Genomic DNA, 119523 nt, shown 5'->3' on the forward strand with positions numbered 1-119523 from the left:
AATCTTAGAGGTGAAATGCGTACCTCTATCTGAATCAATGGTCTGCATCATACCGTATCGTGGAATGACACATTCAATAAGTATTCGGATGACAGTGTTGGCACGATCATTCGGGGTAGGAAAAGCTTCAACCCATCTTGTGAAATGATCGACCATGACAAGGAGAAATTTGTAAATGCCAATCTTAGGAAGTTCAGTAAAGTCTATTTGTATGCGCTGGAACGGGCGAACGGCAATGTCGCGACCGCCAGGTATTACTTGGCGCATCGATTTCTTATTAACCCTTTGACAAATGGGACAAGATCGAGTAGCAGATTTAGTAATATTGTATATGCCAAGGCAGTGAAGGGAACGTGTAAAAGCATCTATAAGGGACTGGGTTCCCCAATGTGTTTGTTGATGTAACTGATCTATGATTTGGCGGGCTATGGCTTTGTTAATAACTTGCCGTCCGTCTACTGTCCACCACAACCCGTCGGCAGTCTGGCAAAATCCCTGATCTCTCATTGCGACCTCTTCTTCCCGTGTAAAGATGGGATTCTTTTTAATCTCTATTGGCGTGGGTAGTAGCTGGTATAAATGAATCTTTTCTGCTAATGCCGCCTGTTTGGCAGCTGCATCAGCCTGCCTGTTTCCTCTAGCTTCAGGACTGTTACCAGTCTGATGTCCACGCACATGTACAATGGCAATATCGGACGGGAGTGCTAAAGCCTCCAAGGATTGGGTAATTAACTGTTCATGAGCTAACTTTTGTCCTTTGCCAGTTATCATCCCTCTTTCCTTCCATATCTTACCGAAGGTATGGACTACCCCAAAAGCATATTTAGAATCAGTGTAGATCGTTCCTACCTTGTTCTCTAGTTCATGGAGTGCTCTACAGAGGGCATATAACTCACAGGATTGTGCTGACCAATGGCCGGGGAGGCGACCAGCTTCGATCACCAGTTCCTGTTTACCGTCCACTACGCTATACCCGCTATAGCGGGTTCCTGCAATACAACGTGAAGAACCATCAATAAACAGTTTTTCCCCTTCAGTTAAAGGGACATCGGTTAGGTCTTCCCTAATTTTTGTTTGTAAGTCGATAACCTCTGAGCACGAATGTTCTAAACTGTCCAAAGGCTGGTCATTAGCTGGGGAGATGAGGAAGGCTGCTGGGTTGAGAGTTTTGGTTGTAATTAAGGTCAAATCATTGCTGTCCATTAATATCGTTTCGTATTTTAGGATTCTCGAATCCGTGAGCCACCTTCCAGCCCGCTGTAATAGAATATTGCGGACTGTATGAGGGGTATGCACTGTCATAGGGGCACCGAAAGTAATCTTTCATCCTTCTTCCACCAAAATTGCAGTGGCTGCGACGGCTTGTATACATTCTGGCCAGCCGCGACAAACGGGGTCTAAAAGCTTTGACAGGAAAGCCACTGGTTGTCTATAGCCAGCCTTGCTCTGTGTGAGCACGCCGGTGGCTGTTCCAGCTTTGGTATTAGTGTACAAATCAAAGGTTTTGTTTAGGTCGGGCAGCGCTAAAACTGGGGCACTCGTTAGGCACCGTTTAACAAAGTTGAATTTTTCAATCTCTTCATCCGTCCAGTCAAGGGTTTCGGGTCTTATACTGGAAATCTTATCATAAAGAAATTTGACCAGAATCGAATAATTCTCTATCCATATTCTACAGAATCCCACTAACCCGAGGAATTTCCTGAGTTCTTGAGCATTTTTGGGAGGGGGGATCTGTATAATACCAGTTATTCTTTCTGGGCTAATTTTCCTGGTTCCTTGACTAACTAGATGACCTAAGTATTTGACCTCGGTTTGCATAAATTGTAATTTAGACTCACTGACTCTCAGACCTTTCTTCTCCAGAAAGTTTAAAAGTGCCACTGTAAAATCTTTAGCTAATTCCTGTGTTCTTGCAGTAATTAGCAAGTCATCCACATACTGTATGAGTTGGCAATTTTCTATCTTAGGAGCTTCATCTAATACCCGCTCTAAGACTTGACCAAATAAATTGGGCGATTCGGTAAAGCCTTGGGGAAGGACTGTCCACCGGTATTGGTTTTTACGGCCAGTAAAGGGGTTCTCCCATTCAAAGGCGAACATGTCTCTGCTTTCTGTGGCCAATGGACAAGTCCAGAATGCATCCTTTAAATCAATGACACTAAACCATTGATTATGGGGGTCAATTTTACTCATGATGGTATACGGGTTGGGTACAACCGGGTGACTGGCAAGAATGAATTTGTTAAGCTCCCTCATGTCCTGTACTAGGCGGTAATTGCCGTCTGGCTTTTGAACAGGTAAAATCGGGGTATTAAAGGGAGACATATAGGGTTCGAGTATACCGTCTTGAATCAACTGGTCAATTACGGGCTGTAAGCCTTTCCGGCCAGCCATCGGAATTGGGTACTGTTTCTGTCTAACAATTCGTTGAGGATCTTTTAGCGTGACTTGTAGCGGAGGAATATCAAGGATTCCTCTATTTCCCTTCCCTGCCCATACTCTTGGATTTATTAGTTTGCGATCTTCTTCGTTTAAAACATAGAATTGAACTCCAATGCCTGATTGTAGAGGTCGAGTACCGATAGCCAATTGGTCCTGTAGATCCCTCCCTAGCAAGCATACTCCGGCTTGGGGAAGTAATAGAAGATCCTCAATTATGATCTTATCTCCCATTTGAATACTGACTTCTCGCAATACCGGGACTGGAAAGTCTCGACCTCCTACCCCAGAAACTGTAACTGTCCCTTCTATTTTCACCCCCTTCGGTTGGTATAGAACGCTAGATCGGGCAGCTCCAGAATCGACCAGAAATGTCATCTTATCCCTGTGAGGTCCTATGCATAAATTAACTAACGGTTCTCCTTGCAGCCCCACGGTATGTATTAATTGAGAACCGTGACCCCCCTATTCGTGATCAGCTTCCATCAAGGCATAGGAACGTGTGTCCATTGCTCGCAGTGGGCATTCCTTTTTAAAGTGCCCTTCCTTTTTACAATGAAAACAAATGAGGGGTCCCGTTTCCCAATCTTTCCCAAAATTTCTAGGGGGCATACGTCGTCCCCGGAATCCTCCTCTACTCCTCCACCTGCTGGGGTCTCCACCTCCCCACCCTTGGCTCCCCTCTTTTTGGTGGTGGTCAGCTACTATTCCTTTAACTGTCTGTAATAGAATTTTAGCTTTCCCTTTTTGTTTATCCTCTGCCCTCTGTACAAATGCTCTCTGAGCAATCTGCAGTAACTGGGTAATTCCTTGCTCATGCCAATTTTCTGTCTTTTGTAACTTTCTTCGGATGTCTGGGGCTGAGTTGGTAACGAAACCCGTTAGAACCAATTGCTCCCCTGCTGGGGATTCTATGTCGAGACCCCCGTATTGTTGAATTGCCGTGCGCAATCTATTGAGAAATGCAGAGGGGGTCTCCTCAGGACCTTGGGGAACCTCAAAGGCTTTTTTAAAGTTCTGTCCTTTGGGGACAGAATCCTTGATTCCTCTGATCAAATTTATCCTATATTCCTCCATCAGTGTGCGGCCAGCACTGGTATTTTTGTCCCAATTAGGTTTTGTGAGAGGGAATTTGGCTTCTCCAGGGATCGCCTCGTGTCCCCCTTGGTGTTCCTTATCCCATGCTTTAATGCCTGCCTGTCGGATCATTCCCCGCTCATCTAAGGTAAACAAGGTTTTAAAAATGGCTGTTAATTCCTCCCAAGTATACAAATTTGGTCCCAAAAATTGGTCTAACTGTTCGGCACATCCCTGGGGATCTTCTATCAGGGAGATTAATTCTTTCTTAAAATTACGTACTTCAGTGCTGGTCAGGGGCACATTTACGAACCCAAGACCTTCTCCTACGGGAACCTCCCGTAGGGGTCGCATCCAGCTAATTTCTGGTTTCTTTGATTTGTGTTCCTGTTCCCTGAGGAATACATCGCAGGGTTCTGCCACTTCTTCCTGAGGGGTCTCACGCTGTTCTGAGTAACAATGCTCTACCTCTACTGTTAACGGAGGTGGTAATCGAGCGCTTTGTGAGCGAGTCACCATACCACTCTGGTTCTCCTCTCTCTTCTCTAGTGGTAGGGGAGGAGGAGGGGGAGGTGCAGAAGGGTAGGTAATAGGAGGGGGAGGAAAGATAGGAGTTGGCATAGGAGGAACATAGGGTGGAGGGAGGGAATGTAACACATCCCAACCCTGTGGTTCAGGGACAAGAGGTTCCTCCTCTCTCTTATTCCTGAATTCTTTCTCATTCAAAACCAGCTGTTCAATGGATCCCTTGAGCCAGCAGGCTGCATATTCCCTGCTCTCAACATTGTCTGGCTGGTTTTGATAGAGCCATAAGTTCAAAGCTTCACACATCCATTCATCCTCGGATCCGAATTTTGGCCAGTACACGGAGCTCCCTTTAACCGGGTATTTAACCCATTCATTACAACAATACCTGACCATCGTCAGTTTGTCTTTACCGCGGGTCTTTCCTGTGCCCCACTCAGATAACATCAACCCAAGCGGGCTGTACGTAGCTATATGGTGGTCACGTCCTGTGTCAGGACTCTCATCTCTACTGCCCGCTATTCCCATGCTTAGGAACAAGTAAAATACTCTTACCGAGTTCTGGCAGTACTGCTCTAGCGCGCGTCCTTCCGCCGTTTGTTCTCAATGCCTCTTCTCGGATATCACTCGCTTCTTCCACTGACCAGCCACCCGTCGCCCGTGAGTCCAGCTGAATCAGCCGGGGTGCACCTACACTCGTCGTCGGGGCACTCTGTCAGTGGAGGGAGTGTGATCCCGGACGAGCCCCCATTTGTTAGGAATTAAAGTACCTTTAAAGAAATTGCTCGAGACAAAAATTGAGAACAAAGAACATTTATTACTACAACAATGCAAAGTTGGGTGCTTCCCCTTACCCTGGGAATACACACACATACTGGGGCTCATCCAACTTTTATACAGTCAATTTCAGTATCAAAATTCCCCCCCCCTTACATTCTTCTGCCCCCCTGGATGGGTTTGGCATAGGTAATCCTTCCTGCCTACGTGCAGTTTCAGTACACTTGGAGGACCAGGGGGTATCCTGTGGGTGCCCCATCATGTCATTGTCCTTATTCACACCTTCCTGATTCTCTGGGCTACAGTCTCTTGATATGCAGAGTTGACTCATCCTGTCTAGGGTTGGCTAATTTCATATGTATAAATCTGTGTATGGTTAGCTAATTAGAAATGTATGACTTGGTACTTCTGTCCAGGGCTAGGAGACCCTTATCTGATCCAGACTACCTCAACTTCCTACATTCTATTGTACCTTACCATTCCTTATCTTAGTCCTATGGTCTTGTCACAAAGACTAGAAGATTCTTATGTTAATCGTGCTGACTCTGCTTTCCTGCATCCTAAGCCCCAAGCTTATCCTGTTTGAACTGGTTACAGCCATTTTACTGATGAACTTTAGTTTCTTCCATGTTCATAATTTTAGATCAATTTTCCCATCTCTCACAATAGTGATCATGGTTGCAATGCTTGATTAGTTAGGCTTGTCTGCCACATTTGCAAGAGCTGTAATGGAGATGTGCAGCCTCATGTTGTCTAAGAACTCGCACACACACAAATACAAGGTGAAACAGTTCTGGGAGTGAAGTTAGGAAGAACTAGATTGTTGTGGAGTTGACTTGGAGGGGTCAGCACCACGTTGTGGGCTGAAGAGCTCGTGCTACGCTGTAATATTCTGTGTTACACTGTCATGGTTTGCCCGTTTAAGGACGGCTCCAGTCCCCACCCTGGCTGAGGGAGGCATTGCCCCTTTAAGTGGAGCCCCGCCCAGCGGTGGAGGAAAGTGAGCATGCGCCGGGAGTGGGAAGGCGGGCGTGGGGCACGCTGGGATTCGCGGCCGAAGCTGGAGTTGGAGCTATGAACGCGGACCTCCGCAGGGAGCGGGAGTCGGCCTCGTTCCACACCGAGAGGCTGACCCACCTCCTGGACGGGGGGCCCGAGAAAACTCGGCGCCGCAGGGAGATCGGTGAGAGCATGGGGGAGGGGAGAGAGGGAGGGAGGAGGGGAGAGAGGGAGGGAGGAGGGGAGAGAGGGAGGGAGGGGGGGGAGAGAGGGAGGGAGGGGGGAGAGAGAGGGAGGGAGGAGGGGAGAGAGAGGGAGGGAGGGGGGAGAGAGGGAGGGAGGGAGGGGAAGGGAAAGGAGAGGAGAGGAGGGAGGGAGGGTATGTGGGAGAGGGAAAGAGATGGGGGTTAAGGGGGAGGGGGGTGAAGGATGGGATAGGAGGGAGGGGTAGAGAAGGGGATAGAAGGGAGAGGGGAGAGGTAGGGGGATGGGAGGAAGGGGAGGAGGGGGTGAGAGACAAGGGAGAGGAGGAGTGAGGGGAAGGGAGGGAGAGAGGGGAGGGAGGGAGATGGGTTGGGGTGAGGGGTGGGGCAGGTGGGTTGGAGAGAGGGGGAGGTGGGAGAGAAGAGGTGGGGATTGGAAGATGAAGGGTGGGAGGAGAAGTGAGGTGGGAGATGGGAATTGAGTGGCTGGAGAAGGAATGAATGGGGTTGGTGAAGGAGAGGGGTAGGGAAGAGAGTGGGAGGGATGGGTGAGAATAGGGTGTGGTGGTGAAGGTATTAGGGATGATAATGTTTTGTGGGGAGGAGGTGAAGGTGGGATTTATGGAAAGTGGGGAAGGGTGGGGTGCTGTGAGGGGCTTGGGGAGGGTCTGGGAGCTGGTGATAAGGCTTGGGGCAAGGAGTCAGGGGGACATGGGTGTGTGGAGTAAGGAGAAGGGCAAAAATGGTAATGGGGGTTGGGGTGTTGGTGGGGTGGATGGATGAATTGTGTGAAGGGGTGGTTCATGTATGTGTTGTCCAGATGGGGGTTTACAGGTGTGGAGCTGGGTCAAGTGTTGCTTCTATGATGAATGATCAGGGGCTGTTATTTGATCTGAGCCCCCAAGAAGGTGATTGCAACCTCCCTTCCCCCTCTTCACCTTCAGTGTCACCTTGCTGCTTGCAATCAAGGGCTGCTGATACTATGAGGCAGAGAAAAGTAAACTGGAGTAAGGTGGAGTAAAATCACAATGTAGGAGTAACTCAGCAGGTCAACAGTGTCCTTTATATAAAGATACATAACCAATGTTTCAAGGTATAGAAAAATGTCGGCCAGTAGGAGGTAATAGGTGGAAGAGGGAAGGAGGGCACAGCAGCAAGTGGGGGAAGAAGACAGATGGGAAGGGAGGGAGAATGGAGAGCCTTTGCAAACATGTTCCTTACCCCCACACCTCCCTTCCTTACCATTTTGTTCAGATGCTTGCCGCCATTTTTCCATGCCTTGATGAACGGCTCAAGTCCGAAACATTGTTTGTGTCTTTATCTTTGCTACATAAAGGACACTGCTGAGTTTCTCAAGCCTTGTGTTTTTTACTTTAAGCACGGTGTCTGCAGACTTTAGTGTTTTACTTTTGAAGTAAGGTGGAGCTGAGGTCATGATTATCTTGCCTCCAGCGTCACTTCTGTTAATCTGCAGTGCGTTCAAACCTTAGCAGTCACTTTCTTAACGGCTGGAAATAAATGGGTAGGTTACCAATGAGGAGGGTGGCACAAATAAAGTGAACAACATAATCCAACCAGCATGAATGGTAGTCTGTGTGCTTTCAAAGCAATTTAATAGCTTTTGTTGAAATTTGGAACTCTGAGCTCTCTGTGTTTCTTTCTCTGCGTTTTGAAGAAATCTCAAAACTCATTGGTGGGGTTTTCAGCAGAGAGAATCACTGACGTATGCAACATTTAAATTCCTTGTAGTTGAGCCTTTGGGGTGAGTGGTTGGAGGTATTTGTGACTAAGGATGGAAGGGAATTGGCCTTGACACAGCAATTGAGTGATAGAGATACAGCACAGAAATCAGTTCTTCAGCCTGATCAACTGCACCACCCTGCAAGCCCTTATTTACATGTAATCCCATTTTAATTTTCCCTGCATTCTCATTAATTCCCCCTGATTTTTACCCCTCACCTTGATTTACCTAAGACCTCCCATTGCATCTTCAGGATGTGGGAAGGGGAACATGTGAAATTCAAGGTCAGAATTAAATTCTGACCACTGACATTGTGAGGCAGTGCGTCTACTTGCTGCGCCACTCTGCCATCCTCAATAACAGAATGTGTTGCTTATGTTAGGAGCCCAAAGGACCCCAAAACCCAGCAGCAATAGATATTCACCATGACAAATGGTTACTTAAACAAAAGTTGTTTTTAATTATCTTTAAACTTGAAAACAATCACACTTTAACTTATCTCTATTAACTTTACTACCCATCTTAACCCCCCTTCTAATTCTAAGCGCATGTGTGTGTAATGTGTGTGTAAATTTAAGAAAAGTTCTTTGGTTCACAGTTTAATCTCACTTCTCATTCTTTCAAGTTCACTGGTTGCAGGCAATTTTTATACTGTGCACAGAATTTAACATTTATCAAGTTCACCAAGCTTTGTGCTAATGTTTACAGCTCAGGAAGGTTCTCGTAGGTTTGCAGAGAGATGTGTCATTTCAGGATTTCCACAACTGAGATATCACCATTAGTCACCTCAATGTCTTGCTAATGAAACTTGCCCCATCAAGGTTGTCCAGATGATCACCTCTTTCTTTCAGGCGACCACAGAGTTCCTTTCTATTCTACTTATTCCAAGAGAAACGTTGGACAGACAGCATTTCCAGCCATCCACCACTCTGGAGCTTCTGTTTCAGTTCCAACAAGCTTCTCCTGGCTGACACTGTTCAGTCTCTCTCCATCTCAGATTCAAAACTGCTAGCCATGTCCTCTCTCTCATTTGCAAAGCCCCTCTCCAGCAAACAATAGAGTTAATCTTCTGCTCCCATCTGTTTTAGGTAAGCAAACCTCTCAATGACCTTTGAGAGAGCATTTTGCAGAGAGGTCAAAAGTCTTGCAAAAATGTCCAACACAACCAGCCTGACTCTGGTGGTTTTTCCAAGAGAGTCATTTCATGACATCATTTCAATTAGCACCTACTTGTGAAATGTGCATAGCATTCTCCATAGTTTCTGTAAAGTCACTGAATATGAATTCTTCAGTATTTCAAATAAGATCCGTTTTAAAGTGTGTGCATGTATGTAACCTCTAATTTTACCAATTGTCTCCCAAAAACATTCCCAAATATTCCATCACACTTACAAATCCTGTCATGGGATAGTTTATTCCTTTTGCCCTATTTTACAAGAAGTTGCTTTGATTACTGAAAAAGGCACCTAAAAAATTTGATAGAATAACTGATTAGAAATTTAAAATTGTGATTAGAGACTGCTGAATAAAGAGAACCCAAAGTATTAACTGACAATTTCTCTCTAAGGATGCTGATTGATCTGAGTCAGAAGGATCTCGCAAAAAATTTATGCAATATTTGATAAAGCCCCTTACAAAGTAGATTAATTCTTCACCTTTAAATTTTTACAGAGACCTTCCTATGACTGATGTTGGTGTCTAGGTTTGTAATTACCTAGCTCGTACTTTAAGAGAGCATAATTCCACTGAAAGTGGCAATGAAGGTTGACAGTGTGGTTAAGATGCTTGGCTTCACAAAAGTTGGTTGGTACATGGAAGAAAATAACTGAGGAAGTGGTAGTGGCGGGTGCAGTTGTATTGTTTAAAAGTCATTTTAAAAAGGTATATGTAAAGCAGAGGCTTATTGTTGTAAGGATGCTGATCAATATGGGGAGAAGTTGGGAGGAAACTTTTGTCAGCCAATATTCGAATTGTAGAGCAGACTTGATGGGATGAATTGCCTTTTTTGATCCTACATCTTTGTCTAATGAATTCTGTAATGTAAAGTTTGATCCCATGATTGGAGGTATTAACTTATTCGGCCTCTAGGACTTGTGTTTAATGGATTTGCCTGTACTGATCCCTCTGTACTTCCTTTGTATTTTAGAAACTCTTGCACTTAACGATCCTGAACTCCAACACAAAGAAGTGAACTTCTTGACCTGTAGTGAGCGCTACGATGTAGCAGTGAAGAAAAGTTCTCTGATGGTGAGAAAGATCCAGGAGCATGCCATCTCGAACCCGGAGGAAATCATGTCTTTCAAGAGGTGTGTATTGTAAAAAAAAAACCATCAATCTAGCATGTACAGATTCGACCAGCACCAAGGCTGTTATTATGGAGAGCAGATTAAGCCCTGATAAAATGTTGAAGAAACTTGAAAGTTTATATTAAAATTTCACTCTTTAAGATCATAATTGTGTGCAGTTTTGATCACCGAACAAAAGAAAAGATATCAGTTAGATAGAATGAGTGCAAAGAAGTGTTGCTAAGATTTTGCCCAGACTTTAGAACTGAGTTACAGGGAAAGGCTAAATAGGTTAGAACTTTATTTCCTGGAGTGTAGAAGAGGGGATATTTGATTGAGGTATTTAAAATTATAACCATATAACTGTTTACACAGTGGAAATGGGCCATATCGGCCCTTCGACTCCGCATCAGTTCACTTGAACCACTCCACTAGTTCACCCATCCCACTCGCCGCCCATAACCCTCCAACCCCCTCATATCCATGTATACATCCAACCTTTTCTTAAATGACAGAAAGGATCCTGCTGCAACTATCTCCTCTGGAAGATCATTCCATTCTGCCACCACTCTCTGAGTGAAGAAGCATCCTCTAACATTTCTCCTAAAGTTTTGCCCCTTTACCCTTAACTTGTGCCCTCTTGTTCCAACCTTCCCTGCCCTCGGGAAAAGGTCTACTCATGTCTAGTCTAACTACTCCCTTCATAATTTTAAATATTTCTATCAAATCCCCTCTCAGCTGTCAACGTTCCAATGAATAAAGACCCAGTCTCCTTCATCTTTCTCTGTACTCTAGATGTTGTAAGCCAGGTAACATCCTTGTAAATCTTCTCTGCACCCTCTCCACCTTGTCTATATCTTTCCTATAATTTGGAGACCAGAACTGAACCTGGCCTAACCAATGCCTTAAACAATTGGAGCAACACTTCCCAGTTCCTATACTCTATACTATGATTTATGAAGACCAGCATACCATATGCCTTCTTAACCATGGGAATCCACCTTCATCTGCCATTTTTCAGCCCACTTTTTCAAAAAAACCAAATCCTTCTGTCATTCAAGAAAACCTTCCTCACTATCCACTACTCCCCCTATTTTTGTATCGTCTGCATATTTGCCTACCCAGTTAACTACCCCCTCCTCCAAATCATTAATATAAATGATAAACAAAAGGGGATCCAGCACCGATTCCTGAGGCACACCGCTCGTCACAGCCTTCCATCCTGACAAACAGTTGTCCACCATGATTCTTTGCTGTTTATCTTCCAGCCACCTCTGAATCCATCTCACCATCTCTCTATTAATCCCTAGTGAATGCACCTTCCTTACTAACCTTGCATGCGGAACCTTATCAAAAGCCTTACTAAAATCCAAATAGATCATGTCAACTGACCTACCTTCATCCACTTTTCTTGTCACCTCCTCCAAAAACTCAACAAGATTTGTCAAACATGATTTTCCTTTCACAAACTCATGCTGGGTTCCCCTAATCAATCCATGCCTATCCAGATATTTGTACATACTATCTCAAAGAATACCCTCCATAACTTTCCCCACCACTGAAGTCAAACTTACTGGCCAATAATTACTTAGCCTGCACTTTGTGCCTTTTTTAAACAACAGAACTACATTTGCAACCCTCCAATCCCGCAGCACCACACCCTCCTCCAGTGATCATTGAAAAATCATTATTTGCTCCCTGACCTCCCTTAACGCCCTGGGAAAATCCCATCAGGACCAGGAGACATCTACCTTTATTGACCCTAGAAGCTCCAAAACTCTCTCTTTACTAATCCCTATCCTTTCCATAACTAAGCCATTTGCCTCACTTATCTCACATATCCCAATGTTCCTTTTCCTCGTGAATACAGACGAGAAAAAAATCGTTCAACATCTCCCCCATCTCATATGGTTCCTCACATAGTTCACCGGTCCCATCCTTTAACTATTCACGTATCTGTAAAAACCCATAGGATTTACTTTCACTTTATTATCTATGGACTCCTCATTACCTTCTTTTTGCCTTTCTAATTTCCCTCTTAAGGTTCTTTCTGCAATCTAAGTAACGATCATGCATCTCCTCAATCTTTTACTTAGCATAGACCTCCCTCTTATCCTGAACCAACTTCCGAATTTTTCTAGAAAACCACGTCTCCTTTAAACCTTTGGTCTTGCCTTTCGGCCAGACTGGAACATAAAAATTCTGTATCCTCAAAATCTCACCTTTAAATACCCTCCAATTTTCCTCTGCATCCTTTCCGGCAAAAAGATCAGCCCACACAACTCTCTGCAAATCCCTTCTTATTTCTTCAAATCTGACCTTCCCCCACTTGAAGACCTTTGACCGGACCTGACCTATCCCTTTCCATCATTCTAAAGCTAATGGACCCATAATCACTGGATCTGAAGATCTCCCCAACGCTCACCTCCATCACCTGCCCTATTTAATTCCCAAACAACAGATGTAACACTGCTTCCTCTCTAATGGGCGTCTCCACATACGGCTGCAAAAAGCAGTCCTGAACACATTGTATAAACTCTAAGCCATCCTGCCCTCTTACAGGCTATGTTTCCTAATCTATGTTTGGAAAATTGAAAATTGAAATACCCAACCAACACATTTGCTCTTTAGTTCCCTTTCCCCATTTGGAGGCTATAATATACCCCTATAATGGTAACCTCACCCTTATTTTTTAGTTCTACCCACACTGCCTCCCTCGATGAGCCCTCCAGTCCATCTTTTCTCAGCACTGCTGTAATATCTTCCCTGACAAGTAATGCCAGACCTCCCCCTCTTACTCCTCCAATTCTGTCACATCTAAAACAGCAAAATCCTGAAATATTTAACGCCAGTCACAACCCTCCTTCAACCATGTCTCGCTAATGGCCACAACATCATAACGCCACATGACAATTCACACCTTTAGCTCATCCACCTTCCTTGCATCTCAGAGATCTCCTGCATCCTACCTTCTGCCTACCATTCTCACAATTGTCATTGTAGCATCTATTTATTCCTTCCTGCCATTCCACCCCCAAATTATGTGAATATGCCTTTTTCCTTTGCCTACAAACCCTCTCTCTGCTGTCCTCCCTTACTTGAACCCCTGTCCCTAACCATCAGTTTAAAGCACCCCTGGCAGCCATAGCAAATGCCCCTGCCAGGAGTCTGGTCCCTCTGGGATTCAGATCTAACCCATCATTACGGTATAGGTCCCATCTCTCCCTAAAATGATCCCAGTGGTCAAGAACTTGAATCCCTGTCTCTTACTCCACCCTTTAGCCACGTATTTAACCTCCACCTGATTCTATTCCTGACCTCACTGTCATGTGGCACAGGAAGCAATCCAGAGATTACACCCTTAGTGGTCCTTCTAAGCTCCCTACCTAACTCCCTATATTCATTCTGCAGGACCACTTCTTCCTTCCAATGTCATTGGTACCAATATGTACCACGACCTCAGGCTCTTTACCCTCCCCTTTTAGGACGTTCTGGACACGCATAGTTACATCCTGGCACCAGGGAGGCAAACCACCATCCGGTTTTCTTTATTATGTCTACAAAAATCTCTTATCAGTCCTCCTGACCATTGAATCCCCTATAACTATTGCCATTTTCCTCCTATCCCTACCTTTCTGGGCTATGGAGGCTGAGTAAATGTAGATGGGCTTTTTCCACTGAGGGTAGGTGGGATACAAACCAGAGGACATGGGTTAAGGGTGAAAGGAAAAAGGTTTAGGGGGAACTTCTTCACACAGAGTGGAAGTGTGGAACGAGCTGAAAGCTGAGATGGTGAATGTGGGAGCAATTTTAATACAAGAATTAGGACAGGTACATGGATGGGAGGGGTATGGATTTGGTCAGATCAGTGGCGGGGTTTTTAGATTTGGCACCTTTGGTGGGAAACAGCAGAAATACAGTGCTTGAATCGTTTGGCAGCAGAAAGTGCTGATTGGCTTTTTTTTTTGCAGTTTTAAAAGATTTTTAGGCTCTTTTTGTTCTGTTTGCACTTTTTACAATTAAAAAAATAAATAAATATTTTTAATTTTCGTGCCAAATCTGGGATAAGCCCAAAAAAATAGTTTGGGGACTGTGTTCTATGGTTCTAAATTTAGGAAGGACTTTTCCCTGAAATCTTCTACTAATTCTGCCATTATTAATTGCAAAGAAGTGAGATTTAAAATGTTTTTCTAAAATATCTACTAATGGAACAGCGAGGAACACGCTTGGTGGGAGTTAGTGACCCGGGTTGAAATTTGGTGCTATCTGTAAGGAGTTTGTACAATCTTCCCCTTGTCTGTGTGGGTTTCCTCCCACTCTTCAAAAATTTACTGGGATCATAGTTTAATTGGGGTATTTGGGTGGCACAGGCTCATGGGCTGGTAGATCCCGACACCGTGATGTATGTCTAAATTTAAAGCCCACATGTTGGGCCACCCGTGGACTGACTTCCTGAAACTCTCCTATATTTCAGATAGATTATCAGAGTACATACATGGCATCATATACAACCTTAAGGTATTTTTTCCTGCGGGCGAGGCAGAAGTGACCACTTGCTGTAGTGCAAAAAAATACACATCCTATACATGTGAACAAATAAAGAACTGTAAACAGATAACAATGTAAACTGTGCAATAGAGAAAGAATGAAAAAAATGAATAGTCACGTCAGAGACCTTAAATGAGTCCCATGACTGAGTTTGTTGTTGAGGAGTATGATGGTGGAGGGGTAGCAACTGTTCCTGAACCTGGTAGTGCGAGTCTTGTGGCACTAATAGCTCTTTCCTGATGGCAGCAGCGAGTACAGAGTATGTGCTGGGTTGTGTGGATCTTTGATGATGGCTGCTGCCCTCCGACAGCAGTGTTCCCGGTAAATGTTCTTGATGGTTGGCAGGTTTTGCCTGTGATGTCCTGGGCTGCGTCCACTACCTTTTGCAGGGCTTTACGCTCTGATATTGGTGTCCCCATACCAGACCGTGATGCAGCCAGTCAGCACACTTTCCACCATGTCTATAGAAATTTCCCAGGGTTTTATAAAGTTCCTGGATTTTCATGAATTCTTTCTTCTTTGTGAACCTTTCATGAGCACTTGAATTGACCCCATGAACCTTCTTTGCCCTTGTATCAATTATGGGTGCCTAATGACTAACCTTTGTATGTTCAACCTGATGTAACTTACAAATATCATTAATAATACTGTACCTTTATCTAAAGCTATCGGACTCATGCAGAGTAATGTGTCAGCTTCATTCAGAAATTGGCATGGAAAAATCAGATTTACACTAAAAGATCAATCCTTGTTAAAAGTACTGCCAGTAATTAACATGCGTGGTTTACAAGATTCAGGTAGTAAAATAATACCACTTGGCCTGGAAAAGTGAAATGTGCCAAAGTAACGCTTCAACTTTGAGCTATATCCAGATCTCGTGATTCCCTCAGTGATATCCAATCTGATGAGAGAAATGTGCCCATATAGAGGATTCAAATGCTTCACTGATCTCTTAGGTGAAGAAATTACTTCATTCCATCCTGAGGTCACCAGAGAACAGTGCAGCACAGAATCAAGCCTTTCGGCTCATCTAGTCCATGATGAACTATTATTCTGCCCTAATTCCATTGGCCTGCAGACTCCTCCCATTCATGACCTTGTCCAACTTTTTGTTCAATGTCAAAGTTGAGCCCACATTCACCTCTTCAGCTGGCAGCTCGTTCCACACTCTCACCACTCTGTATGAAGTTGTTCCCCTTTATGTTCCCTTTAAACTTTTCCCCTTTTACCCTTAACCCATTGTAATGGAATATTTGGGAGATAAATTGGTAAAATTAGAGTAGGTTACATACATACACACACTTTAAAACAGATTTTTTTTCTATCTTTATTTAAAAAGATAACAAAAACATAACATACAGTATAGAAATAATCAAAGAAAATTTTTCATTAACACCCATTCCACCCTCCCACCCCTACAGCCAACTCTATTAGTTTTAGGGTAGTTTAAGGGAAGAGCAAAGAAGGGCCTAAAGTTGAGGTTCTGGATCGGAGAAGAAATTTTGAGAGTACAGAGTAGATATGTCCCAGTGAGGATCAAAGGAAAGGCTGGAAGTCGTAGGGAGCCTTGGTTTTCGAGGAATATTAGAAATTTGGTTAGGAAAAAGAGGGAGGTGTACAAGAGGTATAAACAGCAGGGTGCTGAGAAATTGAAAGAGGAGTGTAGAAAAAATCTTAAGAAATTAGAAAGGCCAAAAAAAGGCACGAAGAGGCTTTGGCAGACAGAGTAAGAATAAATCCAAAGGGTTTCTCTCAGTACATTAAAAGTAAAAGATTAGTGAGGGATAGAATTGGACCCCTTGTAGATAGGGTAGGCTATGTGAAAAGTCAGAGGAGATGGGGGAAATTTTGAATGATTTCTTTTCCTCGGTATTCACTAGGGAAAAAAAAATTGTACCAGTTGAAGTAAAGAAAAATAGTGGGGAGGTCATGAATCATTTAAGGATAACCGAGTAGGTAGTGATGGCAGTGTTAAAAAAGCTAAAGATGGACAAATTTCCGGGTCCGGATAAAGTATTCCCAAGGACACTCATGGAGGCTAGTGTACATATAGTGGGGCCATTAACAGAGATATTTAGGATGTCACTGGTCACGGGGGTAGTGCCAGAGGATTGGAGGGTGGCTTGTGTTGTTCCGCTGTTTAAGAAAGAGTCCAAATGTAAGCCTGGAAATTATAGACCTGTGAGACTGACGTCTGTGGTGGATAAGTTGATGGAAAGTGTTCTGAGAGATGGCATTTACAAATATTTGGAAGAACAGTCAGCATGGTTTTGTCAGGGGTAGATCATGCTTAACAAATCTTATAGAGTTTTTCGAGGGGTTACAAAAAAGATTGATGAAGGAAAGGCTGTGGATGTTGTCTATTTAGACTTTAGTAAAGATTTTGACAAAGTTCCCCACAGGAGGTTAGGAAAAAAGGTGGAGGCATTAGGTATAAATAAGGAGGTAGTGAAATGGATTCAGCAATGGTTGGACAGGAGGTGTCAGAGAGTACTGGTAGAAAATTGTTTGTCAAATTTGAGGCCGGTGACTAGTGGAGTTCCTGAGGGATCAGTCCTGCGTCCACTATTGTTTGTCATATATATTAATGATCTGGAAGAAGGGGTAGTGAATTGGATAAGTAAGTTTGCAGATGATACAAAGATCGGTGGTATTGTGGACAGTGAGGAAGATTATCGTAGCTTAAAAAGAGATATAGGAAAGCTTGGAGTGGGCTGAGAAATGGCTGATGGAATTTAATACGGCTAAGTGTGAAGTGTTGCATTTTGGAAAGGCAAATCTAAATAGGTCATATACATTGAATGGTAGACAATTGAGGAGTGCAGAGCAACAAAGGGATTTAGGAGTTATGGTAAATAGTACCCTCAAAGTTGATACTCGGGTAGATAGAGTGGCGAATAAGGCATTTGGAATGTTGGCCTTCATAAATCGGAGTATTGAATTCAAGAGTTGGGATGTTATGATGAAATTGTACAAAGCATTGGTGAGGCCAAATTTGGAATACTGTGTGCAGTTTTGGTCACCAAATTATAGGAAGGATATAAACAAAATAGAGAGAGTGCAGAGAAGGTTCACAAGAGTGTTGACAGGATGTCAGGGTTTGAGTTACAGAGAAAGGTTGAGCAGCCTGAGGCTTTTTTCTCTGGAGCGTAGAAGATTGAGGGGGGATTTGATGGAGGTGTTCAAGATTTTAAAAGGGACAGAGAGAATCAACGTGGATAGGCTTTTTTAATTAAGAGTGGGGGATATTCAAACCAGAGGCCATGGTTTGAGATTGAAGGGGGAAAATTATGGGGAACATGAGGGGAAATTTCTTCATGCAAAGGGTGGTTGGGATGTGGAATAAGCTTCCGGCGGAAGTGGTTGAAGCAAGAACGTTATTTATATTTAAGGAAAGACTGGATAATTACATGGAGGGGAGAGGAATGAAGGGGTATGGATCAGGTGCTGGTCAGTGGGACTAGGAGGGTGGGGACTAATAGGGTCATACAGGGCCTGTGCTGTATATGGTTATATGGTTAACTCCCTTTAGGGTAGCAAGATAATTTTTTTTATATATAGGTTATATAAATAAAAAAAAATTGTAAATATTAATAACATTTCAAAGTATATCTAAATGCATATATTTCAAATACGGAGACCACTTACTAACAAAGAAAGAATAATTATGTAAATTACAAGTAATTTTTTTCAATAACAATACATACTTTCAATTCATTATGCCACCAGGCTATATTAATCTCAGTATCATCTTTCCAAGTACTAGCAACACATTTACTCGCTACTGATAACACCAAACGTACAAAAGCAATTTGAATTTTATCCAAGCCCAATCCCCTCAACGGAATCAAATTATCCAACAAGAAAATCGTTGGGTCTAATGGTAATATAAAGTTGTACAATTTTTCCAAAACTACTTTAATTCCTTGCCAAAATGATTGAACTTGAACACAATTCCATACAGCATGTAGAAAAGTTCCAATACATAAACCACATCTAAAACAAGAATCCAAATTACTAAACCCATATTTTTTTTTACTTTTCCTGGGTCAAATATAATTGATGCAAAAAATTATAATTAACCATTCCATATCATACATTAGTCAATTTAATTACATTGCCCTGACACATATTCGCCCAATCATCTTTGGGGAAAAATAAATACTAAATCACTCTCCCATTTAAGTTTAGATTTCTCCCAATCTGGTTTATCCATACTATCTTGTTACAAATTATACATAACTGAAATATAACCCCTTTTCGGTATAGAGGAAATCAAAGATTCAAATCTCAACAGAATAGGTAAAATCATCTCTCAACCATAATTATCTTTTATCAAAGCTCTAAGTTGCAAACAAAGAATTTACAGGTATATAAATCTTTCTCTCAATTGATTAAAAGAAAAAAATTGCCCCTCTACAAAACAATGTTGTATTGTCTTTATACCTTTAGAATCCCAAATCTTTTAATGATTATTAAACATTGAAAAAGGAATAAGCTGATTGTTATACAATGGAGATAAAATTGATAATTTATCTTTCTACCCTAACACCCTATTTTTTTTAACCAAATCTTTAACAAATGCTTCAGTATCGGCATATCATAATGCTGTAACAAAATCAAATTCCAACAAAATATAAATTCATGTATTTCAACCCTAGAAATACACACCTTCTCCACTTTAGCCTATCTAGGAGGCTGATCTAAATCCATCAATCTACTAATAAACTTCAACTGGGCGGCTTCAGTGAAATTACAGAAATTATGGAGAATGCTGTGCACATTTCACAAGCAGGTGCTAATTGAAATGATGTAATTAAAGCCACAAGCAGGAGATGCTCTGGCTTTTAAAAGCTCTTTGCAAGGGTTTTAACAGAGTGCACAGAAAAATAACTCCTGGGTTTTTGTTTGGGGGGGAGGGAGGGAGAGAGAGAGAGAGAGAGAGAGCAGGAAAAGCTTGTTGGAACTTCAGATTTCAATGCATAACTGAGCTTTGAATTGGCAAATCTGTATATTTTAATTGCCAAGAGGACAATGACTTATTTTTAAATCCTGTTCTGCAGATCAAGTTTGTTTTACTATTTGGTAACCTCCACAAGTGGCTCTTGAGGTAAACAGTACTTTGGCCATGATAGGACCCTGAACTCTTGTCATTTCAGCAGTTGGTTTTGCAATAACTTTTGGTTGCAACTCTAGAATACTGAGCAAAGTAACCACATTCAGTTAACTGTAGTGAATTCTCTGGAAGTGGCTGAGAGCCACTCCATAGATGACCTGGCAGACCACTCTGCTTCTCGATTATGCAAATATTTGCTGGGAGTTATAGGGGTAGGTTAAATAGGTGAGCACTTTATTAACTGGAGTATCAGAAAATGAGGGGAGATTTGAAAAAGGTATATTAAATTTATGAGGGTATATAAATTTGAGGGTAGGTGAGATAAGAACTAGAGGACATAGTGTTACAAGCCCCAAAGGACCCCAAAACCCAACAGCAATTTGTTGATCCAGGATTTCCACAACTGAGGTACCACCATTAAATGTATTGCGCCAAGATCAGCAGGGAAAAAGTCCAAGTGCGAATACAGAAAATGAATTTTCAATGACATGTTGCTCTTCGTGGTTTTGTATGATTGAAGCATGTTACAAATATGATAGGAGATCACAAAAATAGGTTGTATCTTTAAATAAACTGTACGTGATATGAGAAGGTGATTTTTGTGATTAGCAGCTCAAAATCCATGAAATATACCCAAAAGTGTTCAGAAAGCAAAATCTTCATTGTCCAGTGCTATTGATTAGCTGAATTATTAAATTCCATATCTCCTGCATTCTATTGTATGTCAGTGTCCTTTTTTAAAAAAAAACACTATCATGGAGTTGCTTGCAAGAACAAATGTACTATAAAATCTTGCCTCAGTTTGACAAAATGTTGTGAATGAGCATTGGCCATTGTGTTCACTGCACAGTTGTGTGGGAGTGATTGAAGTTTTTTGTCTCTTTGTATGACATGTTCTTTGCAGTCAAGGGTTCCACCAGATGAATTGGGGGAGATGAAATTAATTGAGTGTTAAATGAACATCATAAAAATTACTCAGAAGGAAGGGCAGCTTAGGATGTAAGGCTATTAATAACGGCAATGCATGCACATTTGCTAAGTTTTGTGGACATTAATTCCTTTCTCTTGAATTCAAACTGAGGTACCACCATTAGCCACCTCAATGTCTTGCGCCAAGATCAGCAGGGAAAAAGTCCAAGTGCGAATACAGAAAATGAATTTTCAATGACATGTTGCTCTTCGTGGTTTTGTATGATTGAAACTACTGGTAGTTTCCAAATATGATAGGAAATCCCTATAACCTTTTACTGTGCTTCTCCTTGATCATATTTGAATGACTTTGGAAAAGAACACTGAACTTCAAAAAAAAAATGGTTAATGATGGTATGACTAAATGTGAATGATCTTGGTACATATTTCAGTTATTTCATGAATGTGTGTCATGAAAATGGTTAGAATCTCATTCTTGTGCCTTTGAAACATCTTCCAAACCCTCTCAGGGTTTGATCTGAATGTCTGAAATCTGCAGCAGAGTGGCATTATGGGAAACTTGTATCATAGCTATTCCATTAATTGCATTGTTTAAAAATGAACTCAATAAAGCTCATAATCTGGATCCACTGAACAGCTTTTATAGTGATTTTATGTAATGCTCTTGGAACCAAGGCTGGTGAGAATAAAGTTCCTTTATCAACAACAGTTGAACAGCTGTGAAGAATCCAACTTCCAAATGAACTTGGTTAAGCTTACACTTTTTTTAATTTTACTGGCCACAAGACCAAAACAATCTAAACACAATTTCTGAAAAAGTTGTGCTGTGTTTGCCATTGAAACTTTTAAATTTCCAGTGCTTGTGAACCTGAGTTCCTAAACCCTTCTTGTACTCTTCCTTTAAACCTTGTCCAGCCTTCCATGATTTTTTAAATTTAAAAATAATATATTTAAGAACTAACATCTACTATGTCATATATTCACTATTCAAAAGTTTTGGAGAAACTCAGGTGGATATGGGTGGGAGGGGAGGAGAAAAAAGCAGCTTAATGGAAACTGGAGAAGTCAATGTTAAAGCCATCTTGTTGGAGGGTGCCCAGATGGAATATTAGTTGTTGCTCCAATTTGAGGCCATGGACAAACATGTAGGAGATAGAGTGGGACACAAATTGAAATAGGTGGCTACTGGTAGTTTCCAGCTATTGCAGTGGACAGAGTGAAGATGATCAATGAAACAATCTTCCAATCTGCGCCCAGTCTCTCTGATGTAGAGAAGACTAAGCGGAACACTGGATGCAGTAGATGACTCCTGCTGATTCACATGAAGTTTACTTCGCTTGGAAGACTGTTTGGGGCCCAGAATCATGGTGTGGGTGTGGCAATTCCGTGGTCACAGGGGTAGGTACCTAGGGAATGATTAGTGGGAAAGGATGGGTGGACAAGGGAGTCACAGAAAGTTCCAGATCAGACAAGATGCCCGCCTTCTGAAAAAAAAATCATAACTTCACCTCCACCAACTCAACCCTTATTCACATCCTCCATTTCCTGCACATCTGCCCTGGCCATCTCCACCCCAAGACGCAAGTCCTTCAGAAAGCAGAGCGAGGGAGGATGTGTTTCGTCGTGGAATTGTGTTGGAGGTGAGAGAAATTGAAGAAATGTGTTGGATGGAGAGGATGATGGGGTGTTAGTTGAGGACCTGGGAATCCTGTACTTGTGTCTTGGGGTGGAGATGGCCAGGGCAGATGTGCAGGAAATGGAGGATAAGTGAATAAGGGTTGAGTTGGTGGAGGTGAAGTTATGATTTTTTTTCAGAAGGCAGACATCTTGTCTGATCTGGAATGGAGGCCCTCAGCGTGGGAGCAGATGCGACAAAGATGGAGAAATTGAGAGAGAAAGGGTGGGAAGAGGTATCATTTGAAGTAGCTGTGGGAGTTGGTGGGTTTGTACAAATGTCTGTAGCGAGTTTGTCTCCTGAGATGGAGTCAGAGAGATCGAGGAAAGGGCAAGTGTTGCTAGAGATGCTCCAAGTGAATTTGAGGTCAGGATGGAAGTTGGCAGCAAAGTGATAAAGCCAACAAGCCCATCATGGGTATATGAGGCGGCATCAGTGTAGCACAGAAACAGTTGAGGGGCCTTTTGTGTGTAGGGTTGCTTCACATAACCAACAAAAAAGGCAGTTGTAGCTGGGATACCCTGGCTATACTTTTGACTTGGAGAAAGTTGGATGAGTCCTGATAAGTTATTATCAGAAGACATTGGAGTGGAAATAGGTGATTCAGCCCATCGAGTCTGCCCTGCCATTCACGTGACCTGATCTATTCTCCCATTCAGCCCCACTGCCTGGTCTTCACCCCATAACCTGGCTAATCAAGAACCTATCAGAGCTTGCCTTAAATACACTCAATGATTTGGCTGCCATAACTGCCTGAGGCAATAAATTCCACAGGCTGACTACCCTCTGGTTGAAATTCCAACACATTTCTATTATGAGTGGATGTCCTCTAATCCTGAAGTTGTGCTCTCTTGTCTGAAACTTTCCCACAATGCAAAACAACCTTTCAACATTTACGCTGTTCATGGCTTTCACTATTTGAAATGTTTCAATGAGATCCCCCCTCATTCTCCTAAATTCCAACGAATACAGGCCGAGCTGTCAAACACTTCTTGTATGATGACCCTTTCATTCCCAGAATCATCCGAGTGAACCTCTTTTGAGTCCTCTCCAATATCAGCACATCCTTTCTAAACTGAAGAGCCCGAAACTGCTCACAAAACTCCATGGGGTCTCACCAGTACCTTATAAAGCCTCAACATCATATCTCTGCTTTTATATTCTATTCCTTTCGAAATGAATGCCAGCATTGCACTTGCCTTCTTCACCTCCGACTCTACCTGCGAGTTTACCATCATTACCTGCATGAGAACTCCCAGGACCCTTTGCATCTCAGAATTTCCAATTTTCTCCCCATTTAAAAAATAGTCTGCCTTTTCATTTTTTTTCTACCAAAATCCATGATCGTACACTTTCAGACCTTGTATTTCATTGGCCACTTCCCTGCCCATTCTTCTAATATAAGTCAGCATGGTTAGCTTGGCAGTTAGCGCAACGCTGTTACACCACCAGCAATTGGGACCGGGGACTAAATCCCGTGCTGGCTGTCAGGAATTTGTATGTTTTCGTGTCTGCATGGGTTTTCTCCAGGGATCCAGTTTCCTCCTACCGATCAAAACGTACCGGGGTTGTTGGTTGGGTGTAGTTGGGTGACACAGGTTGAGGGGGCCTATGTCTAAATTTTAATAAAATTAAGTCCCTCTGGAGATTCCGTGTTTTCTCTATACTACCTGCTCCTCGACCTACCTTTGTTTCATCCACTAATTTGGCCACAAAGCCATTCATTCCATAATCCAAATCTATGTAGTAATAGTGGAAGTCTCCCAGAAGCCATGTCAATTCTCTACCTCATTTCCACACCATTATGTTTGTCCAACTGAGATCACCCGCAAATTGGAGGAACGACACATATTCCATCCAGGCACTCTCCAACCAGACGGCATTAGAAAAGCACAGCACAGAAAACAAGGCATTTGGTCCTTCTAGTCTGTGCTGAGAACTGTCCCACTAACCTGCTCCCACTTCATAACCCTCCCATCCATGTACTCAAAACTCAAGATCGAGCTTGCATTCACCACATCAGATAGCAGCATATTCCACACTCCCACCACTTTCCGAGTGAAGAACTTTCCCCTAATGATCCCCCTAAATCTTTCATCTTAAAACTATCATCTCTCGAATTTATCTCTCCCAATCTAAGTGGAAAAATCCTGCTCGCATCCACCCTGTCTACACCTCTCATAATCTTGTTAACTTCTATCAAATCTCTCCTCATTCTTCTTTGCTCCAAGGAATAAAGTCCTAACCTGTTTAATCGTTCCCTGTAACTCTACTCCTGAAGACTTGGCAACATCCTAATAAATCTGCTCTGCACTCTCAATCTTAGTGATATCCTTCCTGTATTGGACACAATATTTCCAAATTTGGCCTCACCAATGTCTTAAACAACTTCAACATAACATCCCAACTTCTATACTCAATACTTTGATTTATAAAGGCTAAGATGCCAAAAGCTTTCTTTACAATTATGTTCACCTTCAGGGGTTCCTCCACACTCCTCATTTACTGTGGATGTCCTACCTTGGTTTGCCCTTCCAAAATGGATCACCTCACTCTTGTCTGTCATTTTTTGGCCCATTCTCCCATTTGGTCCAGATCCCTCTGCAAGATTTCCACAATGCCTCCGAACTTTGTGTCATCAGCAAACTTGCTGATTCAATTTATCACAGTATCATCCAGATCATTGATATGGACAACAAACAACAATGGTCCCAACACAGATCCCTGAGACACATCATTAGTCACAGGCCTCCAGTCTGAGAAGCAACCATCCACTACCACCTATTTTCTTTCACACAGCTAATTTCTTTCTTTTTCAATCTTTTTATTCTTTTCTTTGGCTTGGCTTCGTGGACGAAGATTTATGGAGGGGGTAAATGTCCACGTCAGCTGCAGGCTCGTTTGTGGCTGACAAGTCCGATGCGGGACAGGCAGACACGGTTGCAGGGGAAAATTGGTTGGTTGGGGTTGGGTTTTTCCTCCTTTGCCTTTTGTCAGTGAGGTGGGCTCTGCGGTCTTTTTATTAAACATAGTAAATAATACATGAGGAAAATAGTATACAGAATTGAATAGTAAAAACAGAAAAATCCATATATTGCAATACATAATAGAATGTATAACATTATAACTTACTGAACAATAACCATTCCCACTCAATTTGGAATGTTCAAAAAAAAATTTTTAATTAAAATCCTATCTAACCAACCCAAAATAAACAAAAAAGAAACAACAAGAAAGAAAAAAAAAAGGCTGGGCAGCCTAAGCTGAGAGTTCAACATCACAGATCAATACAATTATTTATCTGGTCCCTGCCAATAAAAAACATACGACAGAAATCCAAAACAGTCTGGAAGTCAAAATACAGATGAATTCTTATGAAAATAGTTTATAAAAGGAAGCCAAGTCACCTCAAACTTAACGGAGATATCAAAAGTGCAGTTTCTAATTTGTTTTCTAAACTCAAACATGAGAGATCCATCGCATCAAAGTAGGTGAATTAGGATCTTTCCATTTAAATGAAACAGCTCTTCCAGCCAACAGTGTAGTAAGTGGGAACTTGATCCATCTCTGGAACTAGAATTCCAAAAATAGCTGTCTGTGGTGGCTCACCAGTAGGCAGGCAAACTGGCCCCGCTTGTAAGCCACGCGGTGGGGTAGTCGGCCAAAATGGGACCGTCGGGGGTTTTTCCTTCCTCCTAGCACGGGGCTCAGAAGCCCGCGCTGGGGGACCACGTGATGCCCGGGTGACGTTAGCGTCCTCCAGCATGGTTCTCAGCCAGGTCCGGGCTGGGTTTATACGTGCAGCCCAGCAGCCTGCAATAAATCAGTCTGCTCACTGAGCTCAACCCGTCTGGTTGTGTGTGTTCTTTCAAAAGCAGTGTTGCTGCCGCTACATGTCAATGGATTAGGTCACCATCATAATGGGCAGTATAAAGTTTTGAAAATATCCTTCCAATACTTCTCCAATACAGAGCAAAACATATGTATTAGTATGCCTGCTTCTGATTTACATCTATCGCACATAGGACTAACATTAGGAAAGGTACGAGCCAATTGACCTTTCGACACATGAACCTGGTATACCACTTTAAACTGAATCAATGCGTGTCGAGCCCATAATGAAGAGGTATTAATTATTCAAAAATTCTTTTCTCATAGTTCCTCTGGGAGAAGTGATGAAGTTCCGGTTCCCAAGCTCCTCCAATTTTATCGTTAGAGATCGATTGCAATTTTAATAAAAATTAGTATCAACCAAATCAGGCTGATGTGATGGAAGAAAGTTAGGAAATATCTTGTTCAAAAAACTTCTAACTTGGAGATATCTAAAAATTGTGAATTATTTGTTGGATATCATATCAAAAGATATTAAATATCCATCTATAAACAGATCCAAAAAGAAAAGGCTTGATCCATTATAGATGATGATAAACAATTGTTGAGATAAATAGTACGAGATAAACCAAAAAAAATTGAAATCAAAAAATTATGAAATTGAAACCAAATCTGTAATGTATGTTTAAGTATTGGGTTAAAGGCATATCCGCTAATCTTAGAAAGTGTAAAAGGAAGAGCAGCTCCCAATAAGGAAGTTAATGAACATCTCTGTACAGATTTCAGTTCCAAATCTGTCCAGGTTTGTCAGAATAATATACCCAGAAAATAGTAGATCAAATATTAACTGCCCAATAATAAAATGTAAAGCCATACCACCATCTTTCTTTAATTTCTGCAAAATTTACTCAACTTAGCATTCTTATTATTCCATACACGAGGACATTTTGGAGTCAATATTATCAAAAAAAATACAACCGAAAGAAGAGAATTGGCGGATAAAAAAATAAAATATGAAACATTACAAACATATAAGGTGGAGAAGAATATAATGAAGACAAAACAGAAATATTATGAACTAGGTGAAAAAACACACAGAATCTTAGCATGGCAGCTTAAGACAGAGCAAACTAAGAAAATGGTATTGGCAACAAGGAAAAAAGACAAACAAATTACATATAATCCAAAAGAAATTAAGGAAAACTTCAGAGAATTCTATGAACAATTATACCGAACTGAAAACGAAGGGAAAGAAGGGAAAATAGATGAATTTTTGACTAAAATTGAACTACCAAAACTACAAATAGAGGAACAAAATAAATTAACAGAACCATTTGGAACAGTAGAAATACAAGAGATAATAAAAAAATTACCAAATAATAAGACACCAGGAGAGGATGGACTCCCAATAGAATTCTACAAAACATTTAAAGATCTATTAACACCGCCCCTCCTGGATGTAATCAACCAGATTGATGAGACACAAAACTTACCAGATTCATGTAAAACAGCAATAATTACAGTGATACTAAAACAAGGGAAAGATCCACTCTCACCAGCGTCATATAGACCAATATCTCTGCTAAACACAGATTATAAGATAATAGCTAAACTATTAGCAAACAGATTAGCAGAACAGGTACCGAAAATGGTAAATTTAGACCAAACTGGATTTATCAAAAAAAGACGCACAACAGACAATATTTGTAAATTTATTAACTTAATTCATGCAGTAGAAGGAAATAAAGCACCTGCAGTAGCAGTTGCTTTAGACGCAGAGAAGGCCTTCGACAGAGTAGAATGGAATTACTTGTTCAAAGTATTGCAAAAATTCAGTTTACCAGAGAAGTATATTAATTGGATTAAAGCATTATATAAGGGACCGTTAGCGAAAGTGACAGTAAATGGACATGTATCAAAGCAATTTAACTTAAGCAGGTCAACGCGGCAGGGATGCCCACTATCACCTTTATTGTTTGCGGTAGCTATAGAACCACTAGCAGAATCGATAAGAATAGATAATAATATAAAAGGAATAAAAATAAAAGACAGGGAATATAAAATCAGTCTATTTGCAGATGATGTGATAGTGTACTTAACAGAACCAGAACTATCAATAAAAGAACTATACAAGAAATTGAAGGAATATGGAGAAGTGTCGGGATACAAGATAAACGTAAATAAAAGTGAAGCAATGCCTATGAATAACGCGGATTTCTCAAAATTTAAGAAGGAATCCCCATTCAGATGGCAAATGCAGGCAATAAGATACCTAGGTGTACAAATAAACTAAAATCTAGGCCAATTATATAAACTCAATTACAATCCACTAATGAAAAAATTACAGGACGATTTAGAGCATTGGAAAGATTTACCACTAACACTGATAGGAAGGATCAACTGTATTAAAATGAACATTTTTCCAAGGATACTATACTTATTTCAGGCATTGCCAATACAACTGACAGAAAAATTCTTCAAAGAGTTAAAGAAAATAATAAGGAAATTTTTATGGAGAGGGGGGAAACCGAGGATAGCACTAGATAAATTAACAGAATGGTATAAACAAGGAGGCTTACAATTGCCAAACTTCAAAAATTATTATAGAGTCGCACAATTAAGGTACCTATCAGATTTTTATCAAACAAGGGAAAAACCAGACTGGACGAGATTAGAATTAGATAAAATAGGGGAAAAGATACCTGAACACATTATATAAATGGGACGAAAAATTGGTACAACATAGAACTTCTCCAGTATTACACCATCTCCTCAATATATGGAAGAAGATTCATGTAGAAAGAAATAAAACAAATTATCAATTACCAAAACTAATATTGACGCAAAATAAGCTACTCCCTTTTACAATAGACAACCTTTCCTTTAGAAAATGGGAAAAAAAGGGATTAAAAGAATAGAAAATTGTTTTTCAGGAAGTAGATTCTTATCCTTTGAACAAATGAGAGATAAGTACAATATAACTGGAGATACAGCGCTGGCATATTACCAACTGAGATCCTACTTGAAAGATAAATTAGGAAGCAATTTGAGTTTACCAGAGGGAAGTAACCTTGAATATGTGATTACAGATACAATGTTAATCAAAAGATTTATAACAAATATGTATATTAAACTGCAAGAAAAGGAGAATGAGGAAACAAATGGTAAAACTAAACAAAAATGGGAACAAGATTTAAATATAAAGATAAAAAAGGAAACATGGGAGAAATTATGTTCTGGAACGATGAGAAATACAATAAATACGAGGCTGCGTATTATACAATATAATTGGTTACACAGACTATACATTACACCGCAAAAGTTAAATAAATGGGACCCAACAGTATCTGATAGATGTTTTCGATGTAAAAAAGAAAGGGGAACAACAATTCATGCAATCTGGACATGTGAGAGAGTAGAAAAATTTTGGGATGATCTCAATCAGATATTAAATAAAATAACAGAAAACAATATACCAAAGAATCCAGAGATCTTTCTCCTAAGTAACATAAAAAATAAAGAATTTGGAATTGACTTGGAAGATGCACAAAAAAGATTTGTTAAGATAGCCCTAGCCGTAGCAAAAAAATGTATTATGTCAACCTGGAAATTGGAAGATAATTTGAAAATACAACAATGGTATATAGAAATGAATAAATGTATTCCATTAGAAAAAATAACATATAGTTTAAGAAATAATATTGAAATATTCGAACAAGTATGGGAGCCTTACATTAAATACAATAGCGAAAACCTACCGGGGACAAACATTACCTAAGTTGATGGAAGGAGAAGGAAAGAAAAGAATGGACTCAGTAGAATTTCTGGTGTATTTTTGTTGAATGACAACATTGTCTGACTGAATTAATGCAACCTAGATTGTATACCTAAAATGGATGAGGGGGGGGGGGTGGGGGGATGGCTTGGGAGGAGGGAGGGGGGGGAGGAGAAAAAGTCACTGTAAATGTGTGAAAAAGAAAAAGTGTATATCATGGCTATTGTGATTTATGGGGTGAAAAATAAAAAATTTAAAAAAAAATGATTAAGGAATAAAAACTGGAAGTGCTTGAATTGTATACAAAAAATAGGGTAAAATTATCATCTTGATAGCATTGATACGACCTATTGACGTTATGGCCAATGGAGGCCATCTAGAAAGTGTTTGCTTCACATAGTCAATCAAAGGGAGAATATTAAATTTTTATAAATCTTTAAATTTTTTATTGATCTTAACCCCAACATATGTAAAATGTTCTTTAACCACTCTAAAACGTATATGCTCATACACTAAAAGAAATCCCCACAATTTATCTCCTTTTCCCATAAGTTCACAATATCTTCTCATTTAAAATGGGTAATGAGGAAAAACCCCTTACAGGAGCATCTAGGGAGGTCAAACTAAAGGCCAAATGTTCTATACTCTGCCTGAGCCGGTACTGTGACAGCTTGGCTGAAAATAATGTTAGAGGTTCCAATTGCCCATGGGGCCACCACTTGTAATGGCACTGATTTACCCCAGCTTATAAACAAATATAGCATCCACTCACTCCTTTCTTCCAGCACACCATGAAGTCGACTTTCTTTATTATTCCCTAGACACAGCATTGTATTCTTCAGCTCCCCAAACACCACCCAGCTAAACCCCTCTGACCTTCTCATTGGCTCACTGCCACACGGGTGATCCTGACACTCTCACCCACCTCCTCCTGCGTCTGAGATTCGTCACCCATATACTGATGCTTAATAGACCTGTTCATGCGCGCTATTACCCTCGCGCGTCACATCACTTACGCTATTGGCGGCGGCCGGCACGGCTCCTGACAAAGTAAGTATGCACCACGACATGCTCACACCAACCATCTGAGACACTCATATTCATGAAACAAAATATATTTATTTATGTATGTATTTGTATAGATGAAGTACTTGCCCTGCATATGTATTATTTGTCAGTATGTGAGTTATGACTGGTTGTGTGTTTTCCATGTTTTGCACCGAGGACCGGCGAACAGTTTCATTCGGTTGTACTCGTACCATCAGATGACAATAAACTTGACTTGACTATACCTTTTTGTTGCAAGCTATATATAACACTTTCACTATGAATAACCCGATGGAAGCCTGCAGCCAGCAACATCGTGATTAGTGATGAGCAGCAAGAATGGCACTTTCTGAGTGGGGCAGGGGGTGGGGGGAGTGATGGTCATTATTCAGTTTAATTGTGTTATTTTGCCTGATCAACTCTGCCAGAGTTGTTTTATATAATCCTTGCTCTGGTTCTCTGCAAGCCAGCAGTAAATAGAATCAGAATTTATTGTCATGAACATGTGTCATGAAATTCGTTGTTTTGCAGGAGGATCACAAATGCAAAAATTGCTATAAGTTGCATGTTTTAAAAATAAATAAATTAGTCCAAAAGAAGAGACAGAAATCTGATGGCAGAGGCAGAAGCCATTTTTGTGCCGTTGGGTGTTGGCCTTCATTGTTCCTGATGGTAGCCGTGAGAAGAAGGTATGATAAGAGGCACTGTTATTGTAGATTTCCATAATGGAGTGAAGATTAATGCCCACGATAGGGCTGGCCGAGTTCACAACTCGCTGTAGCCTCTTCCTGTCCAGTGCATGATGCAACCAGTCAGAATGCTCTCCACAATGCATCTGTAGAAATTTGCAAGAGTCTTTGGTGACACACTTCCACTTTCATTTGCTTAACATTGGGCAAACCAAAGCTGTAACTGGGAAACATTGTGGCGAGGATATGCCCCGAATATGTAGAATTCAAGTAAATATTAGTAAATAATACTTTAAATGATTGCTCCGGATAGGACAATGAGGACACAATGTGGTGGGCACTTGAATTCATCGAGACAGTCTCTGTTTGATTTCTGATTCTCCTTAATTTAATGCTTTTGCAATAAAAATTCAACCAGGATTGACAAAAATTGTTAGCTGCATCTAAGAGTTAACACACTTCCACTTTCATTTGCTTAACATTGGGGTAACTGGGAAACATTGTGGCTAGATATGCCCCAAATGTGTAGGATTCAAGTAAATATTAGTAAATAATACTTTAAATGATTGCTCCGGATAGGACAATGAGGACACAATGTGGTGGGGACTTGAATTCATCGAGACAGTCTCTGTTTCATTTCTGATTCTCCTTAATTTAATGCTTTTGCAATAAAAATTCAACCAGGATTGACAACAATTGTTAGCTGCATCTAAGAGTTAATCATATCACCAATGAAACTTAATGTGTGCTTCTGCCTGTTTCCTTTTTATTCTCAATCTTTTTTTTTCTCTCTTCCACCTGTTCCAACCCTGTCATTGTTCCCTCCTCCCACCTTTCACCCCACACCCTCCTCCCCCCCCCCCCCCATTCTTTTGCCTATATCTTCACAGGTATGTTCATCGTGGACGGCCAGAGCCTCTTGATCTCCATCTTGGCATGTTCCTACCCACCATCCTTAACCAGGCTACTCCTGAACAACAAGATCGCTTCTTCATACCAGCTTGGAACCTTCAAATCATTGGCACTTATGCACAGACTGAGATGGGCCATGGTATAGTGCACGCACTGTTTTCCATGAAGCAACCTAGAACTTTTAATTTGGGCCCGAAGTGTATGAAACTTCATTGGAGTTATGACATTGCTTAGTTTGTAGAGGAATGGATGGTTTAGCTGCATATCACTGGCTCTCATTTTGGGTCCTTTTAGAACATAGAATGCTGCAGCACAGTACAGGCCCTTTGGCTCTCAATGTTGTGCTGACCCATATATCCCTTCCTAAATAAAGGTACTAAACCCTCCCTATATTTCTTTCATCCATGTGTCTGTCTAAGTGTCTCTTAAATGTTCCCAATGTTTTAGCCTCCACCACCAATCCTGGCAAGGCATTCCAGGCCCCCACAAATCTCTGTGTTTAAAAAAAACTTACCACTGACGTCTCCCCTAAACTTCCCTTCCTTAACTTTGTGCTCATGTCCTCTGGTGTTTGCTGATCCTGCCCTGGGAAAAAGGTGCTGGCTGTCCATTTCTCAGAATCTTGTAGACCTCTGTCAAGTCCTCTCATCCTTCTATGCTCCAAAGGTAAAAGCCCCAACTCTGCTAACCTTGCTTCATAAGACTTGTTTCCCAATCCAGGCAACTTCCTGGTAAATCTCCTTTGCACCCTCTCCTTCCTGTAATGAAATGACCAGAACTAAACACAATACTCTGTGTGGTCTTACTAGAGATTTGAGGAGTTGCAACATGATCTCTCTAATCCTGAATTTAATCCCCCTATTAATGAATCCCAGCATTCCATTGGTCTTCTTAACTATCCTGTCAACCTGTGTGGTGACCTTGAGGTATGTAAGGATTTGGACCCCAAGGTCCCTCTGTTTCTCCACACTTTAAAGTAACTGACCATTAACCCTGCACTCGGCCTTCTGGTTTGTCCTTCCAAAATGCATCACCTCACACTTACCTGGATTGAAATCCCTCTGCCATTTTTCTGCCCAGCTCTGCATCTTGTCCATATCCTCTTCTAACCTTCTGCAACCTTCAACTCCATCCACAACTCCTCCAACCTTCATGTCATCCACAAACTTACTGACCCATCCTTCTTCCTCTTCATCCAGGTCATTTATAAAAATAAAGAGCAGGGGTCCCTATGTCCCCTCCACTTGTCACCAACTTCCAGGCAGAATACTCTCCTTCCACTACTACTCTTATTCTTCATACAAGCTAATTTTTCATCCACACATCCAAGATTCCACTTATCCAGTGCTTCATGATTTTCTGGATGAGTCTCTCGTGGGGAACCTTGTCAAATGCCTTGCTAAAATCCATGTCGACCACATCTACCACCTGACCCTCATCAGTTTCTTTTGTAACCTCCTCAAAAAACTCAATTAGACTTGTGAGGCATGTCCTTCCCTTTTCAAAGCCAATCCTATCTTTCCTATCTTTAAGAACACCCTCCATTAGCTTACACACCACTGATGTAAGACTCTGCAATTCCCAGGATTCTCCCTTTTGCCTTTTTTTAAACAAGGGTACAAGTTTGGTTATTTATATCCTTTTCCATAGCTATGTTGAAGCTGAGGGAGTTGTCACTCTCACAAAAATGCTCCCCCACCAAGAGGTCTGGCACCTGACCAGGTTCATTCCCCAGAACCAGATCCAGTGTGGCCTCTCCTCTCATCAGTCGTTCCACAAACTGTGTCAGGAATCCTTCTTGTACACACCTGACAAACTCAGCCCCATTTAACCCTTTTGCAGTCAGTAGATGCCAGTCAATATTAGGGAAGTTAAAATCACCCATGATTCCAACCCTGTATTTCTTGAACATTCCAAAATCTGCCTGCTTATCTGCTCCTTGCTGTCTCGAGGGATATTTGGGAACCGTTAGACAACTCCCAGCACAGTGATAGCTCCCTTCCTGTTTCTGACTTCCAACCACACCGACTTAGTGAACACTCCCTCTGCAGTGTCCTCTCATTTCTATGGCCCTGACCAGTAATGCTACTCCCCCCTCATTGCCTCCTCTTCTATTTTTAAAACACCTAAACTTGCATCAGCCAATCCTGTCCTTCTTCCAGCCAAGTTTCAGTAATGGCCACAACATCATAGTTCCACGTACTGATCCATGCTCTGTTCATCCCCTTTATTGCTAATGCTCCTAGTGTTGAAAGAGACACATTTCAGTCCCTCTAACTGGCTACCTTTATGTTTTATGCCCTGCCTGTCTTTCCTCACCAACATAGCATCATACTTTTGTCCTTCTTCCCTAATCTCTGCCTTCACATTCTGATTTTAACCCCCAACAGCTCTAGCAAACCTGCCTGCCAGGATATTGGTCCCCTCCAGTTCAGGTGCAGCCCATCAGATCTTCCCCAGAAGAGATCCCAATGATCCAGAAATCTGAACCCCCTGCCTCTTGCACAAACACTTCAGCCATGCATTCATCTGCCACAACTTTCTGTGCCTGCCCTCTCTGATATATGACACAGGCAGCAATCCTGTGATTACTTCCCTGAGTTCCTACTTTTTAACTTCCTTCCTAACTCCCTCTATTCCCTTTTCAGGACCACATCCCTATTCCTATCTTATGTCATTGGTCCCTATTGTAAATGTGTTGAATGTTTGTGCTGTGCACGTGTTGTGTGGAATACAAGCTTCCACCTTGTTAGACCCAGAGAGAAAAAACAGCTACTATTGTTTTCCCAAATCCAAAGAACAAACCCTTTTATTTACAATTAGAATACTATTTATAGTATTTACAATGCCCTTGGTCCCAAAGGAATTCCCACAAGCCATCTCACACATGTGACTGGATTAGTTGATTGATGGCTCAAGTCCTGAGAACTGGTAACACTCACTCCTGGCAACAGTGGGGTCGCTCTGTTTAGGGTGTCCTAGGCCCTCTCCTTTTGAGCTGGTTACTCATGAGTGAAGTCTGGGATCCACTTGGAAGGGCTTCACTGGTCTCCAAACTTTGAGACTTCCTTGTGGGTTTCAGTGATGTAGAGGGTATAGGCTCATTTTCGTGTGATTGGTGGTTCAATGGTTTTTGAAGTTCAAATGTGTCCAGCATGGCATCTAGCTGAGTTGTGCAGGTGTTTCAATGAGGTTGCATTCTGTTGGTCGCAACTGGTTGGCATGTCTGGTCCACCTTGTACATGGTGGAGAACATCTCCAATTTTTCTTAAGATTCTCCCCAGCTGCTGTACATCTGACTTATCTCTGTATTTCCACACCAACACATGTTGACCATCCTGAAACGCGCTTTCTTTGGATCCATGCTGGCGATTTTACTGTTGTTCCATCTCATAAGCTCTCGGTCCAGATTCTGGTCTCTGTGGGATATGACGTCAAACGGTGCTCGTATTTTCCTACTAAAGAGGTTTTCAGCAGCAGGCGAAGTGCCACCCGGAGTTCGAGGGTTTGGAGTGATCCTGTAATTTAACAAGAATTCTGAAGGATCTCCTCCTTTGGACCCTCCCCCTTGGCCTTGTTCAGAAGTCGTTTGAACGTTCTGCTTGACCATTGGACTGAGGATGATATGGAGGTGAGCGAATATGTGTGATGCTGTTTTGCTTGCGAAAAAACATCGAAGCCGGGGTGGCAGTGGATTGTGTCCCATTGTCTGAAACTAATGTTACAGGAGAACCAAAGCGATTGAATTCCATGATTGTAGCCGATGCATTTGGTCAGGCTACTTTGGTGATCTCAGGCATTTGGAGTATGCGCCCACTGTGATTAGATAGTACTCCCCATTAATTGTTCCCACATAGTCAATATGAAGATGATTCCATGGCTCGCTTGGATGAGGCCAAGATTGTAGAATAGTCCTAACAGGGACTGAAGCAGATGGGATACATGACTGTGTCAGTTTTTCAACCTGATCATCCATCAGGGCCAATAAACATAGCTTCGTGAAATTGCTTTCCCTCAATTTGTTCCAGGATGTCCACTGTGAAACTATTTGAGGATTGTAGATTGCAGATCTTTGGGAATCACAATCCTGCAAACAAAAGACGGGCATTAGAGATGTCGATGATTCCATTTGTGAACAAGTTTTTGGCCACCCTGGACGATGGTGATGCATTATCTCTTGTGGGAGGTCGTCTTCACTCGTTGCTTGTCTGACTCTGCTATGACCCGCAGTGAGTTAGTAACATCTTTGAATATCTGGTTGACCTCGACAGAGAATTCCACGACAAGAATATCTTGCAGCTCTGTTTCCTGCTCGCTAATGAGTCATGACAACTTGCCCGATACTTGTGGTCAGCGGGTATTTAATTTTGAAGTCATAACCGAGTAGTATGGTTGCCCATCTTTGCAGTCGGTTTGCCGTGTAAATTGGAATTCCTTTCTTTGAACCAAATCCTGATAGGAGAGGCTTGTGATCTGTCAGAAGAGTGATCCATAGAGCATTTTATGGAATTTCTTCGCTGCAAAAACGATTTTTCGAGCTTCTTTTTCAATTTGTCCATAGTTACACTCCGCAGTGGTTAGAGAGAGTGCTGTGTGTGCTCTGGCCATTTGATTCCCATCTGGGAACATGTGTGAAATGACTGTACCTGCCCCAGACTGTGATGCATCTGAAACTATAACAATCTCCAAGTTTGGATCATAATGTGTCAAAATAAGGTTTGTGTTTAACACTGTCTTAACTCGATTGAACAACTCTTTGACATTTTGATGTCCATTTCCATTTGCTACCCATGGTAAAGAGCTTGTTGAGTGGTTCACGGAGTTTATGCATCTCGGCAGAAATGTAGTGACTGATAAGACCCAGGGTCACATATGTGGGTGACAGTATTTTGTGGGTCCAGTGATTAAATGTGCATTTTTCTGGATGCACTTGAAAACCATAGCCTTTGATGCGGGACAGACGCATCAAGACGATCAAACAATTCTCGAGCGTCTGGTCCCATTACCAGGATGTCGTCTAGGTACACTGAAATTCCTGGAACATCGTCAGCATTGTGTCCATGATCTGTTGGAAGATAGCTGAATGATAGACATGTGTATCTGAACAGTCCACGGTGCATGTTAATGGTTATCAATTCCTTGGATTCGTCATCAAGCTCCACCTGTAGATATACCTCTGTTAAGTCGACCTTCGCAAAGCATTTGCCAGTATTCAACTTAGCAAAGAGATCATCAGGCAGTGGCTGTGGGTATTGATGAGTGTCCAATGCTGCATTCAGGCCAGTTGAGAAATCAGGACACAATCATATTGGAGCCATTTGATTTTTTTCACCATGATAGGTACAGCCCATGATGAGTCGTTGACCTGTTCAATTACTCCTTCATGTTGCAGCCGCTCCACTTCTTGCAGTGCTGCATATGGGACAGGACGTTTTGGCTTGTAGGTTGGTTTCACGTTTGGCAGAAGACAGAATTACACCTTTGTTTTAGGGCATTGTCCCAGGCCTTCGGAAGATAATGTTGCATGGCGTTGCTTTAGCTGTACTAGCAACTTTTGTGGGGTATTTGCCACTTGTGGGTATGTGCCACTTGCAACTTGTGGCTAATATTGCTGAGTGGCTGGTCCAGAAGGTTTAACCTTTTGATCCAGTTGAGACCCATGAGATGGAGGTGAGGACATTTTACTAGATAACATGTTCCATTTACTTCTGTGTTTAAGCTGACGGAACAGTCAACTGAACCTAACAACTCCAGGATGCCCCACCCCCCCGGAAGTGTTCCATGCCATGTTTTTGGTTGGAGTCATCTCCGGCTAGAGGCCAGTAATCGTAGTGCGATATGTGTCAATGTCCTTGTCCAATGCCTGTGCTTCAGCCAGAGCCTTATAGTCAACGCTAGATGTTGAGGTGTGTACTGCCTGTAATGTGGGACATGACAGGGCATCGGCCACCACGTTGGATTTTCCCGCAATATGCTGAATGTCAGTAGAAAATTCTAAAATATATGAAATGTCCCTCTGTTTCCTGGCTGATCATGGGTCAGAAGCCTTAGTGAAAGTGAAGGTGAGGGGCTTGTAGTCTGTAAAAATTTGGAACTTCCTACCCTTATGGAAGAATCTAAAATGTCTGATTGCCAGGTACAATGCCAGGAGTTCTCTATCAAAAGCACTATATTTCAGTTCAGGCGCACGCAAATGTCTACTGAAAAATGCAAGGGGTTGCCAGTGTCCACTCACCCAAAAGCATCCACTGTGGGGGCATCAGCTTTAGGGTGTATCAGGAGGGCAGCATTTGTTGCCTGGAATGCATCAGATGCCTCTTGGTTCCATGAAATCGTCTTCTTCGTAAGGTTTCATGGTGCGAGCTGCCCCTGGCAGGAATCTACGGTAAAAATTCACCATGCCAGCAAACTGTTGTGGGCTGGGGAATGCTTGTATGGCCTTTTTCTTGTCAGGTAGTGGTTTAGTCCCGTGGCAGTTGATCCTGTGACCTAAAAGGTCAATTGAGTTTTTGCCAAACTGGCATTTTGCTGGATTAATTGTCAGGCCAAACTCACTCAACCTGCGGCACAACTGTCTAATGTGAGGGGCGTGTTCGGCACGGTCACAGCTTGCAGCCAGAATGCCATCGAGGTAGATGAAAACAAACTTTAAATTCATGCCCACAGCATCCATAAGCCTTTGAAAGCTCTGTGTGATGTCTTTTAGGCCAAAGGGCATTCTGAGGAATTCAAGCAACCCAAATGGTGTAATAATGGCAGTCTTTGTGATATTCTCAGGGTGGACGGGGATCTGATGATAGCCACGGATTGTCAATTTTGGAAAATCTCTGTGCCCCCTGCAGGTTTGCGCAAAGTCCTGAATATGGGGGACGGGGTATCTATCCCGTGCGGTGGCTTCATTTAGCCGGTGGTAGTCCCCGCATGGTCTCCAACCTGCTGATGGCTTAGGGACTACGTGGATGGTTGGAGGCCCAGGAGCTGTAGGAACAGCGGACAATGCTGAGTTCCTCCATTTTAAAAAAATCCTCCTTGGCGAGGTTGATCTTTACTGGTCGGAGGTGGCATGCTGTGGCGTGAAGTGGGGGCCTTTTAGTGAAGATGTGATGCCTTATCCCGTGTTCGGCCTCAGTGGAGTTAAAGTGCAGCATCACAATGGAGGGGAACTTGGCTAGCATCGTGGTGAACTCATTGCTTGGACTTGCCACCAAGTGTAGGTGGGGAGCAGTCAATTTGGTGCCATCCAGTGCAAAGGTCTGAAAAGTATTTACGTGTATTAGCCGGTGGCTTTTGACATCAATTAGGAAGCAGTTGGCCCTCAGAAAGTCTGCCCTGAGGAGAGGTCGGCAGACATCTGCTAAATCAAATTGCCAAGTGAAGTGGAGTTTGCCAAAATGGAGGGGGATAGTACGGGTACGCAAGTCCATATTGAAGAGTTATTGGCAGCCAGTAACCTGCACCCTGCCTTCCAGTGGCGTGCGTCGGAGGTGGAGGGGGAGAAGGACGCTGACTTTGGCTCCAGAGTCAACCAGGAAGCATCTTCCTGACTGTATCCCGGACGTGGAGAAGGCTGTGTGTAGTCCAGCTGCTGCAGCCTCTAATAACGGTCGACGTTGGCATTTCCCGGGAATCCACAGGGTGGGTCTCAGCGCCCCATCACTGATGGTAGAAACAATACGGCTCACTGGGATTTGCAGGCTTGGAGGAAGACTTGCTGGTAGGCCAATGTTGACAAGAGACCACGTAATTTAACAAAACACAGGTTTCCTTATTTGCCGCCCAGAGCAAGTCAGCTCTGGCGGCTACCTTTCTGGGGTTCGTAAAGTCCTCTTCAGCTATGAGTAGTCTGATGTCCTCGGGTAACCTCTCCGGGAAAATTTGCTCAAATAGAGCACAAGGGGTATGGCAATTGTTCAAGGCAAGCATGCCGTCCATGTGTAGCAGACGTGCTGTACATTCGCATTGTGAAAGCCCGAAAGCTTGGGTTAGGATCTCCTTGATAGCCTGATACTTCCCTTGTTCCGGAGGTTTCTAGAGGAAGTCGGTAATGCGAGCTGCCGTGTCCTGCTTGAGGGCACTGACCACATGGTAGAAGCAGGTGTCATCGGCGATGATGTACTGTACGGTGAACAGCGCCTCAACTTGCTGGAATCACACCTGTGGCTGTGATGTCCATAAGCTGGGCAGCTTCAACGAAACCACATTGATTGCAGGCTGGTCCCTTATTGTTCAGGTCCACAATGCCAGTTGAACCAGTCGGGTCACCACGGTTGTGGCTGCTGTTACTGGAGAGGTTACACTCAAAGAAGAGACACACACTTGGGGAGTGAACTCAACACTGGTTTATTGTGCAGGCAGCTCTGCTTATAAATAGCTCAGGAGCTGACGTCATCATGCCACCTGACTAGTGGCATTACGATCCGCTTCCTGGGATTGGTTGTTTAGTGCTCTCTGGGGAGCAGCCAATCAGTGAGCCCCTCTCATCCCTGGGTGTGGCTGCTTCCCTAGCTCCACCCAATTGGCTGCCATTGTCCAGCTCATCGGAAGGGGGCACTGCAGCCACATGCTGCTGAGTTGGGTGCCGACTTCGAAGAACGTAGCCCATCTCGGTTGGTTCTTTAGGTCGTGGGCTTCCGGTGTCGGGTCATCGCTTTGGGCATGATGTGTTTGGCGACCTGTTACATGACTGACATTGTCACCTCATGGCCAGAATGTTGTAAAGGTGCTGAATGTTTGTGCTGTGCACACGTTATGTGGAATACAAGCCTCCACCTCATTAGACCCAGAGAGAAACAACAGACACCAGTGTTTTCCCAAATCCAGAGAGCAAACCCTTTTACTTACAATTAGAGAACTATATAGTATTCACAATGTCCTTGATCCCAAGGGAAATCCCGCAAACCATCTCATGTGACTGGATCAGTTGATTGATGGCTCAAGTCCCGAGAATCGGTAAGACCCACTCCTGGCGACGGTGGGGTTGCTCTATTTGGGCATCTTAGCAGTCCTCACGTGGATCACGACATCCGGCTGCTCACCCTCCCCCACCCCCTCCCAAGAATACTGTGAACTCGATCAGAGATGTCCCTGACTCTGACACCTGTGAGGCATCATACCATCTGGTATGTTATCCTCTGGAGTTGTTAACCATGTTAAGGGCAGGCTTCCTTAGTCTTTTGCCATCTCTGCATATGAACAATTTGAACTGAAACTCTAGCCCATATGATTTGCTGTCAGTTCTTGATCTTACAGTGTGCAGATTGCTTCCCTCTCTTAACATTGCCTTCAATTGATATGTTGCGTGGAGAGCTCCACAGTGGTTTTTCATGCTCACCTTGTGCAAGTGACTCATTAATGCAGTTGGCAATTGCCTTTATGGGTTGAGGCCATTATTTGATTGCCACCTTTAAGGAAGAAAAATACTTGAAATGACATAATCTTACTTCCCTTTCCTACATCCTACAAGTAGGGAATAATCAGTTTTATTCACATAAGCTGTTATCAGTGACACACACTTTCCTATAATTTTAAAGGGAAATGTTGATATGTTTGCCCTCAGTAACTAGAGTTGGGGAAACTGTTCTGCATTTGGCAGTTCCTGAAACTTCTTCAAGAGCTGATCTTTCTGCTTTAACCCATCTCTGTCTTCCACGTGAGGCAATGCACTGTATTTACTCCCTCCATGTAATGATATGATCGACCTTGTCACATCATATTCTACAGATATTTTCTACAAACCTACCAATTCCCAGTTACCTCGGCAACAGCTCCACACCCAGTCCCCTCCAAGAATACCTTTCCTTTCTCTCAATTCCTCTGCCTCCATTGCATCTGCTCTCAGAAGGAGGTCTTCCATGCCAGAACACGAGATGTCTTTCTCCAAAAAAAAATGTGGCTTTCCCACTACTGCCACAAGCTCAGCCCTTACCGACATCTTCATTTCCCACTCATCTAGCATGGACCCCTCTGCTCCTAGATGCAACAAGTACAAAATTCTCCTAGTATTCCCCTACCACCCACTAACTTATTCAACATATTATTCTCTGCAATTGCTGCCATCTACGATGGGATCCCACCAACAGACACACATTCCCCTTTTCCCAGCTGCTCTGCTTTACACAAGGAGTGCTCCCTCTGGGACTCACTCGCCTACTTCTTCTTCACACTAATTGCTCTCTTGGTACCTCCCCCTGTGACCACAAGATGTGCTACACTTGTGCCAACACTTCCTCCCTCACCACCATTTGGGGCCCTAAACAATAATTAACCGAATTTGCCAGGGTCATCTACTGCATCTGGTGCTCCCATTGTGGCCTCTATATCGGAGAGACTGGACGCACACTGGGAGATTGTGTCATTGACCACCTTCGCTCCGTCTGTTGCAATAACAGGGACATCCCGGTGGCCAACAATTTCATTTCCCCACTGCATTCTCACACTGACAAGTTAATCCATGGCCTCATACACTGCCAAACTGAGGCTCCCAACAAATTGGAGGAACAGCACTGGGCACTCCCCATCCAGACTCCATCAAGTAAAAACACAATGCTGAAGAAACTCAGTTGGTCAAACAGTAACTAATGTTTCGGCCTTGACCCTTTCAGTACTCACTTTGACCTGAGTTTCTCCATTATTGTGTTTTTACTTCAATCACCATTTCTGCAGACTTTTGTGTTTTGCTCCTCGCATTAATATCAACCTCTCCATTTTCACTCTCCTTATCCATTTGTCTGTTTCTCCACTCCCATCCCCTTCTCCTTCCTCTTCATGCAGAGAGTTCTCCTATCACCAACTTTTTATCTCTTCTACCCTCCCACCTATATCCACCTATGATCTTTGCTGATAGCATGTGCTACCCCCTGCTCCTTCCCCTCTCTCCCCCACACTTTTTTTATTTGGGCATGCGCCTGCTTTTTGCAGAAATCTTGACAAAGAGCTCAGGCCTGAAATGTTAGTCACCTATTACTTGGGTCCTGCTGAGTTTCTCCAGCACGTTTTCTTCAATCAAAACATCTGCAGACATTCCTGTTTAACTCCATTTTTTTTAGTTGGCTTTGATTCATTAGTTTATGGAAATCCCATATCCCTTAAGTTATTAATACTGAATGCACCAAAATCACAGTTCAGTTGTAATTTGTTCCTCACCAGGTAACTGAGCAGTTCAGTGTTGTGGACTGACAGCGAGGGATTTGTGTCCCAGTGCATTTACATTGAAGCTGTCAGGTGCTTTAGGTTTGACTCAGAGTGTTGCCAGTATGTTTCCTCACTGTCTACAGCTCAAACTGCACAGTCTTTATCCATGCAGACTTGCATGGCAAACGGTACTGACTTGTAATTCTCTGCATCTTGAGATGGAATAAGCACAGCCTCGATAATGAGCACGTCACTGGGTATGTCATGGTTTGTGCCCAGGAGTCTACACAGAAAGGAAAGGTGCCCTGCAGAGAAGTGTGGATTGTGTAAATGGGAGGGAGGGGGGGTGTAAATGGTGGAGATGGGAGCTAGACCCAGGAAAAGTGTAACAGGGTGACAAACAGTTAAAAGGAAATAAAAACAGAAAATATGGGAAACCGCATGTCAGGCAACATCTGTGGGGAGGGGAGAGAGAGCAGTTTAAGGTTTCAATAAAACCACAAAATGCTGGAGAAACTCAGCAGGTCCTTTATGTAGCAAAGATAAAAATAAGTAACCAATGTTTTGGGGTTGAGCCCTTCATCAAGATATGGAAAAATGTTGATAGGTGTCCGAACGAAAAGATGGGTGGGGGGGAGGTAGTTTCTCCAGAATTTCGTGTGTTTACTTCAACCACGGTGTCTAGAGATTTTCAAGATGTACTTCAGATTAAGGTTTCAGATTTGTCAGGACTATTGCACTTTATTTCTGATTTCCAGCCTCTGCACTTTAAAAAATATATATTTTGAAGAAACATGGTAAAATTTCCTCTTTGCTTCAGACCATGTGAAATCTTTCTTGGATTGGCTTTATTTAATCTTTGAGAGGAGCTTTCAGGATATTTGACCATATTTTGCCAGGGAACATCCCATGGAAGAAACCAATTCTTAATTTTGTTCAAATTATTTGATGATGTCTGTTTTCCCCTCACCATTCATTGACTCATTCCCTTTAATGTAACTGGAGGTATGGTGGACAATGGCCTCTTTCAGTGGAAGAAAGTCCATGGACATTTTTTAAACAATTGCCTTTCCCTGGCCTGCGAAGATGTACGACTCGCACATCTGACCGTTCAGGTTGCCGGGTAATGGTAGAGCTGACTACATTGAGAGATCCGACCAACTCAGATGCCTGAATCTCTTTCCAATTCCCATGGTGAACCAGCATCTTGTTTGGTGCACGTCCCATTAAACCAGTAGTTAATTTCCATTTCTGTAGGTGGCAAGCGGTGATCTGCTAACCACATCTGCTTTCCTGATGTCTTGCCCTCATCAGTACCTGGTTTGCATGACCTTCACTTTCTATACAGTCAAACTTGAATGTTCCTGTGAGGCTATCCAGCCAGATGCTGTCTGCTTAGAGCAGGACCACCCCACCCTCCAGTAGCAAGAGTGCTTCTTTGTTTAAATGAGGGGGTTCCTGTCAGTTTTAGTTCTCTGTCACTTTCAGGCTCGTTCATCCGTGGTTTGGAGACAACAGCAACTTATGACCCTTCAACCCAGGAGTTTGTGCTGAACAGCCCAACTGTGACTTCAATCAAATGGTGGCCTGGTGGATGTAAGTGTACCCAGTTATTTTTTTGGAGGAGGTGCGGGCTTCTTTTTTCTTTTTACAACATTTTTTAATAAACATTTATTTTTGGCATCTCGGTATCATTGGCGAAGCTAGCATTTATTGCTCATTCCCATCTGTCCTGAACTTGACATGCTGCAGTCCTTCTGCAAGAGATGCTTTGGAGGGGGACTTACAGCATTGATGAAGCATAGGTGCCATATTTCCAAGTCAGGAAGGCATATCACTTGGAAAGCAATCTGGACACTCCCCAACCAGACAACATTAACATCAATACTGGAGAAACTCAGCAGGTCAAACAGTGTACTTTATATCGCAAAGATAAAGATACATAACTAACGTTTCAGGTTGCAGGTGGTGGTGGGATTTGAGTTTACTGACATACACATGCATCAAAATGTGCTGACCGGCTGCATCACCGTCTGGTATGGGGACACCAATACCCATGAGCATAAAACCTTCCAAAGGTTAGTAGACACAGCCCAGGACATCACAGGCAAAACACTTCGCACTATTGAGAACATCTGCAGGGAACGCTGCTATCAGAGGCCAGCAGCAACCATCAAGGATCCACAACATCCAGCACATGCTCTGTTCTTGTTGCTGCCATCAGAAAAGTCTAGGTGGCACAAGACTCACTCCACCAGGTTCATGGACAGCTGCTCCCCCTCCACCATCAGACTCCTCAACAACAAACTCCATCAGGGACTCATTTAAGGAATCTTACTTGTGCACTTTATTGATTTTTTAAAATTCTCTCTGTATGGCATAGTCAGTTTGTTTACATTCATTATCTGTTTAGAGTTCTTTGTTAACGTGTATGTTGTGTAGTTTTCTCATAGAAACATAGAAGATAGGAGCAGGAGTAGGTCATTCGACCCTTCGAGCCTGCTCCGCCATTCAACGAGATCATGGCTGATCTTAAAGTTCAGTACCCCGTCCCTGCCTTCTCTCCGTAACCTTTAATACCCTTATACTGAAGAAATATATCTAATTCCCTCTTAAATATATTTAATGAACCTGCTTCTACTGCCCTCTGTGGCAATGAATTCCACAGATTCACCTCCCTCTGGGTAAAAAAATTCCTCCTCATCTCGGTCCTAAATGGTTTGCCTATTATCCTCAAACCATGGCCCCGGGTTCTGGATTTTCCCATCATTGGAAACATCCCATCTGCATCCATTCTGTCCAGTACTGCCAGAATTTTATATGTCTCTATGAGATCTCCTCTCAATCTTTTAAACTCCAGTGAGTACAATCCCAATTTGCACAATCTTTCCTCATAAGTCATTCCTGCCATTCCAGGTATCAGCCTGGTGAATCGCCTGTGCACTCCCACCATTGCAAGAACATCCTTAGATAAGGTGACCAAAACTGCACACAATACTCCAGGTGTAGTCTCACCAAGGCCCTGTACACCTGCAGTAAGGTATCCTTGTTCCTATACTCAAATCTTCTTGATATGAAGGCCACATACCATTTGCCTTTTTAACCGCCTGCTGTACCTGCTTGCTCGCCTTCAGAGTCTACAAGTACCCCATGGTCTCTCTATACTTCCCCATCTCTTAATCTATTGCCATTCAAATAGTAATCTGCCCTCCGGTTTGTATTACCAAAGTGGATAACCTCACATTTATCGACATTGTAGTGCATTTGCCATGTATCTGACCAGTCCCTCAATTTATCCAAATCACACTGGAGCTTCCTGACCCCCTCTTCCATGCACACAACTCCTCCTAGCTTAGTGTCATCTGCAAATTTGGAGATATTACATCCAATCCCCTCATCCAGATCATTAATGTAAATTGTGAACAGCTGGGGTCCCAGTACAGATCCCTGTGGCACCCCACTGTTCACCGCCTGCCACTCAGAAAATGAGCCATTTATCCCAACTCTCTGTCTTCTACCTGCCAGCCAGTTCTCAATCCACATCAATACTTTGCCCCCAATCCCATGAGCCTTGATTTTGGAAGCCAGTCGTTTATGCGGGACCTTATCGAAGGCCTTTTGGAAGTCCAGGTTCACCACATCCACTGGCTCTCCCCCATCTATTTTACCTGTCACCATCTCAAAGAATTCCAATAGATTTGTCAAGCACGATATACCTTTTGTAAATCCATGTTGACTCCGTCCGATCCCTTCTCTGCTATTACATCCTACATATGCTGCGCTATTACATCCTTAATAATGGATTCCATCATTTTGCCCACTACTGATGTAAGGCTCACCGGCCTATAATTCCCCACTTTTTCTTAACCCCCCTTTTTAAATAGTGGGGTAACATTAGCTACCCTCCAATCCATGGGTACTGATCCTGAATCTATTGAGTTCTGGAAAATAATTCTTAAAGCATCTGATATCTGAATGACCACTTCCTTAAGTACCCTAGGATGTAGGTTATCAGGCCCTTGGGATTCAATCCCATCAATTTCCCCAAGCCCATGTCCTTAGAGATACTGATTTCTTTCAGTTCCTCCCTTGCATTAGTCTCTGTTTCCCAGCATCCTTGGGAGGATATTTGTATCCTCTCTTGTAAAAACAGAACTAAAGTAAGAATTTAATTGGTCTGTCATTTCCTTATTCAGAAAATGAGCCATTTATCCCAACTCTCTGTCTTCTACCTGCCAGCCAGTTCTCAATCCACATCAATACTTTGCCCCCAATCCCATGAGCCTTGATTTTGGAAGCCAGTCGTTTATGCGGGACCCTGATTCCCCTGATTCCCCTAAGCATTCCCCTGATTCCGACTGCAAGGGACCTACTCTGGATTTCACCAATCTTTTCCTCTTGACATATTTATAAAAGCTTTTGCAGTTGGTTTTTATATTTGCCGCAAGCTTACTTTCGTAATTTATTTTTGCTCTCTTGATTAATCCCTTTGTCCTCCTTTGGTGCATCTTGAACTGCTCCCAGTCTTCGGTTGTGGTACTTTTTATGGCCAATTGATATGCTCTCTCTTTGGACCTAATGCTGTCTCTAATTTCCCTTGTTATCCACGGTTGAATCACCTGTTTTGGTTTATTTTTATGCCAAACCGGTATAAACGATTTTTGCAATTTCTCCATTAGATCTGTGAATGCTTTCCATTGTCTTACCACAGTCAACTCCTCCATAAACACCACCCAATCAATCTTACTCAACTCCCGTCTCATACCATCATAATTCCCTTTATTTGAATTCAGGACCTTAGTCTCAGTTTTAATTTCATCACTCTCCATGTCGAGTGAGAATTCGATCATATTGTGATCGCTCCTACCCAAAGGGCCTCGTACAACAAGATTGTTGATTAGCCCCTTATCATTGCATAATACCCAATCTAAAATAGCCTGCTCCCGTACTATCAATAAGTGGTAATTCTGCCTCACCCTCAGAAAAAGGAATTTCAAGGTTGTATGTGATGTCATGTATGTATCTGATAATAAACCTGAAATCTGAAAATTCACACTTGCTGTAGCCACACACCAACTACAATCGTATGAATTAAATTACTGTACCAAAGTATGCCAAGACTAAAAAAAAGCTAAATATAAAAGGATAGATAAATATTCACAGTCGAAATTAATGCAAAAAAAGTGACATTTCGGTTGTGCAGATAAATCTTTTGGCGGTCAGTGGATAGGATCTTCTCACTGAGGCAGCTCCAAGAGAAATGTGTTGAGCAGCAGAGAAATCTCCATGTCACATTTGTTGATCTAACCAAAGCATTTGACACTGTTGGTAGAGATGGCCTGTAGAAGCTCTTACCAACATTTGGTTGCTCCCTCATGTCTAACCAACATCATCCGCCAGTTCACAAAGGTATGGAAGGCCGCATCAATGTGTGTGGTGAGTCGTCGGACCCATTTCCCATCAGCAGCGATGTAAAACAAGTTTGTGTTTTGGCTCCTACTCTGTTTGCACTATTCTCGCTGCTCTTCAAGATGCCACATCAGACCTGAAGTTAGAGGTCTTCCTACAAGCAAGGGCTCATGGCAGGCTCCTCAACCTCGCAAGACTTAGAGTAAAACCAAAAGTCAGGACATTTTCGCACAAGAGCTACAGTTTGCTGATGACTGCACTGGTTGCCCACTCTCTCAAAGGCTGACAGGAGATCACCAGTCACTTTGCCAGTGCTGCAATCAGCCTGACAAAGACAGAATTTTTGTACCCACCAGCCCCTGGCTCAAGCTATAAAGAACCAACTGTCCTCATTCATGACACTCGTCTCAATGCTGTCAACAACTTTTGCTACCTGGGCAGCACAATAACATGCTCAGCTCCTCTAGATGTAGAGATTGAATCAAGAACCAGAAAGGCCTGTTTTGTCTTTGAGCAACTGAAAGACTGGGTTGGGTCACAGAACATCAGGTTGGCCACCAAGCGCAAGGTGTACAGGGCCGTATACTATCAGCCTTGCTCTATGGATGTGAGATGTGGTGCCCATATTGTCAGCTTGACACCTATGTTCTCTGACGAAGGTCACCTGATGAGACAGGGTCTCCAATTTAGAGGTCCTTTCTCGAGCCGGAAGGCCAACAGTTTCAACCTTGGTGATGTCATCCCAACTGCACTGGGCCAGACAATGTCAGAATGCCTGATGGAAGGGCATCTTGTATGGCCAACTCTCCAGTGGGACTCGAAAATGAGGTACAAGGATGTTCTCTGCAGGAGCTTTACGAAAGCTGACATTGCCCCTCAACATGGGAGGATCTGACTCAAGATCACTCACCGTGGAGGGATGCCACCAGAAAAAGGGTGGACGCTGCTGAAAAAGAGGTGACAGAGGGAAGGCACAGGAAGCACCACAGCAGAGCTTCTGCCCCTGTTGCCCCTCCAGGCTTCACCTGCTTAGTGTGTGGCAAGCAGGGCCTGTCAAGGATCATCCCCTTCAGGACACACTGACTGAAAGGAACCATCATCGTCCTACAGGATGAAGATTCAGAGAAAGAGATGCTTAGGGAAAGACAAGTTTTCAAGAGCCGGATAAAAACGAGACCTCTGTACCTTCTGGCTGAATGTAGCAGTAAGAAGAGACTATGAACAGGATGGGAGGGTCCTGTATGATGTTGTCTCTCTTCTGAGGCTCTTCAAAGCATTGCTTACGATGGTTCCCTGGTGGACTTGGTTAGGTGTTCTCTGGTCTCTGCTGTGCTTGTCCTTGATGGTAGAGTAGCCTGGGTGAGTAACTAAAATACATCTTGTCCATGATACTGCAGTCTCTGATCACGGGAGATGGAGAAAGTGACTGGCAACTGGATGTCAAACAAGGATGCTTATTTAGGGCATTCATCAAAGGATTGGAAAGTAGGTCCTGATTCATGTCTATCAGTGCTCCCGCGTTGTTGGTGGAAAAGCCTTGGGAGGTGACCATTAACCTCCCCTTGCCGCTAAGCTTGGTCTATTTGAGTTTCTGATCAAGGGTGACCCCAGGATATCGATGGTGGGAGACTTGGAGGTGGTAGTGCTTTTGAAGGTCAAGACTTAGATTCTGTTCATTGTCTGTCACCCTTGTGGAGCAGTTAAGTCTTGGAGAGGTTGGTTGAGGAGGAAGCTTTTCAAAAGCTCTGACACATCCTCTTTTTTAATTTCAACATGTTCAAGTGTTTCAGTCTGCTTTAACTCATCCTCACAATTGCCAAGGTCCTCTTTTCTGGTGAACCCAGAGAAGATTAGGGAACCCCACTACTTCCTCCAACTCCACAGACATGTTTCCACTATCTCCCCTGATGGCTCCTATCCTCACAAGAGCCATTCTCTTCACCTACTTGTAGAATGCCTTGGGGTTTTCATTAATCCTGCTCACCAAGGACTTCTCGGCCCCTTCTAGCTCTCCTGTCCTTTAAGCTATTTTCTGGCAATCTTGTAATACTCTATCAGTTTCTGTCTTCTTCAAGGTTTAATTTACTGTCAGATTTCAGATTTATTGTCAGAATATATACATGACATCACATAAAACTGAGTTTCTTTTTTCCTGTGGGCAAGGCAGAATTACTAAAAAAAATTGCAAAAAAAACTGCACAACTTACATATGTAAACAAATAAAGAAATGTAAACAAACTAGCTGCAATACAGAGAGAAAAAAAATCAATAAAGTGCCAAGTAAGAGTCCTTAAAGGAGTCCTCGATTGAGTTTGTTATTGAGGAGTCTGATGGTGGTGAATTCTGTGGCACCTATACCTCTTCCCTAATGGCAGCAACAAGTACAAAGCATGTGCTGGGCGGTGTGGATCCTTGATGATTGCTGCTGCTCTCCGACGGCAGTCCCTGCACATATTCTCGATGGTGGGGAGGGTTTTGCCTGTGATGTCCTGGGCTTTGTCCACTACCTTTAGGAGGGCTTTCCACTCAGACCATGATGTAGCCAGTCAGCACACTTTCGACCACACATCTATAGAAATTTACAAGGATTTCAAATGTCATACACAAATTCCTGAGGAAGTAGAGTCATTGACGTGTTTTATTCATGATGCCATTAGTGTGTAGGCTCCAGGAAAGATCCTCTGAGATAGTAACTTCCTGGTACTTAAATTTGCTTACCCTCTCTACCTCTGATCCCCCAGTGATTACTGGATTGTATACCTCTGGCTTTCCTTAAGTCAACAGTCACGCAATAATACATAAAACTATAATATACATGATGTACTTTAATTTTTATCTGCCTTAAGGCAGATGAAGAGTCGCCATGAGCATTTCCCGGGGCCTAACAAAAGAGAAAGTGAAGCTAAAGAGAGTCCCTTCAGAGTAACTGATGCCCGTGGATTCAGCTCTAGCTCTAGCTCTCCCACAGTCTGTGCAGCTGCCCAGAGTCTGTTCAAACCATTGGCAGCCCAAGATCCAGGTCCAAACCTCGAATACGATCAGTAAGTCCTCAGTGCCTGAGGCTCTTTCTTGCCACCTGCAGCCTCTTGAATCCTGGTTCTGATACCTGGTTGGCATGAGTCGCTCTCCAGCAGCCCACTGTCTCTATGGGTCCTTAACTCACAGTCTGTGTGGGTCCAACTGCTGAGCCCCTTGCTGGTCTGCTACCTTGGTCACAGTCCTGTAGGGTTGTCTCCCATGGGGTAGGGAGGTGCTGTTCTCCATGTATCTGGTTCCCTCTATCGGTCTCTACCACCCCATGGCCTGCATCCCTTGTAGTATGCTGCTCAGCACAAGCAATGCCATCTTAGGCACAGCCCTCCATGGTTACAGGATTTTAAAATAAGACACCATTTTGATCCTTTAACAGGCTGTTTAAAGTCTGTACAGAGCATTGTTAATAGGACCCCTCAGAGTCTCAGTGTCTCCGCTCCACACTCTCCTGGGATCATACCAATGGCAGCGCTGCTGTCAGCTCCAGCAGCATTGTCATTTTTTTTTAACCTCTTGAAAAGTTTTACTTTTCTCTTGACTAGATTTTCTATACCCCTTGTTCACAAAGCATAATACAAATGCTCTCTGAACATTTGCTGCATATCTGCCGTACATTTTCCCGAGAACATCTGCTCCTAATCTCCTGTCTAATGGCATCATGTTTTCCAAAATTGTCTGTTCCTGTCCTCCAGTGCTATGGTAAAGGAATTTCCAAAATGTTTGCCCATTGAGAGATCTGACACTTGCCCTGGTTCATTTCCCAGTACCAGGCCAAGTGTAGCCTCTCCTCCAGTTGGCCCATCTATATATTGTGTCAGAAAACCTTCCTGAACATATCTAACAATTTCTGCTCCATCCAAACCCTTGAACAGTGCCAATCAATATTTTAAAAGTTAAAATCATCCATCTGAGCAACCTTATTTATGCACCTTTCTAGAATCACGCAGTAAGGTTATTGGCCCCATCCTGTTCCTAACACGCTAACTCAGTAGACAGTCTCTCCATTACTTCCCCTCTTCTGTAGCTGTGATAGTATCCCAAAGCCACTCCCCCACCTCTGGGTGATATCTTTGATTTATAGTAGATTTCCATCGAGAGTCGCACTTGGTTTTCTTTTCCTTCCCTTCTAGGAGGAAAGGTGGAGAGAGAACTGTTGCTCATTTGAACAGTGGGTTTGTAACTGAGGTTTGTGCCTTTGTGCTCAATTATTTACCACTTTTTTGGGGTTTTTTTTGTCTTTATTTTCTAGTGGGAAAGACCTCAAACCATGCTATTGTCCTTGCACAGCTCTACACCCAGGGCCAGTTGAGGGGCCTACATGCTTTTATTGTGCCCATCCGTGAGATGGGCACCCACAAGCCTTTGCCTGGTAAGAAACCTAATCTGCACTGTGCTCCCAGTCTTGGTTCATGTGCTCCACTGTGCTTTAGTTTCTTTTCCAAAAGTCACAGATTTCCTGCTGAAGCTCTGCTCTTCATTCATTTCCATTCAGCTGGCAAGAGATGAGGATCAAAAGCCTGTCCATGGTGTTGAGATGCAGATCAGCCATTATTCAAAGCTGGGCAAAGTTTGAAGGGCTGAATGGCCTTGCTCTTATTCAATTTTCATTTCTGGTCAAATTGTAACACAGTCTTTAAATTTAAATTTTTTATACATATATTTTTTTAAATTTAGACATTAGCACGGTAACAGGTCATTTCGACCCATGAGCCTTTGCCGCCAAATTTACACCCCATTAACCTACAACCTCCCCCCCGCCCGCCCAGTAAGTTTTGAACAGCAGGAGGAAACTGGAATCCTCAGAGAAAACCCATGCAGACACGAGAACAAACTCCTTACAGACAGCGCAGGATTCAAACCCCATCCCAACCGCTGGCGTTGCACTAACCGCTATGCCATCCAGTCTTATTAAATTTAAAACTGGATTCAGTGGATCCTTACAGGGTGGACAAACCCTGTATGGTTTTTCTTTTTAACTGTCTTTTAGGCCATCCCTTTTCTCTTGAACATAACAGCAAAGGGATACTGAAGAGATTCGCAATGCCCATGTCACATTACTCACTGGGGCTTCCTGATCTGTGAGGAGGTGCATGTTAGCAAGGTATGGGTAACCATCTTTGGAGGCGTAGTTCCCAAGATGACCCAGATGGTTTCTTTTTTTTTTATTAAATTTTTTATTTTTCACACCATAAATCACAATAGCCATGATATACACTTTTTCTTTTTCACACATTTACAGTGACTTTTTCTCCCCCCCCCCTCCTCCCAAGCCACCCCCCCACCCCCCCCCCCCCCCCCATCCATTTTAGGTATACAATCTAGGTTGCATTAATTCAGTCATACAATGTTGTCATTCAACAAAAATACACCAGAAATTCTACAGAGTCCATTCTTTTCTTTCCTTCTCCTTCCATCAACTTAGGTATTGTTTGTCCCCGGTAGGTTTTCGCTATTGTATTTAATGTAAGGCTCCCATACTTGTTCGAATATTTCAATATTATTTCTTAAACTATATGTTATTTTTTCTAATGGAATACATTTATTCATTTCTATATACCATTGTTGTATTTTCAAATTATCTTCCAATTTCCAGGTTGACATAATACATTTTTTTGCTACGGCTAGGGCTATCTTAACAAATCTTTTTTGTGCATCTTCCAAGTCAATTCCAAATTCTTTATTTTTTATGTTACTTAGGAGAAAGATCTCTGGATTCTTTGGTATATTGTTTTCTGTTATTTTATTTAATATCTGATTGAGATCTTCCCAAAATTTTTCTACTCTCTCACATGTCCAGATTGCATGAATTGTTGTTCCCCTTTCTTTTTTACATCGAAAACATCTATCAGATACTGTTGGGTCCCATTTATTTAACTTTTGCGGTGTAATGTATAGTCTGTGTAACCAATTATATTGTATCATACGCAGCCTCGTATTTATTGTATTTCTCATCGTTCCAGAACATAATTTCTCCCATGTTTCCTTTTTTATCTTTATATTTAAATCTTGTTCCCATTTTTGTTTAGTTTTACCATTTGTTTCCTCATTCTCCTTTTCTTGCAGTTTAATATACATATTTGTTATAAATCTTTTGATTAACATTATATCTGTAATCACATATTCAAGGTTACTTCCCTCTGGTAAACTCAAACCCCGATGGTTTCTTGACTGGATTTATGGACTCACTCCCTTTTCACTGCATCATGCTTAATCTAGTAATTCCATTGTTCCTGCATGCATTGAGAGCCAGTCTTGGGATATGTATGCTGCTGTTTGTGTTGTTTGATGGCCCAGAAGATGATGCTACTGCATGCTCAGCAGTAGTTGCTGGCACTGTCTGTTGGAAGGTTTTGCCAGGCTAACAAACTGAACTGTCTGGCTTGCTGGGGGTGGCACCATTTTTTCAATGTTGGCTTTCACTAATCTCCTTCTTTCCCCTCTGCACCTAGGCGTGGTGGTGGGTGACATTGGACCAAAGTTCGGGTTTGACGATGTGGACAATGGTTTCCTGAAGCTGGAGAACGTGCGCGTTCCTCGTGAAAACATGCTGATGAGATACGCAAAGGTAGTAAAAGTCGTACAGCATGCAATAGGCCCTTTGGCTCAACTCGTGCATGCCAACCAAATTGGCATTCCAACCATTCCATTTTGCCTACATCCTTCTAAATCCTTCTTTCCATATATCTGTCCGAAAGACTTGGATGCCATAATTGTACCTGCATGCATGAGATGATTGAGAATGCAATGATTATTTAAGTCTGGGCTTGTATTCTCTTCTCAACTTGTATTCTCCTTAATTTCTCTTTCCAATATTTTTATTGAGTATATCCAACAAAGTAAATGTATATTAACAAATAGCTGTAAACAACCTATGACAGAGACAAAAAAAACCCCAAAATGTATATAAACAAAAACTATTCTAATATCTGACTTTTCCCTTGTGAAGTTATGATTAAACATATATGTTCCATGAATGCAAGAAAGAAAGGACGACCAAACCATAAAATGAGATCCAATACGAATTCTGAACATAATTAAGGAAAGGATACCATAAATTACGGCCATCATATCAGATAACCATTGAGTAGGAGGGACAGCATCCTTCCATCTCATCAGTATAGCTCTTCTGGCAATAAGGAGAGTAAAGGCAAACCACATGGGATTGTAGCCCAGACAAATTTCAATCAGCTGACTTACTTATTTCATACAGGGCAAAAAAAGGATTAGGGGCCAAATCAATATTAAAAGCTAAAGACAAAGTACGGAAAATACTTTGCCAATAATTGGAAAATATTCTCTTTAATTTCTGATTCCATTTGAACAGTACTGACAAGAAGTGGTGCTGATATAGAGATGAAACTGGTTAAGCTACTCGACCAACCTGTATCTCTAGTGATTTCAGTGCAGCTTCCTCATCCTGTTACTTGTTGCCTTTTGTCCCTAATGTCGTAATTATCAACTCAATTTCACTTGCACTTTATTGAGTTCTTAGCTGTGCATTACAAATTGTATCTCCTGATAGAGTTCAATTATTGGACTAATTTTCTTTCTGTTTTAAAACAAAAAGGTGTTGCCAGATGGGACTTACATGAAGCCTCCCAGTGATAAACTAACATATGGTACAATGGTCTTCATCCGCTCCATGATCGTGGGAGAGTCAGCACGTGCATTGTCTCAAGCGTGTACCATTGCCATCCGCTATAGTGCAGTCCGACACCAATCAGAGCTGAAGCCTGGGTAAGAACTGGGAACCATGCCCCCAAAGTTGGTTACCCATTCTTCATTAACATGCACTTCCTCACAGATCAGGAAGGCCCAATGAGTAGTGTGAAGCGGGTGCTATGTTTCCCTTCAATATATCTTCGCTGTTATGTTCAAGAGAAAAGGGATAGCATAAAAGACAGCTAAAAATAAAAACCAGACAGGGTTTGTGGACCCTGTAAGCATCCACTCAGTTTTAAATTCAATACGACAATGTTTTACAAAAGAGCAGGAGACCAGCAGAATGGGTTTGTTGCGCTTGAAGCTACCCGACCATGGGGAAACATTCTGTGGCCTTTCAAGCTTTGTTGCTGCATTCTGCTGAGCTTGCTTCAACTTAGGCTGATGCAGAGATGTTCCCAGGCCTGCTCCCTGTTCAGCTGGGAGAGAGGAGTGTGTCTGTGTTTCTGACGCTAACCATCAGGACACAGACCTATCAAGCTCTTGTTGTCCTTCTCTACTCTCTAGGTATCTGGGTTTTACTTGGATCTGCATACAATGTACTGCTGAAAATGTTTTGTTCAGCTTGTCTGTACCAGATTTGAAGCTCTGTGTGATGCCTCCTATCATTCTTCAGCTAATCCCATAATACCCTCCGTTCCCATCCTGCCTGCCTTGAATATATTGCACACTCCATCTCCTTCCTGAGGGAATAAATTCTGCATTCTCACAACTCAGGGGAAAGAAGATTTTTGAATTTCTGTGCAATTAAACAATTGGTAACCATCTTGTATTAATGATGTCTAACTTGGATTATTGTTGTCAGAACTTTGTAAATCCTATATTTATGAATGTGCACACAATCAAATGCATTGCAGCATGGGATTTATATTAGTTTGTTGAAAGTATTGTGTCAGCAGAGGCTGTAAAAGATGATGATATTACACAATGGAAAATGGAAGGGTTACATTGCCATTGAATGTAAATGTTCAATTTAAGTTGGAGCCGAAAATAAATGGGATCAGAGAAGGTTTAAATAACATCGTTGGTGCTTGGTCCCTCTAGAGCTCCAGAGCCACAGATACTGGATTATCAGACTCAACAGTACAAGCTCTTTCCTTTATTGGCCACAGCCTACGCCTTCTGCTTTGTAGGAAACTTCATGAGGGACATGTACCATCGCATCACTGGCGACATGAACGATGGAGACTACAGCCAGCTGCCTGAGGTATTGGGGTGCAGTGGAGCGGGGAATGTGTGTCTGCAGTGTGTAACTCTGTTGTCTTCTGAGGGGAAAACAGAAGCTAAGCAGCAGGTGGTCTTTGTTGCAATGTTTCTCATGTATCCCAAGTTCAAGTTTATTATCCAATTGTACAAGTACAACCCCCAATCAGTTCTGTCTCAACTCAATCTTCATTTGGGATTAGAGGAAGCACAGCACCAGACCTCAACGAGATATGTTCCATCTCTTTCCACCCTCGTGTTGCCCCAAACTAACACTAATGCATCTTATGGGTGTAGCCATCCCCTTAAAACTGCGCCATGTAATAAATGAGATTCAGAGGGCGAGGCTCTCCAAGAAACTTTGCCTCGAATTGCTTCATCTCCTTGTATATTTCCTCCCATTTTCCAAGAGGCATTAAGCTGCAACTGTGACATTGGACCCAGAGGTCGATGAAATGTTATTTCATCACAGTCACGGTCTTGTGCTTCAGTGTTGTGGCCACCATGCTATTTGGTTGATTGCCACATCTGGCTTCCAGCTCTCTCCCCACAGCTGCATTGATTCGACGTGCTCAAATCAAAGGCGGCATTCCAGCTGAGGTCTGATCTGCACAACTATGATTTGCAAATGTCCATTTCTTGCGCCCACCCCCAGTTTGTCATGCTTACACCTCTAGTTTGTTTCCAGCTTCATGCTTTGCCTCCTGGACTGAAGTCCACACCTTGAGTGGCTGGTGCAAGAATGTATCATCATGGCTTACACGGGTCACGGCTGGTCATAGTGCAGTGATGTACATGATATCTTCGTTGCACTCTCATCACAAAGATGCACAGCAACATTCCCTTGAGAGCAGCCTTCAAAGCCATGGTCTCCAACATCGGGAGGGATGGGTGCAACAGCCAAATGGAATTAGCACTGCCTTTTCAGTCACACAGATTTGGGCTTATTTCATTCCTTCCTCCTGAAACTCTAAACTGAGGACACTTGCTTGCTCCCATCATTTAGATATGACCAGAAATGCCAACCTTCTCATCAGTGCCCATATTCATATCCATGACTACATTCTGCCCATCTGTTAATTGTCGCAAACACAACAGGTGGAGTTTGTTTTACAATTATTCGTGAAAAATGCGTTAAATAGAACTTGAAAGGATTAATCAAAGCTGTTCACATTCTTGGATCTGTGACTAGTTTTAAATGTCTTTGCCTGAAGTTGGATGTAATGATCCTGAGTTTCCACTGACTGCCTGTTAAAGGGAGCTATTCAAATTCAGCCATTTCATACATGCATCATGGTGACAGGCCATTTCTACCCACAAGGCCATGCCCTCCATTTACACCTACAACCCCATGTCTGTTTAGAACGGTGGGAAGAAACCAGAGCCCCAGGGAAAACCCATGTAGATGTGGGGAGAATCTACAAACTCCTTACAGATAGCGCGGGATTCAAACCCCAGTCGCAATTGCTGGTGCCGTAATGGCGTTGTGCTAACCGCTATGCCAACCATGCTGCCCCACATATTCCCGGCCACCAGTAGACATGTCTTAAAAAATTTTACAAATTAAAAAATAAGATTAAATTCTACTGAGAAATATAGAAGGAGCGATATTTATAAATTGCAGATAATTTTGGTCAGAACCATAACTTCAGATTGGAAGTTCATCACAATTTTTGAGTAGTTTTAAAGAGATAAAGGGGTCAGCTGTCAACACTGATTTCCAGCCAATGTGAACTGCACTGTGATCATCCTGTGCCCTATTATAAAAGTAGTTTGTGGTCTAACCGAACTCACTGTATTTCCAAACCCCTTCAAAAACTGTATATCTATCTTTACTGATTCGTGGTGTCCAAGCCATATAACCACTTACAGCACAGAACAGGCCAGTTCGGCCCTACTAGTCCATGCCGTAACAAATTCCCACCCTCCTAGTCCCACTGACCAGCACCCGGTCCATACCCCTCCAGTCCACTCCTCTCCATGTAACTATTGTTAGGTCTGCTTTGTTCATGAATGAGTGAGACAAACACCAGACTGAGTCGAAATCAGGGTTCTTTGTTCTTTATTACCGGATTGTAACACTTGCGACTAACAATGTTAGTCGGAGAATGCATTCTGCCGTTATCAGCAAAATGGTGATTTTTTATACCCTTGGATACGTGCTTAGAACATCATCATATCATTACTTGTCCAATGACTAAAACTGTTGCTATCCTTTCCCTGCTAGCTTCCTGCCTCTCAATCCATCAATGTCTCTCTTATCTTGTAAGTACAAGGATGCATTCACATCTTGTTACAGCCCTGTACAGGGTAACTCCTTACACATTCCCATCTCATGATGTTTTACCTTACACTATCCAGTCTATCCTTAAATGTAACCAATGATCCCGCCTCAACCACGTCTGCCGGAAGCTCATTCCACATCCCCACCACCCTTTGCGTAAAGAAATTTCCCCTCATGTTCCCCTTATAATTTTCCCCCTTCAATCTCCCCCACTCTTAATTGAAAAAGCCTATCCACATTTACTCTGTCTGTCCCTTTTAAAATTTTAAACACCTTTATCAAGTCCCCCCTCAATCTTCTACGCTCCAGAGAAAAAAGCCCTAGTCTGCACAACCTTTCCCTGTAACTCAAACCTTGAAACCCTGTCAACATTCTTGTGAACCTTCTCTGTACTCTCTCTATTTTGTTTATATCTTTCCTATAATTTGGTGACCAAAACTGTACACAGTACTCCAAATTTGGCCTCACCAATGCCTTGTACAATTTCATCATAACCTCCCGACTCTTGAATTCAACAGTCCGATTTATGAAGGCCAATATTCCAAATGCCTTCTTCACCACACCATCTACCTGAGTATCAGCCTTGAGGGTACTATTTACCATCACTCCTAAATCCCTTTGTTGCTCTTCACATCTCAATAGCCTACCATTTAATGCATATGACCTATTTAGATTTGCCTTTCCAAAATGTAACACCTCACACTTATCTGTATTAAATTCCATCAGCCATTTCTCAGCCCACACCTCCAGCCTTCCTAAATCACTTTTTAATCTACAGTAATCTTCCTCACTGTCCACAACGCCTCCAATCTTTGTATCATCTGCAAACTTGCTTATCCAATTTTCCACCCCTACTTCCAGATCATTAATATATATAACAAACGATAGTGGACCCAGGTCTGATCCCTGTGGAACTCCACTAGTCACCGGCCTCCAATTGGACAAACAATTTTCTACCACTACTCTCTGACACCTCCCATCCAACCATTGCTGAATCCATTTCACTACCTCCTTATTTATACCTAATGCCTCCACCTTCTTTCCTAACCTCCTGTGGGGAACTTTGTCAAAAGCTTTACTAAAGTCTAAATAGACAATATCCACCTTTCCCTTCATCAACCTTTTTTGTAACCCCCTCGAAAAACTCAATCAGGTTTGTCAAGCATGATCTACCCCTGACAAAACCATGCTGATTACTCCCTATCAATCCCTGTACCTCCAAGTATTTGTAAATACTATCCCTCAGAACACTTTCCATCAACTTACCCACCACAGACGTCAGACTCACAGGCCTATAATTCCCAGGTTTACACTTGGACCCTTTCTTAAAAAGCGGAACCACATGCGCCACCCTCCAATCCTTTGGCACTACCCCCGTGACCAGTGACATCCTAAATATCTCTGTTAATGGCCCCACTATCTGTCCACAAGTCTCCCTGAGTGTCCTTGGGAATATTTTGTCCGGACCCGGAGATTTATCCACCTTTACTTTTTTCAACACAGCCATCACTACCTTCTCGGTTATCCTTATATGCTTCATGACCTCCCCACTATTTTTCTTTACTTCAACTGGTTCAATATTTTTTTCCCTAGTGAATACCAAGGCAAAGAAATCATTCAAAGTTTCCCCCATTTCCTCTGACTTCTCACTCAGCCTACCTTCGCTATCTACAAGGGGTCCAATTTTATCCCTCACTAATCTTTTACTTTTAATGTACCAAAAGAAACCTTTTGGATTTATTTTTACTCTGTCTGCCAAAGCCTCTTCGTGCCTTTTTTTGGCCTTTCTAATTTCTCTCAAGATTCCTTCTACACTCCTTGTAGTCCTTCAAACTCTCAGCTCCCTGCTCTTTATACCTCTTGTACAGCTCCCTTTTTCTCCTAACCAAATTTCCAATATTCCTCGAAAACTACACCTCCCTATGATTTTCAGCCTTTCCTTTGATCCTCACTGGGACATATCTTTGGGACATAAGCCAAAGGTATATGTCATATAAAGTCGAGTGGGAGAACTGTGATTTCTGTGCATTGTCTGTTTTCCCCACCCCCCCCACACCCATTCCTTCCCCACCCCCACCCCCTTGCTTGCCATGCTCACATCTCCAGTTTGTTTCCAGCTTCATTCTCTGTCAGCTGGACTGAAGGCCTTCACCACTTGGGTGGCCAGTACAGGAATCGAGGAATGTCGCATGGCATGTGGGGGTCATGGATACTCTCGATGCAGTGGCCTACCGGATATCTATGTCACATTCACACCCACCTGCACATATGAAGGAGAGAACACGGTGATGATGCTGCAGACAGCCAGGTGAGGAGGCAGGGGTGGGAAAAACCTGAGCATACACAGAAAGTGGCAGTAATAATACTCAGCTGGTTAGGGTATATCTCAGCCAGTACAAGTTTCAGATTGATGCCCCTTTGTCAGAACTGGGAACATTTTCAGATTCTTGAGTCTGCATTGCTTCAGTCTAGAGCAAAAACAAGCCGAGTCTTGACCCGAACCCATTCTTTTGATTGCACAAATGCAGTTGGCCTTGGCTTTGGTCCAGGAGCAATTGGAAACCAAGCAGGTTTTAAGTTGCAGAGGAGGGGTGGAGGGTGCAAAGGGAATGTCTGTGGTAGAGTAGAAACCAGCAGACTCTTGGTAAGCCATGGTGGTGCTGCATGAAAGTGTAAATTGCAGATTGTTTGTAGGAGATGTAGAGGGATGCTGAGAGGTACAGAATGCTGAAGTTGCTGAAAACCTAAAGGGAGGCAAGCCCTGGAAATTGGGGTATACTGAGCGAGACCCTGCAGGTCAGCCACCCTCCTGAGGACTAGCTCATTTTATCTTTTTGCTACCTCCACATGATGTACCTTTCCTCCTGAGGCTGGTACTTTCACCATTTCTCATCACCACCAATAAACAAACCTGGGCATCATTTCATTGTTCAGTTTGGGAACTTGTTTTGCATCTCCTACACCAAATTGTTCAGTTTGGGAACTTGTTTTGCACCTCCTACACCAAATTCATTCATTCTAAAGCTACTTGTGACATCCTGAAATTATTCAAGCTGTTATAGAATTTTATCCTGAGAATTTGAAAAGGTCTTCATGCATCCCATTCCCTCATGTGCTAAAATGTGTTTCAAGATCCTGATATCTGTAGGAAAGAAAACTGTTCTTGAACCTAGAGGTGCTGGACTTCAGGCTTCTGTACTTTCGGCTTGAAATTTACCACAAGAAAATGGTCAGATTGGTGACGGTTAGTATGGGGAAGATACCAATTTGATAGTTTTTTGAGGAGGGCAGTGGGTGTTGTATGCAAGGAATTTTGTAAGGCATTTTGACAAGGTCCTTGGCTAATTCAGAAAAGGGATCCATGGTGAGTTGATTGTTTGGATACAAACTTGTCTAGTCTATAGAAAATAGGGTAGAGGTGTGAAGATGTTATTTGGGCTGAAGGCCTGTGACCAGAGATGTTCTGCAGGGATCCCAGGTTGTTTGTGATGTACATAAATGACTTGGATGAAGAAGGAGGTAAGTTGGCAGATGATACAAAGATTGGAGGATTTGTGGAGAGTGGAGGGCTAGTTGCATATGGAGGCAGAGAAGAGATAGATGGAGTTTATTTTGGACAAGTGTGAGGTGTTGCACTTTGGGAGGTAAAATCTAAGGGAAATATATGCAGTTAATGATAGGGCTGTTAAAGGCCTTTGTGTGCAGGTGCAGGCCCATAGCTCATTTAAAGTGGCCACAAAGTAGGTGGTAAAGCAGGTATATGGCAGTTTTTTAGACGTACAGCACGGTGACAGGCCACAAGCCTGTGCTACCCAATTTACACCCCACTAATGTACACCCTCCCAGTACATTTTGGGCAGGACATTGAATATAAAAGTAAGGAGATTATGTTGCAGCTATCTCAAACTTTGGTTAGGCCACATTGGAATACTGTGTGCATTTTTGGTCATCCCTTTACCAGAAGGAAGTAGAGTGTTTGGAAAAGGTGCAGAGAAAGTTTATCCGAATGTTGCCTGGTCTGAAGGGTATGAATTATGGGGAGAGTTATACTTGGAATGTTTTCTCTAGAGTTTCGGAGGCTGAGGGGAGACCTGATAGAGTGGGGAGGTGGGAATTTAAGGGAGATGTGCAGGCAAATTTTTACAGAGCTGTGGAAGCCTGGAATGGGCTGCTAGGTGTAGAGATGGAAGCAGATACAATAGAAGCATGTAAGAAGCTTCTAGATAGACACAAGAGTATGAAAGGGGTGGAGGGATCTTTATCATTTGCCAGCGGCAGATTTTTAGTTTTATTTAGACATCATTTTTAGCACAGACACGTAGGGTGAAGGGCCTGTGTTTGTATATGCTATCAAATTCGCAGATTTTTTTTGACTGAAGAATTTCTCTTTATCCAGTTTTATACCATTTAGTTATATTTTTCTCCTTCCTGGATCAAACAGGCCTTTCCTAACTGGAAAGAGAAAGGTGTCGGATCTTTTCGAGATCTATTTCTTGTTAGTTGTCTCATGTCTCCCAAATTCATAGCTTTTTAGGTATTTGAAGATTAGGAATATTTTTGAATACCCATTTAATAATTTTTCCCCATGCTCAGGAAGTAGATGTTGTCAGTGTAATTTTTCTTTTGCATCCCTTCCAGAAGGGCTTAATTGCTCACATTTATATCGAAATTATGTCAGGTTCCAATTGATAAGATTAAAAGAGCAAGGTGGGGTGGCGGTGGGGGGGCGGGGGGGTGATAGTTGCACACCTGTCCAGACACAAAGATTGCAACCAAGCCACACAGTACAATTCATACCGACTTTATTCGAGTGACGCTAGTGGGATGAGCTAGTGTTGGGTAGACAGGGTCACCTCACAATATTTAAGGCATTTTCCTGCATACAAATTGAATATCATTTCTTTGATTGTATTGTTACAACTTAAGTGGTATATTTTGCATATCCTCTTCCTAGGGACATGGAAATTTAATCTCACGTACAAATTATAATTAAGAGACATCCTTTCTGTATATAAAAAAAATCAACAGAAGTCTGGAAGGTTTGCTCTGAGTATCAGTATCAGTTCTCTGCCTACTTGATTTCTGGCTTCCAATTAACACATGTCAATGGATAGTTTCTCTCTAATCTTAAATAATTGAAGTTAACAGTGGTGGCCAAAACTGAGGAAAAGCACTGCCATCCAGGGACTGAGTGGCGTTGTCAGTGCTGCTGGATGTTTATTGCAGCCTTTGACAATATCTTTCTTTGGCTTGGCTTCGCGGACGAAGATTTATGGAGGGGGTAAATGTCCACGTCAGCTGCAGGCTCGATTGTGGCTGACAAGTCCGATGCGGGACAAGCAGACACGGTTGCAGGGGAAAATTGGTTGGTTGGGGTTGGGTGTTGGGTTTTTCCTCCTTTGTCTTTTGTCAGTGAGGTGGGCTCTGCGGTCTTCTTCAAAGGAGGTTGCTGCCCGCCGAACTGTGAGGCGCCAAGATGCACGGTTTGAGGCGTTATCAGCCCACTGGCGGTGGTCAATGTGGCAGGCACCAAGAGATTTCTTTAGGCAGTCCTTCTACCTCTTCTTTGGTGCACCTCTGTCACGGTGACCAGTGGAGAGCACGCCATATAACACGATCTTGGGAAGGCGATGGTCCTCCATTCTGGAGACGTGACCCACCCAGCGCAGCTGAATCTTCAGCAGCGTGGACTCGATGCTGTCGGCCTCTGCCATCTCGAGTTCTTCGATGTTAGGGATGAAGGCGCTCCAATAAATGTTGAGGATGGAGCAGAGACAACGCTGGTGGAAGCGTTCTAGGAGCTGTAGGTGATGCCGGTAGAGGACCCATGATTCGGAGCCGAACAGGAGTGTGGGTATGACAACGGCTCTGTATACGCTTATCTTTGTGAGGTTTTTCAGTTGGTTGTTTTTCCAGACTCTTTTGTGTAGTCTTCCAAAGGCGCTATTTGCCTTGGCGAGTCTGTTGTCTATCTCGTTGTCGATCCTTGCATCTGATGAAATGGTGCAGCCGAGATAGGTAAACTGGTTGACCGTTTTGAGTTTTGTGTGCCCGATGGAGATATGGGGGGGGCTGGTAGTCATGGTGGGGAGCTGGCTGATGGAGGACCACAGTTTACTTCAGGGTGACTTCCAGGCCAAACATTTTGGCAGTTTCCGCAAAACAGGACGTCAAGCGCTGAAGAGCTGGCTCTGAATGGGCAACTAAAGCAGCATCGTCTGCAAAGAGTAGTTCACGGACAAGTTTCTCTTGTGTCTTGGTGTGAGCTTGCAGGCGCCTCAGATTGAAGAGACTGCCATCCGTGCAGTACTGGATGTAAACAGCGTCTTCATTGTTGAGGTCTTTCATGGCTTGGTTCAGCATCATGCTGAAGAAGATTGAAAAGAGGGTTGGTGCGAGAACACAGCCTTGCTTCACGCCATTGTTAATGGAGAAGGGTTCAGAGAGCTCATTGCTGTATCTGATCCGACCTTGTTGGTTTTCGTGCAGTTGGATAACCATGTTGAGGAACTTTGGGGGGCATCCGATGCGCTCTAGTATTTGCCAAAGCCCATTCCTGCTCACGGTGTCAAAGGCTTTGGTGAGGTCAACAAAGGTGATGTAGAGTCCTTTGTTTTGTTCTCTGCACTTTTCTTGGAGCTGTCTGAGGGCAAAGACCATGTCAGTAGTTCCTCTGTTTGCGCGAAAGCCGCACTGTGATTCTGGGAGAATATACTCGGCGACACTAGGTATTATTCTATTTAGGAGAATCCTAGCGAAGATTTTGCCTGCAATGGAGAGCAGCGTGATTCCCCTGTAGTTTGAGCAGTCTGATTTCTCGCCTTTGTTTTTGTACAGGGTGATGATGATGGCATCACGAAGGTCCTGAGGCAGTTTTCCTTGGTCCCAACAAAGCTTGAAAAACTCATGCAGTTTGACATGCAGAGTTTTGCCGCCAGCCTTCCAGACCTCTGGGGGGATTCCATCCATACCTGCTGCTTTGCCACTTTTCAGTTGTTCATTTGCCTTATATGTCTCATCCTGGGTGAGGACCTCATCCAGCTCTAGCCTTAGGGGCTGTTGAGGGAGCTGGAGCAGGGCGGAATCTTGGACTGAGCGGTTGGCACTGAAAAGAGATTGGAAGTGTTCTGACCATCGGTTGAGGATGGAAATCTTGTTGCTGAGGAGGACTTTGCCGTCTGAGCTGCGCAGCGGGCTTTGGACTTGGGGTGAGGGGCCGTACACAGCCTTTAGAGCCTCGTAGAAACCCCTGAAGTCGCCAATGTCCGCGGATGAGCTGGGTTCGCTTGGCGAGGCTAGTCCACCACTCATTTTGGATCTCCCGGAGTTTGAGCTGAAGATGGCTGCGTGCGCGACGGAAGGCTTGTTTCTTCTCTGGACAGGACGGCTTTGTAAGGTGAGCCTGGTGGGCAGCTTGCTTCTTTGCCAGCAGCTCCTGGATTTCCTGGCTGTTATCGTTGAACCAGTCCTTGTTTTTCCTGGAGGAGAAGCCCAGTACCTCTTCAGTGGATTGCAGTATGGTAGTCTTCAGCTGATCCCAGAGGGTTTCAGGGGACGGGTCCGTGAGGCGGATTGCATCGTTGAGCATTGCTTTGAGGTTTTCCTGGAAGTTTCCTCTCACTTTGTCTGACTGCAGGTTTCCAACATTGAACCTCTTTCTGGGGGCTTTACTGTTCCTGGGCTTTGGCTTGAAGTGAAGGTTGAGCTTGCAGCGAACCAGCCGGTGGTCAGTGTGGCATTCAGCGCTGGGCATGACCCTGGTGTGGAGCACATCTCGTTTGTCTCTTTCTCGCAGCAGGACGTAGCATCTAACAGGTAGTAACTTATTCAGCTGTATTTGGGTGGGAAACCGATTTATGAATGGGCTGCCTTTTGACTATCAGTAGTCAGTTAGCACTATTTTGTTAAAAGATTCAGACAGCCATCAGGATATCTGGGGCCTGGGCTCCATAGAAGAGGTGAGAATTTATTCCTGTTCTTTAAAGTTCTAACCTGTTCTTCAGTTTCTTGACTGAGTAAAACTCGTGCTGACCTCCCTAGAAGCAATTTTTGTAGCTATCTTATAAACACAACTTTCTACAGGGAGTGGGGGGGTGTCATGTGATGACGTGGGGTTAGACTGCAAATCCCTACTTTCCTCAAAAAAGTTGAAAAAAAAGTCAAAAGGTTGGAAAAGTTAAGAAAAATGGTCTGAAGAGTTAAAGAATAATTTAGAATGTCACCAGAGAAAGAAAAACCAGCTGCAGTAATTCAAGAAGTTGAGCAAGAAAAAGATCGAGGAAAAGGAGGAGGATCCAGGAGCTGTCAAGAAGGTACTGCCCAGGGGAGATGAGCCAGGAGCCAGGGAGACCTTAAACACTGCTGTGCAGGGTCTCTCCCGACAATGGCCACCCGCTATGGGTGAAGACGCAGAATACAAAAAGGCAATTTCAAAAAATGCTGGTGGCTTTCAGCTCCAGTGGACAAGAAGAGCAAGAAATATGTTCTGAACAAGGATTTATGGACAAAATGATGAGGAAAGTGAGTCATTTATTTCTACAGCTGATATGAAAAATTGCATGGATAATTTCCAGCAATCTATGATGTTATTAACCGAAGAAGTTAAAAAATGCAGAGAGAGAATATCTGAAAATAAGAATTTTACAAGGGAAGTGGAAAAAATGATGCAGCAGGTGGACAAAAGATTTTGGCAGTCTAGATGAAAAAATTAAAGGAAACAAATTTGAAATTCAAGGCATTAAGGAACAAATGAAGAAGGTACAAATAGAAGCAGCTGCAACAAAAGATCAATTAATGCAAAAAATTGTCATTTTAGAAAATTTTAGCAGGAGAAATAACGTAAAGATTGTTGGACTTAAAGAAGGTTATGAAGGATAGGAAATCAAGAAGTTTTTACAGCATTGGATTCCGAAATCTTTGCAGTGGGGGGGTAACTAAGTTTCAAGAAGACATTGAGATTGAGACAGCACGTAGAGCACTGAGACCAAAGTCACAACCAGATCAAAGACCTCATCCAATACTGGTAAAATGAAGTAAGAGAGAAGATCTTGGAACTGCCAGCTAAACAAGCAAAAGAAAGTCCATCACCATTGGTTTATAATGGGAATGATTTTATTTTACTCTGATATAAGTTTTGATTTGTTAAAAAAGAGAAAAGAATTTAATGCAATTAAAAATGTATTGTGGAAATAAAGGTTATGCCTTTGTCTTGAGGTATCCAGCAGTTTTGAAAGTTTTTGTTCCAGATGGGGAAAACCATGTTTTTTACAGAGCCTAACGAGGTAAAGGTGTATGCTGATTCATTGCCAGAAAGAGAGAGACAGGTGGATGTTGACACAGAAGATGATCATTTAACTTAGCATGCTCGCTTATTATGTCAGCAATCGGACCACGTGTACGTCCCACTGCTTGCACGCATGCCAACTTCTGTCCTGGAGCAGATGAGACAATGCATGTCACCATCTTTTCCATGACTGCCCAGCCCACCGCACGTAACAAGCGGGGCCAGTTTGTCACGGCAGAGTTGTACGTCGCCACATAACACCCCCACCCCCCCAAGAATCGGTGGCGTCCTGTCGCTTGGGAGGGTTGTCTGCGTGCTGGCTGCTGCACTTGGACTGATTGTGTCTTGTCCAAATGTGCCAGCTTTAGCCAGTCTACCGTGAAAAATTCCTCCCTGTCCCCAATGTCTAAGGCGAAGATAGAACCTGTGTGGTGGAGCACCCTGTAGGGTCCTTCATAGGGTTGTTGAAGAGGTGCTCTGTCTGTCCCTGCATACGAAGACATAGCAGAAGACATTAAATTGCGGGGAACATGTGTAAGAGGCTGGCCATGTCGTGATGGTGTGGGGGGGGGTGGGGTTGCAGGGAACCCAGTTTCTCCCTTATGCACACGAGGATGGCCTCTATGTTTTGGGCTTGACCAGTGGGGGCAAGTCATCTTTAGGGGCTGTGCGGATCCCTAGGAGGACCGAGGGTAGTTCGTCCGCCCCCATTTTGGACCCTTGAGTCATGCCATGAGGGCCAATTTGAGGTGGCGATGGAACCGCTCCACTAGGCTTTTGGTTTGTGGGTGATAGGCAGTCATGCGATGGAGTTCAGTTCCTAGGAGCTTGATAGTTCGGCCCTCAAAGTGGACATGAACTATTGGTGGTAATGTGGACGCCGAAATGGGAGACCCAAGTGGGCAGGAAAGCACTTGCTCAGGAGTCAGCGGCAATGTTGGGAAGGGTAGTGTCGCCTCCATCCATCGGGTGAATCGGTCCACCATGGGAAGGAGATAACAGTACCCCCAGATATGAGCAGGGGGCCCACAAAATCTACGTGGACATATTGGAAATGGCATGAGGCAGGCTGAAGCTGCTGGATGGGTGCCCGGATGTGAGTCTGCAGCTTTGCCATCTGGCAGTCTGGGCAAGCCCGTGCCCATTCCGTGACTCTCGCAGAGTCCATGCCAGACAAACCTTGTGGAAATCATCTGGACCGTGGAGCGGATGGAGGGGTGTGACAAACGTACATGAGGTTGAAAACAGCCTTCTATCACTTCGCTGGTACCACTGGCTGGGGAATGCCTGTGGTGACGTCACAAAGGATGGTGGTGGTGCCATCGTCTAAAGGCAGGTCTTGCAGCTGGAGGCCAGTGACAGTCATGCAGAAGCAGCTCAGGGCACGGACTAGTTCATAGAAGTCAACACCCTGCTAAAGGGAACACACGGCCGGCCTAGAGAGGGCATCTGCGATGATATTGCATCTGCCGGAGAGATGGCAGATGGAGGTAGTGAACTCAGAGACGTACGACAGATGCCTCCTTGTTGAAGGCGAAAGACAACAGTTTGTGGTTGGTGTAAGCGGTGAAGTTCCTTCCCTCCAGGCAGTTATGGAAATGGCGGACAGTGAGGTAAAGGGCGAGCAGCTCCCTGTCAAAGGGGCTGTACTTGCGTTGAGGCGGGCGAAGGTACTGGCTGAAGAAAGCGAGTGGCTTCCATGTGTCATGCATGAACTGTTCGAGGTCTGCGCCCACTGCTGTCCTGGATGCATCGACTGTGAGTGCATCCATCCATGGGTGCACCAGCATGGTGGAGTGTACCAGGGCTTCATTGGTTGCGAGGAAACCAGCCATGGTGTAATCAGTCCAGTGGAGGTCCTTGGTAAAAACAGTTATCAGGTTGAAAAAATAATGGTGGAGGCCGAAGGAATGAACCTGTTGTAAAAGTTGACCATTCTCATGATCTCCTGCAGGTCCTTGAGCTTGTCTGGCTGTGGGAAATGGCAGATGGCATCCACCTTGTCTGAGAGAGGTACCACACCGTCTTTGGTGATGTGGTGGCCCAGGAAATCGATTTGCTCACAGCTGAACTCACACTTTGCGGGGTTGATTGTGAGGCCGGACTGTGCCAGTCGAGCGAAAAGTCAGCAAAGGTGGGCAATTTGTTTTTCTGGTGTGCTGCTTGTGACCAGGATGTCATCCAGGTAAATGAAGAGAAAGGGCAGGTCACACCCTATGGCATCCATCAAGCACTGGAATGTCTGCGCAGTATTCTTCAGGCCGAATGGCATCCTGAGGAACTCAAAGAGACAGAAAGGAATGGTGATGGCTGTCTTCAGCAGGTCATCTGGGTGGACTGGTATTTGATCAGTTCGACCATGGAGAAAATTTGTGTGCCACTGAGGTTCGCTATGAAGTTCTGTATGTGAGGTACTGGGTAGCAGTCCGGGCTGTAGCCTCGTTCAAACATCTATAGTCACCACAGGGTCGCCAACTGCCGTTGGCCTTGGGTATCGTGTGGAGAGTGAAGGCCAGGGACTGTTGGATCTGCGGACGATGCCCAACTCCTCTTTGTGTGTGAACTCCTCTTTGGCCAATTTGAGCTTGTCTGATGCCACCTGGCAGGCTCGCGAGTGAATGGGGAGGCTGTTAGTCATGATGTGGTGCTGGACGTCATGGGGCGGCTGCGTTGAGGAGAACTGTGGGCGAAGAATGGCTGGAAAGTCAGCGAGCGGGCGAGTGTAACGGTTGTCGATAGTGAGTGACCGGATTGTTGGATGTACCAAGGGGAACGGTTTGAAAAATCTCCATGTGGACCAAACGCTTGCCATGTGGTGACTGTGCCCAGAGGAAGTCCGCACGCAGCAGGGGTTTGTCTATGGCTGTGAAGGTGAATTTCCACTGGAGGTTTGTCTCCTCGAAACGTAGGGGTATGCATTTACGGCAGAAGGTTGTAATGGCGGAATTGTTAGCTGTAAGCAGGGTGAGGCCGGGTGGTCTCATGCACATCTCCAGGGAAGTCGATGGAATAATGCTTATCTTGGCTCCTGTGTTGACAAGGAACCTGCGGCTCGAGATGTTGTCCCACACATGGAGCAGGCTGTTCTGTGGCCACTAACAGCAGCCAGCCTGCTCATTTCCATGAAACTAGCAAGATTGCTGGCATTTGCGTGCCTCTGCTCCCCATCACTGGTGGTAGAACCACAGGCGCTGTTCCATGTGGGCTTGGCTCTGGCGGACGGTGTGGCATTCCGTCGGGGCACAGCTTGCGGGCGAGTTCACGTTGCAGTCTGACCACTTGGTGAACCACTTCGGGATTCTCGCGTTTGGTGCGGTAGAGGACGTCGGCTTTTGCTGTGACCTTGCGAAGGTCACTGAAGTCAGCATCTGCAAGCAGAAGCCTAATGTCCTCGGGCATTTTCTCCAGAAAAGCAGGGCTTAAGGCCCTCGGCCAGTGCAAGCATTTTGTCCATTAACGTGGACGGCATTCTGTTCCCCAAACTGTTCAGGTGAATCTGGCTGCCCTTTCGCATCGAAGATAGACCATAGGTACTAATAAGGAGGATGTTTAAAATCTGCATATTTACCCTATTCCAGTGGAGCTTGAATGAGGCCGTCTACACGGGCAGCGGTTTACTGGTCGAGCAAAGTACCTCGTTGAGTCAGAAGAGATTTGCTTGGTCAGGAACTGGGCCTCTGAAGTGTGGGGCCTGTTAATCCAGAAGATTGGTAACTTCAGCGCTATGGCGCCAACTGCTGCAGGGTCCATTAGGTTGAGTCATCAAGGCATGGAGACTCATTGGGGTCACCACTGTAGTGCACTGTGAGAGAGTAGTCAAACAGAGTGGAGACGCAGGCTGTTAGCTCGAGAGTCACAGCAGAATTTTCATTTAAACTTTGTGAGCTCACTTATTAGGTCGGCAGTCAGACCTTGCATATATCCCGCTGCTTGTGTCGCACTGACACAAGCATGCATTCCAACTTCTGTTCTAGAGTAGAAGAGACGGATGTGCGCCACCATCTTTGCTGCAACTGCCCCACTGACCACGGTTCGTCACGGCAGAGTTGTGTGTCGCTGCAATCTAATGCTTTTTCTGGGCTAGAAATGTATGAGATTCTGATGTCATTACCAAACAATAAAGCCCTGGGAGTAGATGGTTCTTCCCCTCCCCCCCCCCCAGAGTTTTAGAAAGAATTTAAGGAATTGTTAACACCTGTATTAATGAGAGTATAATATTAAATGAAGCGGTCGTATGAATCTTTTAAAACTGCCTTTACAACCTCCTTGTAGACCTATATATCCTTATTAAATACAGATGATAAAATTGTATCTAAACTATTAGCTAATAGATTAATTAAATATTTACCAAAATTAATAACTATGGATCAAACTGGTTTTCTTAAATAAAATAATATAGTTGTTTGAGTTTATTAAGTGTAGTCCAAAAAGAAAAGAAACCAGTAATCGTGTTTGCACTATTTATTTAAATTATTAAGTACATTTGGAATTCTAAATGTATTTATAAATTGGATAAGAGTATTATATAATCAACCAAAAGCTAAGTGATCACAAATAAGCAAATATCAAAGCCTTTTTTATTCAAAAGATCATCGAGATAAGGGTGCCCGTAATTGCCATTTTTATTTGCTTTAGCTATAGAACCATTGGCGGAGAAGAGACAATGAGATTAAAAGTTTTGAAATAGGTAATAAAGAACATAACATTAGTTTATTTGCAGATGATGTTCTAGTTTATTTAACAAAACTAGAAATATTGTGTAAACTAAATATTAGTAAATGTTGTTAAGAGTGAAGTGATGCCTATGGTTGATATAGATTATTCTCAAAATTTAAAAATGACAAAATTTAAGTGGCAAAAGGAAGCAATTAAATATTTAGGAATAAAAATAGATAGAAATTTAAATAATTTATTTAAATTTAATTATTTACCATTATTGAAAAAAAATTGAGTATGATTTTAAAAATGGAAAGATCTGTCAATAACTTTAATAGGATGGGTAAATTGTATTAAAATGAATATTTTTTCGAGAATACTGTATTTGTTTCAATTGTTGCCCATTCCTATACCAGAGAAGTTTTCCCAAGAACTAAATAAAAATATAAGGACATTTATTTGGAGAGATAAAATGCCAAGAGTAGTCTTGTAAATTTGAGCAAGGAGGATTAAGATTATAAAATTTTAAAAATTATTATAAAGCAGCTCTTGTCTTCCTATTATCAGATTGGAGAAAAAAAACTGGGTTTAGATTGAAATGAATAAAAAAGGAGAAATTAATAAAGTATTTTTTGTGTAATTGGAACAGTGAGTTAATTGGAAAAGAAGACAGAAGTACTGATTTTAAAGCATTTGCTTAAGATATGGAACTGTATCCATATTGAAAGAAGAATTTAAAATACTTAACATGATCTTAAAACAAAATCAGCTTATTCCTTTTACTTTGAATAATTGTTTATTTGATACTTGGTACAGAAAAGGTTTACAGAAGATAAAATATTGTAAATTAGGTTCCTTTTTTATGACTTTTGAACAAATGAAATACAAGAATACAATTTTCTCATTATCAACTTAAATCATATTTAAAAGGGAAATTAAGCACAAATTTAAGACTTCCATTACAAAGTCAATTTGAACATTTAATTACAGATACTATGTATATAAAATTGCAAGATACTATGGGGAAAAAAAAGACTTGCATAAATCAAAATAAAGAGGTAAAAAGATTTAAATATGCAAATTCAAGGTTATGCCAAGAAAGTGTAACAAATACAATTAATGTTAGATCCCACATGGTACTGTGACAGATTATATTATATTTTATATTATATATAGATATATTTTAAAGGAGATAAATTGTGGCAGGTGTTTTAATGTAGGTCACATACAAGCACTTCAAAACAGATCTCATTTAAAATGCCAGAGCTCTGCTCAAGCCAGACAGTCCAGGCTCTGGGTGCCTTTGCAAAAACTTGGAAGAATGCCAAAAAGGACTTCACAAGTAGGTGTTAATTGGACATGCTGTGGAGTAATAGATTATTGTTTTGGAAAGCAACAGATGAACAAACTCGGAAGATTAGGTGCGGAGCTGCATCTGTCTGAGTGCAGTTGGCTGTTCTAAGAGGGTCATGTGGTTTTCTCAGAGAGAGAGAATTCAGTTCAACAGATCTACAGTTCAGCAGCAGCTGAGACTGGAACAGGACAAGCTGGGAAGCTTGTGGGGGAAAAAAAAACATTTTGAAGATGGGTTGTGAATGCTTGGTTCACCCTGGTCAAACAAAGCCCTCAAGAGGAGAGGACTGGCTGCCTAATGTTTCACCTGAAATAAGAGAAACAAAGAGGTGCAAAAACTTGGAGGAATGCCTATAAGGACTTCACAAGTAGGTGTTAATTGGACATGCTGTGGAGTAATGGAATATTGTTTTGGAAAGCAACAGATGAACAAACTCGGAAGATTAGGTCCGGAGCTGCAAAGAGGTGACCTGAAAGAAAGAGGTTATCATCTGGAAAACCCTGATAGGGCGTTTTTTTGGCAAGACACTGAAGTGGCTGCTCGAAAGGGATCAGTTGTGAGTGTCCAACGAGCAAAAAAAATCTCTCACTGAAAACCGACAAGAACCTTCCTGAGCGGTAACCATTTACTTTTCAAGCACCAAAGCTTGGTGAAATTCATAAATGTTAAATTCTGTGCGTAATATAAGAATTGCCTGTAACCAGTGAACTTGGAGGAGTGAGAGGTGAGATTGGACTGCTAATCAAATAACTTATTTTGAACGTATATACACATGCGCTTAGAATTAGAAGGGGGTTAAGTTAGGTTAAGTAAGTTAATAGTAGTAAGTTAAAAGTTTGATTCTGTTTTCATGTTTAAAGATAATTAAAAGCAACTTTTGTTTAAGTAACCATTTGTCTTGGAGAATTTATGTTGCTGCTGAGTTTTTGGGTCCTCTGGGCTCATAACAGTACAATATAATTTTTTACATCAATTATACTATACTCCATATAAATTAAATGGACAAATTATTCTGATAAACAAGGAAGTAGGGACCTTTCTACATTCAGTTTGGTCCTGTGTAAAGTTGAAAATATTTTGAAAGATTTGAGTATTATTAGGACAAATGATGAAGATAAAAATACAAAAAGACCCCAGAATATTTTTACTTGGTGATATATATGTGAAGCAGATTTTAAATGATCAAGTACGATTTTTGAGTACAGTAGTGGTTGCAAAAAAATGTGTGGTAATAATGTGGAAAACAGAAAATTTTATAATGATGGACAGATGGAATACTGAAATAGAAAATTGTATACCATTATAAAAAATTACATAGTTTGAGGAATCAGATCGGGAACTTTTATAAGATTTGGGAACCATATATGGAATTTGTTAACAAAAGTCCATCCATATCACCCACTCCTCTCAATTAATAATGAAAAGATACAAAATTATATTAGGAAAATATAAAGAGTGATTAATATATAGTTTAGGTTTTTTCTTTTCGGGGAGGGGTGGGGAAGAAAAATTAAAAATGTTTATCATTTTGTATTGAATAGTATTTAGAATTGAATTTGTTATTGATACAAGTGATAAATAAAAATTTCAAAGAAAAAGCAATGGAACAGGATTTACAATGAACTATTTGTGGGAAAGGATTTTAAAACTGTTAATACATCCTCAATCTGTGCCCGTCATTAACTCATCCAATTTAAGGTTGTACACCCGACACGTGTCCAAAGATAAATTGGCATGAATACGTCCGAATGTCCGTTCCTGTTTCAACTGGTGTTTCTATGGGGTGGCATCATTAATTTTCATATGTTGGTTTTGCCTGGCATTGGAATCTTATTGGAAGGAAATTTTTAACACTTTATCTACAATTTTAGCTGTTAATTTACAGCTGAATCCATCTGTCATCATCCGATCGCCATGTTGTTGCATTCACGACATTATTGGCTAGAAGATCTATTTTGCCTAGGTGGAAAGATTCAATTCTGCCTCCCTACATCAGTGGATGTGCCAAACTTTAGCTTGTTTATACTTAGAAAAGATTAGATCTGCTCTAACTGATACCAATATTAAATTTGATAGAAGGTGGCACCCGTTTACGAATTTATTTCATAATTTTTTTAACCAGCTTTAATACCATATGTTTTATTATTGTTTTTCCCTTCATGTCAACTTCTTTTATTCATGTTAGGGAACATTTTCTTGTTTCTTATTGAATTTCGTTGCGTTAAGGCATTTCAACTATTAGGTTAGGGGGTCAACCTCCTTATATATTTCAGGATTAGTTTGTTAGTTTAGATTGTATATCTTTTCTACTATTTTTAGTATTTGAACAGTTGAGCTGTGAGGAATCAATTATTGTTTATGATGTATATCCATTTGATTTATAATCTGTAACCTTGATTTTGTGATGCTTAAAATTAATAAATGGATGGGAAAAGAAAGAACAGTATCCACTGGTCAACAGTAAGTGCCATATTGGTGAGGGGGTGGGGTGGGGAAGGGGACATCCTATATAAAGAGTATCACTCAAAATCTTTTAGGTGGAAATTCTATACCAGGGTCGTCCTGTCACATGGGTCATCCAACGAGTCGTCCTGTACTACGGGTCGTCCAATACAGAGTCGTCCTGTACCACGGGTTGTCCAAAACGGAGTCGTCCTATACGGGTCATCCTATACCATGGGTCATCTGATATGGAGTCATCCTGTACCAGGGTTGTCCAATAGAGTCGTCCTATACCACGGGTCATCTGACACGGGGTCGTCCAATACAGAGTCGTCCTGTACCACGGGTTGTCCTATACATGTCGTCCTGTACCACAGGTCAACCAATACAGAGTCATCCTATAGGGTCGTCCTATACCACGGGTCATCTGATACGAAGTCGTTCTATACCACAGGTTCTCCAATATGAAGTCATCCTGTAACACGGGTTGTCCTGTAGGGTCGTCCTGTACCTCGGGTCATCCAATACAGGGTCGTCCTGTACAGGATCGTCCTATACCACAGGTTGTCCTGTACAGGGTTGTCCTGTACCATGGGTTGTCCTGTACAGGGTCATCCTGTACCACGGGTCATCCTGCACCTCAGGTCATCCTGTACCACTGGTCGTCCTATACCATGAGTCACCTAATGTGGAGTCATTCTATTCCATGGGTCATCCTGTACCATGATACATATAGTATTGTACTTCTGCTCTACTCACCTGAAGTACAAAAACAAAACTGTTGAACTGTGTCTTGATACATGTGGCAATAAAAGATTCAGTTAATCCCCAACCCCTTATCTACTTGCATCCTTGGAGACTTATGTTACTTGAGTTCTTTGCTGGCATTGTATTATCCAGGTTTTTATTTGTTGCAGATACCTGTTCAAGAGTTACACCAGGGCCAAGTCTGGGCAGAGGCTATCGGGCACAGTGTCGTACCTGAATGACTTGTGCAACCACATCCAGCCCCAGCAAGTGGCCGGCCGGCCCCCATTGGCGAACCTTGACAATGTCACTAGGCTTGTTGAAGCATACAAACTGCGAGCGGCCAAGTAAGTTTGTGGCCTGGTCCTGATTGCTGGTCCAGATTCATTGACTTCCTTGTTGCTTCTAGGATGACCATTATGCCTTCAGAGTATATGGGGCAGGGCGAGCACCTCCCACCGAAATTCTCAGTGCCTGCAATGTGATTAACAGGTGACGCAAAGCTATATTTGCATGCCATAGAAACTCCTGTTGAAATTGTTCTGTGATCTCATTTTGAGCCAAAGCTGTGATGTGTTTACTGTATAAGGTGTGACTAACTGATTGGCATGTAGATGTTGGGTGTGAATTTTGGGGAAGTAAATAATCCAAATGTTAAATCTTATTTGCTTACACTGCAGCAGAGGAGAAGGCATCCTTAGATTGCCCAGCTTCGCACCATGTCACTTGGTACCCTTAACCAAGTTTGACGTATTTTAATTTTTAGATACTTTTAGTTGTCCATCAGTCTCTTTAGTATTTTGAGGAAGTGTCCTGGATCTCTGTTTTCTGACATCACTCTCAAATAGCTTGGCTGCGACTATATATTATTCGTCTTGTCCCAGATATTGCTGTTTAAAATAATTTCTCAGTGTGTGCTTATAATCTAATACAGATGCCGGGGATCATTCACTAAAGTTCCTTCTCAAAAATTCTACTGACGTTTTCGAGACAATTTGCTTTGTTTTGTTTTCTGCCCAAGAAGTTTCTTCTGTTAAACCTTTTCAAAAACTTTCTGGAGCCTGTAAACGTATGGTCTTGACTATCAGCTTGGCTCCACAGCTTTTTGTGCAGAACATGGTTGTAATCTTAGCTCCTTGTTTATCAAGAGGTCAAACTGATAAGCAGAGTACTGCTGGAGCAGTCAGGCAGTCGAGGCTTTGCTGTGGTCGTACCACTTGCAGTCAGATACTCTGGCAAGGCCAGTTCTGGATCTGGATCTGTTGGAGTATGCAATGGAGTCTGCAGCAAGGGTCAGGATGGGGAAGTCATGGAAATGGGGGTTGTCACTGCATTGGGCTAAATGCCCACCTTTGTGGAATTGTACTTACAGTGATCATTGCCCTGTTTGCCTGAAATGCATCTGGCAGTACCTCTGATGCTTTGTTCTTGCTTCCATTCCCTCTCTGAATACAGTCTTGCATTGATTGATAGAATTTGTATCCACAAGCAGACACGTCTCCCTGCTCTACCACCCTCCGTGTTTTTTTGCCTTGATTATTAGGATGTATTCACTTCAGACACAAACCATCTGAGCAATCCTGTGAAGGAATATTTAATGAGAATTCAGTGAAATGTCCATTTTATGTTTTTATTACCATCTGGGGGCCTGTAGACAAGGGTCACTAACTACCAGCATAGATAAGGGTCCAAACAAGGGAGACCAGAGATGCTGGAAAACTGGAGCAGCACACCAGATACTGGAAGAACTCAGTGGACCGGGCAGCATCCGTGGAAGCCAATGGGCCATCCAGCATTTTGGGTGTTGTTACATGTACAGGGAGGCCCTGAGGCCTAGGATCTGTGATTAACTTCTTGTTGCTGTGTCACGTCACCTTTGCTTATCCATCTCCTTCCACCCCAGCCTAGTTGAAGGAGCAGTACAGAGTTATCATGTGGAGCTTGGGTGCAGAATCAACAAGGAGGAAGCATGGAACAGCACTGCCATTGACCTGGTCAGAGCCTCAGGGGTGAGTTATGCCTGTTGAGGTCACCACACTGCTCTGGGAGACCAGCTTGTTCTTTCCCCATCACCTGTTCCCTTCCTTTCCTGCTCTGCTGTTACAAGGGATAAACTTCTCTTGACATTGCCCTTCGAACTGAATCACTGGAGCCACAGCTGTAATGTGTTTGAAGGTGTGTGCATGACACACTCTGCAGCTGGCAACAATATCCAGTGCATGAAGCATTGACCAACTGTTGTGATGTGAGGAAAGGTGAGCGAGCTGGGACTTTTCTCTTTGGAGTGACAGAGAACGAGTGATGCCTTGATGAATTGTATGAGAGACATAGGTAGGGTGGACAGGCTTCATCTTTTTACAGGGCAGCAATGGCCAATACCAGAGGACATTTGTTGAAAGTGAGAAGGGAAAAGATTAGGCGAGATTCGTCAGAGGTGGGTTTTTGACACAGAGAGTGGTTGATGCCCGGAATGCATCGTCGAGGTTGGTGATGGTGGAGGCTGGAACAATAGGGACTTTCAAAAGACTCTTGGATGTGAAAAGTAGAGGGTTCTGGGTGTGAAGTTGGAAGGATTAGATTGTTGTGGAGTTGACTTACATGGGTCAGCTCAATGTTGTGGGCTGAAGGGCTTGTACTGTGTTGTAACTATGTTATATGATGCATTTGATTTCTGAAGTTGCAGAATGACATGGGATTGTGCTGGAGTCAAGGAGGTAATGGTTCACTTTGTTGGAAACTTGGTGGGGGGGGGACATATTTGAACATGATACAGAGCTGGTAATGTGCTGTTTAGAAATGTTTCCTGAGAATAGGATGGAGATGTGGAGATGCACACATTGAACTGCTCAGCACGCCATTGGTACCTGGGTATCGCTTGCCATGGCTCGGTGGTTCAGGCGGAGGGCCAGTGATTTGAGCACTTAAGCTCAGCCCATGCTCCACAGTAGTCCCGGGGAGTCCTGCACAGACATAGGTGTCACCTTTCAGATGAGAGGTGGTGAAACTGCAGCTCTGCTCTCTCGGGTGGGTGTAAATGAGTGGGGAAGAGTTACCAACATAGTGGCCAATATCTGCCCTGCACTCAGCATTAATAAAGTAGGCTTCACTATCACGTTGGGTAAGAACTGGGACCTTCCTATATTAAAATAGAGACTGTGTCCCAAGTGTAAAGCATGTTGGAATTTCCTGGATGGATGTGGATGGTAGCACATAAATGCAATTTTTTCCCCCTAAAATACTGGAAAGAGGTTGTACTGTATTTGCAGTATGAAGCGCACCACACCCCTCTCCATTTTGTTTCTCTCTTATCTTGTGGAACTTATTTCTTTCTGGAGGAGGGGTTCAGCTGAACATGTTCATTTAATTATGTTCTTGCTCTTTGTCCCTTAGGCCCATTGCCACTATGTGGTGGTGAAGCTGTTTGCTGCCAAACTGTCCGAGATCACAGATGGCTCAATTCACAATGTTCTCTGTACCCTCTTCCGGTTGTATGCACTGCATGGAATCAGCAAGAATTCTGGAGACTTTTTGCATGTGAGTGGATTAAGCTACAGCAGCAAGGGTGTAGGTGTATGGTCCTATATTCCTGGAGCATAGAGGGCTGAGGGGAGCCCTTTGAGATGTAAAACATCATGAAGGGCATGTTGTCAAGGTAGATGAATTCTAGGACTAAAGGGCATGGATTTAAGTTGAGAGGGGAGAGATTCATGAAGGAATCTGGGGTGCAGCTTTTTTACTCAGGCCATATCGGTAGAAGTTCAATTACAAAATATTAAAGATGTGGACATGTACATGCATAGGAAGGATAGAAGGATGTGGGTCAAATGGGGTTATCCCAGAACACCAGATTGGTTGTCCTGTATCTTGCTAGATGACTGATTCCAAAAAAAGTGTGCCGACCCTTGTAGGAGTTACATGAGGCTTGATAATACAGTACAACTCCGATTATCTGAAATCAGATCCTCATATCCAAAAATCTTTCAGAGCCAAACTGACTGGGCAGTTCCCGTCAGCGGCAGCAGCGGACCTCGGGCTCCCAGTGCCGGCAGAAGTGGCACGAGTGGGGCCTCGGTGGGGAAGTGTCAGTGATTGCCAGTGGCCAGCATTTTGTTTTGGTCATTATTTTAATGCTTATAAAGCTTTACCTTGTTTGTGGTTGTTTAAACACAAGTGATTTGCTGTTGCTACTGGGCTGTTTTTAAAAATGACTGCTTCTCCAAAAAAAAATGTTTATTCGAAATAGGCCCAGGCCCAGTCCTGACCCAGTTTGGATAATCGGAGTTGTACTGTATACCAGGTCAGTATGTTTTATGATGGCTGCCTTTTGTAAAATACATAACCCAGCATGGTAGGGAATGTGTAGAGCATGGATCGCCCATTGTACATTTTGCTTTAACTTCAATATAATCAAAGTGCAATAAAATGAGATGAATCTGTGATTGTAAAATTGGCACCGTGTGAATCCAGCAGTGGGAGTTCCTGCCTCCCCGTTCAATCCTAACCTCAAGCTCTGCCTGTGCAAAGTTTGCATGTTGTCCCTCTGACTAACTTGGTTTCCTCCCATGTCCTGGAGATATGCAAATTGGTGGATTAATTGGCTGCTGTAATTTACCCCTAGTGTAGAGGTCCATGGGATGGGGCAGAGATACAAGAGTTTATCTGGTTACAGGGAAAATTAATGGGAGAATGGGATTGCTCCATGGGTGACTGCGGTCTAGGCGTGCTGACTCTGTCTGAAGATATAGATTGTGTTATTTGATCTGTAGAAGCCTCGTGCTTGAACTTGGATTGTAATGTGAGCCCTGCATTGTCCCGGGATGTGAGACTGGATTGTGATGTGAGCCCAGCGGAGGCCTGGAATATACTTGGATTGTAATGCAAGCCCTATGCAGTCCTTGGATATGATATTGATCATTGTGCTTGATCTGCACTGTCCTGACTTACAAAATTGTATTGAGTGTGTCATCTGCCCTGTCCTCTTCTAACACTGTTGCCCCCTACAGGCTGGGATCTTTAATGACCATCAGATCTCCCAGGTGCATCAATGTGTGAAGGAGCTGCTGGCTGCAGTGCGGCCCAATGCTGTGGCTCTGGTGGACGCCTTCGATTACCCTGACGCCATCCTTTCATCTGTGCTTGGTCGCTACGATGGCAATGTCTATGAACACATGTTTGAATGGGCAAAGCGGTCACCTCTGAATCAAAATGAGGTAAAAACGATCTACAGGCTGTCATTGGCCCTGAGGATATTGATACAAATTGGAAATTTTTTGACTGTTGCCTATTTTACAATCTTGAGTGCCAGGATGTATTAGAACTGGGTAAGGCAAAAGAGAGTCCCTGCGGAGATGCTGAGTGCCCATGGATTCACCTCCAGCATTCCTGCAGCCTCTGCAGTAGCACAGACTCCTGTTCGATTCATCGGCAACCCGCGTTCCAGCTCCAAACCGCCAACACTATCAGGAACCTCAGCACCCTCTCAAATCCCGGCTTTGATACCTGGTTCCCATGAGCCAGTGTCCAGCAGCCCACATCCCAGGCAGTACCCCTGACTGCAATTCACCTGAAGCCTATGTGGGTCCCTCCGTGGCTGAGCTGCTTGCTGTTCTGCTGCCATAGACACCTTCCTTTTAGAGTTCTTCAGTCACTGAGCTCCTTGCTGGTCCGGTAGGGTCATCTCCTATGCTTCTTAATAGGGGGGGAGGGTGTTCTCCTGATATCCAGTGCCTTGCTGGGATTTTGCTATTAGTTACTGTTGATGGATTAATGATGGTTTGGGAGCATTGCCCATGGCTGGCGAGGGTCATAAAGGAATCATTTACAAAGTGATTGTCAGGCAGGTGCTTGTTTGGTTATTGAAAACTGAATGGGGTGTTTTTTTGTTCACAGGTCCATGAATCATTCCACAAATATCTGAAGCCACTGCAGTCCAAACTGTGATGTTTCTTTGGTCAAGAATTGGGCCAGCTGAAAATCAGACTCTCTCTCTTTCGTTTCAGTCCTCCAGCAGTTGACCCAGTAGAATTGCTGTCCTTTCCAGCTCCTGTCTCTATTGAGCCATTCCTGCCTCATCCTGTGCTCTGGTACCATTGTGTAATTGGAGCCCATTCTGCCTTCCTGCACAGTTCATATCCCCTGCCTGTCTCTGGCCCGAACGTATGTGGAGGGTTAGAATGCACCAGCAATGATACAGCAGAGTTTTAGTTCCTCAACCTTATTTCCAATCTAATACGCCATCCTACATTCCCCTTGCTCTCCTCAAAGCTTTAACACTGACAGGCGCTGAGGACAGCAAAGATCAACCGAAACATTCTTCTCTAAACTGATTTGTACCATTTTTAAACCAGTTTTAACGTTTGCTTTTTGTTTTGCACATTGGCTGCCAGCACAACCATTAATGCTCTAGCCCTCTGGTTAATCTACATCAGTGAGCTTGTAATTTGATGTTCAAGAAAGGACAGGTTGCGTGGGACTGGAGGTTGGCAGCTGATCTGAAAGCACAGTCGAGGACTTTACAATGTGTTCCTTGCTCTCTGAGCCTTTGTCTTATGGACGACTGCAACACATATTTCCTTGTCCCGTGTATTGATTGATTGATAGAGCACTGAATTAGCCATTTCATCAATGAGTAGGATCATTGAATTATCAGAATACATTTCACACAAGCTCCTTTCTGAAGCATTTCCGAATTCAGAGTCTACTTTTCTCTTGCATTTCCAGTGACAGTAATTTAAGAGACTAATTTGAAAGAGCATCTATGTAGAGTAAAAAGGATTACACTACTAAAATCGTTGAGCCTTAAATCGATGTGAAATTGTCTTAAATACTTGAATTCTGTATGTTTCGGGGTAAAATCAATGAAGGATTTGTTTTACCTGAGCCTTTGTTTGGGACTTTTTCCCATCAAGTAACTTGGTATCAATGTATAATGCAGTCCTGACGCCTTCATTGTCTTGTACTGCAGTGATATTGGATACGGCTTGGAAGCTTTTTTTTTTCTCTCTCCTCCATCCTTTCTATCCCTTCTATTCCTATCCTTTCTTGTCATTATAGACTCATTTCTAACAGCTGCACAATTTGAAATTGTCATGAATTGAGGGGCTAAATAATTTGAGCAGATGAATTATGATACAGTGTGTTTACATCTGACTCCTGGGCTTATGGCCAAGGTGAAATAGAGCAGTTTTTATGTAATTTTAAACTCGAAATCTTGCGCAACAGGCAAGCCACATGTTCTCAAATTCTGTCTAATTTCATGCATTGTTTTAAAATTCAGAGTTAAATTAGAATTTATTAACTGTTTTCAGTGACAGTGCTTGGAATTGTTCAGGATCCCTGCAGTTAAGAGATCAGGTTGCAAACTGTAGCAGTGACTTGCCCTGGCTCCATTTAAGCTGTCTCCAAGCTGCACCACATCTGTCCTCTGTCCTAGAGAGGGCGTTGGGTTGGCAGAGACAACATTTTGCTGTCTGTTTGGTACACTGTTGAGTGAAGGTGAGTCTAGAACACCCATCAGCCTGATTAATTCCAGGTTTCAATACACGACCGAGAAGGGAATTTTGTGTATAGATTGTTGATAGTTGCTTGTTCATTCAGCAACACCAGCTATCATCGCAGGTACCAGTGTTTGAAATCATTCTGTCACTTTAAATTATGATGACCCCAAGGGTTAAACTGCAGACTCAACTTAGAATCTTTTTGGAGGGAATGATACTGTTTGTTGATGCTGTACTGAATTTGTTTATGGAATCAGTGCTGCACTTTAAATACTATTTGACATATCTAAAATTAATAAAATAGCAGTACAACAGGCAACTTGAGTCTATGTGAGTATTTAACTGCCTGTGCTGTCCTCATTCAGGAAGAATACGTGAGATTTTAGACATACAGCACGGTGACAGGCCCTTCCAGCCCACGAGCCCATGCTGCCCAATTACACCCAATTGACGTACACGTACAATTGACATATGTTTTGAACGGTGGGTGGAAATTGGAGCCCCCCCGGGAAAACACACGCAGACACGTGGATAACTCCTTACGGATTGTGCGGGTCCCGATCGCTGGCACTGTAAGTGTTGCGCCAACCACTACCCCAACCATGCCGCAGTTTGGAGGAACCTTGAAATAGCCAGATATCTTCAAAAGGATAAAAACGTGAAAGGTAAAATGACAGCATCTGTTCACCAAAAGTTAATGTTAAACACTTGTGTGAGGTAGGTGGATGTGGATGTTCCTGGCTCCCTGTTTGAGATGGATGTAGAACATGTTAAGCTTGTTTGGGAAGTATTGTGCTATTGCATGCTAATGCTGCCGACTGCTTTGTGGTCAGTGAGCCCATTCATCCACTCTTGTCGATTCCCTTTGCTCTTTAGGTTTGGATTCCCCTATTCTGGGGAAAGAAAGATTCTGTCATCGTTAATCTTATCTGTATCTGAAATGCAGTGAATGATGATGATTGGTTCAGCCAACAGCTCAGTCAAAGGTGTTTGGACCAACCTTCAAGTTGAGAGGGGAAGAATTTCAGTAGGTAATAGGTGCAGGAGTAGGCCCTCAGCCCTTTGATCACTGGCATTCACTGTGATCGTGGCTGAAATTCCTTTTGCAACATCCCATTGACACACCCCAGAAATGTGGTCGCAATTGTAGATTGTGGAAATGTGACATCAAACCTGCACATTGTAAGGTCCCACAAATAGTGACCAGGTCATTTATTTTTATATATTTAGAATATTGGCTTGGCTTAGCTCCTCTACTGGTTGCATATCAGCCTTGGAGGTTTGGCCCAGCCTTGCCCTGGTTATTATTAGGTTATTGAGATGAGACCTGAAAAGGTCCCCTCAAACTCAGAGAGTTTCCTGCTACCAATATCGGGTAAGAGAATAAGCTGATTATCTAATTTGTAGTTGTGCTGTAGGCTGGAAGGCTGTAGGATTACTGGAACCAAACACACTGCATCTGGTGATAAATCAACTCATGTAACCCATATCATAATGTGTGTGGCACCTTCATTCTCTCTCCCCCTCCTTCCATCTAAGTCCATGTTGTCATTTCTTGGTGGGTCCACCTGTCAATCATTGTGCATACACTTACATCCAATCTGTCGAATTCTTGCAACATCCGACCTCGCCCTCGAGCAACTTGTGGTCTTGGCCTTTCAGCTGATTGCGACATTCCCTCCTGCAGGATTAGACCAGACCAAGTCCCAGGGGGAGAGTTGGCCTTTGCCCTCCATCCATTACAGACCCAACAAGTGTACCAAGTCTCAGGAGATGTCCTGAGACATATCTCCAGGAGAGTGGGTAGGAAGCAAATCTGGACAGAGCCAATGACTGACAGTGACTTGCAATTCAAGGTGACCATGTGGAGCTGGTCTCACATCAACAGATTGCAGATGTCCGTCAGCTCTTGATAAATGGGTTTAGAGTTTGATCTCCCATTCAGGTGGTGAGGTGCACAAGCCACTGATCTTTGTTCTCCTGTGATCAGAGGCTTGTTACTATCTCCTCGCTCTTTGTTGAGCCCAATGTGATGCAGAACTGTGCTGATTGGATGGAACAAGCTTGAGTGATACCAAATGCGCACTGATCACCCTAGCACTAACACGGAACCTTGAGGCCCATTCTCACATCATGCAGATTTGCTTTGAACATTTCTGGGCAACTAAACCGAAAATGCCGGAAACACTCATCAGTTATAATTTAATACTGTATTTAGTTGTTTTAAATTTAGATATAACAGGCTATTTCAGCCGTGAGCCTGTGCCACTCAATTCTTTCCCAGGTCTTTGAATTACGAAAGATTACATTAAGCTCAAAACATGTGGAAAAGATTCATGAGGATGTTACCAGCAATAGGTGGCTTGAGTGGTAAGGAGAGGCTGGATAGGCTGGGATCTTCCCTCCACCCCGGGACCCAAGGAGACTGAGGTGACCTTCTAGAGAATACAGAATTATAGATAAGGGAACAGCCTCGTTCCCAAGGTGGGGGAAGTAAAACCGAGAAGGTTTAAGGTGAGGGGACTTTTCAACAGAGTGGGTGGTAGAAATATGGAATGAGCTGCCAGAGGAAGAAGTAGAGGTGAGTACAGTTATAATGCCTGGAAAAAGGCTAGGTTTTGGAAGAATTTCAGCTGAACATCAGCAAATGGGCCCAGCTTCAAGCAACTTGATAGGTGTGGACAAGTCTGTGAGTTGTTAGAGCAACTCTGGATCAGATAGCATCCCTGGGTAGAAATAATGAGCATTGAGACTAAAGAGGGAAGGAGAGGGCAAAGAGGTGATAGGATATTGGAAAGGTGGAGAGACCATGGGGGAGAGGGGGTTAGAGAGAAGCAAGGATGGAACTGTGGGAAATCTAAAATTCAAAACTTGCTGCCCCTGCCCAGGAGGAATATGTGTGTTCATCAAGTTTACCTGTGGCCTCACACTGACATTGGATGAGGTTGAAGGCAGGCATGTCTGTGTTGGACTGGCGAAGGGAGTTGAACAGGTTGGGTAATGGAAGTTCCAACTCAGATCCACAAATGGAACGTCAGTGTTCAGCAAAGCAAATCACTCAATCTGCATTTGGCCTCACCGATGTAGAAGGGACCACACTTGGATATAGAGGATTAGGTTGGATGATGTGCAGGTAAAGCTCTTCCTCACCTAGAAATGACTGGCCCTAAATGGGGGAAATGTAGGGATGTTGGGGTCCTGGAGGGAGGTGGGGGAAGGTGAAAGGAGAGATGTAGGGACATTGGGGCCCTGGAGGGAGGTGTTGAGACAAAGTTTTACACTTTCTGTAGTTATAGTGGAAAGTGACGTAGGGGACTGGAAGAGTGGATGACGAAGGAGTCCCAATGAAGAGTGGTTGGTGGTGGAATCGCGCTGAAGTTGCTGGATGTGTTGAACATGTGGGATGCAGTGGCTGGTGAGGTGGAAAGAGTACCAGAAGGACTGGGGGGAGGTGGGATGAGGGCAAGAATATGAGAAATAGAAGAGATAGAGGTGTGGGGTCCATTAATGACAGGGAGAAGCCATGTTTGTTAAAGAAAGGACCAGGAGTTGAAAGCCTCATCCTGAGAACAGGTGATGCGTAGGAATTGGGTAAATGGATTGCATCCTTACATGGAGGAAGTATAATCCAGGTAGCAGTGAGGGTATGGGTTAGTAACTGTTACAAACCGCACGTAACGAGCAGCAATAGACAATGAAGCAGACACTAATTTTAAAACACTTTGATTTTTATTTTGAACTCAAACTATAATGTCAACTTGTAAAATAACCTTAATACTAAATCTATCCACAACTATGGCCAGGGGTGTGTGTGTGTTTTTTTTACCCACACCATTACAGTCCAGACCGAATTCCAGAAAGCTACTTCAAAGTTCACTCTTTTCCATTCAGTGTTCAGGCATGGGTCTTTCAAATTTGATCCCCAGATTTAATGTCGAACTGATGGGAAGACTGGAGTTGTGGCTGCTACAAACTCATGGATTCTTCTTGCATTGCTTTTGAAGAAATGCCCATCCACACGAGCTCATGGACTTCACTGCTAGTCACACTTAAAATGAAGCGGTCTGTCCAAGTGACCTCCACTGTTATTCATAATCAAAATGAGGCACTTTGCTTCCCAAAAAGATCCTCCTGGCACAGGTCAACCCATTGAAAAAGGCCCAGTCATTCACGGAGCATGCTTTGCTCTGAATTCCATAGAATGGCTGGGCTACAAGAGCGGCTTCAAAAAGAACGTGTTCTATCCACCAGTCCGAATGGTTCTCCCTTCCAAAATCACAACGTCTTTTGAAAATGTATTGAATTCTGGAACAGACTGACAAACTTTCCCTCAGTTCTTCCAATGTATTCTACTGAATTATTGCTAGGCTGTTGTGCTTGTATGAAATGTTAACTGTGATCATTTAGTCCCTCCTGTCTATACTATCCCTTACAATGATAATTCTATTTTATTAAAATGGGTGCTCATATTGCCTCCTCCAACAAAGAAAATATTGAGCTGTTAGAGGAAAACTTTACAATCTACAACATTAAATAACACCTTCACTATTGTTATATATTATACAGATAAATAACATTCTTTTAGAAGTGTATACAACTAATAAGTTGTTTTGCTGTGAAACATTGCAAACTTAACATCTGGAAAGGCAATCAGCAATTACATTATCTTTGCCTTTAATCGAGTCCACGCTGCTGAAGATCCAGCTGCGCTGGATGGGTCACGTCTCCAGAATGGAGGACCATCGCCTTCCCAAGTTCGTATTATATGGCGAGCTCTCCACTGGCCACCGTGACAGAGGTGCACCAAAGAAAAGGTACAAGGACTGCCTAAAGGAATCTCTTGGTGCCTGCCACATTGACCACCGCCAGTGGGCTGATAACGCCTCAAACCGTGCATCTTGGCGCCTCACAGTTTGGCGGGCAGCAGCCTCCTTTGAAGAAGACCGCAGAGCCCACCTCACTGACAAAAGGCAAAGGAGGAAAAACCCAACCCCAACCAACCAATTTTCCCTTGCAACCGCTGCAATCGTGTCTGCCTGTCCCGCATCGGACTGGTCAGCCACAAACGAGCCTGCAGCTGACATGGACTTTTTACCCCCTCCATAAATCTTCGTCCGCGAAGCCAAGCCAAAGAAAAAGAATGTAAATTATCATTAAATTATATTCTTGCAGAATTAAACTCCAGTTTAATAATCTTTGATTTTTGTTTTTCATCTTACTTAAGAACACCAAGGGATTATGGTCATTAAACACAATAAATGGACCCTGAGCTGTGTAGATATAAACATCTAAGTGCTGCAAAGCCAACACAAGGGACAATAGTTCTTTCTCAATGGTAGAATAATTTTTTTTGATATTGAATTTCTTGGAAAAGTAAACCACTAGATGATCAATGCCATCACAATCATTCTACTGGACTAACACTGCTCCTGCAGCCTCTTCACTCACATCCAGAGCTAAAGAAGATGGTTTGTTCACATCCTCAGTGACTCATTGTTCTTTTAACAACATTAAAGGTCCTCTAGCTTGAAGTCCAAACACCAGCTCAAAAGGACTGAAGCAGGGATGTCTCAAATTGTCTCAGCAGCATTCTGGAAGGAGAGGGAGAGCAGCCGGATGTTGTGGTCCATGTGGGGACCAATGAGATAGAGGTAGAGACAAGTCCTCAAGAGGGAATATAGGGAGCTAGGTAGAAAGTTAAAAGACAGGACAAGTGATAATTTCCGGATTGCTGCCTGTGCCATGTGAAAGACAGGGCACAACTAGGAAGTTATGACAGATGAAGGCATGACTGAAGAGTTAGTGTTGGAGGCAGGGCTTCAGATTCCTAGATCATTGGGATAACCTGGGGAAGGTAAGAGCTCTATAAAAAGGAAAGACCAATATCCTGGCAGGAAGCTTTGCTAGAACTGTTGGGAAGTGTTTAAACTAGCTTTGCAGAGGGGGTGGGAAGTCATGAGCAAAGAAAATAGGATAGCAGCGAGTCAGGTAGTTACAACAGAGGTAGAAATTATTAGTAAATAAGCGGTCAAAACGACAGAGGAAAGGCAGGTGAGCAGACAGGAGATAGAGCTGTTCAACAGGAATACAGCTCATACATCATCGATAATGGACTTATGTTCACTTAAATGCATGTAGCATCAGAAACAAGGTGGATGACCTGGTTGCTCAGATTCAACTAAAAAAGGTATGACATTTTGGGCATTATTGAAATGTGGCTCAATGAGGGGTGTGATTGGGAGCTCAATATCTGAGAATACACAGTCTATACGAAAGAGGAGGAGGAGGGGTGGCTCTGATGATGTTATGACATCAAGTCAGTAAAAAGAAGGGACATAGGGTCTCAAGTGGTAGAATCATTATGGGTTGAATAAAGAAATACAAAGGGTAATAAGATTATATTAGCAGTTATATACAGGCCCCCAAACACCAGCTGGGAGGTGGACTATGAGATACAAACAGAAATACAAAGGGCATGTCGAAAAGATAATATCAAAATAATTGTGGGAGATTTTAACATGGCAGAGGATTGTGGAAAACAGGAATTTAATGGATCGCAGAAGAATGAGTTTGTAGAAAACGTAAGAGATTGATTTTTTGAACAACTTGTTGAGAAGCCCAACAGGGGATCCGCAGTTCTTGATGGGGTCATGTGCAATTAACCTGGGGTTGTTAGGGAGTTAAAGGTCTTAGAACCTCTAGGAAGCAGTGACCATAACATGGTCGAATTCAATTTCAAATTTGAAAAGGAAAAAATTAGCAGATGTATCAATTTTTCAGTGAAATAAAGGAAATTATGGTGGTATGAGTAAAGAACTGGCTCAGGTTGACTGGAAAAGCAAACTAGTCAGGGGAACAGAGCAGGATTGGAAGATATTTTTGCAAATAATAAAAGGCCGGCAAGATTGAGATATTCCAAGGAAAAGGAAATTAGTCAAAGATGGTTCCAATATGGCTAACAAAAGAAGTGAAGGCCAAGGTAAAAGCAAAGGGGAGACCATACAAGGAAGCTAAAACCAGTGGGAAATTAGAGGATTGGGAATCCTTTAGAAACTTGCAGAAAGTCATTTGGAAAGAAAAGATAAGCTATGAAAGGAGATTGGCAAACAAATTTTAAAAAGATACTACATTTTAAAAAATATATAAAGAATAAAAGAGACACGTGTTGACATAGGACTAATAGAAAATGATGCTGGGGAAATGGGTTATAAAGAGATGGCATAATAATTAAATCAATGTTTGATGTCTGTAGTCACTGTGGAAGACATTAATAATATCCCTGTCAGACAGAGGCTTCAGGAAGTAGAGATGGATACAGTTAAGATAGAGAAGTTGTGGTAGGTAAATTGAATGGATTAAAGACAGATAAATCTCCTGGACTGGACGAGGTACACCCATGGGTTTTGAAAGAGGTAACTTTGGAGATTGTAGATCAGAAATCAATAGTCTCTGGCGTGGTTCCAGGGGATTGGAAGGTTGCGAATGTGGTTCCATTGTACAAGAAAGGTGGGAAACAGAAAAAAGGAAACTATAGATCTATAAGTTTGACATCGGTGGTTGGGAAGATATTAGAGTCAATCCTCAAGGATGAAGTTATGAAATGCCTGGAAATGCATGACAGGATTGGTCCTAGTCAGCATGGTTTTTAATGGGTAGATCATATTTGACTAACCTATTAGAATTCTTTAAAGAAATCTCAGGTAGGATAGACAAAAGGGAGGCTGTAAATGTTATATACTTGGATTTTCAAAAGGCTTTCGATAAGGTGCCGCTTGTTCAGCTGATAAATAAGATGAAACTCAATGGAATTACAAGGACACTATTAGACTGGATAGAAAATTGGCTGATAGGCAGAAAGCAAAGGGTTGAAATTAAGGGATCCCATTCAGGATGGCTGCCTATAACAAGTGGTGTTCCGCAGGGGTTGGTCTTGGGGGCGTTGTTGTTTACAATTTATATTAATGGTTTGGATTGGTGGACTAAATGGTTTTGTGGCCAAATTTGTGGGTGACACTAAGATAGCTGGCGGACCAGGAACTGTTGAAGAAACTAAAATTGCAGAGGGATATAGACAGATTGGGAGACTGGGCAAATATATGTCAGATGAAGTACAATGTTGAGAAATGCTCAGTTCTACATTTTGGCAGTGGAAATAAACAGGCAGAGAACTATCTGCATGGGGAGAAAACTCAGTCCTTGGAGGTGCAAAGAGACCTGGGGATCCTCGAGAGAAATCTAAAAGTTAATGCCCAGGTGGTATTGGTAGTGAAGAAGGCAAGTGGTATGCTAGAATTCATTTTGAGAGGTATTGCGTTTAAGAGTAGAGAGGTGTTAATGAGACTCTATGTGGAACTGGTGAGACCCCATTTAGAGAACTGTGTACAGTTTTGGGCCCCCTATCTGAGAAAAGATGTGATGTTGGAGAGGGTGCAGAGGAGATTTACCAGGATGGTTCCTGGATTGCAGGGGCTAGTGTATGGCAGCTCTTGGGGTTGTACTTGTTGAAGTATAGGAGAGTGAGGTGGGGGGGGGGGATCTCTTAGAGACATTTCAAATATTGAAAGGTTTTGGCAGAGTGAACGTGGATAAGAAGTTTCCCTTGATGGGTAAATTGAGGACAAGGGGCCATAGTCTTAAAATTAGAAGTTAACCAATTAGAACAGAGAGGAGGAAAAACTTCTATAATGGATCTTTGGAACTCACTGTCACCCAAAGCAGTGGAGGCCAGATAACTGGGAGTATTTAAACAGGAAATGGACAACTATCTCATTAGTAAGGGTACCAAGGGATATGGGGTAAAGGCTGGAAATTGGAACTAGGGGCGAGTTTAGCTTAGTACATATTCTCGGAACAGACCTGATGGACCTAGTGGCCTGCTTCTGTTCCTTTATCTTGTGATCTAATGATTCCTGTCCAAACTCTCTTACTGCAAACAGAAGCAAATGGACACCCTCATCCCAATCCTCATTATCATGGCAATAGGTCCTCATCATGGACTTGAGTGTCGAATGAAATCTCTCCAAGGCTCCTTGAGTTTCAGGATGATGTCATATGACTCCCAATTATAAATAATTTGTTGGAAAAGTCCAGACATAAAATTACTTCCTTGATCTGATTGAATTTTATTATGTAGTTCCACTAATGTAAAGAACTTAACCAAAGCTTTAGTTATGGATTTCTTTGATGTTCCTAAGTGGAATAGCTTCTGGAAACCTGGAAGATGCACACATAACAGTTAACAAGTACTGATTTCCAACTTTGTCTTAGGAAACAGACCATAACATTAGTCCACCATAACTTTAGAAAAGGGTTTCCACAAATAGGAAGAGGTTGTAATGGTGCCTTTGGTGGCCCCTGATTAGGTTTAGCCACAAACTGACAAATGTGACACATCCTGCAAAAAGTCACAACATTTCTCCTTAAACTCGGCCAATAAAAGTGTTTTGTTATTTTATCCAGTCTTTTTTACTCCAAAAAGACCACCCATGGGTGTGCTATGGGCCAAGTTTAAAATTTTATTCCTATATTGTTGTGTATTGGCCTATGTGTTGTGTTATTTTGTGTTGGAAAGTGACAGTTTGCCTTAGAGAGCCAAAGTGAAGGTGGACTGCTGAGAGAGTGGGAGATGGACTGGGCATGTCCAGAAGATGATCTAGAATTTTTTGGACTTGGAAGACAAACCACCACTGGGTGTGGCTGTGAAGTGGAATGAGGCCCAACTGGAGTCATTCATTGTCTGGGAGGCAGTTTAGAATGTTGGGCATTTTAAAAGGCAGCCAGAGGATCTGGACCAAGCCATTGTTCCTCTCTCTGCAAGCAACACAAGAAGACAACTTTGAATTTTGTGTGCTCTCTCTCTCTCTTTCTCTCTCTCTCTTTTGCTTTGGTTGAGATTGAAGTTTTGTGAGTCTTGTGTGTTTTGTGTTTGTTTTGTGTATAAGTTTTTCTGTGGTCTGGTTGGAAATATAACTTAGACTTTAATTACATATGTTATATTTAGGCTGGGGAATTTATTAGTTTTACGTTGTTATAGAAATTTGCATAGTAACCAGTGGGCATTGTTATAAAAGGGTGGATTTTGAATTAAAGTTTGATGGTGAATTTTTGTTAATTTACCCCTGTGTGATAAACAAGTTCAGGAGTTTAAAAAAAAAAGTAGCAACCCAATCTTACCTGGATTTTGCTTATAGAAAGATTGTGTGTTTTGATTGGTGGTGTGCCACAATGAAAGTAGAAAATAACTGATTTATTGAGGGAAATAATTCTGATTGAGGAGATTAAAAATTGTGTTCCTGACGATATTCAAGTGTACTTGGCAGAGAAAAAATATAATAACTTTGCAAGAATTGGCTAAATTTGCAGAGGATTATGCTTTAACCCATGAGTCTAAGTGGACACCAGGGAAAACCTTTCAAAGAAATACTGCTGATAATCCAAGTAGAGTAGAAAGAAAATCTAGAAGTGAGGTTAAAGGAAGTGAGGAAGAGAAATGGGTGAAGGAAAAATTTCGAGTGTTATTTGCCACTATTGTAAGAAGCCAGGGCACATAAAAGCAAATTGTCCTGTACTGAAAAGGAAGAAAGAGAAAGGGGTGGTACCAACTGCCTATGTTCAGAGTGAGAAGTTAGGGATATTTTTAAACCGTTCATGAATGAAGGTTTAATTTCGGTTAAAGGATGCAATCAAGTGCCAGTTAAAATCCTGCAGGATACTGGAGCATCCCAGTCGCTTGTATTAAGCAACGTTTTGAATTTTGGTGAGGAGACCGATACTGGAGATGTGAATTTAATTAAAGGCATTGGTGGTGAAGCAGAGCCTATACTTTTGCATAGAATAGTGATGAAATCAGACTTAGTTATTTTTTAATTTTTTTTATTTTTCACACTATAAACCATATTGACCAAAATACATACAGACATTTTTCTCTTGAATATATACAGTGTCATTTTCTCTCCTTTTTCCCCCCTCCCTTCCCTCCCTCCTTCACCCCCCTCCCCATTTTTTAAAAGTTCAATCTATATGATACATTAAACCCATTAAACAATGTCGTCACTTAATAAAAATAAACAAGAAATTTGTGTCTTACTTTTGCATACTGGGTCAGTTCATTTTGTTGCCTTCTCCTTCTGTCATTTTAGGTGGTGGAAGTCCGTGGTAGGATTTCTCTATTGTGTTTCATGTATGGTTCCCATATTTGTTCGAATATTGTGATGTTATTTCTTAAATTATATGTTATTTTTTTCCAATGCAATACATTTATTTATTTCTATGTACCATTGCTGTATTCTCAGGTTGTCTAATTTCCAGGTTGACATAATACATTTTTTTGCTACAGCTAGGGCTATTATAATAAATCTTTTTTGTGCTCCATCCAAATCGAGTCCAAGTTCTTTATTTCTTATATTACTTAGAAGGAAGATCTCTGGGTTTTTTGGTATGTTGCTTTTTGTGATTTTATTTAATACCTGGTTTAGATCTTCCCAAAATTTTTTCACTTTCTCACATGCCCAAATTGCATGTATTGCTGTTCCCGTTTCCTTCTTACAACAAAAACATCTGTCTGATACTGTTGGGTCCCATTTATTTAACTTTTGGGGTGTGATGTATAGCCTGTGTAACCCAGGGGTGTCAAACTCAAATTCACGGAGGGCCAAAATTAAAAACTTGGACTAAGTCGAGGGCCGAACTAAATATTTATTGAAAATTTTGAACAACATCTGCATGTTTTCTCTTCTTTCAACATATGTAATATTAAACTTTAGGATATAACTTTAGGAGGATAATGTTACAGGTCAGGAGTAGGTAGCTCAAGTTCACCCTTTGCTTGACCTGAGGGTAACATATTTGGTCCCTGTGGAGATGTAGTCAGCATTCACAGGCTGTGTCCATTTTGGCCTGCATCAGGACTCAGCATTTCCTGCTCACTCCTCAGGCTCTAGGCCTCTATTCACCCTCGACCCACCGTCCCTCTACCTGACCAGTCCTTTACCCAACCTCTACTCACCCCTCACTCCACTCGCTCTGCCTCTACCCACCCCATCCTATACACGCCCCTCTACTGCCTCCCTCCTGTTCCTCCCTCTACCCTTCTCTCACCCTCTAATCACCCCTCCCCTACTCGCCCTGCCCCTCCCCTTTTACCTCTTCCCTATCCACCCCTCCTTCTACTCATCCCTCCTTCTAACTGCCCCTCGCACCACCATAACTTACCCTGCCCATTACTCCTCACCTACCCTCTGCCCACCCCTGCTTACCCACCCACTCAGGCCCAGTGCACTGCCGATCAGCCTTTGCGGACAGCCACCATCTCTCTTTTCATGTGCAGGGCTGAACCAGCCGTCCCTGGGGTCCGCGCGGGTGCAAGCGCTGAAGGCCGTGGTAACCGGGAGAAATGCGCTCGCGCTGTGGAAGGGCAGTCCGGTGCCAGTTGCGCGGGGCTCGCGCTGCCTGGGGGCCGTGCGCAGCCTGCCATGCCCGTCGCGCCGACAGGCAATCACAGATGCTCGCCCATCCGCCACACCGCTCGAGAGGTGGGAGAAGTGACTGGTTGTGCGGGGAGCCTTCCAACTGGCTTGCCGGCTGATGATATCGACAGACTTCTCGTGTTACAATTTCTCGTGTTACAATGGGGAAGGATGTTCAATGAAGGGGGAGGATGGTGGGGGTGACATTACCAAAAAACAGCATCGGCTCTCGCTGCAGGGACCTCTAATACATTTTTGAAATGATCTTGCGGGCCAAATATAATTATATCGCGGGCCAAATTTGGCCCACGGGCCAGAGTTTGACATTTGTGGTGTAACCAATTATATTGTATCATGCGTAACCTCGTGTTTATTGTATTTCTCATAGTTAAGAAGCATAGCTTTTCCCATGTTTCATTCTTTATCTTTATGTTTAGATCTTGTTCCCATTTTTGTTTAGGTTTACAGCTTGTTTCCTCATTCTCCTTGCAGTTTGATGTGCATGTTTGTTATAAATTTTTTAATTATCATTGTGTCTGTAATCACATATTCAAAATTGCTTCCTTCTGGTAACCTCAGACTGTTTCCCAATTTGTCCTTCAAGTAGGTTTTCAGTTGGTGGTATGCAAACATTGTATCGTGAGTTATATTATATTTGACCTTCATTTGTTCAAAAGAATATAATTTATTTCCCGAAAAACAATTTTCTATTCTTTTGATCCCTTTTCTCTCCCATTCTCTAAAGGAAAAGTTATCTATTGTGAAAGGGATTAGTTGATTTTGTGTCAATATTAATTTTGGTAGTTGATAATTTATTTTATTCCTTTCTATGTGAATCTTCTTCCAAATGTTGAGCAGATGGTGTAATACTGGTGAATTCCTATGTTGCACCAACTTTTCATCCCACTTATATAGTATATGTTCAGGTATCTTCTCCCCTATTTTATCTAGCTCTAATCTGGTCCAATCTGGTTTTTCCCTTGTTTGATAAAAATCTGATAGGTATCTTAATTGCGCTGCTCTATAATAATTCTTAAAGTTTAGTAGCTGTAAGCCTCCTTGTTTGTACCATTCCATTAATTTATCTAGTGCTATCCTTGGTTTCCCCCCTTTCCATAAGAATTTCCTTATTATTTTCTTTAGCTCCTTGAAGAATTTCTCTGTTAGGTGAGTTGGTAATGATTGAAATAGGTATTGTATCCTTGGGAAGATGGTCATTTTAATACAGTTTATCCTTCCTATCAGTGTTAGTGGGAAGTCTTTCCAGTGCTCTAAGTCGTCTTGTGATTTTTTCATTAATGGCTGATAATTTAGTTTGTATAGATGGCTGTGATTATTATCTAGTAGTATACCTAGGTATCGAATTGCTTGTGTTTGCTATCTAAATGGTGATTCTTTCTTAAACTTTGTGAAATCCACATTATTCATTGGCATTGCTTCACTTTTATTTGTGTTGATCTTGTACCCTGATACTTCTCCATATTCCTTCAATTTCTTATGCAATTCTTTTATTAATATTTCTGGTTCTGTTAATTATATTATGACATCATGTGCAAATAGACTGATTTTGTATTCCTTCTCTTTTATTTTTATCCCTCTTATTTTATTTTCTGTTCTTATCAGTTCTGCTAGTGGTTCTATAGCTAACGCGAACAGTGAGGGAGATAGTGGACATCCCTGCCTTGTTGATCTGCATAATTTAAATTGGTTTGATATATATCCATTTACTGTCACTTTCGCCAATGGTTACTTATATAATGCCTTAATCCAATTAATATATTTCTCTGGTAGGTTGAATTTTTGTAGTATTTTGAATAAATAAATCCATTCTACTCTGTCAAAGGCTTTCTCTGCGTCTAAAGCAACTGCCACTGTTAAATCAGACTTAGTTAATGGCCCGGTTACAATAGGGATAAAATCAAGTCTGCCGGTGGATGGAGTTTCTCTTTTGTTAGGGAATGATTTAGCAGAGGGCAAAGTCATACCTGTGGTGAAACTCACAAGTAAGCCATTGGTTTATGAGTCTGAAAAAGATTTTGAAATCTACCCTGCATGTGCCATTACTAGAGCCATGTCTTGAAAAAAGGTAGAGATAGACAGTGATGATCCTGTAGTGGACGCAAGTATTGAAGACAAACCTAAAGATCCAGCTTTATTGTTGTCAAGAGGAGAATTAATAGCCAGACAAAAGCATGATCCTGATCTTGCTGGGATAAGAGATAAGATTTTGTCTAACCAGGAAATTGAAACTGTGCCAGTAGGTTACTTTGCTCAAGATGGAATATTGATGAGCAAGTAGAGACCACAAGTGATACCTGCCAGTGAAAACTGGGTGGTAATAAGGCAAGTAGTAATTCCCAAAACGTACAGGAATTAAATATTAAAGTTGGCTCATAGTACACCTTTAGGAGGTCATCTTGGAGTGAAGAAGATGGTAGAAAAGATAAGGAAACAGTTTTATTGGCCAAAATTAAGAAAGGATGTTGTTAAATTTGTAGAACCTGTCACACGTCAACTGGTGGGCAAGCCTAATCAAGGACTTTACAACCCATCCCTGCTTTCGGGGAGCCCTTCTCAAAAGTGATAGTGGATTGTGTTGGCCCATTGCCAAAAACCAAAGCAGGAAATGAATATTTGTTAACACATGAGCACAGCTTCAACATTTCAAGAGGCTATTCCCCTGAGAAACAGTAAAGCAAAGACAATTGTGAAGTCTATGCTAAAATTTTTCAAACTGTTTGGCCTTCCAAGGGAAATTCATTCGGACCAATGGAGTAATTTTATGTCTGGAATATTTCAACAGATGGTGTATGAATTGGGAGCCCATCAAATTGTGTCATCTGCCTATCATCTTGAAAGTCAAAGGGCCTTGGAAAGGTTCCATTTAACTGTGAAAAATATGACAAAGGCTTATTGCATGGAAAATAATAAGGATTGGGATGAAGGAATCCATTTGTTATTGTTTGCAGTTAGAGAGGCAATTCAGGAGCCTCTTGGCATTAGTCCATTTGAGTTGGTGTTTGGTCATGAAGTCAGGGGTCCATTACTATTGTTGAAGGAACAATGGACACAATGATATATAATCAAATCTGTTGGATTATGTTACATCAGGCTTATGAGATGGCAAGGAAAAATTTAAAAACTGCTCAGGGAAAAATGAAAATTCGGTATGATCAAAAATCAAAAATTAGGGACATTAAACCTGGTGACAAAGTAATGTTTTTGTTTCCAATGTAGTCAAACCTTTTGAGAGCTCAGTTTTCAGGACCATATAAGGCAAAATCAAAAAATTAACCAGGTCACCTATGTCATTGAGATGTCTGATCATCGAAGAGAGACACAAGTCTGTCACATGAACATGCTTAAACCTTACTTTGAGAGAATGACTGAAGAGGATACTAGGATTCCTACCAAGGTGCTAATTATAGAGGAAAGTAAGGAGGAGATAAGTTTCGTGGAAGGTCATGGAGCACAGAAAGTGATAAGCCCCAGATTGGAAAATTCTATAGTTTTGCAAAACTTCGACACCAAGTTAATGCATTTGACTAAATCAGACAGGGAAGAAATGATGACATTACTTATGAAATTTAAGGATATATTCCCAGATGTTCCAAGATGAACTACTGTGGCTTGTCATGATGTGGAGGTTGGTGATGCTAAGCCTATTAAGCAGCATCCTTATTGAGTTAATCGGGAAAAGAGCAGAGCATTGAATCAAGAGGTGGATTATATGCTAAAAATGACATTATCTGAAAATCAAGTTGAAATTGGAGTTCACCCTGTGTTCTGGTGCCTGAGCCAGGTGGCTCAATTCGGTTTTGTACAGATTATCGAAAGGTAAACATGTTGAGAAAGACTGATGCATTCCCTATCCCCAGAATAGATGATTGTATAGATAAGGTGGGGAAGGCTAAGTTTCTTACAAAGATTGATCTCTTAAAAAGATACTGGTGTGTTCCTTTGACAGAGAAAGGCAGGGAGATGTCTGCATTTGTTACACCTTTGGGATTGTATGAGCATAATGTTATGCCTTTCAGGATGAAAAATGCACCTAGCACATTTCCGAGAATGATTAATGCAGTAATTCAGGGTTTCGAGCACACAGGAGCCTATATCAATGATTTAGTAATTAGTACAGATACATGGGAAGAACACATGCTTGAATTAGAGCAGTTATTTCAGAGACTGGTGGAAGCACACCTCACAGTGAATTTGTACAAGAGTGAGTTTGGACATGCCACTGTAATTTATCTGGGTTATGTGATGGGACAGGGACAGGTGGCACTGGTGGAGTGAAAGTATTGACTATCACTGCATTCTCTAACCCCGGTAATAAGAAAGCTCTTCGGAGATTTCTAGGTATGATTGGCTACTATCGTAAATTTTGTAAAAACTTTGCAGAAATTGCATTCCCATTAACAAAACTACTTGGAAAGAAAGAAAAATTTATCTGGTCAGATGCAAGCCAGGAAGTGTTTCTGAAGTTAAAGGCCATTTTATGCCATCAGCCTGTACTTGTGTCCCCTAAATTTGAAAAGCCATTCTCTTTAGCTGTGGATGCCAGTGATGAAGGGGTTAGTGCTGTACTGTTACAGAAGAAGGAGTAGAACATCCTATTTTGTACTTCTCTAAAATTTTAACGATCATCAATAAAATTATTCAACCATTGAGAAGGAGTTATTAGCGCATGTTTTAGCGTTGCAACATCTTGATGTGTATATTTGTACTGCTCAAAAACTGTTAATAATATATATTGATCATAATCCATTAGTTTTTCTGTCTAAAATGAAAAATAAGAACAGATGATTATTGAACTGGAGCTTAATTTTACAAGAGTATGATTTAATTATAAAAGGGATGGATAGCGTAATAGCAGATTGTTTGTCAAGATGTTAATCTGGGTAGATATGAATCTAATCACATACTGTAAAAAAATTGTGTTTATTTTATTTTATTTAAGTAATACTTCCAGTAACTGTTAAAAAATTGTTCTTGTGGACTAATTTCTTTTAGCAGGGGAGGTGTTATCAAGTTCTGTGTTGTGTATTGGCCTATGTGTTGTGTGGTTTGGTGTTGGAAATGGAGTTTGCCTTCGAGAGGCAAGGTGAAGGTGGACTGCTGAGAGAGTGGGAGACGGACTGGGCATGTGCAGAAGAAGATCTAGAAATTTCTGGATGGAAGACAAACTACCACTGGGTGTGGCTGTGAAGTGGAAGGAGGCCCAAGCAGAGTCATTGTCTGGGAGGCAGGCAGCCAGAAGATCTGGACCAAGCCATTGTTCCTCTCTCTGCAAGCAACACAAGAAGACAACTTCAAATTTTGTTTGTGTTTTCTCTCTCTCTCTCTCTCTCTCAATATCTTTTGGCTTCAGTTTACCAAACAAACTGAATTTTGTTTATGATCTTTGCTTCGGTTGAGATCTGAGTTTTGTGTTTGTTTTGTGTCTAAGTTTTTCTGTGGTCTGCTTGGAAATATAACTGACTTTAATTACAAGTCTTATATTTAGGCTGGGGAATTTATTAGTTTTAATTGTTATAGAAATTTGCATTGTAACCAGTGGGCATTGTTATAAAAGGGTGGATTTTGATTTAAAGTTTGAAGGTGAATTTTTGTTAATAAAGTAATTGTTCATCTTTACCCCTGTGTGATATGCCTTCTTTGTGGTTGCTGGTTTGATCTTGTAACAATATGCTTTAAGAATGATCACCTGATGAATATGCTCATTCCTTATTAGGAATATCCCTTGGTCACTTTCTCATAAGCATACTATCTAAGATAATATCCAAATGACATTTTCTCAATTTTCTCCTCAGATACAACCTTATTTCTCACCTCAACAAGATCAATATCTGTTTTCTGTTTTCCTATCAATTCCTTTTGTGATAAAGAAATATCCTGGTCTACAAGAAAGGTTTCTGACAAATCCACACATTCTAAAAACTGTTCTGCCTTATCAATAATTTAACTTCCTTATCAAGTTTCTTTGCCATTACATGAGTCCCTGCACAGGCCGATAGATTTCAAAATTTGTCTTTACGTCTTCAATAACTGGCTTCTCTATCAATTTCACCACAGGACCCATTTCACCTTCTGCCAAGTCATTCCCCAAAATCAATGAAACTCCCATCTATTGGTAATCTCTCTCGAATCCTGATAGTAGCAATCCCATTAATTATTTCTGACTTCATCAATATCCTATGCAAAGATACTGGCTCCGTTTCACTTCCCAAACCTCGGATTAATTTTATTTCATCTGTGCCAGTTGCATCACCAAACTCCAAAACAGTGTTCAACACAAGTGACTGGGCTGCCCCAGTATCTTGAAGTATGTTCATTGGCACTTGTGCTCCCCCTTCCTTTACTGAAACCAAACCCTTTGACACAAAATATTTAAACTCATCCCTAATGTTGTCAGGAGATCTGAAACTTTCTTTATCCAGATCTTTCATCTTTTTAGATGGAGGCATCTGGAGTTTCCTCTTTCTTTTCTTCAGCTTATAATGATTTCCCATCACGACCAAGTTTTCTACAATAATGACAAAGGGGATCTGAAGGTTTTTCCTTTTCCTGCTTCCTTTCATCTTTAATTCTCACATTATTTCCTGACTTATTTTTAAATTTACTGCATGAACCACATTAATCTTTTGAAAGGTTTTATTGGGTATAAGCTTTACCTTGTGGGTCAGAGCATTCTCATCAGCTAACTTAGCAGATCCTTGCCGAGTTCCTACTTCTCTTTCATCCAAGTATGATTTTATATCATTAGGAACACATCTTTTGATTTCTTCAACTAACATCAGTTTTCTTAATCTGTTGTAATAATTCTTTATTTCTTTTGATGTGCACCATTGGTCAAAGTCCATAGCTTTATCATAGGCAATATCCATACAAGATTGATTCATTGATCTCCTCAAAAAGTCCTGAATTTCTGTTTGTAAGCTTCAGGAACCCATTTGTAAGCTTTAAACATGGCTACTTTATTATCTCATAATGACCAGGTAATGGCCGTCAAACACGGCGACACAGAAAAACATTATGTGGGCTGAAAGACCCATTTCCTAGGCCACCAGCAAAGTGGTGAAACTGACCAATCTCTACCAGTGGATCATAGGGGGCCAAATTGAGCCCAGATATCCAAGGTAACCATTGGCAGCTGGCCTGCTCAAGCCATGCCGCAGTGGTAATGCAACTGAACTGACTATAAAAGGCAGAACCGCCACTGAATGAGTGTCGAATATACTCTTCTGGTGTGTGCGTTTTTCTTCTGAAGATTTGAGCTACAGTCTTAGGTCTATAACCGAGAGCTATAACCAACAATGAAGACGCTGTTTACATCCGGTACCGCACGGATGGCAGTCTCTTCAATCTGAGGTGCCTGCAAGCTCACACCAAGACACAAGAGAAACTTGTCCGTGAACTACTCTTTGCAGACGATGCCGCTTTAGTTGCCCATTCAGAGCCAGCTCTTCAGCGCTTGACATCCTGCTTTGCGGAAACTGCCAAAATGTTTGGCCTGGAAGTCAGCCTGAAGAAAACTGAGGTCCTCCATCAGCCAGCTCCCCACCATGACTACCAGCCCCCCCACATCTCCATCGGGCACACAAAACTCAAAACGGTCAACCAGTTTACCTATCTCGGCTGCACCATTTCATCAGATGCAAGGATCGACAATGAGATAGACAACAGACTCGCCAAGGCAAATAGCGCCTTTGGAAGACTACACAAAAGAGTCTGGAAAAACAACCAACTGAAAAACCTCACAAAGATAAGTGTATACAGAGCCGTTGTCATACCCACACTCCTGTTCGGCTCCGAATCATGGGTCCTCTACCGGCATCACCTACGGCTCCTAGAACGCTTCCACCAGCGTTGTCTCCGCTCCATCCTCAACATCCATTGGAGCGCTTTCATCCCTAACGTCGAAGTACTCGAGATGGCAGAGGTCGACAGCATCGAGTCCATGCTGCTGAAGATCCAGCTGCGCTGGATGGGTCACGTCTCCAGAATGGAGGACCATCGCCTTCCCAAGATCGTGTTATATGGCGAGCTCTCCACTGGCCACCGTGACAGAGGTGCACCAAAGAAAAGGTACAAGGACTGCCTAAAGAAATCTCTTGGTGCCTGCCACATTGACCACCGCCAGTGGGCTGATTAGCTCAAACTGTGCATCTTGGCGCCTCACAGTTTGGCGGGCAGCAACCTCCTTTGAAGAAGACCGCAGAGCCCACCTCACTGACAAAAGGCAAAGGAGGAAAAACCCAACACCCAACCCCAACCAACCAATTTTCCCCTGCAGCCGCTGCAACCGTGTCTGCCTGTCCCGCATCGGACTTGTCAGCCACAAACGAGCCTGCAGCTGACGTGGACTTTTACCCCCTCCATAAATCTTCGTCCGCGAAGCCAAGCCAAAGAAGAAAATAACCTCAGTGAACCCATAGCGACCTCACTACATTGGTGACCCCTACTAAATAGGGGTTTGGACCCGAAGGTGGAAGAGCAACCTGTGAATATTTCGTAATGCTCAACAAAAATATATTCCAGTCAGAAAAAAGCGCAGCAAGGGAGGGAAAAATCAACCCTGGTTAACAAAGGAAATAAAGGAGAGTATAAAATTGAAGACGCAGGTGTACAAAGCTGCAAAGAGCAGTAGGAAACTGGAAGATTGGGATAACTTTAAGAGACAACAAGGGGTTACAAAGTGGGTAATAAGAAATGGGAAAAGGATTATGAAAGTAAATTGGCACAAAATATAAAAACAGAAAGCAAAAAATTTTATAAATATATAAAATGCAAGAGGGTGGCCAGAGTTAACATAGGACCCTTGGAGGATGAGAAAGGAAAACTGGTAGTAAAAAATGAGGAAATGGCCGAGGCATTGAACAAATATTTTGTGTCAGTCTTCATGGTGGAAGACACATCCAGCATGCCCAAGTGTGGAGTTAAGGATGCGAATGTTGGGGAGGGCCTTGATAAAATAGTTGTTACAAAGGAAGTAGTGATGGAGAAACTAATGGGACTAAAGCCAGACAAATCACCTGGTCCTGATGATATGCATCCAAGGGTTTTGAAGGAAATGGCAGAAGTTATAGTTGATGCATTGATGGTCATATACCAAAATTCCATGGATTCTGGGCAGGTCCCGGCAGACTGGAAGACATCAAATGTCACACCACTTTTTAAGAAGGGATGTAGGCAGAAGACTGGAAATTATCGGCCAATTAGCTTGACGTCTGTAGTTGGAAAAATGCTTGAAGCCGTCATTAAATATGAAATAGTGAAACTTTTGAAACATAAGGGTTCAATCAGGTAGACACAGCATGGTTTTAGAAAGGGAAGATCTTGTTTGACAAACTTGTTAGGATTCTTTGAGGATATAATGGGTGCGGTGGATAGAGGGGAACAGGTTGATGTTGTATATTTGGATTTCCAGAAAGCGTTTGATAAGGTGCCGCACAAGAGACTTCTCAGTAAGTTACAGGAAAGTGGAGTCCGGGGAAGTATAATGGCTTGGATCGAAAATTGGTTGTCTGACAGGAGGCAGAGTCGGAATAAATGGGAGTTTTTCAGGTTGGCAGAGAGTGGTAAGTGGGGTGCCGCAGGGGTCAGTGTTAGGTCCACAACTGTTCATCATTTACATTGATGACTTGGAGGAGGGGACAAAATGTGGTGTAGCCAAGTTTGAGGATGACACCAAATTGAGTGGAAGAGCAAATTGTAATGAGGATGTGGAGAGACTGCAGAGGGATATAGTTAAGCTGGATGAGTGGGCAAAGGTCTGGCAGATGGAGTACAATGTTAGTAAGTGTGAGGTTATCCATTTTGGCAAGAAAAATAAAAGAGCTGAATATTACTTAAAGGGTGAAAAATTACAGCATGCTGTTGTTCAGAGGGACTTGGGAGTGCTTGTGCATGAATCACAAAAAGTTAGGTTGCAGGTGCAGCAGGTTATTAAGAAGGCAAATGGAATGTTGGGCTTCATCGCTAGAGGAATTGAATTCAGAAATAGGGAGGTAATGTTGCAACTGTATAAGGTACTGGTGAGACCACACCTGGAGTATTGTGTCCAGTTCTGGTCTCCATATTTGAGGAAGGATATACTGGCTTTGGAGACGGTCCAGAGGAGGTTTACTAGGTTGATCTCTGGGATGAAGGGGTTGATTTATGATGAAAGATTAAATCGTCCAGGATTGTATTCGCTCGAGTTCAGAAGAATGAGAGGAGATCTTATAGAAACATATAGGATTATGAAGGATATGGATAGGATAGATGTAGGAAGGTTTTTTGAGCTGGCCGGGGAAACTAAAATGAGAGGACACAGTCTCAAGGTTCGGGGAAGTAGATTTGGGACAGAGATGAGAAAAAATAGTTTTTCCCAGAGAGTAGTGAATGTTTGGAATTCTCTATCCAGGGAAGTGGTTGAGGCTGCATCATTAGACATATTTAAAATTCGGTTAGATAAATTTTTACATGATAGAGGAATTAGGGGATATGGGGAGAAGGCAGGTAGGTGGAGTTAGGTCATAAATTAGATCAGCCATGATCTTATTGAATGGTGGAGCAGGCTTGATGGGCCATTTTTGGCCTACTCCTGTTCCTACTTCCTATGTTCCTATCAATGCCATAGCGTTGGATGTCGCAACCACAGATGTGGTTCTAGCAGGTCGAGGCGCTGTTCATCATTCAATGGATATCCACCGAAGACACGCGCTGCTACCACATGGTCAGCACCCTCAATCAGGACACTGCAGCCCGCATCATTGACTTCTTCCAGCAGCCCCTGGACAAGGAAGATATGTGGCCATCAAAGAGCTGTTAACCCATACTTTCGAGTTCTCAAAGCATAAGCGCGCTGCCCAATTGCTGTACAGCAATGGTTTGGGGGACAGAGCCCTTTCCGCCCTCAACGTTGAGAAGTGTTTGGTTCTACATTTTGGCAGTGGAAATAAGCAGAGTTCCACGTCCTGGGGACCCAACACCACAACACCACGGCACGTCACCCAAAGACCAACAGTTTGTTGGAGAAACCTTAAGGCAGCCTCAATGGCATGGCTTAACCAGACCTAAATGGGCCAACGAACTCCCTTGTGTCCTGTTAGGCATCTGCACCATACCCAAGGAGGCATCCTCTGCCGTTAGTCTAAGGGCACCCCTAGTTATACTGGGTGAATTTGGGACAGCCCTTGAGGACTTATGGGAGCCCCTGGAGACCACATTATGTGAGCAACTAGGCACCCTGGCCCCCGTTAAACCTAAACCCCATGGCCAAACCTGCATTTAGAACTTTACTGACTAAAAACGTGTTTAGTCGGCACAGGGCTTACCAGCCACCTCTACAGCGGCCTTATGAGGGGCCATACCATGTCCTGAAACACAACGGTTCCACTTATGTTTTGGACACTGGCGGCAGGGAAGAGACTTTCACACTCGACCGGTTGAAACTGGCCTACTCGTTCTTGGGGGAGGGGTCATGTAGCAGCCCACGGCCCACTCCTTGGCTGGCACAGGAAATGGCCATCGAAACATTGTACGGGCTGAAACACACATTTCCATAGGCCGTCGGTAGAGCAGTTAAACTGGCCAATCACCACCAGTGGATCGCAGGAGACCCAATCAAGACCTGGGCATCTGAAATAACCAATTGTCAGCCTGGTCCACTCAGGCCACACCACGGTGGTGATGCGGCTGAGCTGACTATAATAGGCAAAGCTGCCACTGAATAAACTCAGTGTCGGATACACTCTACTGGTGTGTGTGTCTTGCTTCTCCTGCAGATTTGAGCTACAGCCATAGGGCAGTAACTGAGAGCTATAACCTGGCTGAGGCCATAGCGACCTCGCTCCAACCAGCTTGTTCTGTAGTAAGAGGTGGGTAAACCTGCTGTGTTTTCCCTTTATGAGAGATGAGTAAAACATATAAAAATATGAGAGATGAAGAAAGCTAGTATGGATATATGTGTAATGAATAAAGCCAGTATGAATAGGATAAGGGTAGATAATAGAATGTAGGATTCTATTATCTTCTAGCCTTAGACAGAATTAGCAAGTTCTGCATATAAGAAGTTAGTAAGCCCTGAGGGTCGGGAAGGTGTGAATAAGGACAATAAGGAAAATGACATGATACCCCCTAGTCCTCCATGTTCACAGAAACAGCACATAGGCAGACAGGATTGCCTAATGCCAAACTCATCCAGGAGGCAGAAGAATGTAAGGGGGAGGGTACTTCTATACTGAAATAAACTATATAAAAGTTGGGTGAGCCCCAGTGTGTGTGTGTATTCCCAGGGTAAGGGGAAGCACCCAACTTTGCATTGTTGTAGTAATAAATGTTCTTTGTTCTCAATTTTTGTCTTGAGCAATTTCTGTGAAGGTACTTCTGTTTCTCACATATGGGTTGGCACAACATCGTGGGCTGAAGGGCCTGTCCTATGCTGTAGTGTTCTATGAATAAATTGGCTCTGTTGGGGAATCTGTTGCAGGTTGGGTAGGTGATGTTGTTAGGGATCTCTTTCCAGTATTTATACTACCTCCCAGCACATGGACATGGGGGTTCTCCACTACAAGCCAGGTGCTTTCTCCCCCATGGTCACCAGTAATGCTGGAGGACGAACCTCTTTTACAAGGGGTCTTTGAGAACATCCTTGGATCTCTTCCTCTGTCTGCCTGGTAATTTCTTGCGTGGATGGAGCCTGGGGGTAGTATGGCTGTTTCAGGGGGCTGCTGTTGGATGCATGAGCAATAGGATCTGCCCAGTGGCCTCAGTGCTTGGACTTGGATAATAGGCTGGCATTGGACCTCAGAGTCTCTGGCGGGGGTGGGGGGGGGGGGAGGGGTGAGTGCAGGCACAAAAATTACTTAACTCTGTCTCTCCTCACTAAAACATTTTTAGACGGAACTTGTGGCGATACATGATGTGAGAGATGGGAAAATTGATCTAAAATTATGAACATGGAAGAAACTAAAATTCATCAGTTAATGGCTGTAACCAGTACAAACAGGATGAGCTTGGGGATTAGGATGCAGGAAAGCAGAGTCAGCACGATTAACATAAGAATCTTCTTTGTGACAAGAGCCACCATAAGACTAAGAAAAGGAATGGTAAGGTACAATAGAATGTAGGAAGTTGAGGTAGTCTGGATCAGATAATGGTCTCCTAGCCCTAGATAGAAGTACCAAGTCCTACATATCTAATTAGCTAACCTTACACAGATTTATGCATATTAAATTAGCCAACCCTAGATAGGATGAGTCAACTCTGCATACCAAGAGACTGTAGCCCAGAGAATCAGGAAGGTGTGAATAAGGACAATGACATGATGGGACACCCACAGGATACCCCCTGGTCCTCCAAGTGTACTGAAACTGCACGTAGGCAGGAAGGATTGCCTATGCCAAACCCATCCAGGGGGCAGAAGAATGTAAGGGGGAGGGCAGTCTGATACTGAAATTGACTGTATAAAAGTTGGGTGAGCCCCAGTATGTGTGTGTATTCCCAGGGTAAGGGGAAGCACCCAACTTTGCATTGTTGTTGTAATAAATGTTCTTTGTTCCCAATTTTTGTCTCGAGCAATTTCTTTAAAGGTACATTAATTTCTAACAATGAGGAGATTGAGAGCCAAGAAAAGAAGGCAGGAATGCACATTGATGCACTGAGAGAGCGAAACCAATCTGTTAAGGTAATAATTATTCCAATTTATTGCATTTGTTTTTTTTAAAAAGGCAAAGAATGGAAGAAATAAAAATCTGCATTTGTACAGCATATTTCACTCTTCAATGTGAGACAAGGTCATGCAGGGTCAATAAGATACTTTTAAGACATGGTTGGCGAGGCGCTTAGCACAATGCTGTTGCAGTGCCAGCGATTGGGAGCTGAGTTCCAATCCTGCGCTGTTGGAAAGGAGTTTGTATGTTCTCCCTGGGTTTTCCACGGGGGCTCCAATTTCCTCTCACTGTTCAAAAACATACTGGGGTGGAGGCTAATTGGGTGTTAATTAGGCGGTACAGACTTGTGGGCCGAAAGGGCCTGTTACTGTGCTGCATGCCTAAAATTTTAAAGATTTATAATTTACAAATAAGGACAATAAGGACAATGACATGATGGGACACCGACAGGATACCCCCTAGTCCTCCAAATTCACAGAAACAGCACGTAGTCAGACAGGATTGCCTAATGCCAAACTCATCCAGGAGGCAGAAGAATGTAAGGGGGAGGGTACTTCTATACTGAAATAAACTGTATAAAAGTTGGGTGAGCCCCAGTGTGTGTGTGTGTATTCCCAGGGTAAGGGGAAGCACCCAACTTTGTATTGTTGTATAATAAATGTCCTTTGTTCTCAATTTTTGTCTCGAGCAATTTCTGTGAAGATTCTTCTGTTTCTCACAAATGGGGGCTTGTCCGGGATCCCACTCCCTCCACTGACAGAGTGCCCGATGATGAGGGTAGGTGCACCCTCGCTGATTTAGCTGGACTCACGGACGATGGGTGACTGGTCAGTGGATGAAGCGAGTGATATCCGAGAAGAGGCATTGAGAACAACGACGGGAGGATGTTAAGGAAGCGGGCTAGGAATAGCTACTTGATCCCAGTAAGAGGAATTTTACTTACCTGTTAGTATGGGAGGTGTGCGTAGCAAGGGAAATAGTCCTAAGGAAGGATGGGACAATCAGATAACTAAGCAAAGTCCGTTAGGATTAATGCTATCTGATTGGGGTGCGGGGAGAACCCACGGGAAAGACAAACAGACCATGGTCAGGTATTCCTGTCTGGAATGGGTTAAAAAAAAACCCGATAAATGGGAATTCAGTATATTGACCAAAGTTCGGATCCGATGAGGACTGGATGTGTCAGGCATTGAACATCTGGCTCTATCAAAATCAAAGAGATAATATTGAGAGCAGAGAATATGCAGCCTGCTGGCTCAGTGGATCGGTTGATCAACTGGTTTTGAATGAAAAGGAATGTGAGGACAAGAAGGATGAGGAACCTTTTGTCCCTGAAACACAAGGATGTGTTGTGTTACATTCCCTTCCTCCACCTTATGCTCCTCCTATGCCGGCTCCTATCTTTCCCCTCTCTCCTATGCTCTACCCTTCTTCACCTTCCCCTCCTCCCCCACAGCTAAAGAAAGGAGAAGAAAATATGGGTGGTATGATGACCCATTCACAAAGTACTAGATTACCACCTCTATTGACAAGAGGGGGAGGAGACTTTGATTCAGAACAGTGTGAGACCCTCCGGGAGGGAAGGGCAGAACCCTTTGATTTATTTCCCAGAGAGCAGGAACCTAGACATTATAAAGGAGAAGATAAGCCAGAGATTAACTGGATGAGACCTTTATGGGAAGTTCCCGTGGGAGGGGGTCTCGGTTTCGTAAATGTGCCCCTGACTAGTACGGTGTGTAACTTTAAGAGAGAAATTACCTCCCTGATAGAGGATCCTCAGGGATGTGCCGAACAATTAGATCAATTTTTGGGACCAAATATATATACATGGGATGAGTTAACATCGATCTTTAGGGCTCTGTTCATTTAGGATGTATGTGGAATGATTCGCCAGGCAGGGATTAGAGTCTGGGATAGGGAACACCAAGGGGGACCAGAGGTGATACCTGGGGAACTTAAATTCTCCCTGTCAAAACCAAATTGGGATAAGAATACTAATGATGGAGGAATTTTATCTGATAAAAGGAATCAAGGAATCTGTTCCAAAGGGACAGAATTTTAAGAAAGCATTTGAGGTTCCCCAAGGTCCCAAGGAGACCCCCTCTCCATTTCTGAATAGATTGCGTACGGCCATACAGCAATATGGGGGTCTGGATATAGAATCCCCAGCGGGTGAACAATTAGTATTAACGGGCTTCGTTATAAATTCAGCCCCAGTCATTAGAAGGAAATTGCAGAAAACTGAGAATTGGCATGAACAGGGAATAACACAGCTTTTACAGATCGCACAAAGGGCATACGTCCAGAGGTCTGAGGATAAACAGAAAGGAAAGGCTAAGATTTTGATGCAGGCAGTCAAGGAAGTCGTGGAGGGACAGCAAGGAAAGGGTAGGGGCTGTGTGCCAGCTCCTGGACATTGAGAGGAGCGCCGGGAGTGGGAGAGTAGAGACCAGAGCAGGGGCAAGGGTAGAGGGGAATTCCGGGGACGACGACCGTTCCCGGGACCTCGTGGTAATCCCGGTAGGAATTGGGAAACAGAAGCATTAGTTTGCTACCATTGTAAAAAGGAGGGACATTTTAAGAGTGAATGCCCAATGCGAGCCAGGGAGACGCGATCTTACGCACTGATGGAAGCAGATTATGAATAGGGGGGTCACGGTTCTCAGTCAATATACACCGTGGAGCTTCACGGAGAACCATTGGTAAATTTAAGCATAGGACCCCACAGTGACAAGATGACCTTTTTAGTAGATTCTGGGGCAGCCCTGTCTAGTATTTTACAACCACCCGAGGGTGTTAAGATAGAGGGGACAGTGATGATATTGGGAGTAGGAGGAAGAGATTTTACGGTCCCTGTATTAAGGGATGTAAGAATACAAATGGGAGAGAAGATAGTAACGGAAGACATTCTACTAGTTCCCCAAGCTGGAGTTTGTTTGTTAGGACGAGATTTACAGGACCAATTGGCTATTGGCACCAGACCACAGGAATCAGGTATCGGGGTTCAATTGTATGTATTAACCAAGGAGCATCGGGAACTAATAAATCCTGGAGTATGGGCAAAAAGAGGCAATAGAGGAGTGTTAGATATTCCTCCCTTGCAAATTACTTTAAAAGATCCTGAGCAAGTAATTAGACGAAAGCAGTATCCAATTCCGATGGTTGGCCGAAAGGGGCTGCAGCCAGTAATTGACCAGTTGGTGAAAGATGGTATACTCGAACCTTGTATGTCACCTTTTAATACCCAAATTTTGCCTGTCCAGAAACCAGACGGTGTGGTCACCGAAGTACTAACACAAGAGAGGGCAGGCTGTGGACAGCCAGTTGCTTTTCTGTCAAAAGTTTTAGACCCTGTTTGTCGTGGTTGGCCAGAATGTGTGCAAGCCATCGCAGCCACTGCTATTTTAGATGAGGAAGGACGAAAGATTACGTTTGGTGCCCTGATGATAGTTCACACCCCTCACACAGTCCGCAATATTCTCTTACAACATGCTGGAAGGTGGCTTACAGACTAGAATTTTAAAATATGAAGTGATCCTAATGGATAGGGATGATTTGACCCTGATTACGAATAAAGAACACAATCCAGCAGCTTTCTTGGTTTCTCCAAATTCTGACAATACCATAAATGACTTAGAGCATGTATATTTAGAGGTAATTGATTTACAGACCAAAATTAGAGAGGATTTAAGCAATGAGCCTTTACAGGAGGGTGAAAGTTGGTTTATTGATGGATCTTCCGGTTGCATTGATGGCACTCGCTATAGCGGGTATAGTGTAGTGGATGGGAAGGAAGGAGTAGTGATTGAAGCCGGTCACCTTCCCGGTCATTGGTCAGCACGATCTTGTGAATTGTATGCCCTCTGTAGAGCTCTCCAGGGTCTAGAGAGCAAGGTGGGCACGATCTACACAGACTCAAAGTACGCTTTTGGTGTAGTGCACACCTTTGGGAAGATCTGGAAAGAGCGGGGAATGATAACTGGGAAAGGAGAAAAGTTGATCCATGAAAACTTAATTGTCCAATCTCTAGATGCTCTTACATTACCTGAGGAGATAGCTGTAGTTCATGTATGGGGCCATCAAAGTGGTGACAGTCCTGAAGCACAGGGGAACAGACAGGCAGATGCAGCTGCCAAACAGGCTGCGCTCAAGAAAATGGACATGCAGCTGTTACTGCCCACCCCATATGAGGTTCAAAAGACTCCCATCTTTTCACGGGAAGAGGAGGTTTACATGAAGGACCAGGGAATGCGTCAAACTGCTGATGGGTTGTGGTGGACGGCAGAAGGACGCCAAGTGCTGAACAAAGCCTTGACTCGGCAAATTATTGATCAGCTCCACCGGGGAACACAGGCACTTGTGGATACCTTTGTACGGTATTTTCATTGCTCGGGAATATACACTATAGCCAAGCAAAGTACTCGGGGTTGTCCAATCTGTCAGAGAGTAAATAAGAAAGTTATGCACCAGTAATGCCTGGCGGTCGCGATATAGCTGTAAGCCCGTTTCAACGGATACAAATTAACTTTACGGAATTACCTAAGATAGGGGTTTACAAATACCTCCTGGTGATGGTAGATCATTTCACACGATGGGTTGAGGCTTTCCCGACCCCTAATGATCGTGCTGTAATTGTGCTGTAATTGTGTTTGTGCTGTAATCTTTCTTTGGCTTGGCTTCGCGGACGAAGATTAATGGAGGGGTAATGGCCTGGAAGTCAGCCTGAAGAAAACTGAGGTCCTCCATCAGCCAGCTCCCCACCATGACTACCAGCCCCCCCACATCTCCATCGGGCACACAAAACTCAAAACGGTCAACCAGTTTACCTATCTCGGCTGCACCATTTCATCAGATGCAAGGATCGACAATGAGATAGACAACAGACTCGCCAAGGCAAATAGCGCCTTTGGAAGACAACACAAAAGAGTCTGGAAAAACAACCAACTGAAAAACCTCACAAAGATAAGCGTATACAGAGCCGTTGTCATACCCACACTCCTGTTCGGCTCCGAATCATGGGTCCTCTACCGGCACCACCTACGGCTCCTAGAACGCTTCCACCAGCGTTGTCTCCGCTCCATCCTCAACATCCATTGGAGCGCTCACACCCCTAACGTCGAGGTACTCGAGATGGCAGAGGTCGACAGCATCGAGTCCACGCTGCTGAAGATCCAGCTGCGCTGGATGGGTCACGTCTCCAGAATGGAGGACCATCGCCTTCCCAAGATCGTATTATATGGCGAGCTCTCCACTGGCCACCGTGACAGAGGTGCACCAAAGAAAAGGTACAAGGACTGCCTAAAGAAATCTCTTGGTGCCTGCCACATTGACCATCGCCAGTGGGCTGATAACGCCTCAAACCGTGCATCTTGGTGCCTCACAGTTTGGCGGGCAGCAACCTCCTTTGAAGAAGACCGCAGAGCCCACCTCACTGACAAAAGGCAAAGGAGGAAAAACCCAACACCCAACCCCAACCAACCAATTTTCCCTTGCAACCGCTGCAATCGTGTCTGCCTGTCCCGCATCGGACTGGTCAGCCACAAACGAGCCTGCAGCTGACGTGGACTTTTTTACCCCCTCCATAAATCTTCGTCCGCGAAGCCAAGCCAAAGAATGTCCATGTCAGCTGCAGGCTTGTTTGTGGCTGACAAGTCCGATGCGGGACAGGCAGACACGGTTGCAGCGGTTGCAAGGGAAAATTGGTTGGTTGGGGTTGGGTGTTGGGTTTTTCCTCCTTTGTCTTTTGTCAGTGAGGTGGGCTCTGCGGTCTTCTTCAAAGGAGGTTGCTGCCCGCCGAACTGTGAGGCGCCAAGATGCACGGTTTGAGGCGTTATCAGCCCACTGGCAGTGGTCAATGTGGCAGGCACCAAGAGATTTCTTTAGGCAGTCCTTGTACCTCTTCTTTTGTGCACCTCTGTCTCAGTGGCCAGTGGAGAACTGGCCATATAACACGATCTTGGGAAGGCGATGGTCCTCCATTCTGGAGATGTGACCTACCCAACGCAGTTTGATCTTCAGCAGCATGGATTCGATGCTGTCGGCCTCTGCCATCTCGAGTACTTCGATGTTGGTGATGAAGTCGCTCCAATGAATGTTGAGGATGGAGCGGAGACAACGCTGGTGGAAGCGTTCTAGGAGCCGTAGGTGATGCCGGTAGAGGACCCATGATTCGGAGCCGAACAGGAGTGTGGGTAAGACAACGGCTCTGTATACGCTAATCTTTGTGAAGTTTTTCAGTTGGTTGGTTTTCCAGACTCTTTTGTGTAGTCTGCCAAAGGCGCTATTTGCCTCGGCGAGTCTGTTGTCTATCTCGTTGTCGATCCCTTGCATCCGATGAAATGGTGCAGTCAATATAGGTAAACTGGTTGACCGTTTTGAGTTTTGTGTGCCCGATGGAGATGTGGTGGTGGGAAGCTGGCTGATGGAGGATCTCAGTTTTCTTCAGGCCAAACCGAGCAATTAGGGATGAAATGGCCCAGACACGCTGGAGAGGAGGGATGTCCAAAAAGAGAAGTGTTGGAGACGGATGAAGGAATCATTAGTGGGTGATAGGGACTCTTCATCTGAGAAGTTAGCAGAGGGGAGGAGATGGCAGAAGAAAAATTCACTGGGACAGCGAACAAAGATGAGACCTCAGCATTGGAGAAGGGGAAGGCTCGAGCGACGGTGAATAAACAGTGGAAGTGGAGCCAGGGTCAAGTGTGGGGCTGACGGGCCTGTTTCTGAGTTGTAAAACTCTAGGACTGACTGCTGCTTTCTCCATGAAAGCTGTTTGACCCATTGAATGATTCGGCATTTTCTGTTATTTCAGATTTCCAGCAAACACAGTTTTTAAAAAATTCTTCAAAATGTTAGGAATGAGCCGAGCTGTCAATTAAGGTTATAACTCCAGCCCCATGAACTGAGCTGCCAATTAAGGTTATAACTCCGCCCTCAGGAGTCGAGCTATCAATTAAGGTTATAATTCCTCCCCCAGGAGTCGAGCTATCAATTAAGGTATAACTCCGCCCCCAGCATTTCAAATTGTTACTGATTTAAAAATTCAGCTCATTGAGTTTTTTTAATACAATATT

General features: G+C 42.9%; 1 protein-coding gene across 4 annotated transcripts; it reads left to right on the top strand.

The window, feature by feature from the left end:
- The first annotated feature begins 5822 nt into the window (after positions 1 to 5822).
- Positions 5823 to 86647, top strand: acox1 (acyl-CoA oxidase 1, palmitoyl). 4 transcript variants are annotated; one of them, XM_069928997.1, is made up of 15 exons: positions 5823 to 6001; positions 9908 to 10067; positions 32548 to 32708; positions 45188 to 45295; positions 53391 to 53510; positions 55591 to 55706; positions 56709 to 56878; positions 57908 to 58070; positions 62468 to 62658; positions 71588 to 71767; positions 79003 to 79179; positions 80736 to 80841; positions 82223 to 82366; positions 83836 to 84042; positions 84722 to 86647. In XM_069928997.1, the coding sequence occupies exons 1-15, from the start codon at positions 5893 to 5895 to the stop codon at positions 84770 to 84772; spliced, it is 2163 nt and encodes a 720-aa protein (XP_069785098.1). In that variant the 5' UTR covers positions 5823 to 5892; the 3' UTR covers positions 84773 to 86647. The 4 variants fall into 4 exon arrangements, with proteins under 4 accessions (XP_069785098.1, XP_069785100.1, XP_069785099.1 ...); XM_069928998.1 differs by lacking the exon at positions 71588 to 71767 and having other exon boundaries at positions 5824 to 6001; XM_069928999.1 differs by lacking the exons at positions 45188 to 45295; positions 53391 to 53510.
- The last annotated feature ends 32876 nt before the right edge of the window (positions 86648 to 119523 follow it).

The sequence above is a fragment of the Narcine bancroftii genome, chromosome 3 (assembly GCF_036971445.1).
Source record: "Narcine bancroftii isolate sNarBan1 chromosome 3, sNarBan1.hap1, whole genome shotgun sequence".
NCBI lineage: Eukaryota > Metazoa > Chordata > Chondrichthyes > Torpediniformes > Narcinidae > Narcine > Narcine bancroftii.

Coding starts and splice junctions, on each gene's coding strand:
- acox1 (XM_069928997.1), top strand. CDS start 5,893: ATGAACGCGGACCTCCGCAGGGAGCGGGAGTCGGCCTCGTTCCACACC. Junction 10,068..32,547: donor GAAATCATGTCTTTCAAGAG/GTGTGTATTGTA, acceptor ATATCTTCACAG/GTATGTTCATCGTGGACGGC. Junction 84,043..84,721: donor CACCTCTGAATCAAAATGAG/GTAAAAACGATC, acceptor TTTTGTTCACAG/GTCCATGAATCATTCCACAA.